The sequence below is a fragment of the Leucoraja erinacea genome, chromosome 18 (genome assembly GCF_028641065.1).
Source record: "Leucoraja erinacea ecotype New England chromosome 18, Leri_hhj_1, whole genome shotgun sequence".
NCBI lineage: Eukaryota > Metazoa > Chordata > Chondrichthyes > Rajiformes > Rajidae > Leucoraja > Leucoraja erinaceus.
Window position 1 is genome coordinate 5,328,319 of NC_073394.1, and position 144,179 is coordinate 5,472,497.

The 144,179-nt window shown below is 47.0% G+C and overlaps 3 protein-coding genes across 3 annotated transcripts; 2 read left to right on the forward strand and 1 right to left on the reverse strand.

Moving 5' to 3' along the window:
* Positions 1 to 8,542: 8,542 nt before the first annotated feature.
* dhcr7 (7-dehydrocholesterol reductase) lies at positions 8,543 to 23,793 on the reverse strand. Its single transcript, XM_055649193.1, has 8 exons — positions 23,573 to 23,793; positions 17,066 to 17,177; positions 15,691 to 15,913; positions 14,204 to 14,294; positions 12,097 to 12,310; positions 10,816 to 11,020; positions 10,587 to 10,718; positions 8,543 to 9,688 (listed from the first exon to the last, which is right to left on the reverse strand). Exons 2-8 carry the CDS (start codon positions 17,170 to 17,172, stop codon positions 9,224 to 9,226), a joined length of 1,437 nt encoding a protein of 478 aa, XP_055505168.1. The 5' UTR covers positions 17,173 to 17,177; positions 23,573 to 23,793; the 3' UTR covers positions 8,543 to 9,223.
* A 10,343-nt stretch (positions 23,794 to 34,136) lies between these two features.
* On the forward strand, positions 34,137 to 74,372 carry nadsyn1 (NAD synthetase 1). The gene is given in 21 exon segments (XM_055649194.1): positions 34,137 to 34,397; positions 35,998 to 36,058; positions 37,600 to 37,716; positions 37,942 to 37,995; positions 39,731 to 39,820; positions 44,126 to 44,177; positions 45,067 to 45,155; positions 53,944 to 54,049; positions 55,638 to 55,769; positions 57,061 to 57,135; positions 57,886 to 58,004; positions 58,497 to 58,545; positions 61,541 to 61,643; positions 62,404 to 62,572; positions 63,641 to 63,776; positions 66,737 to 66,843; positions 67,994 to 68,125; positions 69,312 to 69,381; positions 71,421 to 71,549; positions 72,915 to 73,091; positions 74,153 to 74,372. Coding segments are annotated over 21 exon segments (2,118 nt in total). The 5' UTR covers positions 34,137 to 34,309; the 3' UTR covers positions 74,216 to 74,372.
* A 16,998-nt stretch (positions 74,373 to 91,370) lies between these two features.
* Positions 91,371 to 132,373, forward strand: tpcn2 (two pore segment channel 2). The gene is made up of 23 exons (XM_055649195.1): positions 91,371 to 92,096; positions 95,457 to 95,634; positions 97,808 to 97,924; positions 99,990 to 100,096; positions 101,720 to 101,792; positions 103,256 to 103,355; positions 106,695 to 106,760; positions 107,728 to 107,792; positions 110,808 to 110,911; positions 112,592 to 112,676; positions 113,601 to 113,687; positions 115,370 to 115,489; positions 116,473 to 116,532; positions 116,670 to 116,798; positions 119,609 to 119,658; positions 120,573 to 120,672; positions 121,849 to 121,920; positions 122,261 to 122,343; positions 125,898 to 125,994; positions 126,118 to 126,200; positions 129,557 to 129,638; positions 130,926 to 131,014; positions 131,560 to 132,373. The coding sequence occupies exons 2-23, from the start codon at positions 95,578 to 95,580 to the stop codon at positions 131,645 to 131,647; spliced, it is 1,914 nt and encodes a 637-aa protein (XP_055505170.1). The 5' UTR covers positions 91,371 to 92,096; positions 95,457 to 95,577; the 3' UTR covers positions 131,648 to 132,373.
* Positions 132,374 to 144,179: the final 11,806 nt, after the last annotated feature.

Sequence of the window (144,179 nt, forward strand, 5' to 3'; positions counted from 1 at the left end):
AATATGATTTCAATAAATAAATCTATTTACATGCACACAGTCATAGTGTTTTTCCTGTGGGAGGAGTGTCCGGGGGGGGGTGATTGGCAGTCACCGAGGTACAGTGTTGAGTAGTGTGACAGCCACAGGGAAGAAGCTGTTCCTGGACCTGCTGGTCCGGCAACGGAGAGACCTGTAGCGCCTCCCAGATGGTAGGAGGGTAAACAGTTCATGGTTGGGGTGAGATCAGTCCTTGGCGATGCTGAGCGCCCTTCGCAGACAACGCTTGCTTTGGACACTCAATGGAGGGGAGCGAGGAACCGGTGATGTGTTGGGCAATTTTCACCACCCTCTGCAGTGCTTTCCGGTCGGAGACAGAGCAGTTGCCATACCATACTGTGATACAGTTGGTAAGGATGCTCTCGATGGTGCAGCGGTAAAAGTTCACCAGAATCTGAGGAGACAGATGGACCTTCTTCAGTCTCCTCAGGAAGAAGAGACGCTGGTGAGCCTTCTTGACCAGAGTTGAGGTATTGTGGGTCCAAGAGAGGTCATCGGAGATGTTGACTTCCAGGAACCTGAAGCTGGAAACACGTTCCACCTCCGTCCCGTTGATGTGGATGGGGGTGTGCGTGCCGCCCCTAGACTTCCTGAAGTCAACAATGAGCTCCTTGGTCTTCTTGGAGTTAAGGGCCAGGTTGTTGTCAGCGCACCATGCTGCTAGGAGCTGGACCTCCTCCCTATAGGCCGACTCATCGTTGTTGCTGATGAGACCAATCACCGTTGTATCATTTACATACTTGATGATGGTGTTAGTACCATGTACAGGTGTGCAGTCGTAGGTGAAGAGGGAGTAGAGGAGGGGGCTCAGCACACAGCCCTGTGGAACGCCGGTGTTCAGGGTGAGGGTTGAAGAGGTGTGCTTGTCTAACCTAACAGACTGGGGTCTGTTGGTTAGAAAGTCCAGTATCCAGTTGCAGAGGGAGGGGTCGATGCCCAGGTCACCGAGTTTGGTGATCAGTTTAGAGGGTATAATGGTGTTGAATGCTGAGCTGTAATCGATGAACAGCATTCTTACGTAAGTGTCTCTGTTGTCGAGGTGGGAGAGGGCGGCGTGAAGTGCCGTTGAGATGGCATCCTCCGTACTCCTGTTCTTGCGGTAGTCAAACTGATAGGGATCCAATGTGGGGGGTAGGCAGCCTTTGAGGTGTGCCAGGACCAGCCTCTCGAAGCACTTGGTGATGATGGGAGTAAGTGCAACTTACATGCATTAGTCCTACTCAGTGCCATGTGCACGTCGTACGGGGTGAATGTGAGGGGTTGGTGATCAGCAGGGAGCACAGCCTTGATGGCTGTCTCTAGATTGTCCCTATTGAAGCGGCCATAGAAGTGGTTAGGCTCCTCAAGGAAGGAGGCGTCGCTGGATGTGGGGGTGGTGTTGGTGGGTCTATAGTCCGTGATGGCCTGGATGCCTTGCCGCATGCGTCGGGGGTCGGAGCTGTTGTTGAAGTGCTCCTCAATCCTGAGCTTATGGCAGTGCTTGGCCTTCCTGATGCCCCTCTTCAGGTTAGCCCTGGATGAACTGTAGGCTCGAGCATCGCCTGACCTGAAAGCGGTGTCCCGTGCTTTCAGCAGTAGCCTGACCTCGCTGTTCATCCATGGCTTCTGATTCGGGAATATGGTCACCCGTTTGAGGGAGGTGACACTATTGATGGTGGAGTTTATAAAGTCCAGAACAGAGGATGTGTAGGAATCAATGTCCGTGTGGGAGTCAAGGGTGGCCTGGGCTGCAAACGCCTTCCAGTCAGTGTTTCCAAAACACTGCTGAAGTGTGGAGTCCGCTTCCTCTGACCAGACTTTAACTGTCCTCACAGTGGATTTAACCCGTCTGATGAGTGGGCAGTACTTAGGGAGCAGGAACAATGAGAGGTGATCAGACTGTCCAAGGTGGGGGAGGGGGACGGCTTTGTATGCTTCAGCCATATTGGTGTAGACTTTGTCCAGTGTCTTGTCTACTCTAGTGGGGAAGGAGACATGTTGGTGGAATTTGGGGAGTACAGTCTTCAGGTTGGAGTGATTGAAGTCACCCGCAACAATGAAGGCTGCCTCGGGGTTGTGAGTCTGTTGTTTGCTAATGGCAGTATGCAGCTCTTTCATTGCAAGCTTGGCATTAGCAATTGACGTCCTTCCCACAATGTCCTCTTGGGAGCAATATGTAAATCATCTGTTACGGGGCAGTTTGAGATGAAACGTAACGAGGTCTCTTGCATCCTTCTCCAGGCCCTCTTTGCAAATTCACACTATGCGAAGAGGGGGCTAACCATTTCCTCTCCATCGTAGCTGTGATGTTATGAATGCAAGGAAGGCTGTCTAAACTTGGGTGGGTGGAGATGGGGGGGGGGGGGGGGGGGGGTGCTGAGTGAAGCAAAGAAGGAGACAAAGCAATGATTAAATAACCAAACTAATGCCACAAAAATCCATAGATAGAAATGGATAGTAAACTAGTTAATAATATATTGAGGACTTCAGCACTCTACATCATGCTTCTTTTAATGATCAACTTCTGGAATGTTTGTACTTTTACTTTATTGTGATTAGAAAATTTCAAAACCGTATCTTCTTGGAAGTTATTCACCATGTTGAGGAAATTACATAATTGAATTTACAAGCCTGACCCGCCGAATTACTCCTCTAATTTCAGATAGTCCTTGCTTTCTCCCTCTTTCCCCTCCCCAGCTCTCCCACAAGCCTACTGTCTCCGCCTCTTCCTTTCTTCCCCCCCCCCCCCCCCCCCCGACATCAGTCTGAAGAAGGGTCTCGACCCGAAACGTTGCCTATTCCTTCTCTCCATAGATGCTGCCCCACCCGCTGAGTTCCTCCAGCATTTTGTGTCTACCTTCGATTTTTCAGCATCTGCATTTCTTACTTAAACACTGAGTTACTCCAGCATTTTGTGTCCATCTTCAGTACAATAATAGCACAACCTATATATCGGAGAGAAAGCATGGTGAATGAGGTAGATGTGTTTTGTGTGCATTCTACTGTCAATGAAGTTGCACACACAAGATAGCCTGTTTGTATCTCAATTTTACCACAACAGAAAAAGGAAGGATATACTGTGCATAATCACACCAAGCTTAAAGGCCTGTCCCACTTTCACGACCTAATTCACGACCTCTGCCGAGTTTGCCCTTGACTCATACTCGCAGCATGATCGTCACGAGGTTGTAGGTAGGTGGTAGCAGGCCGCAATGCTAGTCGTAGATACTCGTGGCATCAAGTTGGTCGGGGCGTTTTTTCTAGCATGATGAAAAATGTCCACAAGTAAAAAATTGTCGTGAATTAGGTCTTGAAAGTGGGACAGGCCCTTTACCGGCTCTCAGTAAGACATTGTATTGAGAGCCTCTTTAGCCGACTTGGTGTTATTTTTTTTTATCGGGGGGGGGGGGGGGGGGGGGAGATCTTCATGGAGATGAGCAAGCACACTATCCAGTTACTTTCTCCAATGTGAATGGCATACGAGATCCTATGACATTGATTTGCTGGGAGGATCTTTTGGGGAGAAAGACATGACGTGGTCGAGTGGCTCGGTGAGTCAGGCAGCATCTGTGGAGAACATGGATAGCTTAGTACCTTTCTCCATACAGATTGTAGTAGGGGGAAGAAAGCTGGAAGCAGGCGGAGGAAGAACAATGCCTGGCAGGTGATTGGTGAATACAGGTGAGGCAGTCTGCGACTGGCAGATCTTGGACACAGACCAGATATGAAAAGAAGACGAAAGGCCAAGAGATAAGAGGAGAAGGTGTGAAAAAAGTAAAGCCGGAGGAAGCGATACAGATGGAAGGGGAAGATAGACACAAAATACTGGAGCAACAGCGGGTCTGGCAGCATTACTGGTGGAAAGGAATAGGCGACATTCCAGGTTAAGACCCTTCTTCAGACTTGAAGAGGACTGGAATGGGACGTGGGGGAAGGGGAAATGGTGCAGAGCCGGTTGAGGTACAGTGAAGAGGGGGGAGGGGGGGTAGGGAATGAAGTGGAGGGGTGGAACTGCATTGTACAGGCAAGCAGATATTAATTTTCCAAACCAGTAGATGGCACCAGAGTGCACATTTCTTTGAACAAGAACCTGCAGCGTCGGCCACTGGCCTATTCACTGGCCCCTGTATCAAGAGTACAGAATTTACTGAGTTGTGGAGCAAAGGAAATTTGGAAAATATCAAACTGAACAAATAGTTGAGTCGACAAAGGCTGTGCACCAATTGCTGGTATATGGGACCAGTGTAAATGGGTAAAAGGTGCTGCATGGATCTGTGACTTAACAGCTCTGAAACGCAAGAGAACAAGAGAGAATATTTTCAAAGGTTACGCAAAAAAGCTGGAGAAACTCAGCGGGTGCAGCAGCATCTATGGAGCGAAGGAAATAGGCAACGTTTCGGGCCGAAACCCGGAAGGAAATAGGCAACGTTTCGGGCCGAAACCCTGAAGGAAATAGGCAACGTTTCGGGCCGAAACCCGGAAGGGTTTCGGCCCGAAACGTTGCCTATTTCCTCCGCTCCATAGATGCTGCTGCACCCGCTGAGTTTCTCCAGGTTTTTTGTGTAACCTTCGATTCTCCAGCATCTGCAGTTCCCTCTTAAACACCGAGAATATTTTCAAATTAGTTTCGAGAGATGCAGCAGAAACAATAGGTCGATGACTGTCAGAAGACAGTGGGGAGATACAGCATGGAGTAGGCCGTTCGGCCCTGATTCCATTCCAGCCACGCTACTGCCAATTTAACCTGCAAACCCACACGTCTTTGGGGTGTAGGAGGAAACATAGAAAATAGGTGCAGGAGTAGGCCATTCGGCCCTTCGAGCCTGCACTGCCATTCGATATGATCATGGCTGATCATCCAACTCGGTATCCCATCCCTGCCTTCTCTCCATACCCCCTGATCCCTTTAGCCACAAGGGCCACATCTAACTCCCTCTTAAATATAGCCAATGAACTGTGGCCTCAACTACCTTCTGTGGCAGAGAATTCCACAGAATCACCACTCTCTGTGTAAAAAATGATTTTCTCATCTTGGTCCTAAAAGATTTCCCCCTTATGCATCCTGGAGCATCCCGGAGAAAATCCATGAGGTCACAGGGAAAACGTGCAAACTCCACACACACAGGCAGCACCCGAGATCAGGACTGAATCTGGGTCTCTGGCGCTGTGAGGAAACAGCTCTCCCAGCTGCGCCACCCTCTTTGATAAATGCCTGGTTTATCTTGGATATTGTTATTGGTTTATTATTGTCAGGCTGAAGATGGATCACGACTGAAAATGACACCTCTCCATGTTCTCCAGACATGCTGTCTGACCCGCGGAGTTACTCCAGCCCCTCGTGTTCTTTGGTGTATTAACCAACATTTGCCTTTCTTATTTCGACACCAAGTGCTGGGGTAACTCAGCGGGTGAGGAGGCATCTCTGGAGAGCATGGATAGGTGATGTTTCGGGCCGGGACTCGTCAAATTGGCAGAATTGATGGAATCAAACAATTCGAAAAGAATTGGGGGGGGGGGGGGGAAGTCCAGAACCAGGGGCCACAATTTAAGAATAAGGGGTAAGCCATTTAGAACAGAGACGATGAAACACTTTTTCTCACAGAGAGTTGCGAGTCTGTGGAATTCTCTGCCTCAGAGGGCAGTTGAGGCCGGTTCTCTGGATACTTTCAAGAGAGAGCTAGATAGGGTTGTGAAAGTTAGTGGAGTCAGGGGATATGGGGAGAAGGCAGGAACGCGGTACTGATTGGGGATGATCAAACATGATCTCATTGAATGACGATACTGGCTCGAAGGGCCGAATGGCCTACTCCTGCACCTATTGTCTATAACAGAATCCGTGCCGACAATTCACAATTTGACCAAGCCAATTAACCTATAAACCCCGTACAAATTTGGAATGCGAGATGCAACTGGAGAAAAGCCATGCCGGTCGCGGGGAGAGCATGCAGGCTCCATACGGACAGCACCCGTACTCAGGATCGAACCCGGGTCTCCACTGCTGTAAGGCAGCCACTCTAGACCGCTGCGCCACCGTGCCACCCACAGAGCACCTGAGAGGCAATGTTTATAAACACAAACAGTGGGCGCGCGCTGCCAGAGGAGGTGGTTAAGGCAGGTACTATCGCAACATTTAAAAGACATTTGGACAGGATAGGTTTGGAGGGATATGGGACAAACGCAATCAGGTGGGACGAGCCAGTGTTGATGGAGCTCATTGGTCGGCGTGGGCAAGTAGCGCCTGTTTCCAGCGCTGTGTGACTCGGTAACACTGAAAAACTACATCTTAAAAGGTAAGATCTTACCAGATACATTTGCCATCTGGTCATAGGATCCAAACTAGAAACATCTGGAGTTGGAGTTATGAAAGGAATAAAACTGATGTTTGCAAAGCAGATTTTATTTAAACAGTTTACTCAACTCAACATTGGATGGAATCAACACAGAAATAAATGGGGTGGCAATGCTAATTTGCACAGTCCCAATATCCAAGGCAGTTTGCCACCAACTAAAGATTTTCACTGTACCTCGGTACGCATGACAATAAACTGAACTGACATCTTTGTTATATACAGTCCATAATAACTTATGATCCTTGCCATTCCTACCTCAAACTCTACAAAGAGTATAGCATCTTGACAAAAATGCTGGGGAAACTCAGCGGGTGCAGCAGCATCTATGGAGCGAAGGAAATAGGCAACGTTTCGGGCCCGAAACGTTGCCTATTTCCTTCGCTCCATAGATGCTGCTGCACCCGCTGAGTTTCTCCAGCATTTTTGTCTACTTTCGATTTTCCAGCATCTGCAGTTCTTTCTTAAACAAAGAGTATAGCATCTTCACTATTTGCAATCAAAATTGAAAGGGCAATTTGAAATCAAGGCAATATTTTCCAGGAATGATAAATATCACTCCGAAGATACATTATCTTTGAATTCACAAAAGTCAAAAAAAAAACCAACTCTTTGGAAATGATCTTGAATTCTATTTCCATGAATTGTAGGTAGTTATTTAGTCAAGTCCTGACTGTGAATAGTTGCCCAATTGGTTTGCTGACGGCCTTTAGGGACATCCACTGTGTTTCCCTGCCTTGACCATTATTTTAGAGATACAGCACGGAAACAGGCCCTTCAGCCCACCCCGAGCTCCAGCGATCTGTACACCAGCACTATCCACACTACACAATTTAGTTTACACCAGCACTTACCCTACACACTCTTTGGAGTGAGGAAACAAGCACCCGACCACGCAAAGAATTTACTCCGACAGAAGCGCCCGTTAATTAGGTTTGAATCCTGGTCTCTGTCTTGTGGCAGCAAATCTACCGCTGCGCCACCGTGCCGCTCTATACGAGTTGTTTAGTTTAGAGATACAGCGCGGAAACAGGCCCTTCAATCCGCTCCGACCAGCTATCCCCGTACACTAGTTCACCAGCACTACCCCTACACACTAGGAACAATTTACAATTTTTGACCGAAGCCAAATTAATGTACAAACCTGCAAGTCTTTGGAGTGCGGGAGGAAACCAGAGGTCCTGGAGCAAACCCATACTGTCACGGGGAGAACGTACAAACTCCGTACAGACAGCACCCGTAGTCAGGAACGAACCCGGGTCTCTGGCGCTGTAAGGCAGCAACTCTACCGCTGCGCCACCGTGCCGCCCTGTATTTAATTGACTGTAAACCAGAGGCTGTAAAAAGCTCTTATATACATGCAAAACAAAAACAGAAAATGCTGGAAACACACAGCAGATCAGACTGCATCTGTGGGAAGAGAAAAACGTCAATGTTTAATGAGGGAGACCCTTCGTTGCAAGTGAAATAGAGACAAAGATACTTGTAAGGCGGCAGGAAGGGTGGGTGTCGTTATAAGACTCAGTTGGTTTCTAGTTTGCTCTCTGGCAGTGGTGTGGGGGGGGTTCACCTGCCTAACCTGCCAGGTATGAACCCCCACGCTCCATTTTGCAATTCACGCCCATTTTTCTCGGCTCCTTACATTCTCACTCCCCAATTAGTTTTGGGATACAGCGTGGAAACATGTCCTTCAACCCAGATAATTTATTCATACAAATTGACGATCAGATAAATCTTTTAAAATAAAAAAGTTAACCTTTGGAAGATGTGTGCATTTGCCATTTTGTTTTATGGAATTGTAAGACAAACATTTAATTTAAAGTACTGTTTAAGAAAGAACTGCAGATGCTGGAAAAGTCGAAGGTAGACAGAAATGCTGGAGAAACTCAGCGGGCGAGGCAGCATCTATGGAGCGAAGGAATAGGTGACGTTTCCGGTTGAAATGTCACCTAATCCTTCGCTCCATTGATGCTGCCTCACCCGCTGAGTTTCTCCAGCATTTTTGTCTACCTTTAATTTAAAGTAGATAAGGTGTGTATTACTGACCTTATACATTTGCATTTTGCTATGGAAGCTCTTTATATTTTGACTAATGAACAATGACATTGATCAATTATTTATTCTCATGCCTCGCATTTTGGTGAAATCGTGAACATTTACAATCAATAACATTCAAATTAAAATTCTGGAAGTGATTTTATTTGTCAAAATTATCAAGGATTACATTCAGCCAACACACATTTGAACACAGTGTTCCCCCACTCACTTGTTTATTAAATGCCATTACTTTTTAACACTTTCACCGGTCAGATTGGGGAAGTTTACTTCTTGAGCAGTCTGTGTGGAGTTTGCACGTTCCCTCTCATGGGTTTCCTCCCGCATGTCAAAGATGTGCGGGTTCGAAGACTCGTTGCCCCTCTATGTGCGATTGCCCCCAGTGTGTAGGGAGTGGATGCAAACAGAACTAGTGTGATACGGGTGATAGTATGGACTCGATGGGTCGAATAACCAGTTTCATTGCTTTATCTTAAAAATCAATCATCAAAAATGCCTGTACCAAATTTTATAAATATTACTATTTCTGTTCTAAAAAGTTAATACAGTGTGACCAGATCAGGTAATTTCTCCTGCTAAGCATTTGCAGCGGTTTTTTTTTTTCTCTCTCTCCCTCGGTATTTTTCTTCCATATTTATGCACATTTGGAATTTATAGGGCATGGAATTTTTAAGGCATGGTCTTCATTGCGGTGGAAAAACACCAATTTGAAACACGTACGCGGAATTTCGACTGGTAAACTTACTTTGCCTCAAGAAAATCAAAAGTCTCCATGAAAATTCGCGCGGAAGGCATCAAGAGTCCTAAAATACTCCGGGTACGAGACGGTAAGCCACCGCGTCCGTGTACCGCCTCCAGTCGTTGCCGTATTTGCTCAGGCATCGGTGCTCGTCCCTGACGCAGCGATGGATCAGCAGGATGGACATGTACACAACGTAGAAATATGGCAGCAGGTGCCCAAATCCACAAGCCAAGCAGTAGGAGAGGGAGCCCATCAGGTCGCCGGTGTAGTTGAAATGGCGCGCCAAGCCCCAGAAGCCGGAGATCATCAGCTTGCTGTGGTGCTTGGTGCCGTCGGTGGACAGGTAGGTGCATTCGATGTACTCCGGCTTCCTCCCCCAGATCCTGCAGCTTCCGCCCGTGCGCCGGAACAGGTCCTTCTGGTGATTGGTCACCCTGAAGATGTAGTAGCCGATCAGCCCCAAGAGCAGAACGCCAATGGCGTTGCCCGTCGAGAGCTGGACTGGGTTGTAGACCAAATACAGACCCTGTGATGAAGACGTGACCATTAGCTTCCAACTTAGAGCGGGGTACATGCAGAAGAAGAACACTGCGCAGGAATCAGCCCTTCCAACATCATGAGTCTGCACCCTAGCGGCACAAACATTGAATTCTCCAATTTCCGGTAGCCCTTGCTGTCTCCTCCCCCTCTCAGCTCTCCCTCAGCCCTCCTCTTCCTTTCTTCTCCCCACCTACATCAGTCTGAAGAAGGGTTTCGGCCCGAAACATTAAAAGCCTATTTCCTTCGCACCATAGATGCTGCTGCACCCGCTGAGTTTCTCCAGCACTTTTGTCTATCATGCCAAGATAAACCAATCTCATGTGTGGGAAGGAACTGCAATTGCTGCTTGAAACTGAAGATAAGACAGAATGCTGGAGTAACTGAGCGGGACAGGCGACATCTCTGGAGAGAACGAATGGGTGAGGTTTCGGGTCGAGACCCTTCTCAAGACTGAGACTAATCCAATCTCGTCTGCCTCCACATGAACTCTACCCTTCCACACCCATACACCTATCTAGAAACATAGAAAATAGGTGCAGGAGGAGGCCATTCGGCCCTTCAAGCCAGCACCGCCATTCATTGTGATCATGGCTGATCGTCCCGTGTCTGCCTTCTCCCCATATCCCTAGATTCCACTAACCCCTAAAACGCAACGCCCAAACAGGGACATCTGAAAGCCCCTTAAACGCTAGTGTACGGGGCGTTGTGGAGCGGAGCGGATTTGGTGGGCTGAAGGGCCTGTTATCCCGCTGTAGTCTAAAGTCTGAAGTAAAGTCTAAAGATGGGACTAAGTGTAGATGGGGCATGTTGGTCGGTGTGGGCAAGTTGGGCCGAAGGACCCATTTCCGTGCCGCATGGCTCGATGAATTGGTCAACAGCCTTACCTGCAGAGTGTATAGGTAGGGCAGCCAGACGCAGTCACCCCAACCCAGGTACCAACCAAAGTGGTCATGGCAAATATCGATCGTCTTTAGGTACCACGACTCATTCCAGAAGAAATCCAGCACATAAATCGCCTGGGGGGGTTATAATCAGTCAATCTCATTAGGTTGAACGCTACTTCCAAAAAAGTAGACACTAAAACATTTCACAAAGAACCTCACAATCTCCTACCTGCAGCACATTTACCAAGATCATTGAATTGGTCACTTGGCCGTATAATTCCCGCTGTTTGGCAGCAAAGGAAAGATTGATCAGGGTCCATGCCACTATACCCGGACGACCATTGAAGAAAAGCTTGAAGTCAAACCACTTCCCAATCCGTGGATTAAATTCAATCCCCATCATGTAGTCGTAGAAAAAATTGCCGGTGAACTTACTGAAGGAAAAGAAGTAAACATGTTTAAAAATCCTACTTTTGATTTAACATGGACTGCAAAGTAACACAATTAAGTATTATCGAGGTGGACAAAAATGCTGGAGAAACTCAGCGGGTGAGGCAGCATCTATAGACATAGAAACATAGAAAATAGGTGCAGGAGTAGGCCATTCGGCCCTTCGAGCCTGTACCCACATTCAATATGATCATGGCTGGTCATCCAACTCAGTATCCTGTACCTGCCTTCTCTCCATACCCTCTGATCCCTTTAGCCACAAGGGCCATATCTAACTCCCTCTTAAATATAGCCAATGAACTGTGGCCTCAACTACCTTCTGTGGCAGAGAATTCCACAGATGGAGCGAAGAAATAGGTGACGTTTCGGGTCGAGTCCTTCAGACTGATTTGGAGGTGGGGGGGGCAGGAAAAAGAAAGGAATAGGCAGGGACAGTGGGCTGTGGGAGCGCTGGGAAGGGAAGGGGAAGAGAAAGCAAGGACTACCTGATATTGGAGAAGTCAACGTTAATACCGCTGAGAGTATTATCAAGCTTTGGTCTGGATTACAGAGAAACAAGGAACTACAGATTTCTAGTTTAAATACAGGGCGGAAACAGGCCCTTCAGCCCACTGAGTCCGGGCCGACCAGAGATCCCCGTACACCAACACCATCGTACACACTGGGGACCATTTATAATCTTACCAAAGCCAATTAACCGACAAAGCTGTACGTCTTTGGAGTGTGGGAGGAAACCGGAGCACCAGGTGAAAACCCGCGCAGTCACGGCGAGAACGTACAAACTCCGTACAAACAGCACCCGTCCGTGGTCAGGATTGAACCCGGGTCTCTGGCGGTGTGAGGCTGCAGCTCTACCTCTCATTCTCCCCATGACCTGCGTGGGTTTTCTCCGGGATCTCCGTCCGGTTTCCTCCCATATTCCAAAGAATGTGCAGGTTTGTCGGTTTATTGGCTTTGGTATCATTGTAAATTGTTCCAAGTGTGGGCTCGGTGGGCCAAAGGGCCCGTTTCCACGCTGCACCTCTAAACTAAACAAACAAGTTGCAGATTAAATTCTTACCAATCGCTTGCATTGGTGGGGAAGAAATACGCCTTCAGCATGGCAAACGTTGCCACAACGTAGCCTAGGATGTTGGCACACCACAGCAGAGGAATCCAATGGTCAAATATAATAGTGGGTGAGAACCAATGAAAATAGTTGGCATTGGCAAACCAGAGAGAATGGGTAATGATCCAGGCCTGAAGTCCATTGACTTCATATTTATTGATCAGTCCTGTGAAGTAAAGACACTTTGCTGAGGATTAACATGTTTCTAAAACGCATTGCATTAACCACTTAGTTTACTTTAGTCTTTAGAGATACAATGATGACCAAAACACACTAGTTCTCCCGTACACACTAAAGGCAATTCACAAAAGCTAATTCACTTTTCTTTTCTTTTTTCTTTTTTTTCTTCTCTCTTTTTTTGTATGGCTTTGTAAATATTTGATTAGTGTATAAATGTAAATAATTTTGTGTACATATAGCTGCCGGTGTACATATGGTATACATATAGCTGCCAGTGTACATATCGTATACATATAACTGCTGGTGTGCATATGGTGTACATATGGTGCACATATGGTGTACAATAGCTGCTAAATGTGTATATGACAATTATAAGCAGTTGAATAAGGAGTGGGAATTAATAAGCTTTGGCTTCTTCCTGCTCCTTTTCGGACACATACGATTTCATTCATTTATAGATATTGTTTATGACACTTTATACATATTCTTGTTTTGTTTTTTGTATGCTGTTTCACACTTGCTTTTTATTCTTTTATTCTGTTCGAAATAAAGAATTAAATAAAAATTTAAAAAACTTCCACATCTTTGGAATATAGGAGGAAACCCGGTCCACCCGGAGGCCACCCAAGCGATAAACTAGATTTTGTTTTGAAGTTCTGATTTATTTAATTATTTGATTTTATATTTTCTCGTTTCCCCAGTGAATGAATGAGTTTATTGGCCAAGTATTCACATACAAGGAATTTGCCTTGGTGCTCCACCCGCAAGTGACAACATGACATACAGTGGCAGTTAGGAATAACACATAAAACATTAAGCATTAATAATAAAACTTTATTGATTAAGCATGTGAATTAGATAAAATATCAGAGCAAAAGGAGGCTACAGATTTTTGGTTATTGAGTAGAGCTACTACTCGTGGAAAAAATGCTGTTTTTATGTCTGGCTGTGACAGCTTTAACAGTCCGGATTTGATCCAATGGGATTTGACCAGATCCCTGTCCAATAACTTAACCATTGTATACGCCCTCTTCCTCACAGCCTTCCCCTACAGATTCTCAGATTGTCAAAGATGCACTTTTAATGCAATCGATGTACTTTAAGAATTCAATACCGAAAATCATCTTTAGTGTTGACTTTAGAAAAGAAAGAATCTCTTTCATGTACATACGAGTGGTAGTTGTGGACCAAGTTACAGGCGGCACGGTGGCGCAGCGGTAGAGTTGCTGCCTTACAGTGAATGCAGCGCCAGATACCCGGGTTCGATCCGGACTGAGGGTGCTGCGTGTGCGGAGTTTGCACGTTCTCCCCGTGACCTGCGTGGGTTTCTCCGAGTTCGTCAGTTTCCTTCCACACTCCAAAGACACACAGGATTTGTAGGTTAATTGACTTGGTAAATGTAAAAGTTGTCCCTAGTGGGCGTAGGATAGTGTTAATGTGCGGGGATCGCTGGTGGGTGAGGACCCGGTGGGCCGAATGGCCTGTTTCCGTGCTGTACCTCTAAACTAAACTAAAACACTGGACCTTAGAGTTGTTGCATGTTTAATGTTATTAATTTAGATGAGTTGAGTTGATTTTATTTGTTTATTCCCACGTGTGCTGAGGTACAGTGAAAAACCTTCGGGAGACTAGTATAGATGGAGCATGCTAGTTGCCGTGGGCTAGTTGGGCCAAAGGGCCTGTTTTCACACTGCATGACGCTATAGTCCATACATTTTTAGTTAGTAAAACGAATCCTTAAATGTAATTGCTGAACAAGTTGTCTTGCTTTCCACTTTAATGGTTGAACTTCTATTGCCTGTGGCAAAAAGCATTCAATTAAAGCAGAATTGCAATGTTAAGTGTTTTTTAAAACAAAAACAGGAGAGGTTGATCTTACCTGCAGGAGTGCGTGCACCATCTTGCACTCCCCCTACGTAGCCCAGTAGGAACTTGTGACAAACATCAGGTACGCACAGATACAAAAACACCTGCAATTCATGGACAGAAAATGAAGCCTGAGGAAGTTGCAAGAAGCCATTTTGAACGGTAATGAGTCATAGGGCCACGTGGCACACAAACAGGTCCTTGAACCCAACTTGAACCATGCCAACCAAGGAGCCCCATCTAAAGGGCCTGTCCCACTTTCACGACCTTTTTTACTCGTGGACATTTTTCATCATGTTGAAAAAACGTCCCGACCTACTTGATGCCACGAATACCTACGACAAACATCACGACCTGCTACGATCTTGTGACGATCATGCTGCGGGTTGGAGTCAAGGGCAAACTCGGCAGAGGTCATGAAAGTGGTACAGGCCCTTATGCTAGTCTTCTTTGCCCACACTGACAAAGTGCGGCACGGAGGCGCAGCGGTAGAGTTACAGCCTCACAGCGCCAGAGACCCGGGTTCGATCCTGACTACCGTTGTTGTCTGTACGGAGTTTGTACGTTCTCCCTGCGACCAGGTGGGTTTTCTCCGGGTGCTCCGGTTCCCCCCCACACGCCTAAGACGTACAGGTTCGTAGGTCTGAAGAAGGGTCTCGACCCGAGACATCATCCATTCCTTCTCTCCACAGATGCTGCCTCACCCACTGAGTTTCTCCAGCATTTTGTGTCTACATGTAGGTTGTAGGCTTCTGTAGATTGTCCCCAGTGTGTAGGATAGTGCTAGTTTACAGGGCGAATGCTTGTCAAAGTGGACACGGACACTGTATCTGTAACGTCTAAAAGTAAACTCAGCGGGTCAGGCAGCATCTCTGGAGAACATGGATAGCTTGAGTTTTCTTTATTATCACGTGTACAGTGAAAAGTTTTTGTTGGGTGCTAACCAGTCAGCGGAAAGACAATACACGGTTATAATCGAGCCATTTATAGTGTGTAGATATATGATAAAAGTCATGACATTCACTGCAAAGATAGTCTGAGGGTCTCCAAGGAGCTTGATAGTAGCTCAGGACTGCTCTCTAGTTTAGAGATATAGCACGGAAACAGGCCCTTCGGCCCACCGGGTCCGCCCCGACCAGCGATCCCTGCACATTAACACTATCCTACACCCACTGGGGACATTTTTTACATGTACCAAGTCAGTTAACCTACAAACCTGGACGTCTTTGGAGTGTGGGAGGAAACCGAAGATCTCGGAGAAAACCCACGCAGGTCACGGGGAGAACGTACAAACTCCGTACAGACAGCGCCCGTAGTCGGGATCGAACCCGGGTCTCCGACGCTGCATTCGCCGTAAGGCACGAACTCTACCGCTGCGCCGCCCGTGACTGCTGCAGCTGTCGGCAGGGCAACGTTTTAGTCGCTGACGTTGCGGCTCGGGGGAAACCTTGTGTGTGCGCCACCGTTAAGAGCCAGCAGGGCGAACAAACGGAAACGCACCTGAAAGCAGACCCAGGCGGCGTAGATTCCAGCGGCCGTCCCGCTGAAAGATGGAGCTCGCTCCCATATGTCACCGACGCTGGTCTTGCCCGAGTACACGCTGAGGAGAGGGCCGGAGAGAGCGCACTGGAACTGGTCACAAGACATCACGAAGTAGAATACGATCAATGGCGCACAGAGGAGGAGAAAGACGACAGACGCAAGCGAGAACCAATCGACTTCCCTGTAATAGACAAAGGCACGGGCATAAGATCGCACTCATGTGGCCCCTTGGGGCTGACACACCAACCTGCCCCAACACCAACCTCACACATAATTGGTTGTTTAGTTTAACATAGAAACATAGAAATTAGGTGCAGGAGTAGGCCATTCGGCCCTTCGAGCCTGCACCGCCATTCAATATGATCATGGCTGATCATCCAACTCAGTATCCCGTACCTGCCTTCTCTCCATACCCCCTGATCCCCTTAGCCACAAGGGCCACATCTAACTCCCTCTTAAATATAGCCAATGAACTGGCCTCAAGTACCCTCTGTGGCAGAGAGTTGCAGAGATTCACCACTCTCTGTGTGAAAAAGGTTCTTCTCATCTCGGTTTTAAAGGATTTCCCCTTTATCCTTAAGCTGTGACCCCTTGTCCTGGACTTCCCTAACACCGGGAACAATCTTCCTGCATCTAGCCTGTCCAACCCCTTAAGAATTTTGTAAGTTTAGTTTGGTTTAGAGATATAGCACGGAAACAGGCCCTTCGGCCCGTCGAGTCCAGACTGACCAGCGATCCCCGTACATTAGCATTATACACGAGATTGATCCCTGGGATGGCGGGACTGTCATATGAGGAAAGATTGAAAAGACTGGGCTTATATTCACTGGAGTTTAGAAGGATGAGGGGAGGATCTTATAGAAACATATAAAATTATAAAAGGACTGGACAAGCTAGATGCAGGAAAAATGTTCCCAATGTTGGGCGAGTCCAGAACCAGGGGCCACACAGTCTTAGAATAAAGGGGAGGTCATTTAAGACTGAGGTGAGAAAAAAAAACTTTTTCACCCAGAGAGTTGTGAATTTGTGGAATTCCCTGCCACAGAGGGCAGTGGAGGCCAAGTCACTGGATGGATTTAAGAGAGAGTTAGATAGAGCTCTAGGGGCTAGTGGAATCAAGGGATATGGGGTGAAGGCAGGCACGGGTTATTGATTGGGGACGATCAGCCATGATCACAATAAATGGCGGTGCTGGCTCGAAGGGCCGAATGGCCTCCTCCTGCATCTATTTTCTATTTTAGTCGGGATCGAACTCAGGTCTCCGGCGCTGCATTCGCTGTAAGGTGGCAACTCTACCGCCTAGAATCTGTGCTCGTTGTATCCATTGTCTTACCAAGCTCGACCCCATTGCCCCAGTTGCTCCTTCTCTCCCGGACCAACTTCATTCCCGGAGCCTTTCCGTTGTCTCGTCACGGCCCCTGAAGACTGCGTCGCTCTCATGGTGCCTGTAACGAAAGGACAGCGAGCTGAAAAGGTTGTTTTGTGTGTGGAAACAGTGGCAGAGTTATTATTCACAACATCTTTGGAAGCCTGTTGTGTCAACAGGGCATTGCGGCTGCTAATTTGGTCCCTACGCCCCGAGTCAAGTCAGGACTCGACAGGCTCTTTGACCCATCTTGTCCCTGCCGACCATCGTTGGACTTGAATCGCACAAAATGGAGCAGGAAGCAAAAACAAACCTTGTGTGCTGTGCAATCTACTGTTACACTTGCCACACTGCGACGTTGCCAGGACAACGGGCCTTCACGGTCAGGTCAAGAACCTCGCACTTACAAACCGGACCTTGGAAATGGCAAATCTGTGTACTGTCTCAGTGTACTTGTTGCTATAAACTTGTACAATATCCGAGATGTTTATCTATGTTTATGTACATGCTTCTTCTTCTTCTTGCGTATGGCGTGCACTAGCCTAAAGTTGTGGGTCAACTTGTTCTATTTGATTTATTTGTTTGTGCACGTCGAGTTGATTGTATTAGTCAAGACAGGGTGGACCACGTGAAGGTTGCAATCTCCCACCGCAATGTATGCTTATGTATAGCGATTCTTGTACTGAACTGTACACAAATAAAGTACCGTTGTACCATTAAGTGGTTTCCTCTCATGGGAGAGTCCCAGACCAGAATAAAAAGGACGTACCATTAGCAAGGAGATGAGGAGGAATTTCTTTAGTCAGAGGCTGGTGAATCTGTGGAATTCATTGCCACAGGCGGCTGTGGAGGCCAAGTCATTGGACATCTTTAAGGCGGAGATAGATAGGTTCTTGATTAGTGCGGGTGTCAGGGGTTATGGGGAGAAGGCAGGAGAATGGGGTTGAGAGGGGAAGATAGATCAGCCATGAGTAAGTGGCAGAGTAGACTCGATGGGCCGAATGGCCTCATTCTGCTCCCAGAACAAATGAAGTTGTGCTTACAGTACGTATCGTAGGATTGTTACTGATGTATGCCAAAAGGGAATTTCACTGCACCTAGGTACTTTAGCCAATAAAGTGCCATCGAATCAATGAAACATTGAGAGCAAAGATCCTATAGCGGAGCAAGGTAGAACAGTCCTGCTAAATGCAATGGGGCTGACATGTAGTATGCAACGGAGCGGAACGTGGGCCTTTTTTTCATCCATTCCCGTAACCCGACCCGACCCGCAGTGTAATCAACGTTGTGGGGGATCAGTTTGTGTTAATAAATTAAAATTCTGAAAATGAGAAGATTTTTACTAAATAACTTTTATTTTTACGAGGATGTTTCCGTAACCGGCTTCCGTCTCTGCACTAGTTATCCTACGGGATCTTTGGTGCGGAGACGGAAGCCGGTTACGGAAATGGCGCCTTAAATTACCCATGAATCTACCCATGGCTGTACTACGTCTTTTTCATCGTGGACCATCTTGCTCACTATAAGATCTTTAATTGAGAGGACCTCCAAGGAAAACAGACTAGAAGCATCAGCTGAGGATAGCTACTGAAATGAAATAACTTTGAAATGCCCTGCTCTACAAATCCTAAAACCTAGACTGTTACACAAATTGTAACAGTCACCCAGCCCAGGTGAATCAGGAACAAGGAAGTGAAGGTGCTGATTTAAACAAAAGGGCACAAAGTGCTGGAGTAACTCCGCAGGTCAGGCAGGATTTCTGGAGATAGTTTAGTTTAGAGATACAGCGCGGAAACAGGCCCTTCGGCCCATTGAGTCCGCACCGACCAGCGATCCCCGCACATGAACACTATCCAACAAACATGCTAGGGACAATTTACACTCATACCAAGTCAATTAGCCTACAAACCGGTACGTCTTTGGAGTGTGGGGGGGGGGGGGGGGGGGGGGGGGGGGGGGGGGGGAAACCGAAACCCGACGCTGTCACGGGGAGAACGTACAAATTCCGTACAGAAGCACCCCTAGTCGGGATCGAACCCGGGTCTCTGGCCCCACTCAACCACTCGGCCACCATGTCGGATAGGCGAGGACAACATTCCAACAAGGGCTGGGATATCAAACACGTGCACATCTGAAAAACAGTCCTGACCCAAAACTTCACCAATCGATTTTCTCCAGAAACGCTGCCTGACCCACTGAATTACTCCAGCACGTTGTGTCTATCTTAGGTATAAACGAGTACCTGCATTTCCTTTTTATAGAAAATGCTTTCCCTGTGGCAGAGTAGACTCGATGGGCCGAATGGCCTCATTCTGCTCCCAGAACAAATGAAGTTGTGCTTACAGTACGTATCGTAGGATTGTTACTGATGTATGCCAAAAGGAAATTTCACTGCACCTAGGTACTTTAACCAATAAAGTACCATCGAATCAATGAAACATTGTCTTCAGGTGCTCAGGTTTCCTCCCACACTCCAAAGACATACAGGTTTGTAGGTTAATTGACTGTAAATTGTGTAGGATAGTGCTAGTGTATGATACCAAACTAATCTTGATTTGATTGTATACTTGATGCTCGGCCTCTGATCCTGCTACCGCAGTGAACTCTGAACTGAAGGCCAGACCAACTTCACCGCTGACTCAGCAGAAAATATTTCACTGCCACAGTGGTGAATTAAACCATCATCCGAGCAGAATTGTGGTCAGAGTGCTGCAGTATTGAGCAATTTTGGGCACCGTATCCGAGGAAGATTGTGCTGGCTCTGGAGAGGGTGCAGAGCAGTTTGCAAGAATGATCCTGGGAATGAGTTTACTTACATATGATGAGCGTTTAATGGCACTGGGCCTGTACTCGTTGGAGTTTAGAAGAATGAGAAGGGACCTCATTGAAACATACAGAATCGTGAAAGATTTGGATAGAGTGGATGTGGAGAGGATGTTTCCACTAGTGGGAGATTCTAGGACTAGAGGTCACAGCCACATAATTAGGGGATGTTCCTTGAGGAAGGAGCGGGTGGTGAATCTGTGGTGGAATACTTTGCCAAAGTAGGCTGTGGATGTCAAGTCAATGGATATTTTTTAAGGCAGAGATGGATAGATTCTTGATTAGTAAGGGAGCCAGGGTTTATGGGGAGAAGTCAGGAGAATGGGGTTGAGAGGGAGGGATAGATAGATCAGCCACGATTGAATGGCAGAGTAGACGTGATGGGCCGAACGGCCTAATTCTGCTCCTATCACTTGTGATCTTATGCCCAGAAGCTTAGTTTGTGTTGCGACCAATTTTTGTGGTGTGACCAATTTTTATCACCTGACTGAGAGTTCTGTTGTACTGTTTACGAAAGTGGCTTGCCATGGAAAATTTCAGAACACAGAGAAATGCAATCGAGCAACTTTAACCCTGTTCAGGAAACTGCATCGTCAGACAGTGAAATTACTAGGAAGAAATGACTTCAAAAAGAATCCTATAAGAACCTTCGGCACTTTTTCAAACTAGTAATTTCACCACAACAGACACAAAAAGTTGGAGTAACTCAGTGACACGAGGTATAGGCGACACTTTGGATCAACACCCTTCTTCAGACTCGACCTGTAACGTCACCCATTCCTTCTCTCCAGAGATGCTGCCTGTCCCGCTGAGTTACTCCAGCTTTTTGTATCTATCTTCTGTTTAAGAGTAAGGGGGAGGCCATTTAGGACTGAGATGAGGAAAAACGTTTTCACCCAGAGAGCTGTGAATCTGTGGAATTATCTGCCACAGAAGGCAGTGGAGGCCAATTCACTGGATGTTTTCAAGAGAGAGTTAGACATTGCTCTTGGGGCTAACGGAATCAAGGGATATGGGGAGAAGGCAGGAATGGGGTACTGATTTTGGACGATCAGCAATGATCATATTGAATGGCGGTGCTGGCTCGAAAGGCAGAATGGCCTACTCCTGCACCTATTTTCTATGTTTCTATGTTAAACCAGCATCTGCAGTTCCTTCATACACATAAAGGTTGGGATGATACTTTACAATTGTACAAGGCACTGGTGAGGCCACACTTAAGAGTGGTGTTTAAGAAAGAACTGCAGATGCTGGAAAAATCGAAGGTAGAAAAAATGCTGCAGAAACTCAGCGGGTGAGGCAGCATCTATGGAGAGAAGGAATTGGCGACGTTTTGAATCAAGACCCTTCTTCGGACCGACCCGAAACATCGCCAATTCCTTCTCTCCATAGATGCTGCCTCGCCCACTGAGTTTCTTCAGCATTTTGGTCCACCTTAGAGCATTGTGTTCAGTTTTGGACTCCGCTATTGGAAAGGTGTAATTCAGCTGGAGTGGGTGCAGAGGAGATTTATGAGAAGGCTGTCAAAGATTGAAGTGCCTGGAGTACAGGGAGAGGTTGTATGAGACTGCAGTGACGCAATGGGCAGTCAATAAATGGAAAGCCATGACCATCTATCTGTTCTTTTTGAACAGCTGCACAATTTTAGTCTTCATCTGGCACTAATGAACAAGTTATCCCAAAGGTTATCCCAATTATCACAAGTGCCTGAAGTTGGGTCCCAACGTGAAACATCGCCATACATGTTCTCCAGATACTGCCTGACCTGCTGAGGTACTCCAGCACATTGAGTCTGTCTTTGATATAAACCAGCACCTGCAGTTCCTTGTTGTTACATTTCGAAGAGTCTGGATTGCTGGTGCTTTGAAGCAAGCACGACATATTGCCCTCATCCTAAAAAACATTATGTGCAGGAAGGAACTGCAGATGCTGGTTTAAACCGACAATAGACACAAAAAGCTGGAGTGGGACAGAAGGAATAGCTGAAGAAGGTTCTCGAACTGAAACGTCACCCATTCCTTCTCTCCAGAGTTGCTGCCTGTCCCGATGAGTTACTCCAGCTTTTTGTGTCTATCTTCCTAAAAGACATTAGGGGAACTGAACTGAAAGGTTATTTTTTTAACCCAAATTAAAACGTGCAGCAATCCTTTTACAATTGTCCCAGATAGGACAATGAAATTCTTGCTTTGCTTCAGCACAACATATTAACAACATTTCCTAGTTCCCTTGGTGGGATTTAACCTCAACGAGTTAAAAATTGGGAACTTTTACAGAGTTGATGTGGAAAAGCTTTTCCCACTGAGAGTAGGGAAGATTCAAACAAGGGGACATGACTTGAGAATTAAGGGACTGAAGTTTAGGGGTAATATGAGGGGGAACTTCTTTACTCACAGAGTGGTGGCTGTGTGGAATGAGCTTCCAGTGAAGGTGGTGGAGGCAGGTTCGTTTTTATCATTTAAAAATAAATTGGATAGTTTATATGGATGGGAAGGGAATGGAAGGTTATGGTCTGAGCGCAGGTATATGGGACTAGGGGGGAATATGTGTTCGTCACGGACTAGAAGGGTCGAGATGGCCTGTTTCCGTGCTGTAAATTGTTATATGGTTTTATGGTTTTCTATAACCTCTCCATTTCCTGAGTTTTTAAACCTAGTGTTTACTTTAGTTCTTAATATCTTGTGTTGTTGAAGGCCAATTATCATGTCTGACACACACTTCATTTGTTCGCCCGACATGACCATTGCCCAACGCCTCGACACCTGCTTCCTTTCGACCTGGAATCAAACATTTCTGTTGGTTTCTCTGAACTGTTGAAAAAGTTGCAGTTTTTTTTTTTGTTGCAAGCTGCACGTTTTGTTTTAAAGCATGCAACTGCCTGTCTTATTAACCTCGGCGTTGTGACAAGAATCTTTTCAGCGCATGGTTTAATGCAAGCAAAGGCGAGGTTTCGAGCTGTGAGGCGGTGAGTTGAAACAGAAATACCCCGGTGATACAACAGTTCGTCTCACACACCAAATCCGGTTTCGGCCACATAACTAAAAAAAATAAATAAATGGAGCCCTTGGGAGGAGTGGATGAGCATGATCTGTCAAAGCTAACTCCACCCCCACAATGGTTGACAGCTCAATAACATGCAAACCGAACATTTAATCCGCTGCAAACTCTGCACCTAGTGCAAAGGGTGTTTTTAAAATGATCCCATCAGATAAACAAACCGTCTTTAAATATTCACCCTTGCCCGAGCCTCCAGTCCGGAGAATCATCAGAAAGGTGCAGGAAGGAACTGCACAGATGCTGAGTTACACCGAAAATAGACACAGAAAGCTGTAGTGGCTCCAAGGGGGGTAATCTCTGGAGAGAAGGAATGGGTGAATGTTCAGGCCCAGACCCTTCTCAGACAGAGGCATGGAGCAACAGTTTGACTCCAGGTACACAATGAAACGTCACCCATTCCTTCTCTCCCTCTAGAGATGCCGCCTGCCCCGCTGAGTTACTGCAGCATTTTGTATCTACCTTCTATTTAATTTAATATGCATCTATTTAAACCAGCAGTCCTTTCCTTGACAGTGAAGCGATGCAAAACCGTTAAAAGATTATAAATGTTGCATTTAGCAGAATGAATGCACGGAATTGTATCAGTTTCATTCTTACCGTGCGCTGGGGCTAGCGGCTGTGGGTGAGCGGCAGCTGTGCTGTGGCTGCAAGGATCAAGGGAGTGAGGGTATCAGATAGCCCGTCGGTCGGTTACTCTGAGCCGGCTGTCCCATCAGCTGCCGGCGCTCGGTGGATCCACTGACCTCACAAAGGATGGGGCGTATACACCGGTAGCTATTGGCCGATGGCGCTGGTACCATGGCATAGTGCGATGCGGGCGGGGTTCCCTTCAGCGGATGCAAAGATGCTGCACAACACATAATAATAATAATAATAATAATAATGTTTATTTATATAGCACTTTTCAACAAAACCAATATTTGAACCAAAGGGCTTTACAGAGATTGATTAAATTAATTGAACAGATTAAATGTCAATAAATCCATACAAAACAAAAAAGAGAAAAAGAAAAAAAGACACAGAACAGTACACTATAGAAATCAACATGAAACGTCCCCCCACAGCAGAATTCACTGTGAGGGAAGGCACTAAAAATATCCAGTTCTCCCCCTCATAGTCCACCCGAGGTCGGGGTCTATATGTGGCCTCCTCAGCCAACTCGATGTTCTCAGGCCCTCTGCCGCGAAGCTGGATCATCGGCGTCGGGTGAACATTCTTCAGCGGCCTGGACTGAAGCGGCCGCTTCCTCCCTGAAGACTGCAATGTCCAAAGTTCACAGGCCGCGCTGGCCGGACCTCTGACACTGGCGAACTCGGACACCAGGCCCCGCGGTGTTGAAATCCAGTGCCGCCCGCCCGCGGCTGGACGCTCTGCAGCCGCAGCTCAGCGATGTTGCAGTCGGCGTCCCCAGTGCCCCGGAGCTTACCTGAAGGCGACCCGGTAAGGCATCGCCCGCTCCGTGTTGGTGTTGGTGTCCCAGCATCTGCACCGCCGGCGAAGCTGTAATCCCGGCAGGAAATCGTCGCTCCAGCGCTGCTCCAGCTCGATGGTAGGCCGCACAGAGAGGACGAAGAAGCGGTTCGGAAGAAAACCGCATCTCCGACCAGGTAGGACTGGGATTAAAACAGTTTCCCCCTTCCCCCCCCCCCCCCCCCCCACCCACCACATAAAAGAAGACTTCCAATGAACAATTTTCACGGACAGGACTAAAAATAAAAATAAAAAAGGGAGAAAGGACGGACTGCAGGAGGAGCAGCCATACACAACGGCGCATCACCCCCGCAGTCCGCCATAAACACATAACAACAAGCTCAACCCAGCGGGCAAACTGTGCATGCAAAGGGCAGGGTCAATGTTTCAGCTGTAGACCCACCGACTGACCGACCGGCCACAAGCTAAACGTGTGTGTGTGAAGAAACTGCAGATGCTGGTTTACCAAATGTGTCAATAGGGTGATTTCACGAAAGGTCACTGGAGCGTAGATCCGCACCCACGTGACCGAAAATCTCAAGTGGAGGACATGCTATACATCCGGTACATGTTAGTGGATGGGAAAACACGCACTTTCCCACCCGTTAAAAACATCGAAAACGGCCAGTTTTTGAGCTGCAATTTACTGTGCCAGTCGGGGTGACCGTGAGGCACAGCTACCTAGATTTTCAGTCCAAAAAAAAGATAGAAACTAAGGTAAATTAAAGAGGGAGCTGAAGGTGCCAATCCAGCGGAAGTGAACAGCGGACATTTGCCGTGGAGATTTAAAGGTCCAAAATATCGGGGATTATCGCGTTTGCTCGCTGCATTTCATCAATAAAGATAAAAAAGTCAATAATGCCTTACTTTTGATGAAATGCAGCGAGCAAACGAGATAATTCCCGATATTTTGGATCTTTAAATCTCCACGGCAAATGTCCAATAAGCATTTCCGCTGGATTTGCACCTTCAGCTCCCTCTTGAATTTGCCTTAGTTTCTATCTTTTTTTTGGACTATAAATCTAGGTAGCTGTGCCTCACGGTCACCCCGACTGGCACGGTAAATTGCAGCTCAAAAACAGGCCGTTTTTGATGTTTTTAACGGGTGTGAAAGTGCGTGTTTTCCCATTCACTAACATGTACCGGATGTATAACATGTCCTCCACTTGAGATTTTCGGTCACGTGGGTGCGGATCTACGCTCCAGTGACCTTTCGTGAAATCACCCTATAGACAATTAAAAAAAAAGTTAACCATTCCATATTTATTTTAAAATAATATAACATTACATGAAAACAATGCTACTTGTTTCTTTTTTATGCAACATAGAATTAAAGAATGGCACGTAAAAATTAAAACTGTTGGCATCAAATACTGAAGTCAAGATGCAGCGTGGATTTACAAGGTTAATTCCTGGGATGGCGGGACTGTTATACGCTGAGAGAATGGAGCGGCTGGGATTGTACACTCTGGAATTTAGAAGGATGAGCGGATATCTCATTGAAAGATATAAGATTGTTATGGGCTTGGACACGCTAGAGGCAGGAAACATGTTCCCGATGTTGGGGGAGTCCAGAACCAGGGGCCACAGTTTAAGAATAAGGAGTAAGCCGTTTAGAACGGAGACGAGGAAACACTTTTTCTCACAGAGAGTGGCGAGTCTGTGGAATTCTCTGCCTCAGAGGGCGGTGGAGGCAGGTTCTCTGGATGCTTTCAAGAGAGAGCTAGATAGGGCTCTTAAAGACAGTCGAGTCAGGGGATATGGAGAGGCGGCAGGAACGGGGTACTGATTGGGGATGATCAGCCATGATCACATTGAATGGCGGTGCTGGCTCGAAGGGCCAAATGGCCTACTCCTGCACCTATTGTCTATTGTCTTGTGTGTGAAGGAACTGCAGATGCCGGTTTACAGCCAAATGTGTCAATAGACAATTGCCTTTTTTTTGTTAAACATACCATATTTATTTTTAAATAATATAACATTACATGAAAACAATGTTACTTGTTTCTTTTTATGCGACATAGAATTAAAGAATGGCAAGTAAAAGTTAAAACTGTTGGCATCAAATACTGGTCGAGATGTTGCACTGGTCAAAAGGTGTACTGCAGGTGCACACGACACCATGTTGTGCTTCACCATCATGGTCTTTGAATGGAGGTTGAATATGGTATCTGGTAGTAGTCGAGATTTCAGATGCCCAGCCCAAAGGCACTGACAATGCAATACATAGTCTTATTCTCCCATCTCATGGTGCAGCTTCCATCAGCATTGTTGTCCCAGTAACAGGAATTAGCTGTGGGTAGACCAGTTCCATTGACAATAGACAATAGGTGCAGGAGTAGGTCAATCGGCCCTTCGAGCCAGCACCGCCATTCAATGTGATCATGGCTGGTCATCCCCAATCAGTACCCCGTTCCTGCCTTCTCCCCATATCCCCTGACTCCGCTATCTTTAAGAGCCCTATCTAGCCGTCTGTTGAAAGTATCCAGAGAATCGGCCTCAACCGCCCTCTTGAGGCAGAGAATTCCACAGACTCACAACGCTCTGTGTAAAAAAGATTCCTATACAAGGTCTACGTTTCACAGCCATAGAGCAGGCTGGAAAGCACAACTGAGTTTAGTTGACAGCTTGATGTTGTGTTGGTTCAACACTCGTGCGTGCAATCGTCCAAGTGCTTGACTGGCTTTGCTGATTCTCGTTGAGATTTCCTTGTCCAGAGAGCCATCAGATGATATTACACTTCCCATGCATTTGAAGGAGTCACGGCTTTCAGCGGGGCGCGGTGCTGCAGAGTCTGGGGCCGGCTGGTGGATGACTTCTGTTTCGTGCTGAGGCTGAGTGTGAGACCACAAGCCAGTGCTGCTTCTGCAAACTTGGTCACAATGAACTGGAGGTCGGACTGCTCGTGAGCCACGAGTGCGCAGTCATCCGCAAGAAGGGCTTCGAGAATGAGCCGTGCGTGCGACTTGGTTTTGGCGTTCAGTCGTCGAAGGTCAAAGAGACATCGGTCCAGAGGGTACTTCAGGTACACGCCACGGTCGAGGTTCTGGAGTGCGTGACTCGGGACGCAGCCGAAGATGAGGTTGAAGAGTACAAGGGCCAGAACGCAACCTTGCTTCACTCCATTGGAGATGTCGAAAGGTGTTAATCGCTGGTCGATGCAGACAGCACCCGTAGTCGGGATCGACCCCTGGTCTCCGGCGCTGTAAGGCAGCAACCCTACTGCTGCGACATCATAGCCTTTTCTTTTGCTGTTTGTTGTGGGTTTACAGAGTACTACATTTACATATCTTGTGCTGCTGCAAGTAAGAATTTCATTGCTCTATCGGGGACATATGCCAATAAAACACTCTTGACTCTTGATAAACTGCAACCAATCACCTTGTGTTTTGACGGGTTGTACACTGTGCAAGCTGTAGGTGTTTTGCAATTGAAAGTTTGAATGAAGCTAAGAAGTGGAGCTTCTCTCAGATGTTCGTGGTGCGGCAGAAACATTTGTGCAAACTCATCCCATCGTACCTTTGAAGCAGCTGAAGCGCTGAGTCGACAGAAATTGTCGGTACAATTTCACAGAGTGGAAACTCAAGTCGACTTACCGACTGAACTAATTAAATATTTAGAGGAGAACAGTAGAGCCAGATCGAGAGCTAGAGCTACAGAACTGTTGAAATGGAAATTAGCCGTATGGATCGATTTTAGTGGTAGGATGATGCATGGTCTGGAAATCCTTTTGATAACAGCACTGGAAAGATACTAAGTACTGGAGTAACACAGAGGGTCAGACAGCACCTGTGGAGAACAGGGATAGGAGGCGATCCATGAATGGTCCCAATCCAAAACTTCCCCCATCCAATTTCTTCAGAGATGCTGCCTGACTCGCTGAGTTTAGTTTAGTTTAGTTTAGAGATACAGCGTGGAAACAGGCCCTTTCGCCCCACCGGATCCGCTCCGACCGGCAATCCCCACAAACCAACACCATCCCACATCCAACACCAACACAAGACCTGTACATCTTTGGAGTGTGGGAGGAAACCAGAGCTCCCGGAGAAAACCCACGCGGGTCACGGATAGAAGGTACAAACTCCGTACAGACAGCACCCGTGGTCAGGATCGAACCCGGGTCTCTGGCGCTGTGAGGCAGCAACTCTACCCGCTGCGCCACCGTGCTGCCTTTAAGCGGTGCCGAAATATAGTGACTATGCATGAGTGGCTTGTGCAGAAGAATTTCACTGTGTTTGACTGAACTTTGGTGCCTTCCCTCACAGTGGGAAACTTTGCTTCCACTGTGTGGGGATGTCTATGTTAAAGACTATCGTGTTCTGTGCTCTTTTTTATTGGTATGGCTGTATGGTGACAACACATTTCACTGTACCAATTGGTACATGTGACAAATAAATGTCTCTTGTCTTGTCTTGTATTGTCTTGTCTTGTCTTGTCTTGTCTTGTCTTGTCTTGTCTTGTCTTGTCTTGTCTTGTTGTGCATACGTGACATAACGAAGCATTGAACCATTGAAGATTGCAGGTTGGTAGATGAATTGGCCATCGTAAATTGTCCTTCCTGTGCAAGTGAGTGGTAGAATTGGGGCGGAGATGTGTTGACGGATGTGTGGGCGGAATAACGTGGGTCAGGATTAAAAATGGCTACTTGCTGGTCGGTGTGGATTCGGTGCGTGTGTTCTCCCAAGATCCCTTATCTTCATCGTACATTATGGAAAGAGTGCATGGAAGATTCACGTGGATGTTGCCAATACTCATCATCATGTACATCTGTGCCATTCATTGTATATTTTCCCCTTGCGTTCCACCTCACCTCACACTTGCTCGGATTAATAGGAATCCGAGGGGTAACTTTTTCCACACAGAGGGTGGTGGGTGTATGGAACAAGCTGCCAGAGGAGGTAGTTGAGGCTGCGACTATCCCGTTGTTTAAGAAACAGTTGGACGGGTACATGGATAGTTGTTGGTTACACAAAAAAGCTGGAGAAACTCAGCGGGTGCAGCAGCATCTATGGAGCGAAGGAAATGGGCAACGTTTCGGGCCGAAACCCTTCTTCAGACTGATCGGGGGCGGGGGGGGGTGGGGACAAGAAAGTGAAAAGGAGGAGTAGCCAGAAGGCTGGGGGATGGGAGGAGACAGCAGGGGGGCTGAGGAAGGGGAGGAGACAGCAAGGACTAACAAAATTGGGAGAATTCGATGTTCATGCCCCCGGGGTGCAGACTCCCCAAACGGAATATGAGGTGCTGTTCCTCCAATTTCCGGTGCTGCTCACTGTGGCCATGGAGGAGACCCAGGACAGAGAGGTCGGAGACGGAGTGGGAGGGGGAGTTGAAGTGCTTTCCCAGGTCTTACCCATTCTTACCCAGGTACATGGATAGGACAGGTTTGGAGGGATATGGACCAAGCGCAGGCAAATGGGATTAAGGTAGCTGGGATATTGTTGGTCGGCATGGGGGAGTTGGGCTGAAGGGCCTGTTTCGACACTGTATCATTCTATGACTCTAAACTCCATCTGCCATTTCCACACTTGGACAGATGCATGGGCTTGAAAGGTTTTGAGGGATATGCGCCTAACACTCTAACTTCAAGTAACCCTTGCTTTCCCTCTATCTCCATCCCTCCCTCACCCTAATACTCTGACAAGTTTCACTGTCCTGATTAGTTTTACTGATATTTTACTGATTAGAACGGGTGTCAAGGGTTATGGGGAGAAGGCAGGGAAATGGGATTAGGAGGAGGAGATCAGCCATGATTGAATGGCAGAGTGGACTTGATGGGCTAATTCTACTCCTATACCGTGAACCTGTGAAATTGTATCCTCGTTGTCACCTTCCCCTCAGCTAACAACGCCCCATTCTACATTACCTTGACCATTGTCTGCTTTGATCTGTTGTTTTCACACCTCACCCCACCTTATCTCTCGTCTCCCTCTCCCCTGAATCTCAGTCTGAAGAAGCAAAGATCCTATAGCGAGCAAGACAGTCCACTCGACGAAAAAGACGTAGTACGGTCATGGGCAGATTCATGGGTAATTTAAGGCCCCATTTAAGTAACCGGCTTCCGTCTCCGCACCAAAGATCCTGTAGCGGAGCAAAGTTACTAGTGCGGAGACGGAAGCCGGTTACGGAAACATCCTCGTAAAAATAAAAGTTATTTGGTAAAAATCTTCTCCTCATTTTCAGAATTTAAATTTATTAACACAAACTGTTCCCCCGCAACGTTGATTACACTGCGAGTCGGGTCGGGTTGGGTTACGGAAATGGATGAAAAAAAGGCCCACGTTCCGCTCCGTTGCGTACTACACGTCAGCCCATTGCATTTTGCAGGAGTGGTCTATCTTGCTCCGCTATAGGATCTTTGTGAAGAAGGGCCTCGACCCGAAAGGTCACCCATTCATTCTCTCCAGAGATGCTGCCTGTCCCGCTGAGTTACTCCAGCATTTTGGGTCTATCCTCAGAAAAGGGCAGGAGTCATTTTATGAAAGCAGAATGGCAGTGTTTCAATCAGATGGCTGTTTAACAATGTGTCCTTATTTACTGAGAGCTTTTGTTCAGCTGGTCATGCTCAATGTCAACAGGAAATAATTAGATTAGTCTCAGCATTCAGTCCAGAGAGGTATAATATTTGCCATTGAGGATTGAAATACTGAGAGGTAGTGATCAGGAGGACAGGTTGAATGAATGGGACAATTTAGTCGATGAAGCCAGGTGCTTTGATGAGGGCCATGATCTTTAGACTTTTAGACTGTGGAGATACAGTGTGTAAATAGGCCCTACGGCCCACCGAGTCTGCACCAACCCCATACACGAGCACTATCCCACACACTAGGGACAATTTATAATTTTACATAAGCTATTTAACCTACAAACTTGTACATCTTTGGAGTATTGGAGAAAACCGGAGCACCCGGAGAAATCCCATGAGGTGACTACGGGTGCTGTCTGTACGAAGTTGGTAGGTTCACCCTGTGACCACGTGGGTTTTCTCCTGGTGCTCCCGTTTCCTCCCACACTCCAAAGACGTGCCGGGTTTGTAGATTAATTGGTTTCTGTAATTTGCCGCCATTGAGGGGGATAGAACTAGTCAAGTCAAGTCAAGTTGGGTTATTGATAGGGGACGATCAGCCATGATCACAATGAATGGCACGGTGCTGGCTCGAAGGGCCAAATGGCCTCCTCCTACACCTATTTTCTATGTTTCTAAGTCACTTTTATTTCTATAGCACATTTAAAAAACAACTCTCGTTGACCAAAGTGCTTTACATTGGTGGAGGTACTGTTCTTTGAGCAGGGGATTGTTGGTCGGCTTGGACTGGAATGGTCGAAGGACCTGTTTCCACGCTGTATCTATAAAACTATTAAACTAATCTATATAACAAATTCTATTTGCCGTTGAGGTGAAAATGATATTTCATCCATGAGCATCCCAATATCTCCCCTCCTCTGAGAATGGTTATGGATGACATTTTCTGATGGGCATTAAGAGCCTACAGTCCTTTGTGATCATAGTCCTGTGACCCAAACATTGAAAATATGCTATGAAGAGGTTACGTAAAATAAAGAGCATTCTGCATTGGTAACTCACCATTATTTAAATTGAATCTATTGGAAGGAACTGCAGATGCTGGTTTACACCGAAGATAGACACAAAGTGCTGGAGGAACTCAGCGGGACAGGCAGCAAGGCTGGAGAAAAGGAATAGGTGACGTTTTGGGTCGGGACCCTTCTTTAGACTGAGAGTCGAGGGGAGAGGGAAATGAGAGATATAGAGGGTGATGTGGCGGGATGCAAAACAAATGAATGAAAGTTATGCCAGGAGTAGAGTCTGGGTTAAACATGGGGGTAGAGTCAGAGAACAGAGGAATCACTGAATGGCATCCAATTTACAAATCACAAGAGGATTATCCCTCTTGCCCGGGCAACTTACAACCCAATGGTATGAATGTTGATTTCTCTCACTTCAGGTAGCCCCGGCATTCCCTCTCTCTCTATCCCTCCCTCAACCAAGTCACACCAGCTTCTTGTTTTCACCCAACAAACAGCCAAAAATGGCCTGTTTCCTTCGTCATCATTACTTTTTTTGCATATCTTTCATTCATTGTTCTTCATCTCTCTACATCACCTTCTAAATCTCTCGGTTCCCTTTCCCCAGACTCAATCTGAAGAAGGGTCTCAACCCGTAACGCCACCCGTTCCTTCTCTCCAGAGATGCTGCCTGTCCCGCTGAGTTATTGCATCTTTTTGTGTGTTTTTTTTCATTTATATACACACACACATACGTACACACACACGTACACACACACGTACACACATACACGTACACACACAGGTACACACACGTACACACACGTACGTACACACACACACACACACACACACACACGTACACATACACGTACACACACACGTACACACATACACGTACACGCACGTGCACGCAAAAAACAAACAGTTATTGTGCAATAATAACAATAATAGTCTATGTCCCTCCCCGGCTTGTGATTGATCAACTTAGATCCCCAAATTAGCCATTCACATCCTCCCCTTATCTTCACAGACCAATCACAAAGTGAACAAACTTTTTAACTAAAATCGAAACTATTTTCTTTAATCTAATCTTTAATGATGTTTTAATCTTCTATCTAATCGTTAACTATTATTTAAGATAGACACAAAATGCTGGTGAAATGCTGGAGTGGGACAGGCAGCTTCTTCAGACCCCGATCCTTCTCTCCAGAGATGCTGCCTGTCCCATTGAGTCACTCCAGCATTTTGTGTTTATCTTCGGTGTAAACCAGCATCTGCAGTTCCTCCCTGTCCCAAGTCAATTGTCGGATTGGTTGAGATGTAAGTGTCAGTCAAAATAGGAGTTCCTTTCCAACTCAATTGTGGTAAATTCTGCAATTATTAAACAAGTGTATTCACTTTATATTTTCATGCTTTTAATTGTATTATTTCTTAAATTGGCTTGGAAACTCCCCTACATTTATCCCGAGACATTCTCCGTAGAGGTGGGTGTGTGGGTGCGGGGTGGGGGGGTGAGGGGTGGGGGTGAGGGTGGAGGTGAGGGTGGAGGGTGAGGGGGGTGGGGTGGTGGGGGTGAGGGGGTTGGGGGTGAGGGTGGGGTGTGGGGGGTGGGGTGTGGGGGTGGGGGTGAGGGATGGGGGGTGGGGTGAGGGGGTGGGTGTGAGGGAGGGTGGGGGTGGGGTGAGGGTGGGGGTGGGGTGAGGTGTGGGTGTGGGGGGTGGAGGGTGGAGGTGGGGTGTGAGGGTGGGGGTGAGGGGTGGGGATGAGGGTGAGGGGGGGGGTGAGGGGGGGGGTGGGTGGGGGGGGGGGTGAGGGGGGGGGGGGGGTGAGGGGGTGTGGGGGGGGGTGGGGGTGGGTGGGGGGGGGGGGGGGGGGGAGTTAAGGTTAGGATCACATTACTGAACCATGTAGACGCGGTAAATGAACGCGATCAGAGTCAGAGACGAGGGGAACACAATGACGAGGAACACAAAACAAACAGCGGGTGAAAGCTTCGTGGATTAATAACAGGAATCACACACACACACACACACACACCAGGCGGGCTTTTAAAATCCGTGGCAAGGGGAAGTATTTAATGGGAACATTGCAAGGAGGGATTGCCCAGCCAGGCGGTTGCGTTCAGCAAATGATATCGTGCAGTGGGACTGAAGGCGAATTTGCCCTGCAGCGGTGAGAGAGGAGGTGAAACTGACCCGGAAGAGGAGTGGAAACCTACATGTTGTAGTTGGAGTCGCAGCTTCTCGCAGCGTTTCCCCAGATCGGAATCGATCTGATCTCAGCCTTTACTTATCATCCCAGCAGTAACAGCGGAGCAGAGATAAACCATTCGCTTGCACAATGCTGGCTCGCAAAGTGACATTGGCGACCTGCGCTCTCAACCAATGGGCTTTAGATTTTGAGGGAAACCTTCAAAGAATTTTGAAAAGTAAGTTTTCATAGAAAAGTCTTGATAACATTGTAACCCCTCTCTCTCTCTACCTGGGAAGTGTATCGTTTCAATCGGAAACATAACTCGTATAAAGCCATATTGCCCCACCCCCCGTCCAGTTTATTTTTGGATTGTGTTTACATTCTCTATAATAAAGATGATTTTAAAATCAAATATTAAAATATTTTAAAATGTTGATTTAAAAATATATTGATTTTAAAATCAATATATTTAAAAATCAAACCCGTGTATAAAATCATGTGAGGAATAGATCGGGTGAATGCACAGAGTCTCTTGCCCAGAGTAGATGGATCTAGGACCAGAGGACATACAGTGCCCTCCATAATGTTTGGGACAAAGACCCATCATTTATTTATTTGCCTCTGTACTCTGACAGTGGAGGAGGCCCAGGACACCGTGGGGATGGGAGGGGGAGTTAAAATTGTTTGGCAACCGGAACATCTTATCTTTCTTTTTAAATGTCTTATGACTTTTCGAATGCCTGTAGAATCTCCACCTTCCCCACACGCACACACACACACACACACGCGCACACACACCCACACACACACACATACACACTAGTTCAACCCCACCCCCTGAACAAGATTATATTGGTAAACATGAGAGTTGAGCTGCATTCACTATTTTTTTTTTCTCCTTTAAATGCAAAGTAGCTCATCTGGATTTTTCCATATCCCATGATATATCTCGGTTCCCTCTCCCCTGACTCTTGGACTGAAGAAGCGTCTCGACCCGAAACACCACCTTTTCCTTTTCTCCAGAGATGCAGTCTGATCCGCTTAGTTACTCAAGCTTTTTGTGTCTATTTCCCCTTGTCTCTAATGGTTCTGTTTTCTGTGACAATGGAGAAGTGAGCACACAGCCCATGGTGTGGAGGCAAAGCCAGACTTTACCTTGGTTCTCTTGATTAGCCAAATCATTTGATTGCAATTGTTTATGAAGGAACTGCAGATGCTGGAAAAATCGAAGGTTGACAAAAATGCTGGAGAAATTCAGCGGGTGAGGCAGCATCTGTGGAGCGAAGGAATAGGTGACGTTTTGGGTCGAGACCCTTCTGAGACCACAGCCCACTGTCTCCGAATCTTCCTTTCTTCTTCCCGCCCCCACATCAGTCTGAAGAAGGATCTCGACCCGAAACGTCACCTATTCCTTCGCTCCATAGATGCTGCCTCATCCTCTGACTGCAATTGTTTATAACTTATGTTGACTTCAGAATTAAGGGACAGAAGTTTAGGGGTAATATGAGGGGGAACTTCTTTACGCAGAGAGTGGTAGCGGTGTGGAATGAGCACCCAGTGGAAGTGGTGGAGGCAGGTTCATTGGTATCATTTAAAAATAAATTGGATAGGCATATGGATGAGAAGGGAATGGAGGGTTATGGTATTAGTGCAGGCAGGTGGGACTAAGGGGGAAAAAAATTTGTTCGGCATGGACTTGTAGGGCCGAGATGGCCTGTTTCCATGCTGTAATTGTTATATGGTTATATGGTTATCCATGTTTTGTGCTTGTCAACATTTAAGAACTGCTATGTTTTAATTTTTCAATAAAATATTTTCCTTTTAAATACACACAGGCATTGAGATAGCAAAGTCAAAAGGGGCACGATACAGACTTGGACCGGAACTGGAAATCTGGTAGGTAAAGTTGGAGAGAAGGGAACTATATGCTTCTCTAGTATTGAAAAACACTAGTATTGAAAAACACTATAGCCACAAAGGGCTGGAGTAACTCAGCGAGTCAGGCAACATCTCTGGAGAAAATGGATGGGTGATGTTTTGGGTACCTGAAAATGAGTTTGTCATGACACTGAGGGTCTATTTCCATGCAGAATGATATGATTCCGACCTTCTTGATTAGTATGGGTGTCACAGGTTGCAGAGAGCAGAAGGATGGGGTTGAGAGGGAAAGATAGATCAGCCATGATCAAATGGCAGACTCGACTCGATGGGCCGAATGGGTTAACTCTGTCCCTATAACTTATGAACTTACAAAAAATACTTTTGCAAGAAGCCCTTTGATTGGTCTTCATGATGATAATCTTCTTCTTGTCGAGTCCACACACAAGATTAGAAGTTGTTCAACCAGAACTGAACACACTTTTCTGCATCTGCACACAATGGTGTCTGTTTTGTCGTTTCTTGTGCTTCTTGCCCATGGTGGTGGAAAAATGAGTGGAAACAGGGCAGCGACATGAACGCTATTTCCTTGACCCCGTGATGATAATGATACATACTGTATGGTCACATGTACCTAGGCACAGTGAAATTCTTTCTTTTGCAAATCTGGTATGGATGAGCTTATCGATAGGGCCCATACTATAGATAAATACCCAAGTGCAATGATTGTAGTGTAATATAGTACACTTCACCGAAGCAGTGCACCTGGTTTCTGACGCCAAAAAAGTTCCGAGGTTCTTACGAGTGCAGACTTACCTTGGCTGTAAAGGCCCGTTGTCATGGCGACACTGATCCACTCCACAGCCCGCCGCCATCTTGAAATCGGTCCTTTGTCCTTTGACTCTGACATTGCTGAACATATTGTGAGAATCCCTCTGGTGGATCTGTAGTTAAAGGGCAACTTTCAAACATTGATTCCGGAAAAGACATTAGACACAAAACGCTGGAGTAACTCAGAGGGTCAGGCAGCATCTCTGCAGAAAAGGAATAGGCGACGTTCCGGGTCGAGACCCTTTTTCAGACTGAGAGTCAGGGGGGAGGGAAACGATATGAAAAAGAACACAGGACAAATGAATGAAAGATATGCATAAGGACAAATCAAAGGCAGCAATGTGGCATGGTGGCGCAGCAGTAGAGTTGCTGCCTCACAGCGCCAGAGGCCCGGGTTCGATCCCGACTACAGGTGCTTTCTGTACAGAGTTTGTACGTTCTCCCCGTGGCCACGAGGACTTTCTCCGAGATCTTCGGTTTCCTCCCACACTCCAAAGACGTGCAGATTTGTAGGTTAATTGGCTTGGTGTAAATGTAAAATTGTCCCTCGTGTCTGTGGGGTAGTTTTAATGTGCGGGGATCGCCGGTCGGCACGGACTCGGTGGGCCGAAGGGCCTGTATCTCTAAAACTAAAACAATGATCAGGGGAAAGGTGTTGCCCACAAATGATGGGCTTATTCAATGGTCTTCTGTTGCATTCTGTTTCATTCTCCGTTCTCTTCTTTCAGTGGATATGGCTGTGCCGATCACTACTTGGAATCTGACACTGTGCTGCACTCCTTCCAAATGCTGGCAGAACTCTTGGCCTCTCCAACTACTGAAGACATCATTTGTGATGTAGGCATGTGAGTGGATGAAATGCAGAAACGTAAATGTTATTCTAAACTTCTTTACATGGGTGAGACCAAGCGCAGGCTTGGCGATCGCTTCACCCAACACCTCCGCTCGGTTCGCAATAACCAACCTGATCTCTCGAGATTAAAAAAAAAATTAGTTAAAAAGATTGGTTGAATAAGATAAAGATTCATAAGTCATTGGTTGAAGCTCTCCATCTTTTTCTTGCACTCCAGGCCGGTCATGCATAAAAGTTCCCTCTACAACTGCAGGGTGATCTTTCTCAACAAGTAAGTTTGGACTTTACTGCTTTTGTGTGTGTGTGTGTTAGATGTTCCAGTGGTTTTGGTGAACGTTGTACAGGTCCACCACCGATTTTCCGGCAATTGATGGTCTGGCACTGGCTCGAAGGGCCGAACGGCCTACTCCTGCACCTATTATCTATTGTCCTTTAATCCGGACAAAATCACAAGAGCATTGCGTGTGGCACGCGCTCTTTTGAGACATGAGCCTCCGTCGTGAAAGCGTTAATTGTTTACTGCTTTGATCATTGTTCATTCTTTATTCAGGTTTCTTGCAGTCCATGGTGCTTTAGAGGGACGGGAGGGGTATAATTAGCGGGTCAGAGGTGTATTGTTGAATCATTATTACGTGACCTCTGTTGGTTCGCTAACATGGATAATCCAGCAAGACTCTGGGACAAGGGTGCCAGAACATTGATGGTGTACATGTGCAACTTTTTTTACATTTAACATTCTCTGCACCCTTTCAAGCTTGACAACATCTTTCCCATCGCATCGTGCCCCAAAACTGAACACAATACTCTCAGTGTTTACCTGACCTCTTCCTCTCGTGATTTTGTACACCTCTGTAAGATCCCCTCATCCTGCTGCACTCCAAGGAATAGAGTCCCAGCCTGCTCAACCTCTCCCTGTAGATCAGTCCCTCGAGTCCTGCCATCGTCCTGATAAATCTGCTCTGAGCCCTTTCCAGCTTGACAACATCTTCCCAACAACATGGCGACCAAAATTGAACACAATAGTCTAAAAGGCCTGTCCCACTTACGCAATTTTTTTTCGGTGACTTGCCAGCAGCCGTCATAGTCGTCGCAGGTCGCCGAAAATTTTCAACGTGTTGAAAATCCAGCGCCGACCAGAAAAAGGTACGACTCTTTGGGTGACTACTCACGACCAAACAGGCGTCTGGTCAAAAATCGCATGTGGGACAGGCCCTTTAATGTGGCCTGACCAACATCTCACAATGGAATGATATTATCCAAACTCTTTGTACTTCAGAAATGCACTTTACATCGGAGAGTGGGTTCTGATTCAGGTCAAAGCGCTGTTGGTGGCATGAAGTTGGCTTTAGTGGGTCCCATTGGATTGGAGGACATTTTGTTGTCCACCTTCTCTCTCCAAAAATAAGTTGTACTGTGAACTTCTGAAGGCCAGCCCAGTAGTTCATGCCATTTGCAAAGTGTACCCTGCCAGATTTTTGCTGCATTTTCAAAGTCCCAGCTGCAGATGGCCATACAGTTCCCTTGCAGCCATCGCCTAGATTGGATCATCCCATCAACCATCATCCCTCTTCTCGCCCAGCCACCCTCAGCCTCCAGGTTTGTGCATCACTGGTCTATTGTCCGGATTGTTTTTACTGATCTTTGTTTTAGTCTAGTTTAGTTTGGAGATAGACCTCTGAAACGAGTCCGCACTGACAAGCGATCCCTGCACACCAACACTGCCCTACACACTGCCGGGACAATTTTACATTCATACCAAGGCGATTAACCTACAAACCTGCACGTCTTTGGAGTGTGGGAGGAAACCAAAGATCTCGGAGAAAACCCACGCAGGTCACGGGGAGAACGTGCAAACTCTGTACAGACAGCGCCTGTAGTCGGGATTGAACCCGGGTCTCTGGCGCGGTGAGGCCGCAACTCTACCGCTGCGCCACCTGATGTGTTTGTGTTTTTTTTTCCAATAGTAAAGAAGATGAATAATAATTCTGTTGCTGTTAATGTTATAGGAAAATCTTGTTAATAAGACCAAAGATGACAATGGCGAATAGAGGAAACTACAGAGAAATGCGTTGGTTTCTCCCTTGGAACAAACCAAGGTGAGGCCAAATATTCCTTGCATCCGAACGGACTTTAGACACAAATGTTATGTTGTCCTTCCTGAAACTCGATCTGAACTGTGATGCAGGAGTCATGTGCTCAGGTGAGGGGGAAAGATTTAGTGGGGAAGGAACCTAAGGGGAAACGTTTTTACACAAAGGGTGATGACAATAGACAATAGGTGCAGGAGTAGGCCATTCGGCCCTTCGAGCCAGCACCGCCATTCAATGTGATCATGGCTGATCATTCCCAATCAGTACCCCGCTCCTGCCTTCTCCCCATATCCCCTGACTCCGCTATCTTTAAGAGCCCTATCTAGGGTGTATGGAACGAGCTGCTGGTGGAGTTAGTTGAGGCAGGGACTATCGCATGTTTAAGGGGCATTTGGATAGATACGTAGATAGGATAGATCGAGAGGGATCTAGACCAAATACAGGCAGGTGGGACTAGTGAAGATGGGGCATGATGGTCAGCCTGGGCACGTTGGGCCGAAGGGCCTGTTTCTGTGCTGTATGGCTGGATGATTCTAAGAAACCCCCTGTACGCAAGGGGCAATTTACAGAGGGCCAATCAACCTTAACGCCTAAGGTAGACACAAAATGCTGGAGTAACTCAGCAGGTGAGGCAGCATCTCCTCTCTCTTCTCATTCCTTCTCTCCAGAGATGCTGCCTCAACAGCTGAGTTACATTAGACAATAGATAATAGACAATAGGTGCAGGAGTAGGCCATTTGGCCTTTCGAGCCAGCACCGCCATTCAATGTGATCATGGCTGATCATCCCCAATCAGTACCCCGTTTCTGCCTTCTCCCCATATCCCCTGACTCCGCTATCTTTAAGAGCCCTATCGAGCTCTCTCTTGAAAGCATCCAGAGAACCTGCCCCCACCGCCCTCTGAGGCAGAGAATTCCACAGACTACTCCAGCATTTTGTGTCTACCTTCGATTTAAACCAGCACCTGCAGTTCTTTCTTACACCAACCTTAAAACCTACACGTCTTTGGGATGTGGGAGGAAACCGGAGCACCCGAAGGAAACCCACACGGTCACAGGGAGAACATGCAAACTCCACACAGACTGCACCAAAGGCCGGGATCGACCCTGGTTCTCTGAGGCAGTGGCTCTACCCACTGTGCCACTGGGATGCTCGAAGCTTTAGCCTTGTGAAGCTGAGAATGGGTAATGAGCTGAGGCAATGGGTAGACAAGGATTGGAGATGAGCTGATCTTGTGTGAATTGGATGTTGTGTTGTTCAGGTTATTTTTGTCACATGACCGAGGTACAGTGAAATGCATTTTTGCCGGGTGCTATCCAGTCAGCAATAAGACTATACAGAATAGATACAGGATAAAGAGTCAAGTCAGGAGACAAGAGAGTTTTATTGTCATGTGTCCCAGATAGGACAATGAAATCCTTGCTTGCTGCAGCACAACAGAACATGCAAACATAATACAGAACAGGAGATAAAAGTTCAGTGTGTCTATATACCATAGACCATATATATACACAATAAATAAACAGATAAAATGCAATAGGCTGTTATTGTTCAGAGCTTGTTTGATGTTGGGTTTAATAGGATGTATGCACTGAGTACGAGCAGCTTTCAGTTTCACTGTACATGTATAATGACAATAAATGGCATATCTAATATCTAGTCTGATGGCTGTGGGGAAGAAGCTGTTCCTGAACCTGGATGTAGCAGATTTCAAGCTCCTGTACCTTCTTCCCGATGGCAACGGAGAGATGAGTGTGTGGCCAGGATGGTGTGGGTCCTTGATGATGTTGGCTGCCTTTCTGAGGCAGCGACTGCGATATATCCCTTCGATGGCGGGGAGGTCAGAGCCGATGATGTACTGGGCAGTGGTCAAGGGATATAACATTAGTGCAAGTCCGGTAAAACACGATTAAAGATAATCCGAGGGTCCCACTGAGGTAGATGGGAGGTCATCTACCCGATGTTGAGGGAGTCCAGGACCAGGGGCCACAGTTTAAGAATAAGGGGTAAGCCATTTAGAATGCAGATGAGGAAAAACTTTTTCACACAGAGAATTGTGAGTCTGTGGAATTCTCTGCCTCAGAGGGCGTTGGAGGCTGGCTCTCTGGATGCTTTCAAGAGAGAGCTAAGAGCTCTTAAAGATAGCGGAGTCAAGGGAAATGGGGAGAAGGCAGGAACGGGGTAGTGATTGTGGATGATCAGCCATGAACACATTGAATGGCGGTGCTGGCTCGAACCTGCACCTACTCCCGCACCTATTGTCTATTGTCAGGACCGCTCTCTAGTTGGTGAGAGGGTGACTTAATTGACTGATTTAGCAGCTGGGAAGAAACTGTCCCTGAAACTGGAGGTTTATCCTTCTGTACTGCTTGAGTGGGGAGAAGGGGGAGTGAGTGGGATGCGACTCGTCCTTGATTATGTCGGTGGCCTTGCCGAGGCAGCATGAAGTGTAGATGGGGTGAATGGAGGGAAGTTGGTTTGTGGGCTGCGTCCACAACTCTGCAATTTCTCGTGGTCTAGGATGGAGACGGCATCCGTGCGTATCAGATTCGATGGCGTTGGGCTTGGGATTGGTAGACAATATCAACCAGGTTCCTGGGCTCGAGCTGGGGCTCGATGAGGTCGGTTTATTTATTTATTTAGTTTAGTTCATTGTCACGTGTACCGAGATACAGTGAAAAGCTTTTTTTGCGTGCTAACCAGTCAGCGGAAAGTCAATACACGATTACAATCGAGCCATTCGCGGTGTACAGATATATTTGAATTTCTTCATTTGTCATTCAAAAACAAGTTTGAACGAAATGTCGTTCTCCTCCAGGAGAGTCACTGTGATAGATGTTTGTGTTAAATTGTGTTAATTGTGTGTTTTGGTGCTTTTTTACTATTATGGCTGCATGGTAACGCAATTTTGAAAAAGGGAAAACGCTTAGTGCCATGGTTCTTAACGTTTTTGGCATACGTGCGCGCATACGCGTACAAAATACTCTATGTGGTACTACATACCCTTGTTGGGTTCCTAAAAATGGGTTCCACAGATGGATATGTTATTTATGACCCCTTCATGTCCCCTGGCAAAGCCCCGAACGACCCTCAATGGGGGTCTCGACCCCCCAGGTTAAGATCCACTGGTTTAGTGCAAGATAAAGCCAGTAAAGTCCGATCAAAGATAGTCTGAGGGTCTCCAATGAGTTAGATAGTATTTCTCTCTCGACTGCTCTCGAATTGTTAGCAGTGGCTGGGTTAAGTTTCAATGAACTTTTACTTTTTGAATGTCCTAGCAAACTTATGATTGAAACTTCTCTGCATCTTTGCAGTGATCAACGCATCAACATATGGATGGTGTTAGATGTGAACACTGTGTTCATTGTGTGATGAAGTACCACCTATGATGCATAAATTAATAATTGTGATGTGGCGGAAGGAACAGCTCGAAACTTTATCATGTTTATTTAAGTGTGTGATATTTTATCAGGTTTGAACAAACCGAGAGTCATGTTTTGATAATGATCTGTGCAATCAGTGTTGCCTTTTGTCACCTGACCTTGAGCATGTTTGTATTAGGCTTTAAATGAAAAGCAATGTTGAAACAGCGAATGTAAAAATACTTGTCGGAACATTACGTGTTGGAGCCATTGACTTTTCCACAAAGAAAAGCAATGGTAAAAAGCAGTTGGAAAATGAGAATAGAGAGAGACACGGCATGGGAACAGGCCCTTTGGCCCACTGAGTCCATGCCGACCATCGATCACCCGTTCACACTGGCTATCCAGCTCACTAGGGGCAATTTGCAGAGATCTAATCAACCTGCAGGCCCACGCGTCTCTGGGATGTGGGAGGAAACTGGAGCACCTGGTTTGAATGGCGGTGCAGGCTCGAAGGGCCTAATGGCCTACTCCTGCACCTATTTTCCCATGTTTCTATGTTTCTATGATTGCATGTGGCTGCCTCACCTGTTGAGTTTCCTCAGCATTTTTGTCTACCTTCTGTGAACACGTGATAGATTTGGCCCGCCACCCGCTCACAGACATGCGTCCCGGCCCCTATGCAGAACAAGGTTGCCCACCCCTGGTTTAGTACAAGGTAAAACCTGCAGCAAGGTAAAGCACCACTGTGCTGCCCTTTGGACAAAATAAACCTCAGACAAGGTCCATAAACTTAAAGAGAATTATGTTGGCCTCACAAAAGTAATCTGGATTGACCTAATTGGAGCAGTACCACTGGAATAATTCAATTTGAAATGTTTAAAAGCTTTTGTATAATGAAGCATTTAGATGCAAATTATTTAACTGATCGTTCTTTTATTATTCATAGGGAAATCGAGGAGCATTATCTGCCAGAAATAATCCAGTTGGTGACAGGACAGGTGAGCTGAACTGTGCACCCACATTTTTTTGGGAGGGGGGGATATTGTTATAGAATCGACTTTAGAACGGGTGACATCCACATCCCAGAATGTGAGCAGTCTTGAACTAATATATACCTCATTGAACAAAACTGAACGATAAGATGTCAGTCGTCATCCAGGTATCAACCAAATTCATCCTAGAGCAGTCCTGGACTACCATCTACATCACTGGTGACCCTCAGACTGTCCTTGATTGGACTTTAAACACAAAATGGTGGAGTAACTCAGCGGGTGAGGCGGCATCTCTGGAGAGAAGGAATGGGTGAGGTTTCGGGGCGAGACCCTACCTCCTCTTTGGAGAGATGGAATGGGTGATGTTTTGGTTCGATTTCTTCTTCAGACTTTAGGCTCGACCCCAAACATCACCCATTCCTTCTCTCCAGAGATGCTGCCCGTCCCGCTGAGTTGCTCCAGCATTTTGTGTCTATCTTCATTGTAAACCAGCATCTGCAGTTCCTTTCTGCATGATACTCTAAATGAGGCCGCTCTAATGTCTCGGGACAACTGTAACATGACCTCCCAACTTCTATACTCGTGACCTCCCAACTTCTGTGCTATGATAGTTATCATCTCAGTGGCATCTGGCTGCGTCCAGGGCACTTTCTGCAGCGCATAGCCTTCTGGGTAAGCACTGCCGCCATTGCCGGCTGTTTCCGATGTAAACGTGAGTGATCGTACAGTGTTGTGGAAATGACAAACTGCCTTGATTTCACTCGGGTCTGGGAACAGAAATGTTTATGTAAGTGCAGGTTTACGTAACTCAACTACGACTTAAGTCTGGGATTGGCTGTATTGGAATGACAGATGAAAAGTGGAAGATAATAACAAAACATATTCTTCTTTAAAGGAAACAGTGCCATTTGGAGATGCTGTGTTGGCCACGAAGGAGACCTGCCTCGGGAGTGAAATATGTGAGGAGCTCTGGACTGCTAACAGGTGGGCACTTTTCCATTTGTGTTGCACTTTTCACAGTCTCGTTGTGCCCCAAAGTAATAATAATAATAATAATAACTTTATTTATAAAGCGCTTTTAGACAACATCAGTTACCACAAAGTGCTGTACATGGGAAGTCAACAAAAAGTTATTACAAACTACTAAAACCATTAAGACGACAGGACTATAAAAACAGTAAAAATTAAAAGACATTAAAAGCACTAAAACAGGAACAATGTCTCAGCCAGCGTCGAAAGCAAGTGAATAAAAGTGAGTTTTTAGGGAGGATTTAAAGATGGACAGTGAAGGGGCCTGTCTGATCTGCAGCGGCAAGGTATTTTATAGCCAGCAGAACTTTTTAAATAGTGTCACTGTGGTCAAAATCTAAGACAAGTCACAGCAAAATGGCACTCAGTAAACTCTCGTCAGTGACACAGCATTTGATCAGTTTGTTAAATTTTTTTTTAGTTTCGAGATTTGGCCCTTTGGCCCACAACAACACTACCTCACACACACTCGGTACAATTTATACATTTATACCAAGCCAATTACTCTACAAACCTTTATGTCTTTGGAGTGTCGGAGGAAACCAGAGCACCCGGAGAAAACCCACGCCTGTCACGGGAGAACGTAGAAACTCAGCATAGACAGCATCCGTGGTCAGGATCGAACCAGGACAGTGGAAGGACTATACATGATTACAATCAAGTCGTCCACAGTGTACAGATACCTAGTAGAGGTCTAAAATAGTGGAGCTATTGTAATGAGCGATTGCAGATCCACTTAACTTTTAGTTTTAGAGATACAGCACGGAAACAGGCCCTTCGGCCCACCGAGTCCGCGCCGACCAGTGATCCCCGCACACTAGCACTATCCTACACACACACTAGGGACAATTTACACTTACACCAAGCCAATTAACCTACAAACCTGTACATCTTTGTAGTGTGGGAGGAAACTGAAGATCTCGGAGAAAACCCACGGGGAGAGAAGGTACAAACTCCGTACAGACAGCGCCCGTAGTCGGGATCGAACCCGGTTGTCCGGCGCTGCGAGTGCTGTAAGGCAGCAACTCTACCGCTGCGCCACGGTGCTGCCCATCGGCTGGGACCATTGCACAGAGAGTTGCCTGGCTAAGGCGCCATCTTGCAGTGAGGGCTAGCTGGTGCTGGAAGCTAGCAAATCTTCCACTGTGCCACCGCTTAACGTGCAAGTAATTTTTCTCTCTTGCAATTTTTTAGGATTAATCCCTCAAATTTGAAATATTGGATTTAACAGATTTCGCTTTGTGCCAAATGGGATGTCGAGGTTGTAATGAACAAATTAAATATAATATCCACGGTGGATATTATTACGGGGCAGTCACGGTGGCGCAGCGGTAGAGTTACTGCCTTGCAGCAAATGCAGCGCCGGAGACCCGGGTTCGATCCCAACTACGGGTGCTGTCTGAACGAAACTTGTACGTTCTCCCCGTGACCTGAGTGGGTTTTCTCCGAGATCTTCTGTTTCCTCCCACATTCTAAATACGTACAGGTTTGTAGGTTAATTGGCTTTGTAAATGTAAAAATTGTCCATAATGGGTGTGGGATAGTGTTAATGTGCGGGGATCGCTAGTCAGCGTGGACCTGGTGTGCTGAAGGGCCTGTTTCCATGCTGCATCTCGAAAAGAAACTAAACTAAACTAAACTAAACATCACTAACTATTCTGGAGTGAACGACCTTCCTGAGAGAACATTCCTTTGTGTACTAACAAATATTCTGATTCTAATCTTGAGTATGTTATTGGTGTACACAACTGAAGTGTCGCAAACAAATTCAATTAATCCTTGGAAGCAAGGAACTGCAGATGCTGGTTTACAGAAAAAAAAGACGCAAAGTGCTGGGGTAACTCGGCGGATCAGACTAGATCTCTGGAGATCGTACAGCGCCAGAGACCCGGGTTCGATCCTGACTACGGGTGCTTGTCTGTATGGAGTTTGCCCTTCCTCCCCGTGACCTGCATGGGTTTTCTCCGACACTCCAAAAACATACAAGTTTGTAGGTTAATTGGCTTGATATAAACTTATATTGTCCTTAGTGTGTGTAGGATAGTGTTAATGTGTGGGGATCGCTGGTCGGCGCGGACTCGGTGGGCCGAAGGGCCTGTTTCTGCGCTCTATTAGGAGATTGAGAGGGGATCTTATAACTTAAAAATTCTTAAGGGGTTGGACAGGCTAGATGCAGGAAGATTGTTCCCGATGTTGGGGAAGTCCAGGACAAGGGGTCACAGCTTAAGGATAAGGGGGAAATCCTTTAAAACCGAGATGAGGAGAACTTTTTTCACACAGAGAGTGGTGAATCTCTGGAACTCTCTGCCACAAAGGGTAGTTGAGGCCAGTTCATTGGCTATATTTAAGAGGGAGTTAGATGTGGCCCTTGTGGCCAAGGGGATCAGAGGGTATGGAGAGAAGGCAGGTACGGGATACTGAGTTGGATGATCAGCCATGATCATATTAAATGGCGGTGCAGGCTCGAAGGGCCGAATGGCCTACTCCTGCACCTAATTTCTATGTTTCTATGTTTCTATGTTTCTATCTCAAAACTAAACTAAACATGAATGTGACGTTTCCACTCAGGGTCCTTCTTTGGTATGAGGAAAGGACCCGACCCAAAACATCACCTATCCGTGTTCTCCATAGATGCTGCCTGACCCGCTCACTGAGTTACTCCAGCACATTGTGTCTTTTTTTTCCCCAATTCATTCTGAACTTTCCCAGAGCTCTCTCCAAAATTAATTAAAATTATTTTACATTAACAGAAAAAATATTTTTTTTCATGCCATTTAATCTTTCTACTAAAATAGTAGATAATGCTGATATTGGAGAGAATTTTTTTCAGAGATTTGTTGGGTTCGGAGACATGAGTTAGCTGAATTTGAATCTAATAGACAATAGGTGCAGTAGGCCATTCGATTGGGTGCAAATGGGTACAAAAATAGCTGACTCAGTTAGAGGAACAAGAAGCTGACAGGACAAAGAGGAAAACAGGAATACTGGGTGCGTCTCAATGCTGTTTGTTATTGGAACCTTGGATGCTGTCTGTGCGGAGTTTGCATGTTCTCCCTGTGACCACGTGGGTTTCCTCCAGGAGCTCCGGTTTCCTCCCACACCACAAGATGTATGCGTTTGCAGGTTAATTGGCCTCTGTAAATTGCCCCTATTTAAACAATAGACTATAGACAATAGGTGCAGGAGTAGGCCATTCGGCCCTTTGACCCAGCACCGCCAATCAATGTGATCATGGCTGATCATCCACAATCAGTACCCCGTTCCTGCCTTCTCCCCATATCCCTTGACTCCACTATCTTTAAGAGCTCCATCTAACTCTCTCCTGAAAGCATCCAGAGAATTGGTCTCCACTGCCTTCTGAGGCAGAGAATTCAACACACTCACAACTCTGTGTGAAGTGGATAGATAACATAGAACTGGTGTGCGTGGATGATCGATGGTTGGGACGGACTCGGTGGGCCGAAGGGTCTGTTTCCATGCTTAAAATCTCCAAACCTAAACTAAACTATTGCAAAATTTGACTGCACACAAATGAATGCAGGAATTGTCCAGACTTGTGGATCTATTTGTCCTTGGCTCTGTTCCAATATGCCATTGGGCATAATGACTTAGAGGCTCGATGAGTAATCACCTGTTCATACATGCAATGGTTGAGTGAGTGAGGGGTTGGGGGGTAGTTGGGATCATTCTTGCAGATGGAGGAAGACCCCCCCCCCCCCCTCCATGGTTCACAAAAATAGTAAGCCAGAAACATGAAACTACTTTGCGGGCAGAGAACCAAGGCAAATTCCTTGTATGTGAATACTTGATCAAATAAACTTATTCATTCATTCAATCATTCACTTGGGGCGGCACGGTGGTGCAGCGTTTGAGTGGCCGCCTTACAGCGCTAGAGACCCGAGTTCGATCCTGACGACGGGTGCTGTCTGTATGGAGTTTGTACGTTCTTCCCGTGACCACCGGTTTTCCTCCCACACTCCAAAGACGCACAGGTTTGTCGGGTGCTTGGCTGGCTTGGTAGAAATGTAAAATTGTCCTAGGTGTGTGTCGGATATTGTTAGTGTAAGGGGATCGCTGGTCGGTGTGGGCCGATGGGCCTGTTCCTGCGCTGTGTCTCTAAACTTAAAGGGATGCAACGGGCCTGTTCCACTTGCCGATTTTTTCGGCGACTGTCGGCATCATTGACTGACGTATCAGGTGACCGGAAAATTTGCTGCGTGATGACGGATTGGCGCGCGGCGTTTTTTAAAATGTGGCGCAACATTTTATTTGTCGCCGCTGGATTTTGAAATGTTCAAAATCTTTTGGTGACACTGAAATGACGCTGGCAGTCGCCGAAAAAGTCGGCAAGCGGGACAGGCCCTTTATGCTGAGGCTTTATAACAAAGTCAGGCCGCATTTGGAATATTGTGAGCAGTTTTGTGCCCCATATCTGAGGTTAATTGGCTTCTGTAAATTGTAAATTGTCGCACTTCGTAGTGTATATGATAGTGGTGGTGTGCGGGTGATCACTGATGGGCGCGGTCCTGGTGGGTTGAAGGACCTGTTTCCACGCTGTGTCTCTAAAGTAAAGTCAAATTTGCATTACAGAAAGGAAATGAGGTGAGGTGGCTTTGGAGATAGTGCAGAACAGGTTCATCAGGACGTGTCCTGGATTAGAGATATACTAGCTCGAAGGACATTTGGAAAAACTTGGATCGTTTTTGCTGTAAATGGGGGTGGGGGGATGGAGGGACATGATAGAAGTATATAAAATTATGAGACTCATCAGAGAATGGATAGCGACTGTCTACACTTCACACTGCCTCCGTGAGGCCACCAACATAATCAAGGACCAGCCTCACTCCGACCACTCCCTCTTTACAAGAGGGCTAGAATACAAAAATGGGGATGTAACGGTGAGGCTCCATAAGGCGTTGGTCAGGCCAGATTTGGAATATTGTGAGCAATTTTGGGCCCTATGTCTGAGGAAGGATGTGCTGGCCTCGGAGAGGGTCCACAGGAGGTTTACGAGAATGATCCCAGGAATGAGTGGGTTAACATTTGATGACCGTTTGATGGCAGTGGGCCTGTACTCGCTGGAGTTTAGAAGAATGAGGGACGACCTCATTGAAACGTACCGAATTGTCTTCTTCCTGCATAGGGCGCGCACAGCCTAAAGTTGCAGGTCAACTTGTTCGATTTGATCTATTTGTTTGTGCACCTCGGGTTGATTGCATTAGTCGAAACAGGGCGGACCACGTGTAGGTTGCAATCTCCCACCCCGTACAGAATAGTGAAAAGCTTGGATAGAGTGGATGTGGAGAGGATGTTTCCACTGGATGAGAGTCTAGGACTAGAGGTCAGATCGACCCTGAGCCGCGTGACCAGGGACTTTTATATGCCCCGCGAACTCGAGGGGCCGACCCACACGGGGGTTGGCTCTTAATCACCCAATTACAAATATCGATTAATAATAATAATAATAACTTTATTTATAAAGCGCTTTTAGACAACATCAGTTACCACAAAGTGCTGTACATGGGAAGTCAACAAAAAGTTATTACAAACTACTAAAACCATTGAGACGACAGGACTATAAAAACAGTAAAAATTAAAAGACATTAAAAGCACTAAAAACAGGAACAATGTCTCAGCCAGTGTCGTAAGCCAGTAGATTCCCCCGTCCGCTGTCTAGTTTCAGTAAAAACACTGAATCAAGCACTTGATACAACTAAATTTTATTTTACCGAGCGCGTCACAGATCGTACCTATCCCACCGTGGGCGATCGTTTCCCTGAACACCTCCGCTCGTTCCGCAATAACCAAGCTGACCTCGCGGTGGCTCAGCACTTCAACTCCCCCTCCCACTCCGCCTCCGACCGCTCTGTCCTGGGTCTCCTCCATGGCCACAGCGAGCAGCACCGGAAATTGGAGGAACAGCACCTCATATTCCGTTTGGGGAGTCTACACCCCCGGGGCATGTCTCTTCGATTCTCCCAATTCTGTTAGTCCTTGCTGTCTCCTCCCCCTTCCTCAGCTCCCCTGCTGTCTCCTCCCAACCCTCCAGCCTTCAACTACTCCTCCTTTTCCCTTTCTTGTCCCCACCCACCCCCGAGATGAAGTCAGTCTGAAGAAGGGTTTTCCCCGAAACGTTGCCTATTTCCTTCTCAGAAAAATGCTGCTGCACCCGCTGAGTTTCTCCAGCTTTTCTGTGTAACCTTCGATTCCTCCAGCATCTGCAGTTCCCTCTTAAACATTATTTACAAGCTATTTACAAGGTATATGTCTGGTTTGCAGCCATCCAATCTATACATATAGTACCAGACTGACAGGATTTGCAGGGTTCCCATTCTTTGCTTGCAAATAGTATTTAAGTTCCAGACTCCCCGGCACCTTGCGCAGCCTATCCCAGCTCTGCAGAGAGCAATTACAATTTGACCAAATCTCCCAGCAAACCATGAAACTGAACCCCATTTTGAAGTCCTGACTTGTCCAATTTTGCCGGGATTAACGTAGACATCTAATTTATTTTTAAGGCAGAGGTAGATAGATTCTTGATTAGTACGGGTGTCAGGGGTTGTGGGAAGAAGGCAGGAGAATGTGGTTAGGAGGGAGAGATAGATCAGCCATGAATGAATGGGGGAGTAGACTTGATGGGCCAAATGGCCTAATTCTGCTCCTATCACTTGTGAACACCGTTGTCAAAATTCTGTAGAGACACTTTCTGATCCCATAATGTCTGTCAGTTAATTAAAACTTAGCCACCAAGTGCACTCCCTCCCTTTTAACGCTGCAAGCTAAGTGAGTTAGAATAGGAAAGGAATGCCTGACTCACAATGAAACCCTACTATTTACAATCCAGTAAAAACAAGCTCTAGGCAATGAGATGAGGTGACCAAAATATGTAGTGCAGATGGAGTCAATGGAAGGGAGGTTGGATTGTGTGATGGTCTGGGCTGCGTTTGCAAGTTAGGCCTGGAGTTTAGGTTTTTGACACTTGCTTCTGTTGTTTGCCCTTGTAATCTTGTTGACATGGTTGTGTTGAGATATAGTGTGTGTGTGAAGGGAAGTCGGAGATTCTACAGACATTTGATACGAATAATCCTGATATGTTGTACAGCGTTAACTTTCTCACTCCCAAATAAGGGACAAAAAGTCAAAATAAGGGACAAACTCCCGACGGCAATTCATTGACCGACTCGGCCGTGGCTGGGTGAATGATGAGTTGGCCCGGGTGCTGGACTGCACACAAAGCTCAGCCGGCGGGCAAGCCCGGTAAAGTCCGGCACCCCCATCCAACTCATGAACCCATGATGGGAAGGAGGGGTGGTGGTGTCGGCGGTAAGCGAAGGTCCGACAGCTGGCCGGGCTGTCGACCGACGGGGTCACGGGCGAGGCGCTGCTGCTGCTGCTGCACTCCATGGGCTGCATTACGTCGGGACGGGTGAGGCCGGACCGGACAGGGCGCTCTGACCCGACAGTCCCCTCGACCCGAGTAGTCCCAGTCAAATATGGGACTAGGGCGGTCCCCTACAAGGCAAACCGGATGTCCCGGCTAATACGGGACAGTTGGTAACCCTACTGGTATGTGATGTAAGGAGGTGTGATGTTGGCCACCAATAGATTAAGGTACAAGCATTGGGATTAGGAGCAAGATATTCCCTCCCAACTGCAAGGACAGAGAAAAGACTAAATCTGATCTATCATAAATGTAAAAAATAAGAAGTCATCTCGACCAGTTTCGTTAGGTTTGGTTTAGAGATACAGCGCGGAAACAGGCCCTTCAGCCCACCGAATCCGCACCGACCAGCGACGCCCACACATTATCTATCCCCCACACACAATTTTACATTTATACCCAAGCTAATTAACCTACAAACCTGTACGTCTTTGGAGTGTGGGAGGATCTTGGGGAAAACCCACACGGGTGACGGGGAGAACGATAAAACTCCGTACGGACGGGGCCCGTAGTCGGGATCGAACCCAGGCCTCTGGCGCTGCAAGGGCTGTAAGGCAGCGACTCTACCGCTGCGCCATCCGCTGACAACCTGAAGATAAAGGGACAAACATAGGGATTAGGGGGGAAGACACTTCCTACCCATCCACGTGTGAGGGCAGAGAAAGGACAAAATCGGATAGATGTTTCTATGCCTTCGTTAAAATAGAAAGTCTCCTCTACCAGTTGCATGATGCGCTTGAGAATCATCTAGCAACTTAGTTAAGTTAATCATGCACATTAACTGCACTGAATGGAAACTGATCGAGAAACGCCTTTTTCGTTTCATCTGTGTATGCAAGTACTCAGTTAAAATGATGATATTAAATTGTAAATACTGAACCACTGAATACAGAACTTGAGAAGTGCAGACTGACTTGCCTTGTCAGGACTGTCTTATGAAGAAAGACCTGCCCAGTCCTTACAAAATTCTTAAGGGGTTGGACACCAGGAAGATGTCTCGATGTTGATGGGGTGGAGGATAAGGGGGAAATCCTTTAAAACCGAGATGAGAAGAACTTTTTTCACACAGCGAGTGGTGAATCTCTGGAACCACAGAGGGTAGTTGAGGCCAGTTCGTGGCTATAAAGAGGGATTTAGATGGGTCCTTGACCTAAGGGGATCATAAAGAAGGCCAGGTACATAAGGTTGGAAATTTTGTGGGGTGCAATGAATGGCCTACTCCTGCACCTAATTTCTATGTTTCATGTTTCTAATAAATACAATACGGAACTGAGAAAGACTGACTTGCCTTGTTCGGCCCAGAACGCCGCATTGAGGGGTGGAGATATTTACTAATTCTTCAGCGAGCCACCATGTCCTTCGTAAAAGCTATTTGAGGACCGACCTCATAAAGACGGCCACATCAAAGGTAAATGTGTGGGGAATGAGGTGTTTTCAAATATCAATGGATTTGCGGGAATTGCTGACAGAAATGCTTTAAAAAAAAGAATAGAATGGAATATTATATTGTCACAGGTGACCAGTCACAGTGAAATTACTTGCCCAAAATAGTCACCCATAAAGACAATAGACCATAGACAATAGGTGCAGGAGTAGGCCATTCGGCCCTTCGAGCCAGCACCGCCATTCAATGTGATCATGGCTGATCATCCCCAATCAGTACCCCGTTCCTGCCTTCTCCCCATATCCCCTGACTCCGCTATCTTTAAGAGTCCTATCTAGCTCTCTCTTGAAAGTATCCAGAGAACCCGCCTCCACCGCCCTCTGGGGCAGAGAATTCCACAGACTCACCACTCTCTGTGAGAAAAAGTGTTTCCTCGTCTCCGTTCTAAATGGCTCACTCTTTATTCTTAAACTGTGGCCCCTAGTTCTGGACACACCCAACATCGGGAACATGTTTCCTGCCTCTAGCGTGTCCAAAGCCTTAACAGTCTTATATGCCTCAATGAGATACCCTCTCATCCTTCTAAACTCCAGAGTGTACAAGCCCTGCTGCTCCATTCTCTTAGCATATGACAGTCCCGCCATCCCGGGAATTAACCTTGTAAACCTACGCTGCACTCCCTCAATAGCAAGAATGTCCTTCCTCAAATTGGGGGACCAAAACTGCACACAATACTCCAGGTGTGTTCTCACTAGGGCTCTGTACAAAGGGTGATTACAAAGTTACAAATATCCCCCCTCCCACACCGCACCAGTTCCCCCTTTGTTCTCCATCCCCCCCAACTCCCTCCCCTGATGGTGGTCCTCCCCGCGCCGGGTCCTCCGTTGTCCATTGTTCAAATGACCTGTAAGGCAGCCTCACAGCGCCAGAGACCCGGGTTCAATCCTAACTACGGGTGCTGTCTGTGCGGAGTTTGTACGTTCTCTCCGTGACCTGCGTGGGTTTTCTCCGGGTGCTACGGTTTCCCCCCACACTCCAAAGACTGTACAGGTTTGTCGGCTAATTGGCTTAGGTAAAATTGTAAATTATCCCTAGTGTGTGTGTAGGATAGTGCAGGTACAGGCAGCATCTCCCGGAGCGGAGACTGCAGGACCCGGAGCTGATGATGCTGTGGCGGGCCGTCTCGGAGCGGAGACGGCGTTCCGGCTTTCGGCGGCGGCGACATCAGCACGGAGGTCCGCTGGACTGGAGGGCGGCATCTCCGGCCTGGATCGATCGCCTCAGCGCAGAGGGAGAACAAGGAGGGAAGAGACGGAGACTAAGACTTTGCCTCCATCACAGTGAGGATGTGCTTGGTGAACACACTGTGGTGGATGTTTAATTTGTGTTTATTGTATGTTTTGTTATTATTGATTCTGTGTGTGACTGCAGGCAACATAATTTCGTTCAGACCGAAAGGTCTGAATGACAATAAAGGAATCTAATTCTAATTCTAATCTCTGCGGAGAAGAAACGGGTGACGTTTCGGGTCGAGACCCTTCAGTCTGATGTTGTGCTGTATTGTAAGGTGCCCAAGCAACCCGGGACTGATGTCTCTCTTCCGCCCCTCCAGAATGGTGGAATCTATCTCTTTGCTAACCAGAAGGGGTGTGATGGTGACCGTCTGTATTACGATGGCTGTGCGATGATTGCTGTAAATGGACATATTGTGGCCCAAGGGTCACAGTTTTCCCTGGACGACGTGGTAAGAACATCAGTAATCAGTGACTTCTGAGACCGACTATTGTTGTGATTCAACAGCAAAACACTTCCGCATTCTCTAAACAATTAAAAAAAAAAACAAAGTGGCTCTCTGCAGAATTGAAAGTTGATTGCGATTCATCCATCTCCAGAAATCGAGTCGTACAGCGTGGAAACTTGCCCACACCGACCCAACTTGCCGACAGCGACCAACATGCCCACACCGACCCAACTTGTCCACACCGACCAACATGCCCACACCGACCAACATGCCCACACCGACCCAACATGCCCACCCCGACCAACATGTCCACACCGACCAACATGCCCACACCGACCAACATGCCCACACCGACCCAACTTGTCCCACACCGACCAACACCGACCCAACATGTCCACACCGACCAACATGTCCACACCGACCAACATGTCCACACCGACCAACATGTCCACACCAACCCACACCAACCAACATGCCCACACCCAAAAACATCCCCCCCCCGACCAACCCCCCCCCCCCAACCAACATGCCCACACCGACCCAACTTGCCCACACCGACCAACATGCCCACACCGACCAACATGCCCACACCGACCAACATGCCCACACCGAACAACATGCCCCATCTACACCAGTCCCACCTGCCTGCGTTTGGCCCGTATCCCTCTAAACCTGTCCTATCCATATATACCTGCCTAATTGCTTCTTAAACATTGTAATAGTCCCTGCCTCTGGGCAGTGGGCAGGTGCTATTGACCTGCAGGGGAAGATAGACGCTCCCGCCCACAACGATTATGATGATGAACTCAGCAACAAGTTTCATAGCCAAAGTCGTACAGTGTGGAAACAGGCCCTTCAGCCCAACTTGCCCATGCCGACCAACATGCTCCATCTACGCTAGTCCCACCTGCCTACATGTGGCCCCTGCCCCCTCTAAACCTATCCTATCCAGTTGTCCAAATGCTTTCTAAATGTTGTGACAGTACCTGCCTCGACTACCTCCTCCGGCAGCTCGTTCCATATACCTGCCCCTCAGGATCCTGTTAAATCTCCCCCTCACTTTAAACCTATGTCCTCTGGTTTTCAATTCCCCTACTCTGGGTAAAAGACTCTGTGCATTTACCCTATTTATTCCTCTCATGATCCCATGCACGTCGATAAGTATAAGGTAGACATAAATGCTGGCAAAACTCAGCGGGTGAGGCAGCATCTATGGAGCGAAAGAATAGGCGACGTTTCGGGTCGAGACCCTTCTACAGACATAAATGTATACATCTTTTCCTTCTCCCTTCAGGAAGTCCTGACCACCACTCAAGATTTGGAGGATGTAAGAGCCTATCGCGCAGACAAGACCAGTGGAAAATTAATGGTTTGTACATGTCTTTTTCTCTCTATTTACCTTTAGGAGACTTCTCCCTGCTGCAATACACATTGCAGACCAAACATAGAATCTCACTGTATCTTGGTACATGTGACAATAAAGTATCTATGAATCAAATATTGAAGTCTAACGTTACCCTTGTGGGAGTTTAACCTCAGTTACTGATGGCTGCTTTGCTCCAGCCTTCACAGTCAGTGCGTATTGCTGTTGAGGGAGTGCAGCGCAGGTTCACCAGGTTAATTCCCGGGATGGCGGGACTGTCATATGCTGAGAGAATGGAGCGGCTGGGCTTGTACACTCTGGAGTTTAGAAGGATGAGATTGTTAAGGGCTTGGACACGCTAGAGGCAGGAAACATGTTCCCGATGTTGGGGGAGTCCAGAACCAGGGGCCGCAGTTTCAGAATAAGGAGTAAGCCATTTAGAACGGAGACGAGGAAACACTTTTTCTCACAGAGAGTGGTGAGTCTGTGGAACTCTCTGCCTCAGAGGGCGGTGGAGGCCGGTTCTCTGGATGCTTTCAAGAGAGAGCTAGATAGGGCTCTTAAAAATAGCGGAGTCAGGGGATATGGGGAGAAGGCAGGAACGGGGTACTGATTGGGGATGATCAGCCATGATCACATTGAATGGCGGTGCTGGCTCGAAGGGCCAAATGGCCTACTCCTGCACCTATTGTCTATTGTCTATTGTATTTACAAGTCCCAGAATTAAACCAACCCAGTGAATGACATCCCACACAGGCAAATGAAGTTTACCCTCGTGTCCGTGTCAACTTTACACTGTCCTTGGCAGACGATGTCTACATGCCCTCCGTCCAACCCATTCAGATCCGATTCCATACTCCCGAGGAAGAAATCAGGTACGTTGGAAGCTTTGAATCGTGACCTTGCACGGGCGACGTTCTAACCGATGTTGAGTTGCACGGCGGTGGCACAGTAGCGCAGCGGTAGAGTTGCTGCCAGAGACGGGGGTCCGATCCTGACTGGAGGTGCAGCCCACCAAGTCTGCGCCGACCAGCAAGCCCGACCAGCTCACTGGCACTATCCTACACACACTTTTGGGCAATTTACAATTTTACCGAAGCCAATTTACCAACGGACCTGCATGTCTTTGGAGTGTGGGAGGAAACCTGAGCACCTGGAGAAAACCCACTCAGGTCACGGGGAGAACGTACAAACTCCGTACAGACAAGCAGCTGTAATCAGGATGGAACACGGGTCTCTCGTGTTGTAAGGTGACAACTCTACCTCTGCGCCACCGTGCCATCTATTTGTTCTTTCATGTCCAATGTATCTCAATTGAATCGCACAATTGTGTGTTGTTCATTATCTCTTATTCATGTTTCATGTAGTCTTGGACCGGCGTGCTGGCTCTGGGACTACCTCCGGCGAAGTTCACAGGTATGTCAACGTGAGGATATCCCAGTGTGTGTATCCCAGGATTGCCTTAAATGTACGGGGATCGCTGGTCGGCGCAGACTCAGTAGTCCGAAGGGCATGTTTCTGCGCTGTATCTCCGAAGCTAAAACTAAAATTAGGGAAGGCGTAGCATAAAATAATATTGATTATAAGGTTGCACTGCGACAAGTCAGATTGTAGTAGCCGCCGTCAGGATGGAACTCGGGTCTCTGGCGCTGTATTGCAGCAACTCTACCGCTGCGCCACCGTGCCGTTTAACATAGGTTCAGAATGTCGCCCATGTGAGACCACAATTTGCAGCCTCGAACAGAGGCATTTTCACCAGGTAGAGAAAAATGCTGGAGAAACTCAGCGGGTGAGGCAGCAGCTATGGAGCGAAGGAAATAGGTGCGGCAGAGATTCACCTGCACCTCCTCCAACCTCACGTATTGCATCCGCTGCTCTAGATGTCAGCTGCTCTACATCGGTGAGACCAAGCGTAGGCTTGGCGATCGCTTCGCCCAACACCTCCGCTCGGTTCGCAATTTTTTTTAAATTTTTTTAAAATTTCAAAATAGACTTTATTCATTGATAAATATATACAATTCCTGAACCATTCAAACAAACAAAATTCATCCGACATTTTCGGAGACTATACAAGTTTTTTTCATTTGTCAAATTTCACCAAACAGTCCCCCACCCGTGCCACTCTGTGGCCCCTGTCCAAGTAATAAATATATACAGTGTTTACAGTGCGAAAATTCCATCTGACATTTTCATTTCCACAAATGTCCCCCACCCATGCCACTCATGTTCGCAATAACCAACCTGATCTCCCGGTGGCTCAGCACTTCAACTCCCCCTCCCATTCCAAATCCGACCTTTCTGTCCTGGGCCTCCTCCATGGCCAGAGTGAGGACCACTGTAAATTGGAGGAGCAGCACCTCATATTTCGCTTGGGCAGTTTGCACCCCAGCGGTATGAACATTAACTTCTCTAATTTCAGGTAGTCCCTACTTTCTCCTCTCCTTCTCAGCTCTCCCCCAGCCCACTGGCTCCACCTCTTTCTTTCTTCTTCCCACACCCCCCCCCCCCTCCCTCACCTGAGTTTGAAGAAGGGTCTCGACCCGAAACGTTGCCCTTTTCCTTCGCTCCATAGATGCTGCATCACCCGCTGAGTTTCTCCAGCATCTTTGTCTACCTTTGATTTTCCAGCATCTGCAGTTCCTTCTGAAACTCTTAGGCGTTTTCACCAGAGTAGGTTTAACTGTATGATACTGGACAATGAACTAAGCTGACTAATTGGACTTTAGACTCTAGACATTATAGCGCGGAAACAGGCCCTTCGGCTCACCGAGTCCGTGCCGACCAGCGATCACCCCGCACACTAATACTATCCTGCGTGCGCCGGCAAAGGTTACAATTTTACCAAAGCCAATTCACCTACCAACCTGTATGTCATTGTAGTGTGGGAGGAAACCAGAGATCCTGGAGAAAACCCACGCAGGTCACGGGGAGAACGTACAAGCTCCGTACAGACAGCGCCCGTAGCCGTGATCGAACCTGGGTCTCTGGCGCTGTGAGGCAGTCTCTGTGGTGTGATGCCATGCTAATATTTGGTTCTACAGCGCCTCCTTGTGTAAGCTGCGTTTCACTGCACACCCTCAAATTCTCTAACGTCAATTCTCAAATTCTCAACGTTTATTGTCATTTTACCCCTCTACCAGTTGAAAATCAAAAATGTTGCAGCTCCTGGAAATTGAAAATAAAAAGAGATTGTGCTGGGAACGACTCAGATGGGCAGCACAGTGGCGCAGCGGTAGAGTTACTGCCTCGTATTGCTAGAGACTCTGGTTCGATCCTGACTACTGGTGCTGTCTGTACGGAGTTTGTACGTTCTCCCCGTGACCAGCGTAGGTTTTCTCCAAGATCTTCGGTTTCTTCCCCGCGCTCCAAAGACGTACAGGTTTGTAGGTTAATCGGTATGAATGTAAAATTGTCCTTAGTGTGTTGGTGTGCGGGGATCGCTGGTCGGTGTGGACCCGGTGGTCCAAACAGCTTGTATCCACTCTGTATCTCTAAACTGAACTAAAAAAAGACTCCTCAAGATCACTGGCGATTATAGTTTCACGTCTCGGTACTTTTTTTCTTTGTGAACATAATGATGGGTGGCACAGTGGCGCAGCTGGTAGAGTCACTGCCTCACAGCACCAGGGACCCAGGTTCGATCCTGATCTCGGGGGTTTGGTTTAGGTCACTATTGTCACGTGTCCAGTTAAAAGCTTTCTTGTTGCGTGCTATCCAGTCAGCGAAAAGACTGTACATGATTACACTTCCTCATCCACTCGCCAAATCTCACTGTACCAGTTGCTACGTGACAATAAATGTCTCTTGTCTTGTCTCTTGCCAATTAAGCCGTAAAAAGATACAGGATAAAGGGAAGTGCAAGATAAAGTCCGATTAAAGATAGTCGGAGCGTCTCCAATGAGGTAGATGGTAGGTCAGGACCGCTCCAGAACAAGGGGTCACAGTTTAAGGATAAGGGGGAAATCTTTTAGGACCGAGATGAGAAAAACATTTTTCACACAGAGAGTGGTGAATCTCTGGAATTCTCTGTCACAGAAGGTAGTTGAGGCCGGTTCATTGATATATTTAAGAGGGAGTTAGATGTGGCCCTTGTGGCTAAAGGGATCAGGGGGTATGGAGAGAAGGCTGGGATACTGAGTTGGATGATCAGCCATGATCATGTCGAATGGCGGTGCAGGATCGAAGGGCCAAATGGCCTACTCCTGCACCTATTTTCTATGTTTTCTATGTTTCTGGGCTGTATTTCTAAACTAAACTAAACTAAACCTAAACTGAACTAAACTGCAGATGCTGGTTTACAAAAAAAAGACACAAAGTGTTGGATTAACCCAGTAGGTCAGGCAACATCTCCGGGGAAAAGGTGTTCCTTCGTGTTGCTTGTGTCTCTTCATCCTTCTCTCTGTGTCCACAGGCGGGCTTTTTTCTCCCTCTCAGTGGGGGGATAGATAGCTCAGCCACTGCCTGCGTGGTCTATTCCATGTGTCGCCAAGTGTGTTTTGCTGTATCTCACGGAAGTAAGTAACTTTGGGGATCCATTTCTTTCCATTTACTTCCTTGTTGCTTCACCATCTCTCCATCCTCCATCTCCATCTCTCCATCCTCTCCCTCTCCTCTCCCTCTCCCTCTCCCTCTCCTCTCCCTCTCTCTCTCCCTCCCCCTCCACTAACCCTCCCCCTCTCCCCTCTCCCCCCTCCCCCCCCCCCCTCCCCCCCTCTCCCCCTCCCTCTCTCTCCCCCCCTCTCTCCCCCTCTCTCCCCCCTCTCTCTCTCCCTCTCCCCTCTCTCCCTCCCTCCCTCTCCCCCCCCCTCTCCCTCCTCTCTCTCTCTTCTCTCTCTCCCTCTCCTCTCCCTCTCCCTCTCCCTCTCTCCCTCTCCCTCTCTCTCTCTCCCTCTCCCCTCTCTCCCTCTCCCTCTCCCTCTCTCCCTCTCTCTCTCTCCCCCCTCTCCCTCCCCCCCTCTCCCTCCCCTCTCTCCCTCCCCCTCCCCCTCTCCCCCCCTCTCTCTCTCCCCCTCTCTCTCCCTCCTCTCTCCCTCCCCTCTCTCCCTCTCCCTCTCTCTCCCTCTCTCTCCCTCCCTCTCCCTCTCTCCCTCTCCCTCTCCCCCTCTCCCCCTCCCCCCCCCTCTCTTCCTCCCCTTCTTTCTCCCTCTCTCTCCCCCCCTCCCTCCCTCTCGAAAGCAGTTGAACAATTTTCTGCAGAATACTAATGTTGAAGACAGATAGTTGACGATCATTAACTGTGCATTTGCTCTGAAACGTTCTGTTACATCCGATCAGATGAGCAGGTGCTGGCGGATGCGCGGAGGATGGTGAGTGACCATGGTTACGTTCCCAAGGACCCTCGGGACTTCTGCCGACGTGTCTTTACCACTTGCTACATGGCCAGTGAGAACTCATCCCAGGATACTTGCAGACGGGCCAAAGAGCTGGCAGAGCAGATAGGCAGGTGAGTGGATGCACATAATGTGTGGGATTGGGCCATTCATTAGCCACGGGGGCTGAACCTTGTGACTGTACAGCATCGTAAACAACTTGTCTTTGAGACTACAATTGCTGAGTTCATCTTGCTCGAAGCACAAGACACTGCAGATGATGGAATCTTGAGGGGAAGAAAACAAAGTGCTGGAAGAACTCAGTAGGTCAGGCAGCATCTGCGGAGGGAAACGGATATACGATGTTTTGGGTTGGGACCCTTCCTCAGACTGGGGTGAAATGTGAAGATCAGGTGAACGAGGAACTGCATGAATCGGTTTACAAAAAAAGACACAGAGTGCTGGAGTGACTCAGAGGGTCAGGCAGCATCTCTGGAGATTGGAGTCTGAAGAAAGGCTTTGTCCCGAAACTTCACCTGTCCTTTCCACCAGAGACGCTGCCTGTCCTGCTGTGTAGGTGGGGTGAAAGGAGAATCAGGAGTCTGTTTAGTGTAGGTTAGTGTAGAGATACAGTGTAGAAATAGGCCCTTCGGCCCATCGAGTCAACACCGACTGACAATCACCCATTCCTAATTCTATGTTATCCCAATTTCACATTCGGCACACCAGGGGCAATTTACAGAAGGCAATTAACCTACAAACCTGCACGTCTTTGCAGCGTAGAAGGAAACCGGAGCACCCGGAGAAAACCCACGCGGTCACAGAGAAGAACGTGCAAACTCCGCACGGACAGCACCCGCAGTCAGGATCGAACCTGAGTCCCTGGCGTTGTAAGGCAGGAACTCTACCGCTGCGCCACCTGCTGGGCACCCGGGAGAGAATTGGATGTAGAGTAAAACATTGGATTCATCTGATTACTCTGAGCTGGCGTGAACTCAATGGGCTGAATAACCACCTTCTCTGTGCAAGGAAATATAAAATATATTGAAATAAAACTCGGGCACGCTTCACCAACAGCTCAGTGAGTTCTGGTGATGAAAGTCCATTCACTGCAAAAGCAAGAGGCGTTCCTTTTGGTTGTAAAATATCATCGTACATTATGTTGCATTTAATGTCAGTATTCTCTCTTTTCTTTCTTCCAGCCATCATATCAACCTCAACATTGACTCTGCGGTGAAAGCAGTGATCACGATTTTCAATCTGGTCACCGGCAAATCGCCGCAGTTTACGGTGCACGGAGGCTGCAGCAGGGAGAACCTCGCGCTCCAGAATCTGCAGGTACTAAGGGGCCAATTCATTCTCTGCCCGTGGCGCACGTGATAGATGACCATGGGGGGCTTAATACCCACCAGTTCGTGGTTGAGGCAGTTCAGCGTAGGTTCACGAGATTGATCCCTGGGTTGGCGGGACTGTCGTATGAGGAAAGATTGAAAAGACTAGGCTTCTATTCACTGGAGTTTAGAAGGATGAGGGGAAGAACCTTATAGAAACATATAAAATAATGAAAGGACTGGACAAGCTAGATGCAGGAAAAATGTTCCCAATGTTGGGCGAGTCCAGAACCAGGGGCCACACAGTCTTAGAATAAAGGGGAGGCCATTTGGGACTGAGGTAAGAAAAAACGTTTTCACCCAGAGAGTTGTGAATTTGTGGAATTCCCTGCCACAGAGGGCAGTCTAGGCCAAATCACTGGATGGATTTAAGAGAGAGTTAGATAGAGCTCTAGGGGCCAGTGGAATCAAGGGATATGGGGAGAAGGCAGGCACGGGTTATTGATTGGCGATCAGCCATGATCACAATGAATGGCGGTGCTGGCTCGAAGGGCCAAATGGCCTCCTCCTGCACCTATTTTCTATGTTTCTATGAGAAAGTATATTTCCTGTGATGAAAAGATGAAAAAACTACTTGTATTTCTTGATATACGATAATGAGTATGTATGGTATATATACTCGATATATATATATAGAGCTGATATGAGAGTCTTTTAATAATTAACTTTAAGCTGGAATGGAAAGGGTGCAGAGAAGATGGTCACAGTTTAAGGATAAGAGGGAAATCTTTTAGGACCGAGATGAGAAAAACATTTTTCATACAGAGAGTGGTGAATCTGTGGAATTCTCTGCCACAGAAGGTAGTTGAGGCCAGTTCATTGGCTATATTCAAGAGGGAGCTAGATGTGGCCCTTGTGGTTAAAGGGATCAGGGGGTATGGAGAGAAGGCAGGTACAGGATACTGAGTTGGATGATCAGCCATGATCATATTGAATGGCGGTGCAGGCTCGAAGGGCCGAATGGCCTACTCCTGCACCTATTTTCTATGTTTCTATGTTTCTCAGATAGTTGCCTGGAGCTGTGGGGAGAGGTTGAGCAGGCCAGGGATTTGTTTAAAGTGGAGTTTTTCAAATTTAATGCTGATTACCTGCCTTAGTGTAAGATTTGAATATACAGGCAAATCAGGAATGCAAAACTATGCTATTGGATACAATTCAATGGCCTGAGCTGCAGGGAAGGGCTGGGCATGCTAAAGCCTCTGTCCCACTTAGGAGACCTAAACAGCAACCTCTGGTGACCTTGCCCACCACCCAAAGTTTCCATGAGGTCTCTGGAGGTTTTGGTCACTCTCCCTAATGGTGGAAAGTGGTTTCCACGTGGTTGAGGCATCATCTAGGTCGCTGCTATTTTTTCATCATGATTAAAACCGGCCTCAAATAAAAATAGGTTGCCGTCCTAAAAATCGATCATTTTTTAGTGGCAGGTCTAGTCGAAGCCGGTTTTCTTCATTGTCGAGGAGGGTTTTCAACATATGCGAGGGAGGTGGTAGGAGGTTGCAGGTCACCTCGACCTTGATTTTTTTTGGATGGTGAGCAAGGTCACCAGAGGTTGCTGTTTAGTCTCCTAAGTGGGACAGGGGCTTAAGACTTTATTCCTTGTAGTGCAGGAGAAAGAGGGGGTGCGAATTCTCTGTCTCGGAAGGGCAGTGGAGCCGGTTCTCTGGACACTTTCAAGAGAGACCTAGATAGGGCTCTTAAAGATAGCGGAGTCAGGGGATATGGGGAGAAGGCAGGAACGGGGTACTGATTGGGGATGATCAGCCATGATCACTTTGAATGGTGATGCTGGCTCGAAGGGCCGAATGGCCTACTCCTGCACCTATTGTCTATTGTTTATTGAGGTGTATCATTGTGGTGTATAAGATCATGCGACTGGGCTTGTATACTCTGGAAATTACAAGGATGAGAGGATATCTCATTGAAACATATAAGATTATTAAGGAATTAATAACTGCAGCTTTTTGTGTCTATCTTCGGTTTAAACCAGCATCTGCAGTTCCTTCCTACAAACAGCACCCCCTTCCCTCCTCCTCATCCTCTCTTCCTTGTGCCCCACCTGGACACACACCAATTTCCCCCCCACCCCCCACATATTCCTTCCTCTGGCTTCACAACTCGCACCTCTTCAATCCTCATCTCACACTTTTAGTCTTTTCATTCGGGCCTTTGCCCAACCATTAAACCCCCTACCCCCCTCATCCATATCCACCTATCACTCGCCAGTCTTTGCCTTGCTTATCCTCTCTTCCAGTGTGTGTCCCTCCCCCACCACCACCACCATCATCATCAGTCTGAAGAAGGGTGACATTTCCCGATCTGAAACGTCACTTTCCCCATGTTCTCCAGAGATGCTGCCTGGCCGCTGAGTTACTCGAGTTGATTTGTGTCCTTCCTGGGGGTGTCGAGAGGTTGTGGGGATAAGGCAGGAGAATGGGGTTGAGAGGGAAAGATAGATCAGCTGTGATTGCATGGCGGAGTAGACTCATAGAAACATAGAAAATAGGTGCAGGAGGAGGCCATTCGGCCCTTCGAGCCAGCACCACCATTCATTGTGATCATGGCTGATCATCCCCAATCAATAACCCGTGCCTGCCTTCTCCCCATATCCCTTGACTCCACTAGCCCCGAGAGCTCTATCTAACTCTCTCTTAAATCCATCCAGTGATTTTGCCTCCACTGCCCTCTGTGGCAGGGAATTCCACAAATTCACAACTCTCTCTGGGTGAAAAAGTTTTTTCTCACCTCAGTCTTAAATGGCCTCCCCTTTATTCTAAGACTGTGTGGCCCCTAAGATGGACCAAATGGCCTAATTCTGATGCTATGACTTGTGAACTAATTGTAAACCAGCATCTGCGGTTCCTTGTGTCTATAGAATAATCCTTTCCTGGTTTTTCTTGTGCGTTAAAGGCGAGAATCCGGATGGTGCTGGCTTACCTCTTCGCTCAGTTGAGTTTATGGACTTCTGGAAAACCTGGAGGGTTGCTGGTTCTCGGATCAGCCAATGTGGACGAGAGGTGAGATGAAAACAGTTGGAAATTCTCCGCAGATCAGGCAGCTTCTGTGGTGGAAGAAACCTAGTATTTAGACTCTAGAGATAGGGCGCAGAAACAGGCCCTTCGGCCCATCAGGTCCCTGCCGACCCGGAAAATCACCCCGTAAGCTAGCACTACCCTACACACATCAAGGACAATTTAAGGTAGCCAAAATTGCTGGAGAAACTCTGCGGGTGCGGCAGCATCTATGGAGTGAAGGAAATATTTCATATTTCCTTCGCTCCATAGATGCTGCCTCACCCGCCGAGTTTCTCCAGCAATTTTGTCTACCTTTGATTTTCCAGCATCTGCAGTTCCTTCTTGACCAGGGATAATTTTTAATTTTTACCGAAGCCAATTAACCTACAAATCTGTACGTCTTTGGAGTGTGGGAGGAAACCAGAGCACCCGGAGAAAACCAACGCAGATCACGGGGAGAACGTACAAATTCCATACAGGCAGCACCCGTAGTCAGGATCGAACCCGGGTCTCTGGCGCTGTAAAGCAGCAACTCTACTGCTATGCCGTCCGAGAGCAATATATATCTTGTGGGCGGGCACATTGTAGCTGGCACTCCAGTCCCTGTGGTGGGTCCGGAGAAGTAACGACATTATCAGTGTGGTCAGTGATAGGACTGGATAAGCAGTGGTGTTAACTTTGAAATTAACCAAAGCAGAGACACGGAACTGTGAGTGCAAACTTGAGGAGCCTTTGAACAGTTGAAATAATCTACCAGGTATCCTTGTGGAGTTGTGCAGGAAACAACTGCAGATACTGGTTTACACTGAAGATAGGCACAAAATGCTGGAGTAACTCAGCGGGACAGGCAGCATCTCTGCAGAAAAGGAATAGTTGATGTTCCGGGTCGAGAGCCTTCTTCACTGATGTTGTGAGTCTCATCTGAAGAATGGTTTGGGCCCAAAACGTTGCCTATTTCCTTCGCTCCATAGATGCTGCTGCACCCGCTGAGTTTCTCCAGCTTTTTTGTGTACCTTCGATTTTCCAGCATCTGCAGTTCCTTCTTAAACAACATGCTGGCCGACCAGCTGAGTTACTCCACCATTTTGTGTCTATCTTTGTGAAGGGATTGGTGGACACGTTTCCTAACCCTTACTGAAATGATCTCTTTCAGTCTCCGAGGATACATGACCAAGTATGATTGCTCCAGTGCCGATATCAATCCCATCGGTGGCATCAGCAAAGCTGACCTCAGGAACTTTATCCAGTATTGCATTGAAAACTTCCAGCTCACTGCTCTCCGAAGGTAACATAGTGTCGTGGTGTCATAGAGTCATAAACACAGCGTGGAAACAGGCCCTTTCACCCAACTTGCCTCAGCCGACCTACAGGTCCCATCTGCACTAGTCCCACCTGCCTGCGTTTGGCAAATCCGTCCTATTCATGTACCTGTTTATTAAACGTTCTGTCAAAAAATGTTGTATGTGGGATGTAGATTTACTTTGGGTTTATAATGGCGAATGGGGGAACAGAACAGTCCAGCACGAGAACAGGCCCTTCAGCCCACAATGTCTGTGCCAAACATGCCAAGTCCATCTCTCGCCCACCCACACATGGTCCATATCCATCCATTCCCTGAATGTCCTTGGCCGATTTCAAAGTCTTTTAGATGCCACGATTCTATTTGCCTCCACCACCACCCCTGGCAGCTTGTTCCAGGCACTCACCACCCTTTGTGTAAAAACAAAACTTGTCCCGCACATCTCTTTAAAACGTTGCCCCTCTCACCTTAAAGCTATGCCCTCTCGCATTTGATCACATCATCCCGTGATGGCGGGACTGTCATATGCTGAGAGAATGGAGCAGCTGGGCTTGTACACTATGGCGTTTAGAACGATGAGAGGGTATCTTATTGAAACATATAAGATTATTAAGGGTTTGGACTCGCTAGAGGCAGGAAACATGTTCCCGCTGTTGGGGGAGTCCAGAACCAGGAGCCACAGTTTAAGAATAAGGGGTAAGCCATTTAGAATGGAGACGAGGAAACACTTTTTCACACAGAGAGTGGTGAGTCTGTGGAATTCTCTGCCTCAGAGGGTGGTGGAGGCCGGTTCTCTGGATACTCTCAAGAGATAGGGCTCTTAAAGATGGCGGAGTCAGGGGATAAGGGGAGAAGGCAGGAACGGGGTACTGATTGGGGATTATCAGCCATGATCACATTAAATGGCGGTGCTGGCTCGAAGGGCCGAATGGCCTACTCCTGCACCTATTGTCTATTGTCTTGGGGGGGGGGGGGGGGGGGGGGGTTAACACTTTCTACGTATCTTTCTCCATTAGACTTTGCCCCTCTCATCTTCAAAGGTATAATTTGATTTTTCCATCCCAGGGAGAATGCTCTGACTGTCTACCCTGTCTATGCCTCTCATAGTTTTATACTTTGGCCCTTGCACTGCGCGGTGTTATTAAGGTGCCGTTGTGTTGCTCTGTTGCAGCATAATGTCCGCTCCACCAACTGCAGAACTGGAGCCACTGGCCGAGGGACAGATCGCACAGACGGACGAGGTGATTGTGTCTGACATCTTGAATTTCCAGCAACTTCCGATGTTGTATAATTAGCATTAATGATGCTGCTGTATGAATGTAAGAAGCAGCATCCAACAGTAATGTTAAGGGCAGACATATTGTACATTGTTTGTTTAGCTTATTGTTACGTCTGCCGAAGTGCATCTTTAGCTTGGGGCAAACCGCCTCCATCACAGGAAACAGATTACTGACCAACATCTACTGCAAACCTACCCAGTCCCATAGCTCACTTGACTACACTTCTTCCCACCCTGCTTCCTGTAAGGACTCACAATTCCTCTGTCTACGCCGCATCTGAGCCCAGGATGTGGTGTTCCATACCAGGGCATCGGAGATGTCCTCATTCTTGAGGGAACAGGGGTTCCTCTCTTCCATTTTAGATGAGGCTCTCACTAGGGTCTCCTCGATATCCCACAGCTCCGCTCTTGCTCCCCCTCCCCCCATTCGCAGCTAGGACAGAGTCCCCCTTGTCCTCACCTTCCACCCCATCAGCCGTCACATACAGCATATAATCCTCCAACATTTTTGCCACCTCCAATGGGATCCCACTACTGGCCACATCTTCCCGTCTGCACCGCTTTCTGCTTTCCGCAGAGACCGCTCCCTCCGAAACCCCCTGGTCAACTCGTCCCTTCCCACCCAAACTACCCCCTCCCCGGGTACTTTCCCCTGCAACCGTAGGAGATGCGACATCTGTCCCTTTACCTCCCCCCTCGACTCCATCCAAGGACCCCAACAGTCTTTCCAGGTGAGGCAGAGGTTCACTTGCACCTCCTCCAACCTCATCTGCTGTATCCGCTGTTCCAGGTGTCAACTTCTCTACATCGGCGAGACCAAGCGCAGGCTCGGCGATCGTTTCGCTGAACACCTCCGCTCAGTCCGTCTTAACCTACCTGATCTCACGGTGGCCCCTCACTTCAACTCCCCCTCCCATTCCCAATCTGACATTTCTGTTCTGGGCCTCCTCCATTGTCACCCCATTGCCATCCAGGGCAAATTGGAAGAACAGCACCTCATATTTCACTTGGGGTAGTTTACATCCCAGCAGTATGAACATTGACTTCTCTAACTTCAAATAGCCCCTTGCTTTCCCTCTCTCTCCATCCCCTCCCCCTTCCCAGTTCTCCCACCAGTCTTACTGTCTCCGACTGCGTTCTATCTCTGTCCCGCCCCCTCCCCTGACATCAGTCTGAAGAAGGGTCTCGACCTGAAACGTCAACTATTCCTTCTCTCCAGAGATGCTGCCTGACCCGCTGAGTTACTCCAGCATTTTGTGTCTACCTTTAACTTGGGCAACCCAGCGGTACGAATATTGATTTCTCCAACTTCAAGTAAACCTTGTATCCCGTCTCTCTCCCACCCTTCACTGTGAGGGAAGGCAATGTAAATTCAATCCGTCATCTCCCTCCATTCTCCAGTCTGAAGAAAACATAGAAGGATGAGAGGGCATCTCATTGAAACATATAAGATTATTAAGGGTTTGGACATGCTAGAGGCAGGAAACATGTTCCCGATGTTGGGGGAGTCCAGAACCAGAGGCCACAGTTTAAGAATAAGGTGTAAGCCATTACACGGAACGGAGACGAGGAAACACTTTTTCTCACAGAGAGTGGTGAGTCTGTGGAATTCTCTGCCTCAGAGGGTGGTGGAGGCAGGTTCTGTGGATGGTTTCATGAGAGAGCTAGATAGGGCTCTTAAAAATAGCGGAGTCAGTGGACATGGGGAGAAGGCAGGAACGGGGTACTGATTGTGGATGATCAGCCATGATCACATTGAATGGTGGTGCTAGCTCGAAGGGCCAAATGGCCTACTCCTGCACCTATTGTCTATTGTCTATTGAAAATGTCTCCTTTCCATGTCTTCTAATGATACTGCCTGACCCGCTGAGTTATGCAACTGGTGTCTTTTTCTGTAAACCAGCACCTGTAGTATTTTTTGTGTCTACCTTGTAGACTGGTTGGATTTCCATTTCAACATAAAGCACAAGGTTCACAAAGCACCAATCCTTTTCCACACAGGCTGACATGGGGATGACGTACGCAGAGCTATCGGTGTTTGGAAAGCTCAGGAAGATCGCCAAGTGTGGCCCTTACAGCATGTTCTGCAAACTAATCCACATGTGGAAAGCCATCTGCACTCCTCGACAGGTCAGCCTCACATTGCACTAACTTCTCAACCCTTGCAAGTACTTGCAAGTGGATGGAAAATGTTATTATAAATTTGAGAGAAAAAAACTCTGCAAAATCTTTCCACATGCACTTTTAGTGTTGTACCGGGTCATGTGTTTTCTAACCACAGTTCCGTTTAGTTTATTGTCACGTGCACATGAGGTACAGTGAGAAGCCTTTTGTAGCGTGCCAACCAGCCTGTGGAAAGACAACACGTGATTACAATCGAGCAATCCGCAGATTTAAGAGTGTGGAGCGATCGTTATGTGTGATTGTAGATCTGCTTCTGTGGATCGCACGCAAATAGTCACCTGGCTTGGGCGCCATCTTGGAAGATACTCGACATAGAGCATAGGTCAGGAACAGGCCCTTCGGCCCACAACGCCTGTGCCCAACATCATGCCAAGACCAACTCTTACCTGCCTTCAATTATAGGTGAGGCTCTTTACGAAAGTCTCACACTCGAACTGAAAGGTGTTTAAAGATAATGGCGACTGAGTTGGGGTTGGAGATTGCAACCTTCACCTGGTTCGACGGATGCAATCAACCTGGCGGGCACAATCAAATATGATCAAATAGAACAAGTTGTCCTGCAACTTTAGGCTGTGCTCGCCAAACGCAAGAAGAAGAAGAAGGCAACCAAGTTTCAGATTTGAAGATTCAAGAGAAGAGTCAAGAGAGAGTTTTATTGTCATGTGTCCCAGATACGACAATGAAATTCTTGCTTGCTGCAGCACAACAGGATATTGTAAACACAATACAGAACAGTTCAGTGTGTCTATATACCATAGACCATATATATACACATAAGTAAACAGATAAAGTGCAATAGGCTGTATAGATGGCTGTGGGGAAGAAGCTGTTCCTGAACCTGGATGTACCAGATTTCAGGCTCCTGTACCTTCTACCTAATGGCAGCGGAGAGATGAGTGTGTGGCCAGGATGGTGTGGGTCCTTGATGATGCTGGCAGCCTTTTTGAGGCAGCGACTGCGATAGATCCCCTCGATGGTGGGGAGGTCGGAGCCGATGATGGACTGGGCAGTGGTCACAACTTTCTGCAGTCATTTCCGTTCCTGGACACTCAAGTTGCCGAACCGAGCCACAATGCAACCGGTCAGCATGCTCTCCACTGTGCACCTGTAGAGGTTCGAGAGGGTCCTCCTTGACATAGCGACTCTCCGTAATCTTCTCAGGAAGCGGAGGCGCTGATGCTACAAGATTGTTAAAATCGCTGTTTTTTTCATAACTAACCCAGGTGTCTGGTGCTGGACAGCAACAGCTCTACCACTGTGCCACTGTGCCACCCTCTGTACTAATCAACCAATGTACTCATTTGTTTCAAGGTGGCTGAGAAAGTGAAGCATTTCTTCCGCACGTATTCAATCAACCGGCACAAAATGACAACGCTGACTCCTGCATACCACGCAGAGGACTATAATCCCGACGACAACCGCTTTGACCTCCGACCATTTCTGTACAACACCAGCTGGTCCTGGCAGTTCAAGTGTATTAATAACCAGGTGAGTCCGTTGCTGAATTAGGTTGGTCTGAGAGGCCACATGAATGATCAGATTGACTTGCATTGGCCTATGGACTGTTTCGTCCCAGCTGGCTGTTACCATAGGGCGCCAAATGATAGGGCGGCACGGTGGCGCAGCAGTAGAGCTACTGCCTTACTGCGCCAGAGACACGGGTTCGATCCTGACTACGGGTGGCTGTCGGTACGGAGTTTGTACGTTCAGCAGAGCCATCTCCATTATCAAGGGCCCCTATCATCCATCACACCACATCTTCTCCATTCTGCCATCTGGGAAGAGGTACAGGAGCATCAGCTGCAGAACCAGCAGGATGCTCCACAGCTTCTTCCCACAGGCAATAAGACTGGCTAACGGACTGTGTCCACTCCCCATACATCATACACCAACACATCTAACCTCGCCCATACTTTGACAGCTAGGCACCTGTCAGAGCAAAGCCACTGTTCGGTCTGAATGTCTGTTTTTAGTTCAATTTTTATGCCTATTTTAGATATGGTAATTTTAATTTTTAAAGCTGTATGTCTTTATTCTGTTTTTATTAACTGCACTGATGGAAACTGATTGAGAAACAATGTTTTCGTTTCATCTGTGTATGTAAGTACTCAGTTAAAATGACATTAAAGTAAATACTGGAATACTCCCCGTGACCTGTGTGGGTTTCCTCCAAGACCTTGGGTTTCCTCCCACACTCCAAAGACGTACAGGTTTGTAGGTTAATTGGCTTGGTAAATGTAAATTGTTCCATACCTCTCTGTGTCCCTCTTCCGTGACTCTCAGTCTGAAGAAGGTTCTCGACCCGAAACGTCACTCATTCTTTCCCTCCAGAGATGCTGCCTGTCCTGCTGAGTTACTCCAGCATTTGGTGTCTCCATATTCTTTTTCTCCAGAGATGCTGCCTGATCCACTGAGTTACTCCAGCATTTGGTGTCAATCTTCGGTATAAACTAGCATCTGCAGTGTACACTCTTTTGTGGAAGTATCAATTTTTAATACATTTAGTAATTGCTATTTCTAATGTCATTTCCATTTTTTTTCTCCTCAAGGTCACAAGACTGGAAAGTACTCGAGGGAATATTGCGGATGGTGCTTCCAATGAGATCAAATGAATGCTGCCAGCTAAATGATGAGCTCTTAACCTCCGCTAAGGAGCATGTGTTCCTTGGATGATGTATTCAAAGGATCAGGCTGCAGAACTTGTTAATACATCTGACCAAAAATAGCAGGATTGGTTTTAATTAAAATGCTTTCCTTTTAGTGTAATAATACTCGCTGTTTTCCTTCACTTTAGCAATATTAACGTAATATGTTTAGTTTTGTTATTGTCACCTGTACCGAGGTTTTGTTTTGCGTGCTGTCCCCAAACAGATCAGACACAGTCCGATCTGAAGAAGGGTCCCGACCCGAAACGTCATCTATCCATGTTCTCCAGAGATGGTGCACGACCCGCTGAGTTACAAGGGTCCCCACACGAAACATCACCTATCCATGTAGAACCAGGCATGGTTTGGCCAGTGGGTGGTGAATCTGTGGATTCCTTTGCCACAGAAGGCTCTGGAGGCCAAGTCAGTGGATATTTCTAAGGCAGAGATAGATAGATTGTTGATTAGTACGGGTGTCAGGTGTTATGTGGAGAAGGCAGGAGAATGGAGTTAGGAGGGAGAGATAAATCAGCCATGATTTGAATGGTGGAGTAGACTTGATGGGCCAAATGGCCTAATTCTACTCCTATTCTTTATGACCAAAGAACTACAGATGTTGTTTTATGCCAAAGATCAGGGCCGGATTTACGTTTAAACTTCACAAGCTTAAGCTTAGGGCCTCGATATCTAGGGGGGGGGGGGGCTCGGAAGGGCCGGATTTAACTATAGGCTTCATATGCTGATTGGGTGGGGGCTCACATAGGGGATTGGGAGGGGCCTCACAAGTGGAAGAGCCTCTTCATCTAAATCCGGCCCTGCCAAAGATAGACACAAAGTCAGTGGGTCAGGCAGCATCTCTGGAAGAAAAGGATAGGTGATATTTTGGTTCTTCGGACTGGAGAGGAGAAGGGTCTCGACCCTAAACGTCATCGACCCGTTTCTTCCAGAGATACTGCCTGACTCACTCAGTTACTCCAGCACTGTCATGAGCTTTAATTGATGTTGACCACGGAACCTTATCGAATGGCTTCTCGATGTCCATAGATTATAAATGATCAAAGAGATCCAGACACAAGGAGCCGCACATCATTTTCGGTTTGTGGAAGAATCAGAAAGCCCTGATGCTGTCCTGGTGGTCAGTGAGAGGTGTGAAGATGACCATGGTGAAGAAGGGGCAATAGAGGAGGTCTTATATTGAGAGTTTATTGAAGGAATAATGTCCTCAGCCAGAGGCTGGTGAATCTGTGGAATTCATTGGAAAAAACAATGGTGGAGGCCAAGTCATTGGGTATTTTTAATGTGGAGGTTTGATTGGTTCTTGATTAGTAACGGAGTCAAAGGTTACGGGGAGAAGGCAGGAGAATGGGGTTGAGGGGGAAAAAATAGATCGGCCATGATCGAATGGTGGAGCAGACTCGATGGGCCGAATGGCCTAATTCTGCTCCTGTGTCTTATGCTTTTGTGGTCACACCTATGCAGTGGTTGGCAATTGACCTATCAACCTGCTGCCTTTGCCACGTGGGAGGAAACCAGAGCACCCGAAGGAAACCGACAGGGAGAACATGCAAACTCCTCACAGACAGCACCCGATGTCAGGATTGAACCTGGGCTTCTGGAACTGTGAGGTAGTGGCTGTACCAGCTTCAACACCGTGCTATCCCATTGTGTGTGTGTGTGTGTCGCTCCTGTCTGACGGTCACAAGATTGTGTCTTTGGGGGCTCGTGACATTCTAAGATGGACATGAAAGAATACGCAACTATGTTAAATTCACCAGATTGAGGGACAGTTTCTTCCCAGCTGTTATCGGGCAACTGAATCATCCCACCACAACCAGAGAGCAGTGCTGAGCTACCGTCTGGCACTTTGGTGAACCTTGGACTATCTTTGATCGGACTTTGCTGGCTTTACCTTGCACTAAACATTATTCCCTTATCACATATCTATACACTGTAAATGGCTCGATTGTAATTGCGTATTGTCCTTCTGCTGACTGGTTAGCACGCAACAAAAGCTTTTCACTGTACCTCGGTACACGTGACAATAAACTAAACCGAGACTGAACCTGACTGTGGTCCGAATTTATAAGAATGGAAGAACGTGTTGAGATGTCTCAGATGTGCAGTCGGTCTGAAGGGTCTGGACCAGGGGAAGAGACAAGATGGTATCAAGGTATTTGGAGATGAGAATTCTCAGTTGATCATCAATGTGATCATGACTGATCATCCCCAATCAGTACCTGATTGGGGATGATCAGCCATGATCACATTGAATGGTGGTGCTGGCTCGAAGGGCCAAATGGCCTACTCCTTTGTCTATTGTCTATTGTCTATTGTCAGTTCAAGTTTACAGCCGAGGACATCCGCTGTCTTGTTCTTTTTTTATGATTTTTGTGAAATTTTAAACTTAAAATGTGGGGAATACTTAAGGTAGACACAAAAAGCTGGAATATCTCAGCGGGACAGGCAGCATCTCTGGGGAGAAGGAATGGGTGACGTTTCGGGTCGAGATCCTCCTTCTGACTTGGCGGGTCGGGCAATGTTTCTTGAAAGTTGTTTTTTAGTTTGGAATTTCTATTTACTGATCAGGTATCTTCTATCTCCCCGGAGATCGCTGTCATTGATTACACTTGTCGCTTGTGTGGGAGACGGCTTTCCTTTGGCTGCTCGGGTCCCTAGTTGGCGACCGATTTTCGGGAGCTCCAGCCAAAGCAGCTTTGTCCGCCCTGAATCGTAAGGCTTGAATCGGCCCGTTGGCAGGACCTTTCATTGTCCGACGCGGCTTAAAATCGGCCGCGAGATCTCCCATCGCCTGGCGGGGACTTCGATTTTTTTTTTAATTTTTTTTTTTACAAATACTTTATTCAAATAACGAAATCAACATACAAAGTAGTATAGCGTTCATAACAAAACCTGCCTGTATTGGCAGTTTACAAACAAAGACAAAAGCTTCAAATTAAAATCCCGCCATCCTTATCTATAATACCATCGACCTCTTCAATATTGGGAGCCTCGATCGTCTCGAAGCAGCAGTTTGACTGCCGGACTGCGGGAGAAGAAGCAAGGAAGATATAAGACTTTTTTCACCTTCCATCACTGGAGGAGAGTCACTGTGATAGATGTTTATGTTATTGAATTATGTAATTGTGCGGTTTGTTGCTTTTTTTTATTGCTATGACTGCATGGTAACGGAATTTTGGTCAAACTTGTTTTTGAACGACAAATAAAGAAAATTCAATTCAATTCAATATAGTGTTCTGACCAGACAAGTGTTGCGGTGGAGGTTGTGTTATTCCACTATCAATCACGCTCGGTGAGCTTGAGTTTTGTTTATCGCCACGTGTACCAATGGTACAGTGAAAAGCTTTTGTCAACTGCTAACCAGTCAGCGGAAAGACAATGCATGATTCCAATCGAGCCATCCACTGTGTGTACAGATACATGATAAAGTGAATATCGTTTAGTGGAAAAACAGAGTCCAGTGAAGTCCGATCAGAGAAAGTCCAAGGGTCTCCAGTGAGGTAGATAATAGCTTAGGACTGCCCTCTAGATGGTGGTAGGATGGTTCAGTTGCCTGATTTCAGTATGGTTTACCATCTATCAAGGGGTGGGAGATTGCAACCTTCACGTGGTCCACCCTGTTTCGACGAATGCAATCAACCTGGCGTGCACAATCAAATAAGATCAAATCGAACAAGTTGTCCGACAACTTTAAACATGGAGGAAGTGGAATGAACTTTGCTGCCTTCCCTCACAGTGGGAAACGTTGATCCCGCTGTGGGGGGGCGGGGGTATTTTTTATGTTTAAATGTTAAATTCTATAATGTGTTTATTTTATTTGTGTGCTGCAAAGGCAACTCAAATTTCACTGCACCATTTGGTGTATGTGACAATAAATGTCCTTTGTGCACGCCATACACAAGTAGAAGACCATCTATCAATAACTGCATGTTTTTTTTTACTTGGAGAAATGACCTTGCTTTAATTGGGAAGCGTTGCTCTCATGTGTAGACTCGGTCTGTCTGAACAAATTAAGTTTGTGAACTGTTTGGCTGTGACTCATGCACCCCACCCATTCCTCGTCTCAACTGCTGACGTGACCTTGTCAATGAATATTGTTTTTCCTCGCCTCTGAAGAACACAAATGAAATAATGGAGATCCTCTAGGCCATTAAGAGTGTAATTTTTAATTTTTTTAGGGTGATTTCTACTAATCTCTACCCCTCCCCCCCCCCATCACACCACACCACCACCCCCCCCCCCCCCCCCCCCCCTCCCCCCATGCCCTACCCTGGACTACACTGGCTTCACAATTCACAAGATCACGTGATAGGTGTAGAATTAGGCCATTCGGCCCATCAAATCTATTCCGCCATTCAATCATGACTGATCTATTTTTCCCTCTCAACCTCATTCTGCCTTCTCCCCACACCCTCTGACACGCGTTGAATCCTGATACGCCTATTCAATCAGGTCTCACGTCACTGCTTGTACCTCTGCCCTTTGTTCCAATCATCTGCGCCTATCAAACACACCCCTCGCCTGCATCCACCTATTACCTGTCTGAGGAAGGGTCCTGACCCAAAATATCACCTATCTGTTTTCTGCAGAGATGCTGTCTGACCCGCTGAGTTACTCTAACATCTTGTGCCTATCTTTGGTGTTACCAGTCATGCTTTGTCCTGACCCTCCCCTCTCCCAGCTTTCCTATCCCATAGGGATATTGACAACTGCCTGCTGCAATTTTAGACAATAGACAATAGGTGCAGGAGGAGGCCATTCGGCCCTTCGAGCCAGCACCGCCATTCAATGTGATCATGGCTGATCATCCCCAATCAGTATCCCGTTCCTGCCTTCTCCCCATATCTCCTGACTCCACTATTTTTAAGAGCCCTATCTAGCTCTCTCTTGAAAACATCCAGAGAACCGGCCTCCACCGCCCTCTGAGGCAGAGAATTCCACAGACAATTTTACCTGTTAGCGATCTCAATAGTTGCATACTTTTCATTCATTTGTTCTATCTCTCTCTATATCACTCTCGTTTCCCTCTCCCCCGACTCTCCAGTCTGAAGAAGGGTCTCGACCTTGAAACGTCGCCTATTCCTTCTCTCCAGAGATGCTGCCTGACCTACTGAGTTACTCCAGCACTCTGCGTCTATCTTCAGTTTACACCAACATCCGCAGTTCCTTATGGGATTAGTGTACATTGGGCATGCATTTGTATACATTGGGAATGCAAGCAAAGAATTTCACTATGCCTAGTCACATGTGACAATAGAATCTTCCATTCCTTCATTCATAACGTTAATACCTCCACCAATGTAAAGCACTTTGGTCAACGAGAGTTGTTTTTCAAATGTGCTATAAAAATAAAAGTGACGACTTGACTTGACTTGATTCGTATACAGGTAATATGTACACGTTACCTGTATAGGTTTTAGGTCTCTTAAAAAATAGCGTAGTCATGGGATATGGGGAGAAGGCAAGAACATCCTTCAGGAAAGTCAAAGCATCCTTTATTGTCATTCAGACCTTTTGGTCTGAACGAAATTTCGTACATATAATAAAAATAACAAAAACACCCATTAAACACAAATTTAACATCCACCACAGTAGTTCACCAGGCACCTCCTCACTGGGGTGGAAGGCAAAAGTCTTAAAGTCTTTGTGTGATCATCCCCAATCAGTACCCCTTTCCTGCCTTCTCCCCATATCCCCTGATTGGGGATGATCAGCCATGATCACATTGAATGGCGGTGCTGGCTTGAAGGGCCACATGGCCTACTCCTACACCTATTGTCTATTGTCATGTTCTTTTGGTGCATATAAAAAGCAATGATCAAGGAGCGCAGAAGGTTAAGGGGGGACTTGATAGAGGTTTTTAAAATGATGAGAGGGATAGACAGAGTTGACGTGGAAAAGCTTTTCCCACTGAGAGTAGGGAAGATTCAAACAAGGGGACATGACATGAGAATTAAGGGACTGAAGTTTAGGGGTAACATGAGGGGGAACTTCTTTACTCAGAGAGTGGTGGCTGTGTGGAATGAGCTTCCAGTGAAGGTGGTGGAGGCAGGTTCGTTTTTATCATTTAAAAATAAATTGGATAGTTATATGGATGGGAAGGGAATGGAGGGTTATGGTCTGAGCGCAGGTATATGGGACTAGGGGGAGATTATGTGTTCGGCACGGACTAGAAGGGTCGAGATGGCCTGTTTCCGTGCTGTAATTGTTATATGGTTATATGGTTTCAAGGTCAGTTTATTGTCACCTGTACTAATGGAGCAGATACATATTATTATTACCAATAATAAGTGAGCATAGGACATAGCATTGGACAGCAGGAGGCATTATTTTTGTGTATTAAATGAGGATACTTCAACTATTCAAGCCTGGTGCACGGCTAAAGGGGAGCGCCACTCTAAGTTGCAATTGAACAGAGAAGGTGAGTTTACCTGCAGCAAGGTGACTTCTCGCCCCTGGCGGCTGGGAGTTGTAGTCCAACGTCATGTGGCCTCCCGGGGATCTCAACGCCGGAATCCGGCCACATGGACTACACTTCCCAGGGTGCCCAGAGCCCAGCCGGGCATGCGTACTGCCAAGCCCGTGACTTAAATGCCAAGTTTGCGGGAGAGGAAGGAAAAAAAGTTTTGTCTTAAACTTCTGCTGGGATTAAAACCGCGGGAGCTGGCAGCCCGGAGCCTGGAGCGGGGCAGGGGGGGAGAGGAGAGAAGAGCTCGCTGCAAAACCCTGGCAACCTGCTTGCAACTTTGCAAACCAGCGGAGGATTTAAGTTTTAAACTTGGAAAACAAGAAGTTGTAAGGAAGGTTGTTGGTGGGGATTGTTGCAGCGGCGCGGCCATTCACTGACCACCACCCGGCCGGAGGCAACTCTTCCCCCACCCCCAACCCCCACTCTCCCTCCTCGACCCCAGCTCTTTTCCCTCCTCTCTCTCTCTCTCACCTCCTCTCACCCTTCTCTCTCTCCCTCCCCCCCCTTCTCTCCTTTTCCCCCTCTCATTCTGCACTCCCCCTCCCTCTCTCTTTCCCCCCCTCCTCTCTCTCTCCCACTCCCCGTCTCCTCTCTCCCCTCCTCTCTCTCCCCCTCCTCTCTCTTTCTCTCTGTCTCTCTCCCCCCTCCTCTCTGTCTCTCCCCCTCCTCTCTTTCTCTCCCCCCTCCTCTCTTTCTCTCCCCCCTCCTCCCTTTCTCTCCCCCCCCTCCTCCCTTTCTCTCCCCCCCTCCTCCCTTTTCTCTCCCCCCTCCTCCCTTTCTCTCCCCCCTCCTCCCTTTCTCTCCCCCCTCCTCCCTCTCTCTCTCCCCCCTCCTCCCTCTCTCCCCCCCCCTCCTCCCTCTCTCTATCTCTCCCTCCTCCTCTCTCTCTCTCCCCCCTCTCCCTCCCTCTCTCTCCTCCCCTCCCTCTCTCCCTCTCTCTCCCTCTCCCTCCTCTCTTTCTCTCTCCCCTCTCTCTCTCTCTCTTTCTCTCCTTCCCTCTCTCGACCCCTCCTTCCTCTCTCCCTCCCCCCCTCTCTCTCTCCTCCTCCCCCATCCTCTCTCTCTCTCCCCCCCCCCCCCCTCCTCTCTCTCCCCCCTCCCCCCTCTCTCCCCCCTCCCCCCTCCCCCCCCCTCCCTCCTCTCTCTCTCCCTCTCTCTCTCCCTCTCTCTCTCCCCCCCTCCTCTCTCTCTCTCCCCCCCTCCCCTCCCCCCCCCCCTCCTCTCTCTCCCCCCCTCCTCTCTCTCCCCCCCTCCTCTCTCTCCCCCCCCTCCTCTCTCTCCCCCCCTCCTCTCTCCTCCCCCCCTCCTCTCTCTCTCCCCCCCTCCTCTCTCTCTCCCCCCTCCTCTCTCTCCCCTCTCCCCCTCCTCTCTCTCCCCCCCTCCTCTCTCTCCCCCCCTCCTCTCTCTCCCCCCTCCCCCTCCCCCTCTCTCTCTCTCTCTCTTTCTCTCCCTCTCTCTCTCCCCCCTCTCTCTCTCCCCCCCCCTCTCTCTCTCCCCCCCTCCTCTCTCTCCCCCCTCCTCTCTCTCCCCCTCCTCTCTCTCCCCCCTCCTCTCTCTCCCCCCTCCTCTCTCTCTCCCCCCCCCTCTCTCCCCTCTCCTTTTCTCTCTCTCCCCCTCCTCTCTTCTCTCTCCCCCCTCCTCTCTTCTCTCTCTCCCCCCTCCTCTCCTCTCTCTCTCCCCCTCCTCTCTCCCTCCTCCTCTCTCCCCCTCCTCTCTTTCTCTCTCACCCCTCCTCTCTTTCTCTCTCCCCCTCCTCTCTTTCTCTCTCCCCCTCCTCTTTCTCTTTCTCTCTCCCCCTCCTCTCTTTCTCTCTCTCCCCCTCCTCTTTCTCTCTCTTCCTCTCTCTCCCCCCCCCCTCCTCTCTCTCCCCCCCCCTCCTCTCTTTCTCTCCCCCCCCCCCCCCCAGTGGGTCCCAGATGGAGACGGAGCCGCTGATCCAGGGCGCTGATGGGTCGTGGGGCTTTTCTGTTCTTTTCTTTTCATCTCCTTTTTCTTCCTTTTTTCTTCCCCTTCTTTCTTTCTTTCCTTTTCTTTCCTTTCTTTTTCTCCTTCTCTTTCTTCTTCCCATTCTTCCTGTTTCGTTTCCTGGGCGTTTACGCCCCCCTCCCCCCTTCTCCCCCCCCCCCCTTCCCTTCTTTCTTCTTCTTCTCTCCTTCCTTTCTTTCTCCCTTTCTCTCTTCCTCTCTCTCTCTCCTTTCTCTCCTCCTCCGGGCGGCCGAGGAGAGTCGCCGCTCCGACTCATCGGGACCGCGCAGCAGCGGCAGCCGCCAGAGCAGCGGCAGCATTGGCGGACAGCTGGGTACGAGCACGGGGGCGCGCCTGGGGTGGGGTGGGGTGTGGGTGGGGGAATCCCCGCGGACGGCGCGGTCCAAATGTGGGCAACGCCCCCCCCCCCCCCAAGTTAGAAAACAATTTCCTCCCCCTTTTCTCCCCCCCCCTTTCTCCCCCCCCCCCCCTTTCTCGTCCCCCCCCCCCCCCCCTTTCTCCCCCCCCCCCCCCCTTTCTCCCCCCCCCCCTTTCTCCCCCCCCCCCCTTTCTCCCCCTCCCCCCTTTCTCCCCCCCCCCCTTTCTCCCCCCCCCCCTTTCCTCCCCCTCCCCCCCCTTTCTCCCCCCACCCCCCCTTTCTCTCCCCTCTTTTCTCCCCCCCCCCTCCTTGCCTCCCTTCCCACTTTTCCTCCGCCCCCTCTACATGATGTCTTTAACGTTTCATTGAGGGAGGCATTAGTGCAGAACCTGTCCACTCTCTGGGTCTTGACCAGGTAGATTGCCTATTTCTGACACACGCCCCGCAGTGTCGGAAGGTTCACCAGTCCTTGAGATGTCACATCGACTTTCAGGACAGGAGAATCGGTAGAAAAGGAACTGCAGGTAGACACACCGAAGATAAGACATGAAATGCAGGAGTGACTCAGCGGGACAGGCAGCATCTCTGGAGAGGAGGAACGGGTGACGTTTCGGGTCGAGACCCTTCTTCAGACATTGACATTCTTCACCCGAAACATCACCCATTCCATCTCTCCAGAGTTGCTGCCTGTCCCGTTGAGTTCCTCCAGCATTTTGTGTCGACCTTCAGGAAGATCAGTGGTCCTGTAACAGATTAAAGTAGTATTTTCCTAGGTCTCTAATTGCTCTATGAAGGTTCTCTTAAGCAACTTCTGAAGAGCAATATCCAACTACTACTCCATGTAGTTTTTTTTCCCCTGCAGCATTATGAAACTTTAGGCATTAGTTCAAGTTTCCCCTCTGTTAGACCAAGTACTGCTCTCTCCTGCTTTCATTTGGTTTTGCCAAGGAACTGTTTTGTCCACATTTTATGCCAAATCTGTTAAATATTTCCTCATAACTGCACATTAGGGAAGGGAAGATTTAAGAGGTTGTTGCCAGGACTCCAGGGTCTGAGCTATCGGGAGAGGTTGAAAAGGCTCGAACTTTATTTCTCAAAGCGCAGGAGGATTGAGGGGTGATCTTAGAGAAGTATACAAGATCATTAGAGGCATATCTGGCAAATTTGCAGTCTCTTGCCCAGAGTGGGAGAATCAAGAACCAGGGGACATAGGTTTACGGTGAGGAGGGGGGGGGGAGATTTAATGGGAACCTTGGGGTAACTTTTTCACACAAAGGGTAGTACGTGTATGGAACGAGCTGTTGCAGGAGGTAGTTGAGGCAGGTACAATCTCAACGTTTAAGGAGCATTTAAACAGGTACATGGATAGGACAGGTTTAGAGGGATATGGGCCAAATGCAGGCAGGTGGGACGAGTGTAGATGAGGCATGTTGTTCGGAGTGGGTAAGTTGGGCTAAAGGACTTGTTTCTAACCTGTCTGACTCTTTGACCCTTGTATCTGATGGGATCCCTTGCTCTGTAATACCGGACAATCTCAAGGGTTGGGTGAAGCAGGATTGAAATATAGAGGCAAGGAGCTGTCGATGCTGGGCAGTTAAGATGCAGAAACAAGGTTGGCATGGTTGAGGTCCAGTGCTTGGGTAACTCAGCTGGTTGGGCAGCATCTCTGGGGGATGTGAATGGGTAATGTTTCGGGTCAGGACCCTTCCTCAGACTGGCAGGGTCTCGTGCTTGAGTGTTTAGTCGTGATGGATCTGTGGTAACAGAATTATAGATTTGATGTGTAGCCAAAAAACCTGTAACCTTTTATAATTTTTTTTAAATATCCTTTTGTAAAAACAACATTGACTGATTTCAGCAATCCCACCTTGATGTACCTTGATGGTTCTGGAGAAGGGTCTCGACCCGAAACATCACCTGTTCCTTCGCTCCATAGATGCTGCCTCGCCCGCTGAGTTTCCCCAGCATTTTTATCTACCTTAGATGGCTCTTTTGTTCTTACCAGGTGCACAGTACAATCGCTGTGAAATTCTTTCCTGGCAAGCAATCCAGCAGAGTATTCCTATACTCAAGCACATCCCCGATTAGCAAATTGTACATTACATTTTAAACACAGAGTACTTGTGCTGCAACGCCAGGATGACTCAGCGGGGCAGGCAGCGTCTCTGGAGGAAAGGAATAGGTGATGTTTGGTCAGGAAATGGTCACCTATTTAAAATTACTCTTCTGCTGATTTGCGGATTTATTTTTCACATCTGTTAAACCTCAACATTGATTTCAAAATTTAATTGACAGATGACCTGTGCATTCAACAAGCTGCTGTGTTTATTGAAGATGCAATACAGGTATGTTTTGATGAATTTTTATTTCATTATTCGGGGGGGGGGGGGGATGATTCAAGATTCAATTTATTTGTCATTTGGACCCCTTGAGGTCCAAACGAAATGACGTTTCTGCAGCCATACATTACAAACAAATAGACCCAAGACACAACATAATTTACATAAACATCCATCACATCGCTGTGATGGGAGGCCAAAAAAAATGATCTCTCCACTGCACTCTTTTCCCCCCCCCCCCCCCCCCCCCGATGTCAGAGTCAAAGTCAAAGCCCCCGGCTGGCGATGGCGATTGTCCCGCGGCCATTAAAGCCACGCCGGGTGGTGCAAGGTCGCACACCGGGTTCTTGATGTTGGAGCCCCCGGCGTGCGCTCGCAGAGTCCCGCGGCCATTCCAAGCAGCGCGGGGCGGTGCTGTGAGGCCCCGCTCCAGGAGCTCTTCGACCCCGCAACTCGGGCGGGAGAAGTCGCCGTTGCGGGAGTCCTGAAAAGCGGTCTCCCTCCAGGGACCCGCGGGCTCCCGGTGCCGCCGTCCGCCAGACCTGCAGTTGCAGCCTCCGAATCTCCGGAGGTCGGGCCGCGGAGTATCTGTTCCAAACATGAGGAGCAGGGACCTTGGATTAGCTGAAAGTTCAGAGATGCAGCATGGAAACGGGCCCTTCGGCCCACTGAGTCAATGCAAACCATTGATCTGTGTGGGGAATAACTGCAGACACTGGTTTATACCGAAGATAGCACAAAATGCTGGAGTGACTCAGCGGGACAGGCAGCATCTCTGGAGCGAAGGAATGGGTGACGTTTTGGGTTGAGAACCTTCTTCAGAGCAGTAAATACAGACTTGAGACGCTCTCGGTCTGACGAAGGGTCGAGACCCGAAACATCACCCATTCCTTCTCTCCAGAGATGCTCCAGTCCCGCTGGATCACTCCAGCGTTTTGTGTCTTTTTCTGACCATCGGTCTCCTGTTCACACTAGTTCTATGCGATCTCACTCTTGCATGCATTCACCACACACTAGTGCTCAGCAGTTTACCAGGCAGACAATTAACCTACAAACCTGGACGTGGGAGGAAACCGGAGCACCTGGAGAAAACCCACCCGGTCACAGGGAAAACGTGCAAACTCCACCCAGACGGCACTGGAGGTCAGGATGGAACACAGATCTCTGGCGCAATGATTTAGCGGCTCTACCAGTTATTTTGAATATCGGAGTCATACTATTTGAGGTTTCAGAGAATTATTGGAACTCGTTCAACAGTGCAAGCCTCCAGCGATCCTGTGTGTCCTGTATGAGGATTCCTCACTCCATATTATTTTCCTAAATCTATATCCAGTATCTTTTTGAAAACCTTGTTTAACCAGTTTTCCATCTCCTTGGAGACTATCAATTCCAGATCATAATTACTGTGTGAAAAATCCCTTGTTTTCCTTCGTCTACATTAAAATTGAACATTAATTTTTTGGTATTTTCACCGTTACTTACCCAGTCATACAGCGTGGAAACGGGTCGTTCGGCCCAACTTGTCCCTGCACACCAAGATGTCCCATCTGCACTCATCCCACCTGCCCGCGTTTGGCCCATTATCCCTCTAAACCTTTTCTCACCACGCACCTGTCCAAGTGACTTATTAATTGTTACAGTACCTGTCTCAACTACCTCCTCTGGCAGCTCGTTCCAGCACCAACTGGAGAGAGTGGTCTTGCAGTACCATCCATCTTGTTGGGGACCCTCGGAATATCTTTAATCAGACTTTATCTTGTATCTACATTGTGGGCGGCTTCAGGTTTAGTCTTTCTGCTGACTGGATAGCACACAACGAAAAAGCTTTTCATTGTACCTCAGTACACGTGACACAAAACTAAACATGTACCCACTGTGTGGAAAAAAGCTGCCCTTCAGGCTCGTATTAAATCTTTCCCCTCTCACTGATGTCCTCGGGTCCTTGATTCCCCAACTCTGGGTAAAAGATTCTGTGCATTAATCCTATCTATTCCCCTCATGATTCCACCATCTATATATCCCTGTCAAATCTCTCTTCAACCTGAACCAAGGCATGTGACTAAGTTCTGGATTCTATTGAAGGCAGACTTGTAATATGCATGTGCCGTGACTCACTGAGTTATATTGGGCTCTTGTGAACCTACGCTTAGAGTATTGTGTGTAGTATTGGTCTCCCTATTCAAGGAGAGATGGTGTTGTGTTGAAAACAACTTCGAGATGCACGTCACGGTGGCGCCTTACGGCGGCAGAGACCCGTGTTCGATCCAGATTATGGGTTCTGTCTGTACGGAGTTTGCACGTTCTCCATGTGACCTGCGTGGGTTTCCTCCAGGTGCTCCGGTCTCCTCCCACAACCCAAAGACATACAGGTTTGTAGGTTAATTGGATTCTGTAAATTGTAAAATGCCCTGAGTTTGTTGTAAACTGCTGGCATACGGGGTGATCGCTAGTTGACCTGGACTCAGTAGAAAGGGTGGAACGGTGGTGCAGCGGTAGAGGTGCTCCCTTGCAGCGACAGAGACTCTTGTTCGATCCTGACGACGGGTGCTGCCTGTGCAGACTTTGTACCCTCTCCCCGTGACCACGTGGGTTTTCTCCGGGTGCTCTGGTTTCCTCCCACACTCCAAAGATGTCCAGGTTTGTACGTTAGTTGGCTTTGGTAACATTGTAAATCGTCCATAGTGTGTGTGTGTAGGATCATGCTAGCGTATGGCGTGATCTCTGGTCAGCATGAACTCAGTCGACCAAGGGGCCTGTCTACACACAGTACCTCCAAACCAAACTATGTTTTGCAAGCCCTGTACCCTGGTAGAGGCAGATTGTTGCGCAGTGTAAGCTCGTATCAGCTGGGGAGGAGGTGACAGATGTGAGTGTGGATTGTTCTTGCGTAAAAAGGGATGCGAGCAGATTCTTTGCATATTTTTAAGGCAGAAGTAAATTGATAAGTAATCAAGTGATAGAGTAAATCCCTGTTTAAATAGGAAGGTCAAGTTGAGGGTATGTAAAATCATCTGTAATCTTAAATTGTAATTACTAATGGGAGCAAGAGGCCAAGTGAGTTAATCCTTTTCCTCATTCATATATTTGTATGAAAATCTGAAAAATGTGTTTCCCCTCCCCACCCACCCATCTGTGTGGGCTTCAGACCTAAATTAAAACAATCGTATTTAATTTTAGTAACAAAATATGACAGAAATTGTGTTTTGGACACGAGGAAATTATAAGATTATAACTTCAATATATTATTAATGACATTTTTAGTTGTGGTAGCAAATAAGGGGAATAGGTTAAAGTTGGGACGGGGTGAGGGGGGGGGGGAGATTTAATAGGAACTTGAGGGGAAAATGTTCACACGGAGGGTGGTAGATAAGTGGAACGAGCTGCCGGAGGAGGAAGTTGAGGCAGGTACCAGCACAATGTTTAAAGAATCATTTAGCCAGGTACATGGATAGGACAGACTTAGGGGGGAATATGGGCCAAAAGCATGTGGGTGGGACTAGTGTAGATGGGGCATGTTGGTCGTTATGGGCAAGTTGGGCCGAATGGCCTGTTTCCGTGCTGTGAGACTCTTTGAACAAATAATTCATTTGCTGCGTTGTCTTTAATTTAAATTGTTGTCCAGTTTGCAGGGTGAAGGAAACGGTTAAATCTTAGGTTTTTTTGTGCAAATTATTCAGTCTCAGAAGGAAAGCGTTATCTGAAGTGATTGTGACTGAACTTATGCTTGTGTAAACAGACCAGTGGGGGATATCTAATCAAATGGATTGTCGGGAAGGAAACGACGAGTCAGCAAAACTAGCGAGAGACTCGTCTGCAAATATTTAACATGGGGGAAACTGAGCTGCACAGTTGCGTGACATGCAGTGGTGGAGTTGCGTGCAGGAAGTAATGCAAGCTCTAGACAAAAGGAATGCATGTGTTCATATTGTGGGGGAAGGAACTGCAGATGCTGGAAAATCGAAGGTAGACAAAAGTGCTGGAGAAACTCAGCGGGCGAGGCAGCATCTATGGAGCGAAGGAAATAGGCAACGTTTCATCCAACTCAGTATCCCGTACCTGCCTTCGATCAGGGGGGATGGAGAGAAGGCAGGTACGGGATACTGAGTTGGATGATCAGCCATGATCATATTGAATGGCGGTGCAGGCTCGAATGGCCTACTCCTGCACCTAATTTCTATGTTTCTATGTTTCGAGCTGAAACCCTTCTTCACACCCAAAATATATACAACAAAATGCCGTGTCTGAGCAACTCAGCGGGTCAGACAGCATCTCTGGAGAAAATGAATAGGGGCGTTTCAGGTCGAGGCCCTTCTTCCTTCTATTTCATGCAGGTTATTTATTTATATTAGAATTTTTCCAATATCCCAAATGATTTGATACGAGGTGATAGAGCTTTATTGATCCCAGGAGGGATATTGATCGAAACCAATGGAATTGTGGAGTTGTTTCTGTAGCAAGGAAACGGGACATTAAATTTTGTTTTAGTTCTTACTTTAGAGATACTGCACGGAAACAGGCCCTTTGGCCCACCGAGTCCGTACTGACCAGCGATCGCCCATTCACATTAAAAACTATCCTCCACACACTGGGGACAATTTTACAATTACACCATGCTAATTAACCTGCAAACCTGTACGTCTTTGGAGTGTGGGAGGAAACCGGAGCTCCTGGAGAAAACACACGCAGGTCACAGGGAGAAGGTACAAACTTCGTACAGGCAGCACCCATAGTCGGAAAGGTAGAGCCCACAATGGTCCATTGTTGGCTGTGTGGAAGATGAATATGAACAGTGAAACTAGCAGGATGACCTGGGTGGGAGAGGGGTGGAGAGTGAGATGGAATGCAAGGGTTACTTGAAAATTGGAGAAATCACTATTCACACCGTTATAACCTGCTGAATTCGCTCCTGGAATGAGTACCTTCGTAACTCTGTCTATGCCGGAAACGTGGCAACTCTTTGTGAACTTTTTTTTTGTGCATTGTACACAAAAATAAAGACTTTCACTGTACCTAGGTACGTGACAATAACGTGTCATTGTTGTATTGCTGGGAGCTGCTTAACACCAGGTTCCTCAGCGGTTAACGTCAGTGGAATTTGAAGTACAAAAAAAAACCCGCCTATTATTTGAAGCATTTGATTTCAAAGAAACCCAGAAAGTAAACAAACACTGTTTGGTTTGATCAAAGGTTACCTGCAACTGGCTACATTCCTCCTCGTGTATTCCTCTCAACAAAATGAACGTGAAGTCTGAAGAAGGGTTTCGGCTGGAAACGTTGCCTATTTCCTTCACTCCATAGATGCTGCTGCACCCGCTGAGTTTCTCCAGCATTTTTGTGTACCTTCGATTTTCCATCATCTGCAGTTCCTTCTTAAACAAAATGAACATGTCGCCTTCCCAGCTAACTATGGGCGATTCTACATTTTGCTTGAACTTCGTCTCCTTTGATCTTTAGTTTTCACACCTTACCCTTTCATATCTCTAGTTTCCTTCTCCCCTGTCTTTCAGGTTGAAGAAGGGTCTCAACCTGAAACGTCACCCATTCCTTCTATCCAGAGATGCTGCCTGACATGCCGAGGTCCTCCAGCATCTTGTGTCTATCTTCGATGCAAACCACAATCTGCAGTTCCTTCCTACGTATTTCAGATGCAATCAGGCGCTCATTTATTTTGCAATTGATGAAGCGGGCAGACAAAGTCAGAGGAGGCAGCAGCGAGAATGGGTAAATGGGGTAGAGAATCGGGTTCATAGGGTGGTCACAAAGACGTTCGGCACATTAGCCTTCTTCAGTCAGAGTATTGAATATAGAATGTGCATGACAGATCTGCAGATGCTGGTTTACAACAAAGATAGACACAAAATGCTGGAGTTGCTCAGCGGGACAGGCAGCATCTCTGGAGAGAAGGAATGTGTGATGGTTCAAGTTGAAACCCTTCATCAGACTCCATCTTCAGTCTGAAGAAGCGCCTCGACCCGAAATGTCACCCATTCGTTCTCTACAGAGATGCTGCCTGTCCCGCTGAGCTACTCCAGTATTCTATTGAATATTGGGAGCTAAGGTACACAAAATTGCTGGAGAAACTCAGCGGGTGCAGCAGCATCTATGGAGCGAAGGAAATAGGCGACGTTTCGGGCCGAAACCCTTCTTCAGACTGAGGTTGTTTTTGTACAAGGCATTGGTGAGGCCACGTTTAGAGTATTATGTTTTGAATTTGTTAACCCTGAACTGCCTGACATATTATGGTCTGAGCAGAGAAAGAGAGATGTTCTTGAACTTTGCATTTTGCACTAAATTTTTTGATTTAGTAAAACAAATGCACATTTACTTTGATTAAATTCCGGTATAACAATGGTTTTTAATCCACCACAAGTGTTGCTAAGATTTATGGTTATCATCTCTGTGGATATCAAGCATTGCTTTTGGAGCTATTTGGAAGAATATTCATTTTGAGATCTTGGTCGGAGAATTTCCATCGATTCATTTAAAGTGCAATGTTCTTTTGAAGCCTAATTTTGAATTACTTTCTTTATGTTAACCTGAAGCTTGCCGTGATTTGTTGAATTTATGGTATATCCACTTTGATCTTTCACTTTTCTTACAGTATCGCACCATAAATCATCGCGTGGATTCCCAGTCCCTAAAGCTTTATCGATGGTACTATTCAAAGGCGTGTCAGCGGTAAGTCCTATCCTATAAGTGGCAGGAATAGAATTAGGCCCATCAAGTCTATTCCGCCTTTCAATCGAGGCTGATTCTATCTCTCCCACCTAACCCCATTCTCCTGCCTTCTTCCCATACATAACCTATGCCATCCCTACTAATCAAGAATCTATCTATCTCTGCCCTAAATATATCTACTGACTTGGCCTCCACAGCCTTCTGTGGCAAAAAATTCCACAGATTCACCACCCTCTGACTAAAGAAATTCCCCCTCATTTCCTTCCTAAAAGAACGTCCTTTAATTCTGAGGCTATGACCTCAAATCCTAGACTCTCCCACTAGTGGAAACATCCTCTCCTCATCCACTCTATCCAAGCCTTTCACTATTCTGTACGTTTCAATGAGGTCCCCCATCATTCTTCTAAACTCCAGCGAGTACAGGCCCAGTGCCGACAAACGCTCATCATGGGTTAACCCACTCATTCCTGGGATCATTCTTGTAAACCTCCCCTGGACCCTCTCCAGAGCCGGCACATCCTTCCTATGATACGGTGCCCGAAATTGCTCACAATATTCCAAATGTGGGCTTGCCAGTGCCTTATAGAGCCCCAGCATTACATCCCTGTTTTTGTATTCAAGCCCTCTTGAAATAAATGCTAGCATTGAGTTTGCTTTCTTTACGACTGATTCAATTTGCAGATTAACTTTTTGGGAATTCTGCGCTGGCATTCCCAAGTCCCCTTGCGCCTCCGATTCTGGATTCTCTCCCCATTTAGAAAACATAAAGCTCCGTCAGTTCTCTTCACAATTCTTTGTAAAAAATAAAATAAAAAAAATTAAATTGGCTGTTTTGTTGTTTATGCTGGTTGAGCTGCTGGCTCCCAGCACCAGAGACCCAGGTTTGATCCTGACCTCGGGTGCTATCTGTGTGGAGTTTGCACGTTCTCCCTGTGGATTTCTTCCGGTTTCCTTCCACAACTGAAATGCGTTGCGAGTTTGTCGATTAATTGGCCTCTGCGTTTCCCCTGCCGGGTAGGAAATGGATGAGAAGGCGGGATAATGTAGAACTAGTGTGATCCATGGTCAGTGTGTTCTTGGTGGGCCGTAGGGCCTGTTTCCATGCTGTGTCTCGAAACTAAAGTAATATTAGTCCCACGGAACTAGATTTAACTTGGTTTATTATTGCCACATGTACTGACAGACAGTGAAAAGCTTTAGTTGCGTGCTATCCAGTCAGTAAAAAGACTGTACATGATTACAATCAAGCCATAACCACATTGAATGGTAGTGCTGGCTCGAAGGGCCGAATGGCCTACTCCTGCACCTATTGTCTATTGTAAAGTCCAATTAAAGATAGTCCGAGGGTCTTCAATGAGACAGATGGCAGCTTAAGCCCACTCTCTAGTTGGTGGTCGGATGGTTCAGTTGCCTCGTAGCTGCTGGAAAGAGACTGATCATTTGGTTCCTTGATGGAGCTTGGCTCACATGGTTTGAAGGGTAAATATTCTGCTATTGAATGTTTTCTGCCAATTGGGATAATATGCTTGATGTTGCAGGCTCGGGGATGTTATGGCGTTGGATGTGGATGAAATAATTACAGAATGCCTTGCGTTTGTTTTGGCTATCAGCAGCTCGAGCTTGTGTCTGCATTTTTTATTCTGCACCATTGGAGACTGCTGTTATCGCTTCTGTGGCTGCTGTTTGTTGGAAGTTATGACTGAGCAGAAGTTAAGCTTGAAATTTTCGTTCAGCGCATTAAACTGAAGTGTTGAATTGAAAAATTCAGCATGGAAACAGGCCCTTCGGCCCACCGAGTCCATGCCTACCAGGGCGGTGGAGTTACTGCCTTGCAGCACCGGAGATCTGGGTGTGGGCGCTGCCTGTACGTCATTTGTACGTTCTCCCTGTGACTGCGTGGGTTTTCTCCGAGATCTTCGGTTTCCTCCCACACTCCAAAGACGTACAGGTATGTAGGTAAATTGGCTTGGTAAATGTTAAAAAAAAAAGTCCTTGGTGTGTGTGTGTAGGATAGTGTTAATATGCGGGGAGTACTGGTCAGAGCGGACTCGGTGGACTAAAGGGCCTGTTTCTGCGCTGTATCTCTAAACTTAAAAAAAAAAACAACCATCGATAACTCGTTTGCACTAGTCCTTGGTTATCTCAGTTTCACATCCTCTCCTTACAATGAACGGGAGACAATTACCTTAAAAACCCGTACGTCTTTCTGATGGAGGAAACCAGAGCACCCGGAGGAAACGGACACAGAACATGCAAACTCCACACAGACAGCACCCATGGTCAGGATCGAACCCGGGTCTCTGCCATTAAGAGGCAGACGTTCTACCAGCGGCGCCACTTTGCTGCCGTATTTGAACATGTTTGCTTGTCTGGATATTGACACGATTGTTGGGATTAGCTACGGTTATATATTTTGTGTTTACGAGTATTTATTGACCGCATTCAGGAATATTTTGACGAAGATCTTGAATAAAATGGCCGGAGACTGATTTCCTACTTTTTTTTTTTTGACTAACCTCATCCACTTACATCCCTCCCCTCTGGCTTTAAGTAGAAACATAGACAATAGGTGCAGGAGTAGGCCATTCGGCCCTTCCAGCCTGCACCGCCATTCAATATGATCATGGCTGATCATCCAACTCGGTATCCCGTACCTGCCTTCTCTCCATACCCCCTGATCCCTTTAGCCACAAGGGCCACATCTAACCCCCTCTTAAATATAGCCAATGAACTGGCCTCAACTACTTTCTGTGGCAGCGAGTTCCACAGATTCACCACTCTCTGTGTGAAATTTTTTTTCTCATCTCGGTCCGAAAAGATTTTCCCCCTTATCCTTAAACTGTGACCCCTTGTTCTGGACTTCCCCAACTGTGAACAATTTCACTCTTCTCCTTATCCAACACTCTTTTGTCTCCCTTTCATCACTATTCTTTGCCGCTTAATCTCCCCCCCCCCCCCCCCCCCCCCCCCCACCTAATGAAACCCACCTCATCTCTATCCACCTATCACTTGCCGAGCTACATCGTATCCCATCCTTCTTGTCCAGATTTCTGCCCACTACTGCCATCAATCTGGAATTCCCCGTCCTGAATGTCGAAGAACTTTCAAAGCCAGGATGGGACTCGTAAGCCACCTGAGAGTCCATAAACACAACAGAACGTACACCATCATCCTCGACATCGAGGGGTTAGCCACGACCATCAATCTGACGAAGGGTCCTGACCTGAAACGTTGCCTGTCCATCCCCCTCCGTAGGTGCAGCCTGACCTGCTCAGTTCCTCCTGCACTTTGTGTTTTGCTCCAGCTTCCAGCATCTGCAGTTCCTCGTGTTTCCATTATTTTTCTTCTCTTCTCTTCCAGGTTTCTGAGCAGCACTATCTTTGTGATTTTGATCTTGGCCTTTTTTGAGAAGCCTTCGTCTTTGAGCCTTACGTCTGATCTCCGATTCCGCCATGTAATTTGGGAGCCTTCCTGTGGACTAATGGAAGGGATTGAAGCTTTGTGCCTTCTCTTATTTATGGTCGATGTAATAATAAAGGTAAGGTGTTGACTCCAACAGGCAAGCGGGATTAATTGTCATAAGCACTGAGATGGGGCCATGAAAAACTTCCAAGATTAAAGAGAGTTTATTGTCATGTGTCCCAGATAGGACAATGAAATTCTTGCTTTGCTTCAGCACAACAGAATATTGTAGGCATAAATAAATACAGAACAGATCCAGAACAGATTCAGTGTGCCTGTGCGTGTGTGTGTGTGTGTACACATGCACACGCACACACACACACAAATAAACAGATAAAGTGCAATGATCAGAGATTTGTTTGAGTTGAGTTTAATAGCCTGATGGCTGTGGGGAAGCAGCTATTCCTGAACCTGGTTGTTGCAGATTTCAGGCTCCTGTACCTTCTACCTGAAGGCAGCGGGGAGATGAGTGTGTAGCCAGGATAGTGTGGAGCCGTTTTGAGCCAGCGACTGCGATAGACCCCCTCGATGGTACTTGCAGCAGCATTACAGTTTGTCCCAATAGATAACTTAATAAAACAAACAGAAAAAAGTTCAATAACTAAAAATCCATTAGCCACTTAATAATCTTTGTCCAAGTTTATTAAATTCTGAAGTATGCTATGGGAATATTCAACCTGAGAAAAAGAGCATGGTTGCAGTATTTATCTTACTCTGCAATTATTTTTACATTTCATTTTATACGCTAGAGGCAGGAAACATGTTCCCGATGTTGGGGCAGTCCAGAACCAGGGGCCACAGTTTAAGAATAAGGGGTGGGCCATTTTGAACGGAGATAAGGAAAAACTTTTTCACACAGAGGGTTATGAATCTGTGGAATTCTCTGCCTTGGAAGGCAGTGGAGGCCAATTCTCTGGATGCTTTCAAGAGAAAGTTAGATAGAGCGCTTAAAGATAGCGCAGTCAGGGGTTATGGGGAGAAGGCAGGAGAATGGGATTGAGAGGGGGAGATAGATCAGCCACGATTGAATGGCAGAGTAGACTTGAAGGGCCGAATGGCCCAATTCTGCTACTATCACTAATGAACCATGAACTTGTCAGTTCAGAAAGAGCAATGATTGCAGGTTCATTTACAACTGCTCCGATAATGTAGCAGTCACCACCATCAGTCTGCCCGAAACGTCACCCATCTTTTTTCCCCAGAGATGCTGCCCGACCCGCTGAGTTACACCAGCATTTTGTGTCTATCTTTGGCAAAAACCAGCATCTGCAGCTCCTTCCCACCGCATCTGTAGTTCCATGTGATTCCAGACAAAATTAAATAAGCTTAGACCCGCTGACCTAACTGTGCTTGTCTTGCTGTTGCAAAGGTGTTTTCAATAAGCGAGTTCGGTATTCCGATTGCGCATGCCTAGGTCATAGGTCACGCGCGATAAACACTTTCGGCCATCGCGCTGGCTGTAAGCCTGGGCCCCGTCAGTCCAGGGCTGTAGGTTAAGGTATGGATGTTCAGGTTTTCGGAGTCATTCGTAACTGTCACTGTATGTCATGTTGTTACTTGCGGGCGGAGCACCAAGGCAGATTCCTTGTATGTGACTACTTGGCCAACAAACTTACTTGCTTACTTAGATAACCCGGCGGGACAGGCAGAGTTGGGCTGGGGTTAGCGCTTCTCCTCCGCGCTGGCTGTGGGCCTGGGGCGCCGTTCCCGTCTGACTCCCGACGTCTCCTGCCGCCCCCAGACGGGGGGCGGGGGGAGGGGACACTCGAGAGGGGACGGGGATGGTCCATTGGCGGTTTGGTGGTGCCGGAGACCCGGGTTCGATCCTGGCTGCGGAAGAGGCGCAGGTCTGTGTGCGTGTGGCGGCACGGTTGCCGAGAGTGTTTATCGCGAGTGACCTTTGACCAATCCCATGATTCCTTGCGTTTTTTCGGAATACCGAACTCACTTATTGTTCTTTAAGAAGGAACTGCAGATGCTGGAAAATCGAAGGTAGACAAAAATGCTGGAGAAACTCAGCCGGTGCAGCAGCATCTATGGAGCGAAGGAAATAGGCTATTTCCTTCGCTCCATAGATGCTGCTGCACCCGCTGAGTTTCTCCAGCATTTTTGTGTACCTTCACTTATTACTCGGCTCTCTGGACTGCCTTCCTCTCTGGTAAGGCTCTTTCCTTGTGAATGTTTCTCCTCTGTTAAAGCACGTCTTGACTTTGAGATTTTGTTTTGAACGCATTTCTGTTTTAATGCAGAGTTATCTAATTGGATGGGAAGAATTTCGGAAGACAAAATGGCTGATTGCCTACACTCTTGTGCTCGCAGTCTCCACGATTGATTGGATGGTGTCCATGGGCCTGTTTTGTGAGGAGGTAAGATGCGACTTTACAAGTAGATTGGACACAGTCGGGTTAACAAGGTGAGCTGCAGTGAAGGCTGGTGTTGGTTGATCCCAGTGCTGTAAATGATGATCCTATAACCGCAAACTATTCTCAACTTTAGACAATAGGTGCAGGAGAAGGCCATTCGGCCCTTCGAGCCAGTACCGCCATTCAATGTGATCATGGCTGATCATCCTCAATCAGTACCCCGTTCCTGCCTTCTCCCCATATCCCCTGACTCCGCTATCTTTAAGCGCTCTATCTAACTCTCTCTTGAAAGCATCCAGAGAACCTTCTTATGTATTGCAATAGGCTCATAACATGCTGTAATATTTGAGTTCCATTTTGTTCTTCAACATTACTGATCATTAAATACTGTGACTGAACTCGGGGCAGCAAGAATGCACAGCGGTAGAGTTACTGCCTGACAGCGCCAGAGAGCCGGGTTCGATCCTGACTACGGATACTGTCTGCACGGAGCTTGTACGCTCTCCCCGTGACTGCTTGGGTTTTCCCCGGGTGCTCCAGTTTCCTCCCACACTCCAAAGTTCCCAATCAATCACAATAATACTTTATTAGCCAAGGTAGACAAAAGTGCTGGCGAAACTCAGCAGGTGAGGTTGCATCTATGGAGCGAAGGAAATGGGCAACGTTTCAGGCCAAAACCCTTCTTCAGACTGATGTAAGGTGGGGGAGTGGGGGGGGGGGGGGGGGGGAAATTGCTCCTCCAATTTCCCCGCCGTGCTCACTCCGGCCATGGAGGAGGCCCAGGACAGAAAGGTCGGATTCGGAATGGGAGGGGGAGTTGAAGTGCTGAGACACGGGGAGATCACGTTGGTTAATGCGGACTGAGTGGTGCAGTTCCTTCTTGAAAACTTTACGAGCCAAGTATGGTTTGCAACATACGAGGAATTTCATTTGCCAAGTCGGTCATACAAACAAAAGCAATGGAACACACAAAATACATTTTAACATAAACATCCACCACAGTGACTCCTCCACATTCCTCACTGCGACGGAAAGCAATTTAAAAGTTCAGGTTTGCAGGTTGATAGGTTTGGTAAAAATAGTGAACTGTCCCTAGTGTGTAGGATAGTGCTCTAGTGGCTGAAGGGCCTGTTTCCGTGCTGTACCTCTAAACTAATCTAACCACTTGGCCACATTGGCAGCAAACCCGACCCTTCATTGTTTAGTTAGTTTAGTTTATTGTCACGTGTACCGAGGTACAGTGAAAAGCTTTTGTAGTGTGCTAACCAGTCAGCGGCAAGACTACATGATTGCAATGGGGGCGTCTACAGTGTACAGGTGCAGGACAAAGGGAATAACGTGGTTAAAGTAAGAAATGCTGCCGTTGGAGTCGAGGTTAAAAAGAGTGGAGCGATTGTAATGAGTGATTTCCGATCCGTGTCTGGGACCAGCACGCTGAGATTCGCCTGGTTCGGGAGTGGAGCTGCCAACTCTCTCACTCCTAAATAAGGGACAAATTCCCGATGACAATTCGTTGACCGACTCAGCCGTGGCTGGGTGAATGATGAGTTGGCCCCGGGTGCTGGACTGCACACAAAGCCCAGCCGGCGGGGCCAGCTGAGGAGTTTTGGCCCAGGCCGCGCGCAAAGTCCGGCGCCCCATCCAACGCATGAACCGATGATCGGCCATGAGAAGGAAGGGGTGGTGGTGTCGCCGGGCTGCCGACCGACGGGGTCACGGGCGAGGCAATGCTGCTGCTGCACTGCATGGGCTGCACCAAGTCGGGACGGGTGAGGCGGGGCCGGACGTGGAGCTCCAACCCGACAGTCCCGACCCGAGTAGTGGCAATCAAAGACAAGGGCGGTCCCGTACGGGACAAACCAATTTAGCCCAATACACGGGATGTCCCGGCTAATACAGGACAGTTGGCAACCCTACTTGGGTGCCATCTTTGTCATCATTGTGTGTGTGTAGAATTTTTCATATTATCGACATATTCAAGCTCGGCTAAGTTCATGAGTTGTCCCATCCGCGTCCCACATTGTACTGCTGATGAATCTGTACCTTTTTTTAATGTCTCCCCCTCTAGAGGGTCAGGGTGAGAAGAATTCTGCGACCTTTCTTCCTCCTCCAAAACTCGTCTCTAATGAAGAAAACATTGAAATGCCTCAGACAGACATTGCCTCAAATTGCCAGGTAAAAACTGTCGAACTACTTGAAACTTGCATGGTGAATTTGCAAGATAAAGTCCGATTTAAAGGTAGTCTGAGGGTCTCCAGTTACGAGGTAGATGGTAGGTCAGAACCTGTCACCATTTGATGAGAGGATGGTTCAGTTGCTTGATAACAGCTGTGAAGAAACTGTCCCTGAATCTGGAGGTGTGCATTTTTTAAATTTTCTGTACCTCAGTTCAGCAATTCACTGCAGCGTTCTTATAACTGGTCCTACGAACGCATGGTTAAACGTTTTTAGCTGGCTGGTTCTCGAGTTTTAAAACCTCACAGGATGTATTAGAACTATAAATGCACCAAATTTGTTTGCGTTTATTTGGTAGCTGAAGGGTTTTTCCCTACTCAACAACATTGCTCACCTGGAAGTAAGTTAGTCAATGTACAATTAACCTCCTTGGCGTCTTAAGGCCCTGTCCCACTTTCCAGTGTTACTCACGAATTCTCCCGAGTTTTCCCCTTGATACAAACTTGGAGAGTGTCTGTAGATATATCGTAGCGGCTCGTAATGCCAGCCGTAGATTCTCGGGGCATCAGGTAAGACAGACTCTACTTTTAGCTCAGTTTATTATTGTCATGTATTACGTAGATACATAGACAATAGGTGCAGGAGTAGGCCATTCAGCCCTTCGAGCCAGCACCGCCATTCAATGTGATCATGGCTGATCATCCCCAATCAGTACCCTGTTCCTGCCTTCTCCCCGTACCCGGGGCATCAGGTAAGACGGACGTTTTTTCAGCATGTTGAAAAATGTCTACGAGTTTAAAAAAAATAGCCCCGAGTACCTACGGCTGGATATTACTGTAATTCTCCGAGTTTGAATAAAGGGGGAACTCGAGAGAATTTGTGAGTAACTCGGGGAAAGTGGGACAGGTTTATTAATGGAAAATTATTCCAGTATATAAAAGACTATATGAAAGCCCCTTCGGCAGGTTCATCGGTCAGATGGTTTAGAGGGATATGGGCCAAACGAGGCCAAATGGGACTCGCGTAAATAGGGCATCTTGGTCACCATGGATGAGTTGGGCTTGAGGACCTGTTCCCAGGCTATATGACTCTCTGGCCCTATCTGCTTCTCTGAAACGTCCTGTCATAGGTTGCGGTGGGGACTCTTATGGTGGCAGCATTTGAGATGCCTCTAGATCGGAAGAATGTAGAAACAAGAACAGCGGATGCTGGTTAATGCCATCCGAAGAAGACCCAAAACATCACCTATCCATGTTCTCCACAGATGCTGCCTGACCCGCTGAGTTACTCCAGCACTCTGTGCTCTTTTAGATCAGGAGTCCAGTCAAGACAAGAGTGTTTTGTTGCCACATGTCCCAGACAGAGCAATGAAATTCTTGCTTGCAATATAATAAACAAGGAAATAAAAAGTTCCACAGACACATGCAAGTCTGTAGTTCAGACCACATGGGTATGGAGTGATATAGATCATATGCAGGCAGATGAGATTAATTCATCTTGACATCGATATCGATGTTGTGTGCTGTCGGGCTTGTGCCTGTGATATAAGTTCCTATGTTTTATAGGGAGAGGAGTCGGGGTAAAACTACAACTGCAAGTTAATTTTGTGTTGTACTTCTCCAGTGTGATGCTGCTTCTGGCCTTGCACGTGCTGCTGTTCACCATGATCGCCATGCTACTGTTCGCCCGAGCCCAGGTGAGGTACATTCCACCACTACCCGTCATGTTGATGGAGTGTGACAGGAAGATGGGTTGTCCTTTGAATATCCTCCGCTTCAATGAGACGAGCATTTTCAGCGAAGGAAAGAACTGCAGATGCTGGTTTAAACCGAAGATGGACAGAAAAAGCTGGAGTAACTCAGCGGGGCAGGCAGCACCTCTGGAGAGGGGGAATGGGTGACATTTCGGGTCGAGACCCTTCGTCAGACTAGTTAGGGATAAGGGAAACTCTCCCCGAACCAGTTTGAAGAAGGGTCTCGACCCGAAACGTCACCCAATCCTTCTCTCCAGAGATGTTGCCTGCCCCGCTGAGTCGCTCCAACTTTTTGTGCCTATCTAAGCATTTTCAGTTCTTGTTTTGCAAACAATGACACATTATATTCCTGCCGCTCTTTCTGCGTTTCATGACTCAATGGTGATAGTGCTCTACAGCTGACAATTAATCTACAAATGGGTTAGGATCGGGGGAAAGGGCAGAGGTGGAAGTCTGAGGTCCAAAAAACGTTATGAACTTGTGTTTCTTCATTTTTATCTAAATACTTCAATTAGCTCCTCTTTTGACTGCGAGGCAGCCATTGTCAAACTGTGCCAGAGAAAATTATTTGCAAAGTGTTCCTTGGCTCTTTGACCTTTGCTTTATTATTTTTTTTTTTTTTAAGTTTTTAGTTTGGAGACTAAACTAGATCGCTGTTTAGACTATCCTACACACTACAGAACTTCATATTTTGCTTGGGTACATTTACACCCCAGCGGTATGATCATTGACTTCTCCAATTTCAGGTAGTCCTTGCTTTCTCCCTCCTTCCCCTCCCCTTCCCAGCTCTCCCACAGCCCATTGTTTCCATCTCTTCCTCTCTTCTTCCCGCCCCCCCCCCCACCCCCACATCAGACTGAAAGCCAGCACCGCCATTCAGTGTAATCGTGGCTGATCATCCCCAATCAGTACCCCGTTCCTGCCTTCTCCCCTATTCACTGACTCCACTATCTTTAAGAGCCCTATCTAGCTCTCTCTTGAAAGTATCCAGAGAACCTGCCTCCACCGCCCTCTGAGGCAGAGAATTCCACAGACTCACTATTCTCTGGGTGAAAAAGTGTTTCCTCGTCTCCGTTCTAAATGCCTTGTCCCTTATTCTTAAACTGTGTCCCCCTGGCCACAGGTACATCCAATATTTTCAAGTTGCCTCGTTTATTCTGGGTTGCAAATTAACAGACTGAGCTGTTACTTTCCATGTGTTTTTGATTGTGCATATCCCTGTGTGATACCTTGTGCGATTAAGCTATTTATCCTGTATCGTTGTCTCTGTACTGTACACTGACAATGACAATTAAAATTGAATCTGAATCGGTCTGTTTGATAATGATGCGAATTAATTGTGACTAAACTCAAAGCCGTAACGGTTAAGAATAACAACTTTCTTTTCCTTGTGAAACCTTCTCCAGAATTCGAAGGAGAATAAAGAATGGAGGGCCTATTTTCAGAATGTGTCATCGTCTTTGACCTCGTTATTGGTTCTGCTGACAACAGCCAACAATCCTGATGGTAGGTTTGGATTAGATGTGGTTTGGAAAGAACTGCAGATGCTGTATTAAATCGACGTTAGACGCAAAATGTTGGAGTAACTCGCTTGGGTAGCTCACACCCCAGCGGTATGAACATTGAGTTCAAGTTCAAAGTAAACTTTATTGTCAATTCAAATAAATTGGATTGAAATTGCGTTTCCCCGTACTCCAAATGTGCAAGTAATAATTATAACACAGACAGACAATATGCCAATAAGATAGGCAATATACATTATTTAAAATATACACAGTGTGCCAAACTGTAGTAAAATTTTGAGGTATGTTATTAAGGTGCAATAATAAAGGTGCAATATAGAAAAGTGCAAATAGCATACTGCAGACAATGAGTTAAATGTTCATGGAATTTTCTTGAGTGTGTTGAGTTGTCTGATTGCCTGAGGGAAAAAGCTGTTTTTGAATCTGGTGGTTTTGCTCCGCCTGCTGCGGTAGCGCTTGCCAGATGGTAGGAGAGTGAACAGTTTGTGTGCTGGGTGGGTGGTGTCTTTGATGATATTGGTTGCTCTCTTGCGACAGCGAGATGGGTATAAGTCCTGGATTGCAGGTTGGGGTGATCTGGTGATCTTCTCCGCTGTCCTCGCCACTCTTCTCTAACTTGAGATAGCTAGCCCTTTCTTTCCCTCTCTCTCCATCCCCTCCCCCTTCCCAGTTCTTCCTCCAGTCTTATGCCCCTGTCCCACTTAGGAAACCTGAACGGAAACCTCTGGTGACTTTGCGCCCCACCCAAGGTTTCTGTGCAGTTCCCGGAGGTTGCAGGTGGTTGCCGGAGGTTGCAGGTAGTGGAAGCAGGTGGGGAGACTGACAAAAACCTCTGGGAACTGCACGGAAACCTTGGGTGGGGCGCAAAGTCTCCAGAGATTTCTGTTCAGGTTTCCTAAGTGGGACGGTGGCATTATTGCCTCCGACTACATTTTATCTTTGTCCCGCCCCCTCTCCTGACATTAGTCTGAAGGTCTCGACCCGAAACGTCGCTTATTCCTTCTCTCCAGAGATGCCGCATGTCCCGCTGACTTACTCCAGCATTTTGTGTCCACCTTTGGTAGGTTTGGATTGTTTACTCTTGAGGCCAAATATTATTTGCAGTCTCATCATGATTGTAATTATTTCAATGGGAAATATTTGGTGTATTGTCTAAAGTTTAGCTTACAGGTCCGTGCATGGCAATGGTCCTTTCATGTAAACTGTTCCTAACCGAACAGTTTGCAAGTCGGAAATATTACTTTTTGAAAAGTTCAAAAATGTCATTTTTGAAAAGCCATTGGTGGCGGAGATGCCTGTAAAGGCCAGCATTTACATCCCATCGATCTCCTACCTGTTCTTTTGGACACGCTGGAGGCAGGAAACATGTTCCCGATGTTGGGGGAATCCAGAACCAGGGGCCACAGTTTAAGAATAAGGGGCTGGCCGTTTAGAATGGCGATGAGGAAGCACTTTTTCACCCAGAGAGTTGTGAATCTGCGGAATTCTCTGCCTCAGAAGGCAGTGGAAGCCATTTCTCTGGATGCTTTCAAGAGCGAGTTAGAGAGAGGACTTAATGATAACGGAGTCGGGGGAAATGGGAGAAGGTGGGAACGGGGTACTGATTGTGGATGATCAGCCATGATCACAGTGAATGGCAGTACTGGCTCGAAGGGCCGAATGGCCTCCTCCTGCACCTATTGTCTGTAATATGTAGGGGCTGTTCATAAATCAAGAGCTTGGAGCCTGTATTTGAAGAGCTCATAGTCAAGAATCATAGAACATAGGAAGGTTTAAGGTTAGAGTGGAAAGATTTAATAGGAAGCAGAGGAGCAACTTTTTCACTGAGGGTGGTGGGTATATGGAGCGAGCTGCCTGAGGAGGTAGTTGAGGCAGGTGTTGTAACTGTATTTAAAAGGCACTTGGACAGGTGCATGGATAGGAAAGGTTTAGAAGGATTCGGGGGAAGACAGGACCAGCTCAGATGGAGCATCTTGGTTGACACAGAAAGTTGAGCTGAAGAACCAGTTTTGTTGCTGTGACTCTAGCTTTTAAGCTCTATAAACCAAAATAATTATCTTGGTTCTATTGCTCCAATCCAGAACAATAAACAGTATTTTTGATTGATTAGCAACCTGAATAAGGTTATAAATATGGTATTAGTAATGTCTTCCAAACCCTATGAAGTTGTTCCATGCAGCGTAAGATGTTGGCTGATCTATATTTTAATTTTCTTTATTGCCGTCCTTTGCTAAATGTGGTTAATAAATCAGTGTCTGACTTTTTTTACAATTCGATAGATGACCTAATCTACTAATTGGAAGTGTTGTTGTTACTTCCCTGACCATTGTTCACTGTAACTTGGGATATTTTTATTATCCACCTTTTTGTCAATAGCTGTATTGGGTTCTGCTTTGAGTTGTGGCAAAGCTGAGGGATTAATCTCTAACAGGACGTTGAATGCATGGATGGTTTGTAACTGGGTAGATGGGAGGGTTATTCTTGCACTGTGTTCTTGTTGTGTGTGCATCATGGCGAGTGTACCAATGTGCAGGGGTGTTGCTAGTCCGATCCTACACACTTGGGGCAATTCACAGAAGCCATTTAACCTACTCACCACGCACGTCTTTGGAATAGACAACAGGTGCAGGGGTAGATCTTTCGGCCCTTTGAGCCAGCACCACCATTCAATGTGATCATGGCCGATCATCCACAATCGGTACCCCGTTCCTGCCTTCTCCCCATACCCCCCTGACTCAGCTATCTTTAAGAGCTCCATCTAACTCTCTTTTGAAAGCATCCAGAGAACTGGCCTCCACCGCCCTCTGAGGCAGAGAATTCCACAGACTCACAATTCTCTGTGTGGAAAAAGTATTTCCTCATCTCAGTTCTAAATGTCTGGACCCCTTACTCCAACTACGGCCCCTGGTTCTGGACTCCCCCAACATCAGGCACCCCTAACATCGGGGAACATGTTTCCTGCTTCTAACGTGTCCAAACCCTTAATCTTATATCCCAATGACATGCAGGATTGTAGGTTAATTGGCCTCTAGTAAATTGCCCCTGTTGTGCAGGGAGTGGATGAGAAAGTGGGATGATGTACAACGAGTGTGAACGGGTGATCGATGGTCGACGTGGATTCTGTGTTTCCGTGCTCTATCTCTGAACACAATGTCTCAGTTTCGTGCCAGTACACTCAATTGGCTCAAGAACCATAAGCTCTCGAATTTGGCTTTGATTTTATTCTGCAAAGATGCATTTAGTGTTATCAAATTGCCCCATCACTACCTTCCAAACTATGTGTTAGTTTTACTGAATGATGCAACACTTTCCTTCCTTCTAGTGATGATTCCAGCCTATTCAAAAAACCGAGGCTATGCACTTTTCTTCATCGCCTTCAGTATTATTGGTGAGTCTTGTGCTTTGACCTACAATTTACAATTTAAATGTTATACCTTGCACTATAACATTTTGCCTGTGTTTAAATGTAATGTAATTATGTGAAGCACTTTGGGGTCAATGCAAGTTGACTAAAAATGTGCTATATAAAAAATAAGATTATTATAATGTTAGACTGCAGGAAGTTATGGATGTAGCCCAGACCATCACACAAACCAGCCTCCCTTCCATTGACTCCATCTCCATTTTACGCTGCCTCGGCAAGTGTCAGCAGTATAAAGGATGAGTCACACCCCGGTTACTCCCTCTTCCATCAGGCAAGAGGTACATAGGTGTGAAAACACACACCTCCACATTCAGGGACTTGGTCATCTCTCTGCCATTGTGGTATCTAGTGGACCATTCAATTATAAATTCTGGACATTGCCATAGACTTTAGACTTACAGCACCAAAACAGGCCCTTCAGGCCACGGCAACCAGCGATCACTCATACACTATCCCACGCACTTGGGACCATTTACAATTTGTTTTCCCAAAGCCAATTAACCCACAAACCGATACCCCTTTGGAGTGTGGGAGGAAACTGGAGCACCCACAGGGTCACGGGGAGGCAATATGCTCGTAAGATCATAAGGAATAGGAGGAGAATGAGGCCATTTTGTCCCATCATGTCTACTCCACCATTCAATCATGGCTGATCTATCTCTCCCTCCTAGCCCCCATTCTCCTGCCTTCTCCCCATAACCTCTGAAACCTTTTGATCTTGTGAAGTGGCTACAGACATCACCCGTAGTCGGGTTCGAACCCAGGTCACTGGCGCTATGAGCTAGCAACATTACCGCCGTGCCGCCCACCAACCATGGGATCTGTTCATTGTGAATGTTGGTGACACAGATTTAAACGGTAAGTCTGGCAACTTCCAGTAACTTAATCGGGAGATGAACGAAAATTGAGTTGCTGCTTTTTGTCTCCTCAGGAACCTACTTGTTAATGAATTTACTGACGGCTATTATTTATAACCAATTTCGCGGATATTTACTCGTAAGTATTCCTTTTGGGCAGTGATTGCTTTTCACGAACAATTAAAGCTTTCAGGCGGATTCCCAAGGGCAAGTTTGATTAGTGTTTCTGTAATGAGGCACCACTACATAAATCTCGTGACAACCATTTAGCTCCGCTGTTTATGAATAGAGGACTGAGCTCTGGCCTTCGTAGTTCTTCATATCATCTTTCCCCTGGGAGATGTGGACGGCGTTGAAAAGAGATTGTTTCAATTTTATTTCCCTTTTTTTTTGGGTTAGAGCAAATTTGAAGAAGGGTTTCGGCCCGAAACACTGCCTATTTCCTTCGCTCCATAGATGCTGCTGCACCCACTGAGTTTCACCAGCATTTTTGTCTACCTTATCATTTACTTTGATTGTTCATTGATTCCCCCCCCCCCCCCCCCAGAGATTATACCGATTACAATTAATAGACAAAGTACTTGTGCTATAACTCCAGGATAAGCACTCAACTAAGAAGAGCAAGCCCAAAGCTCTAGAGTTTAGGAGATTGAGAGGGGATCTTATAGAAACTTACAAAATTCTTAAGGGGTTGGACAGGCTAGATGCAGGAAGATTGTTTCCGATGTTGGGGAAGTCCAGGACAAGGGGTCACAGCTTAAGGATAAGGGGGAAATCCTTTAAAACCGAGATGAGGAGAACTTTTTTCACACAGAGAGTGGTGAATCTCTGGAACTCTCTGCCACAGCGGGTAGTTGAGGCCAGTTCATTGGCTATATTTAAGAGGGAGTTAGATGTGGCCCTTATGGCCAAGGGGATCAGAGGGTATGGAGAAAAGGCAGGTACGGGATACTGAGTTGGATGATCAGCCATGATCATATTAAATGGCGGTGCAGGCTCGAAGGGCCGAATGGCCTACTCCTGCACCTAATTTCTATGTTTCTATGTTTCTAAAGCCCAAGTATTATCTAACTAACTAAACATACCAAGTTACAATAAATAGCTCTCAGCAAAAAAATGAGAAAATATGATTTGGTTTATTCAGTTTTTTTCCCCATCATATATTTAGGTATGTGTTCATGAGACAAAGGAGCAGAATTAGGCCATTCGGCCCATCGGGTCTACTCCGCCATTTGATCATGGCTGATCTATTTTTCCCCTACTACTCCAATTCCTTGCCTTTTCCCCCATAGCCTTGACACCTTATTAATCAAGAACCCCCCAATCTCCAATTTAAAAAAAAACCCCAATAACATGGCCTCTCCTGCCGTCTAAGACAATGAATTCCACAGATTTGTCACCCTCTGACTAAGGAAATTCCTCCTCATCTTCTTTCTAAAGTAGGTGCTTTATTCTGAGGCTGTGTACTCTGGTTCTAGACTCTCCCACCACTGGAAACATCCCCTCCACGTTCAATCTATATCTAGGCCTTTTATTGATCGGTAGATTTCAATGAGATCCCCCCTCTTTCTTCAGAACACCAGTGAGTACAGGCCCAGAGCCATCAAACGCTCCTCGTAAGTTAACCCAATCATCCCCCTACTTTATAACCCTCAATATTCCCTCTGCTTTATACACAGCAACTGTTTTGTCTGTTATTTTATCAATGGCACAAATTGGGTAAAGTTACCCAGGAACACATTGTCAGCGCATGTCCCAAATGCTGGTCGCAAGAAGAACTTCAATGCATCTTGGCTCATTTAAAGATGGGAGGGAGAGGGGGGAGAGGGAGGGGTATAGCTGAGATTTTTGTAATCTTTACTATGGTGGCTTTATAATGGGCAGCGCCAGAGACCTGGGTTTGATCCTGACTACGGGCGCTGTCTGTATGTAGTTTGTACTTTCTCCCCGTGACCGTGTGGGTTTTCTTTGGTTTCCTCCCACACTCCAAAGACGTACAGGTTTGTAGGTTAATTGGCTTGGTAAAAATGAAAATTGTTCCTTGCGTGCGGAGGGCAGTGTTGGTGTGCGGGGATCACTGCTCAGTGCAGACTTGGTTGGCTGAAAGGCCTGTTTCTGCGCTGTATCTCTAAACTAAACTACTCGTACCTGGTGATGAGTCTTTGTCAAGAGTATTGGAGCCTTCAGGAAAGAAATGTAACTTGAGTTCCTGAGGAGTAACTCAATCAGTCAGGACTAGAGGGCCCAAGCTGTAGGAAGAGATTGAACAGGCAAGGACTTTATTCCTTGGAGCGCAGGAGGATGAGGGGCGATCTTATGTAGGTGCACAAGATCATGAGAGGAATAGATGGGGTAAATGCATCGTTTTTTTGCCCAGAGCAGGAGAAGCAGAGGACATGGGTTTAAGGTTTGGGGGGCGGGGGCCGGATGTGGAGGGGGAGAAGATTCAAGAGCATGTTGGGTGTATGGAACAAGTTGCAGGAGGTGGATGCGATCGTAATGTTTAAGAGACATTTGGATGGGATGGGTTTAGTGGGATATGGGCCAAACGCAGGCAGATTTGGCAAGTTGGTCGACATGGCCAAGTTGGGCCGAAGGGAGTGTTTCAATGCTGTACAACTCTATTCTGGAACTCTGATCCAGTGAAAGCAGAAATATTTTTCCATTAATCTCGCTGTAGATACATATGCAATCTATCCACGTGACACGAACGCCATAGAGACACAACAGGGAAATTGGCCTTTGGTCCACTGAGTGCATGTTGTCCATCAACCATTCATTAATATTTTGATGGAAGATTTGAAAATTCTTCCTCCGGTATTTTGGAAGACTCTGGATTTCGGAATCGAGAACCAGAGGACATGGGTAGAAGGTGAGGGGGGGGGGGGGGGGGGGGAAGATTTAATAGGAACTTGAGGGATAACTTTTTCATACAAATGGTGGTGGGGTGTATGGAAGGAAGTACTTGAGGCAGGTATTACCACAAGGTGTAAGAAACATTTAGACGGGTATGTGGAATGGACAAGTTTAGAGGGATACGGGCCAAACGCAAGCAGGTGGAACGAGTTTAGATGGGACACGTTGGGGTCGAAGGGCCTGTTTCCAAACTGTATGACTGCAATATGTTCATACATTTTATTTTGCCTTTCTGCAGAGTTCTGTTCAGACGTCCATTGTCCGCCGGTGCTTGGGTATTCGTGGTGCCTTTGAGGTGCTTTGTTGTGGGCATGCCACCAAAGGTGGAAGAAGGGGATCTTTGTAAGGGACTCCACTTCTTTTTTTTTTTTTTGTTTTTTTTTGTTTTTTGTTTATTTTATTAGAAGTTAATACAGCACAAAACAGTACAGTGGAACCTAATTTTAGGTGCCAACTATGTAATACTGTAATCCATTCTATGTACAACCTCTAGTTTTAGGTTATGAGAAGGAAGTAAGCAAGACAAGAAAAAGAAAACAATAGAAAGGGGAAAAAGTGGAAAAATAGATGGTAGAGAGTAGAAAAACGTGAAGTGTGTATATAAAAAATAAAAAAGGAAGAGAGAAAGTGGAAAGTAGAAATAGAAGAGAAGGCCCCTTAAAAGAGAATTTTTCAAATCTGTATTCGGAGATGTAGATCTATCCGCATCATGAACTGAAATCAGCAATCCTTACGGTACCGCTGCATCACATGATTCCAAAAAGTCGATGAAACTCCTTAAGAATTGGTCATATTTATCTATTAGTCGGAGTCTCATTTCTTCAAGGCGTGCTATGTCCATCATATTCCTAATCCACATTTTAACAGTTGGTATGGTTGTATTTTTCCAAAATTTAAGTATCAATTTCTTTCCAATTATTAACCCATAATTAAAAAAAACATTTTGATCTTTATTTAAATTGGTATCTTCTCCTATTATTCCAAATATAATCCATTCCGACTCCATTTCTAAACCTTGTCAGAGATTATGACTTCATGTGCCATGGAGTTGAAATATTGCATTGTCAAAACACCATGTGGGTGGCTCGGCGGTAGAGTTGCTGCTTTGCAGTGCTTGCAGCGCCAGAGACCCTTGTTCGATCCCGGCGCTGTCTGTACGGAGTTTGTACGTTCTCTCCGTGACCGCGAGGGCTTTCTCTGAGATCTCTGATTTCCTCCCACACTCCACAAAGACTTACAGGTTTGTGGGTTTATTGGCTCGGGTTTGTATACTTGGTAGAAGTATAAATTGTCCCTAGTCTGTGTAGGATAGTGTTAATGTTTAGGGTTCGCTGGTCAGCGTGGACTCGGTGGGCCAAAGGGCCTTTCCAATGCTGTATCTCTAAAACTAAAAACCAAAAAAACTTGAATTTGCTTTCTAAATAGTATTCTCTTATGCATTAATTCATGATGTAACAATTGACCAGTACCAATAATGTCCTTCCTCAAATTCGGTGACCAAACTTGCACACAATACTCCAGGTGTCTCACCAGGGCCCTGTACAACTGCAGAAGTACCTCCTTGCTCCTATACTCAAATCCTCTCGCAATAAAGGCCACAATGCCATTAGCTTTCTTCACTGCCTGCTGTACCTGCATGCTTACTTTCATTGACTGATGTACAAGGATACCCAGGTCTTGTTGCACCTCCCCTTTTCCAAATTGGACACCATTCGGATAATAATCTGCCTTCCTGTTTTTGCTAGTAAAGTGGATAGCCTCACATTATACTGCATCTGCCCATTGACCCATCCTATCCAAGTCACCCTGCAGCCTCATAGCATCCCCCTCGCAGCTCACACTGCCACCCAGCTTTGTGTCATCTGCAAACTTGGAGATGTCACCTTTAATTCCCTTGTCTAAATCGTTAATATATATTGTAACTAACTGGGGTCCCAGCGCTGAGTCGTGGGGCACCCCAGCCGCTAAGTACAAGTGACGACAAAGTCATGATTTAAAAATGATCTTGTCTCTTTTCATCAGGAGAATGATGGTGAACACCAACACCGTGGTCCAAGTCCTGCAGAAAGTGACCATGTCTCCATTGCATAAGCAAGAAATGATTAAGGTGATTTAACATTTTGGTGTGGAACTGAATATCCTTCTGCAATGTGGGGAGCTAGGCGGCACGGTGGCGCAGCGGTAGAGTTGCTGCCTCACAGAGCCAGGTACCCGGGATCGATCCTGATTACAGATGCTGTCTTCGCGGAGTTCGCCCGTTCTTGCGCCCCCCGAGTGTTTTCTCCAGGTTCTCCGTTTTTTTCTCACGCTCCAAAGACGTACGGGTTTGTAGGTTAATAGGCTTGGTATAATTGCAAATTGTTCCTGATAATAGACAATAGACAAGAGGCGCAGGAATAGGCCCTTCGAGCCAGCACCGTCATTCAATGCGATCATGGCTGATCATCCCCAATCAGTACCCCATTCCTGTCTTCTCCGCATATCCCCTGACTCCGCTACCTTTAAGAGCCCCATCTAGCTCTCGCTTGAAAGTATCTAGAGAAACGGCCTCCACTGCGCTCTGTTTTGTCATCCAAGTTATGGTGGTGTGCAGCGTCTATTGGCAATGACTCGACTACAGTCCGTCTGTCCTTTTTATTTTTGTCTCGTTAAATGTATCTGAATCTAGTTATTTTTTTATTTTTTAGCTGTGTATATGTGTGTTCGGGGGGGAAGGGGGGGGGGGGGAACTGTTTAATCTCATCCCTGTTCGAGGACCCAACCTTTTTCCCTGTCGGCTCTCCGGTGTCGTTCCACAGATTCACCACCCTCTGACTGAAGAAATTTTCTCCTCGGTCAGGAATGTCCTTTAATTCTGAGGCTATGACCTCTGGCCCTGGACTCTCCCACTAGTGGAAACTTATACTTGGACAAAAGTGTCTATTGAATAGCAGTTCTGCTTTGAAACGTTGCTTACGCAATAACACAATGCCTATCGGTTCTAAGTATAGGTTATTTGATTTAATTAGTGCAATCATTTCTACTTTTCTAGCAAGCCAAGGCATTCACACATGACTGTGTAACAGCTGAACAGTTTCGAATCCTCTTTGATGAATTACAGAAGGAAACTATGAGAGAGGTTTGTCATTGAACGTTATTAATTCTGTGCCTGTTTAAATTTGGGATTGGCCCGGGTATTAGCGTTGACATTTGTTGATCATTCCACTGAAGATAGATACAAGAAGCTGGAGTTACTCAGCGGGTCAGGCAGCATCTCTGGAGAAAAGGATTACGTGACGTTTTGAGTCGAGACCCTTCTCCAGACTGAGAATCAGGGCAAATAGAAACAAAAGATTAAGATGGTGATTAGAGAGATATGCAACAAAAGTAACTCTAATAAAGGAAACGGGGCCGTTGTTAGCTTTGTGCTAGGTGAAAATGAGTTATAGACAACGAAACTCAACACGATGAGCATTCCACCTATTGCTGATTTTCGACTTCAGAGATACAGAGTGGAAACAGGCCCTTCGGCCCACTGAGTCCATGCTGACCAGCGATCACTGGATGTGCTGGATTGTAGGTTATTTGGCTTTGGTAAAATTGTAAATTGTCCCTAGTGTACGGGGTGACTGCTGGTCGGCGCGGACTCGGTGGGCTGAAGGGCCCGTTTCTGCATTGCATCTCTTAGGAGTATTTAAAAAAAAAAAAAAAACAGCGCAGGAACTGGTCTTTTTGTCCACGGTGTCCAAGGCAAACATGATGCCAAGATGAAGTTACCTCATCTGCCTGCTCGTGGTCCCTCATGTCCATATGCTCGTCTAAAAGCCTTTTATCTCCAATAAGGGGCTTGCAGGTGATGTGATCGCTTGCAAAGGGTTTACAGTGGCAAGTCATTGTTATAGGAAAGATGTTGTCAAACTGGAAAGGATACAGAGATTTATGAGGATGTCGCCAGGGCTAGAGGGTCTGAGCTATAGGGAAAGGTTGAGTAGGCTGGGACTCTATTCCTTGGAGCGCCGGAGGACGAGGCATGATCTTATAGAGGTGTATAAAATCATGAGAGGAATAGATCGGGTAGATGCACAGAGTAGGTGAATTGAAGACCAGAGGACATAGGTTTAAGGCGATGGGGAAAAGATTTAATAGGAATCTTAGGGGTAACATTTTGCACACAAAGGATGGTGGGTGTATGGAACAAGCTGCCAGAGGAGGTAGTTGAGGCTGGGACTATTCCAAAATTTAAGAAACAGTTAGAGACAGGTACATGGATAGTGTTTAAGAAGGAACTGCAGATGCTGGAAAATCGAAGGTACACAAAAATGCTGGAGAAACTCAGCGGGTACAGCAGCATCTATGGGGCGAAGGAAATAGGCAACGTTTCGGGCCGAAACCCTTCTTCAGACATGGATAGGACAGGTTTGGAGGGATATGGACCAAATGTGGGCAGGTGGAGCTAGTGTACACTAGCTAGTAAATGTTGGCCGGTGTGGGCAAGTTGGGCCGAAGGAGCAGTTTCCACACTTTATACAATACCACTGTTGTTTATTGTTTAGTCCACTAAGTGAGGGAAGTACTCTTGTCCATCGTGCTTTTAGTCCGATCGCTATTTTTGGCCGGAACTGAAGGATCCTAAGCTCGAGATTTAATGGGGGGTGGTTCAACTCTCTCCAGGACAACTTTTGTGTTTTGAATTTTGTTGATGAAAGATTTGATTGTAGACAATAGGTGCAGGAGTGGGCCATTCGGCCCCTCGAGCCAGCGCCGCCATTCAATGTGATCATGGCTGGTGTGTCAATTGTATGATGCATTATTCTCTTTCAGCACCCACACAAGCCGACATATCGATCATCCTTCTTGCAGAAAGTCCAGACGCTGCTGTGCCACCGCAATGCTGATTATGTGGGGAACCTGATGGTGACGGTGCATCTGATTTGTATTTTTGTAAGTAGTGACTTTTTTAAAGATATATTTTTTTTTTTTAAATTTCCACGGATTTCTGGGAGAAGGTGGTGAACATTCGGACGGATGTTGTTCATCAAAATGATCCCAACATTGATCAGGCACATCTTAAGTGTTTGGAGCAGAATTAGGCCATTCGGCCCATCGTCTACTCAGCCATTCAATCATGGCTGATCCATCTCTCCCTCCCAACCCCATTTTCCTGCCTTCTCCCCATAACCTCTGACACTTGTGCTAATCAGAAATCTATCTCTCTTGGCCTTAAAAATGTCCATTGACTTGGCCTCGACAGCCTCCTGTGGCAATGAAACAGTGAACACAAACAGTGAAACCAGCAGGATGACAAGTGTGGGTCAGGGACTGATAGAGGAAGGAAATTGATCCCTGGGATGGCGGGACTGTCGTATGAGGAAAGATTGAAAAGGCTAGGCTTGTATTCACTGGAGTTTAGAAGGATGAGGGGGATCTTATAGAAACTTATAAAAGGACTTGACAAGCTGGAAAAATGTTCCCTATGTTCAGCGAGTCCAGAACCAAGGGCCACAGTCTTAGAATAAAGGGGAGGTCATTTAAGACTGAGGTGAGAAAAAACGTTTTCACCCAGAGAGTTGTGAATTTATGGAATTCCCTGCCACAGAGGGCAGTGGAGGCCAAGTCACTGGATGGACTTAAGAGAGAGTTAGATAGAGCTCTAGGGGCTAGTGGAGTCGAGGGATATGGGGAGAAGGCAGGCACGGGTTATTGATTGGGGACGATCAGCCATGATCACAATGAATGGCGGTGCTGGCTCGAAGGGCCAAATGGACTCCTCCTGCACCTATTTTCGATGTTTTCTATGTTTCTATGAAATGAAAGGTCTACTTGAAATTCGAGAAATTGTTTATTCATACAGGCTTGAAAGCTGCCCAAGAAAGATGTAGCGCAAGTGATGACAATTCTGGTGACTGCATTGTCTTTTTTAATAGGTTGCACTGGTCCTTGATGCAGACAAGCCCATGTCTGAGCGTGATGGCTTCTTTTCTGGAGTAAGTCTTTTTTTTTTTTTTTAAACGCTTGCTTTGTAAACTTAGAGGAGTTTTAATACTTTTCAATTTTTTTTTTTTTTTTTTTTTTTTAATGACTGCAGGGAAATCAAGCCAATGCTATTGTTTTTGCTTCCCAGGTTGTGAATGGTTCCTTTGTCCTGTACTATCTTTTGGAAATGGCACTGAAAATCTTTGCTCTCGGCATTAAGGGTTATTGTTCTTACAAAAGCAATCTATTCGATGGGTTGCTAACTCTCATTTTACTGGTAAGTGTCGTCTTTTAAGATCTCGATGGCTAAAATATAGGTCCTTTTGGCAGTTCGTGGGTTTCAACCTGCGACCTTGTCTCTGTAGTTCAAAGATGTGGTGAGATCACATCTGGAGTATCGTGTGCAGTTTTTTGGTCTCCTAATTTGAGGAAGGACATCCTTGCTATTGAGGCAGTGCAGCGTAGGTTCACAAGGTTAATCCCCGGGATGGCGGGACTGTCATATGAGGAAAGATTGGAAAGACTAGGCTTGTATTCACTGGAATTTAGAAGGATGAGAGAGGATCTTATAGAAACTTATAAAAGGACTGGAGAAGCTAGATGCAGGAAAAATGTTCCCAATGATGTGCGAGTCCAGAACCAGGGTCCACAGTCTAAGAATAAAGGGGAGGCCATTTAAAACTGAGATGAGAAAAAAAAAAAATCGCCCAGAGAGTTGTGAGTTTGTGGAATTCTCTTCCACAGAAGGCTGTAGAGGCCAATTCTCTGGATGCATTTAAAAGAAAGTTAGATAGAGCTCAAGGAGCTAGCGGAATCAAGGGATATGGGGAGAAGGCAGGCACGGGTTACTGATTGTGGATGATCAGCCATGGTCACAATGAATGGCGGTGCTGGTTCGAACGACCAAATGGCCTCCTCCTCCACCTATTTTCTGTTTCTATAAAAATGTCAGACAAATTAAGACCGAGTCTGTATTGTTATAATTCTGAAAGAGGAGTGTTCAGTTTACAGATGCCATGTGGAAACAGGCCCTTCTGCCCACCAAGTCCATGCCAACCAATCATCACCCATACACTAGATGCATGTTACCCCAGTTTTCACATCCTACACAATGGCTCCGACATTATGAGCCGAAAGACCCATTCTTGTGGCGTTTTTATGCAAGTCTCTTAGAGATGAAGTGTGGGAACAGGCCCTTCAGCCCACACCGACCAGCGAATACCCCCTATACTAGCACTATCTTACGCACGAGGGACTATTTACAATTTACCAAAGTTGATAGACCTTCAGACCTACACTTCCTTGGATCTTGTGAGGAAGGAGGAGACCCTGGAGAAAACCCACGAGGTCACAGGGGGATCGTGCAAACAGACTCGATTTGAGTGTTTAGTTTGTGGTGCTGATTAGTTTGGATGTCGGGGTTATGGGGAGAAAGCAGGAGGATGGGTTTGAGAGGAGAAATGGCTAAGATGGTGCCCAACCCATGTGAATATCTGCGTGCTGGCCACTGAAGCAGATCTACAATCGCTCCACACTCTTGAATATCTACTCCGACAGCAACATTTGTTTCTTTAACTATGATCCCTTATCCTGTATCTGTACACTGTAAACGGCTTGAGTGTAATCATGTATTGTCTTTCCGCTGACAGGGCAGCACGCAACAAAAGCTTTTCGCTGTACCTGTGACCACGTGACAGTAATCGAAACTGAACCGAGTTAGACTTGATGGGCTGACTGGCTTAATTCTGATCAATTTATTATTCTTGATTCTGGAATAATCTTGAGATTTGGGTGCTGTTCCTTGAAGAACGTTTTGTTTTGAGCCTTGCTCCTTGTGTGTTATTTGGCAGAATGTGTACTGAAGGGCTTGTCCCACTTGGCGATATTTTTCGGCGACTGACGGCGTCATTGACTGACATATCACGGTTGCCGAAAGATTTTGAGCATTTCAAATTCCGGCAGCGACAAAAAAAAATGTTTTCGACACTTGAGGAGACGCCGCGCGCCAATACGTCGTCACGCCACGACTTTTTCGGTGACCCGATACGCCAGTCAATGATGCGGACAGTCGCCGAAAAAAATCGGCAAGTGGGACAGGCCCTTAACACTTTAATTTGCCTGTGTGAAGCACTGCTCACTTGGTGACTGGGCAAATGGGAGGTTGGTGCTTGCAAGCCAGTTGGAAGCACAACTGCTAAAGTTCTGAGCAAGGTGATAGAAACATAGAAACATAGAAATTAGGTGCAGGAGTAGGCCATTCGGCCCTTCGAGCCTGCACCGCCATTCAATATGATCATGGCTGATCATCCAACTCAGTATCCCGTACCTGCCTTCTCTCCATACCCTCTGATCCCCTTAGCCACAAGGGCCACATCTAACTCCCTCTTAAATATAGCCAATGAACTGGCCTCGACTACCCTCTGCGGCAGAGAGTTCCAGAGACTCACCACTCTCTGTGTGAAAAAAGTTCTTCTCATCTCGGTTTTAAAGGATTTCCCCTTTATCCTTAAGCTGTGACCCCTTGTCCTGGACTTCCCTAACATCGGGAACAATCTTCCTGCATCTAGCCTGTCCAACCCCTTAAGAATTTTGTAAGTTTCTATAAGATCCCCTCTCAATCTTCTAAATTCTAGAGAGTATAAACCAAGTCTATCCAGTTTTTCTTCATAAGACAGTCCTGACATCCCAGGAATCAGTCTCTTAATTCAAATGCACACATGCACTGACTTCACTGCCCAACACCCGGACTTCCATCTGTATATATGTATATATGTATGTAGCGCCGCAGAATTGTGCATCTATCTCCCCCCCCCCACCCTTCTCCCTTCTGTTTTTGTTTTTCTGTTTCTTGTTTTTTGTGCTAAATTGTATGTATGCACTGAGTACGAGCAGCTTTCAGTTTCACTGTACATGTATAGTGACAATAAATGGCATATCATAGTGAACCTTCTCTGCACTCCCTCTATGGCAATAATGTCCTTCCTCGGATTTGGAGACCAAAACTGTACGCAATACTCCAGGTGTGGTCTCACCAAGACCCTGTACAATGTCCCTGTGATGTTGTGTAATCCTTGAACTTGTGTTTAGATCCTACAGCTGTCGTCTCTTGTAGCATACGGCTTCCCTCATCCAGGATGGTATGTGTTAACTTTCACATTGAATTTATTGTAAATTGGTAATATTTTTTCAATTGGTGATGTTTCTGAAAATGTGCACAATTTGCCACATTTTATTCCCCCCCCCCCCCTTTTTTTTAAATCTTTACACTGCATGTAAGGTTGCTCACTTGACAATGGGCGGCTGCACTAGTCTCTATACTAACATTAATTTTAAGACAATATAAAATGCTATATAAAAATAAACCCTGTATGACATGGTGTTCCAGAAGAAGCTTCAAGGTTTAGTTTAGATACAGCATGGGAACAGGCTCTTCAGCCCACCAAGTCCACACTGACCATCGATCACCCATTCACACTAGTTGAATAAATGAATACGTTTATTGGCCAAGTATGTACACATACAAGGAATTTGCCTTGGTGCTCCGCTCGTCAGTAACAACACCACATACAGTAACAATTAAGAATGATACATTAATAATAAAACATTATGGTTTAAACATGTGAATTAAATACAATACCAGAGCAAAAGGAGGCTACAGATTTTTGGTTATTGAGTAGAGCTACTACTTAGAGAGGCCAGTCAACCCATAAACCTACATGTCTTTGGGATGTGGGAGGAAACCGGAGCACTCTGAGGAAACTAGAGTGGTCACAGTCACGTGGAGAACGTGCAAACTCCACACAGAGTGCCAGAGGTCGGGATCAAACCTTAGTCTCTGCCACTGAGACAGCGGCTCGACCCGCTGCACCACCGTGGGCTGGTCATAAAAGTTTATTGGTTATGTGTTCCCAGCATTAGTGTCTTTTTAGACAATAGACAATAGGTGCAGGGGTAGGCCATTCGGCCCTTCGAGCCAGCACCGCCACTGTTTTGCCACTGTTGTCTGCTGCGAATAAGTGATCAAAATTGAAACGGTCTCTGGTCCCTGCAGGAATCCAGATTTGCACGGATTACTCAGCCTTTGGGAAACGGTTCGGCTGGCGAACATGCTCATTGTTTTCCGCTTCCTTCGTATAATCCCCAACATCAAGGTGACTTTTGGGATGAAAATATACCTATTGCATTGTGGCTTTTTAATGGGGGAAATGAACATTTGTAAAATGTAATTAATATTTGGACAACAAACCAGTCGACCAATGTCCGTATGTAATCTGTAGTTTACATGTGGCAGGGTTCCCACCTGTTTCGAACCATTTACCCCGGGTGACTTTAATAGCACAAAACAATGTTATTTCACTTATTTATGAACAACTAATGATGAACAGATATTGGTATACCAGAATCAAACACTGTCAGTCAATGAGAAAAGATATGCACAAATCCAGAATCCGCGCAGACCAACAATCCCCATACACTAACACTATCCTACACACACTAGGGACAATTTTACATTTACACCAAGTCAATTGACCTACAAACCAGCACGTCTTTTGGAATGTGGGAGGAAACCGGAGCACCCGGAGAAAGCCCACGCAGGTCACGGGGAGAACGTACAAACTCCGCACAGACAGCACCCGTAGTCAGGATCAAACCCGGGTCCCTGGCGCTGTGAGGCAGCAACTTTACCGCTGCGCCACCCGTCTGTGGACGTGTAAAGTGTTTTGTGGCAAAATAATAATTTAAAGCAGATACAGTGTATTTCTGACTTAAAGTAGTTTGGTCTTTGGTAATGCTGGTCCGAGTCCGAGTCCGATTTGATCAGCTGTGCAAATTAATAAAATCACTTTTACTGATTGGATTTATTGGGGAAGTGCCTAGTAATGTAATGGAAGTTTAGTTTAGAGATACAGTGTGGAAACGGGCCCTTCAGCCCACTGAGTCCACGTCGAGCAATGATCACACTAGTTCACACTAGTTCTAACCTACATAAAATTCTGCAGAAGCCAATTAGCCTACAAACCTGTGCATCTTTGGAGTGTGGGAGGGAACTGGAGCACCCGGAGAAAACCCACACAGGTCACAGGGAGAAAGTCTAAACTCCGCACAGGCAGAAGCTGCAGTCGGGATCGAACCTGGGTCCCTGGCGCTGTGGGGCGGCAACTCTCCCTCTGCACCAACCCTAGGTGGGAGTGTTTGTGGCAAGAAATTAATTAAACCAGATACGTTCCAAAAGTAATGGAGATGTGAGGTTCCCACTGAGCTGCCCATGCCGTATACATTTTTGTGCGCTGTAATGACTTTCCCCATCTGAACTTTTTTTTTTTCAGTTGATGGCATTAGTTGCTGGCAGTCTTCTCGATCTGATTAAGAATTTGCGAGCTTTTGCTGGAATTCTTGTGGTAAGTGGTGGATCTTTAGTTCAACGTCATCCATTATGAAAATAATGCACTTTTCAGCCTTCAATAAATGGGGCATTTAAAAAAAATAAAATCCTCATTGAGTGCATGCTTGATGGACATATAGTTTTTAATAGTGATGTTGGATGGCGGATATCGTATCACTTTGTAGGCTTGTGCGAATACTTTATCGGCACATATACTTAGTACGGGTGAGATACAGTGCACAAGTATGCAAAGAGTCACAACCTAAAGGGCGTTGACAAGGTTACAGAACTATTCAATATCGACTTCCATCTCTCTCCTTTTTATTTTAACCTGTGTCGCTCTCTGTCTGTTGCAGGTCGCCTATTATGTCTTTGCAATTGTTGGTGTCGTGCTTTTCAAAGATAAAATACCAGCTCCCAATAACTCTACGAATTCAAGGCAAGTTTGAATCTGAGTGCAAATTTTATTTTCTCCTATAAGGCTTGTCCAACTTGGGCGATTTCTTTTTTTCGGCGACTTGCCGGCACCCGTCATTGTCGCAGCAGGTCGCTGAAAATTCTCAAAATGTTGAAAATCCAGCGGCGACCAGAACAAGGTACGACTCTCTGGGCGACTACTCACGGCCATACAGGCGTCACAAGGAAGCAGTCATTTAAAACTCTGGTGTGTAGAAGTTTCTCCTCCGAGCACGCTGAGAAAAACTTTTTCACCCAGAGAGTTGTGAATTTGTGGATCTTATAGAAACATATACAATTATAAAAGGACTGGACCAGCTAAATGCAGGAAAGATGGTCCCAATGTTCGACGAGTCCAGAAACAGTCTTAGAATAAAGGGGAGGCCATTTAAGACTGAGGTGAGAAAAAACTTTTTCACCCAGAGAGTTGTGAATTTGTGGAATTCCCTGCCACAGAGGGCAGTGGAGGCCACATCACTGGATGGATTTAAGAGAGAGTTGGATAGAGCTCTAGGGGCTAGTGGAGTCAAGGGATATGGGGAGAAACATAGAAACATAGAAATTAGGTGCAGGAGTAGGCCATTCGGCCCTTCGAGCCTGCACCGCCATTCAATATGATCATGGCTGATCATCCAACTCAGTATCCCATACCTGCCTTCTCTCCATACCCCCTGATCCCCTTAGCCACAAGGGCCACATCTGACTCCCTCTTAAATATAGCCAATGAACTGGCCTCAACTACCCTCTGTGGCAGAGAGTTCCAGAGATTCACCACTCTCTGTGTGAAAAAAGTTCTTCTCATCTCGGTTTTAAAGGATTTCCCCCTTATCCTTAAGCTGTGACCCCTTGTCCTGGACTTCCCTAACATCGGGAACAATCTTCCTGCATCTAGCCTGTCCAACCCCTTAAGAATTTTGTAAGATTCTATGAGATCCCCTCTCAATCTTCTAAATTCTAGAGAGTATATACCAAGTCTATCCAGTCTTTCTTCATAAGACAGTCCTGACATCCCAGGAATCAGTCTGGTGAACCGTCTCTGCACTCCCTCTATGGCAATAATGTCCTTCCTCAGATTTGGAGACCAAAACTGTACGCAATACTCCAGGTGTGGTCTCACCAAGACCCTGTACAACTGCAGTAGAACCTCTCTGCTCCTATACTCAAATCCTTTTGCAATGAAAGCTAACATACCATTCGCTTTCTTTACTGCCTGCTGCACCTGCATGCCTACCTTCAATGACTGGTGTACCATGACACCCAGGTCTCGCTGCACCTCCCCCTTTCCCAATCGGCCACCATTTAGATAATAGTCTGCTTTCCTGAAGGCAGGCACGGGTTATTTATTGGGGACGATCAGCTATGATCACAATGAGTGGCGGTGCTGGTACGTAGGGCCGAACGGCCTCCTTCTGCACCTGTTTTCTATGAATCCCTGGAATTCTTCATCCCCAAGATTATTAGATATATTTACCGTGGAGGTAAATGTTTGAAGTTGATGGTTATGGGAAAATTGGCCCAGTGGGAGAATTGAGGCCATTGTAGAACATTGTAGAACATGTTGGATAGTGGGGGCAGGATTGATGGCTGTTTTGGCCTTCTCTTGTGATGTTTTCATCCCATAACCGAGCACAAGGTTGTCGAGCTGGAAGGGGTACTGAGAAGATTTACGAGGATGTTGCCAGGACTCCATGGTCAGAGGTAGTGGTTGAGTAGGTTGGGACTCTATTCCTTGGAGCGCAGGTGGATGAGGGGTTACCTTATAGAGGTGGACAAATTCATGAGAGGAATAGATCTGGGAAGATGCACAGTCTCTTGCCCAGAGTTGGGGAATCGAGGACCAAAGGGCCAAGGTTTAAGGTGAAGGGGAACAAACGTAATGGGGATCTGAGGGGTAACTTTCTATGTCTCTATGTTTTCTTCTTTTCATTGTGGGGGTAAAGAGGATTTGACTGTAAACATCTTCATCCCTGGCCAGTGGCGAGCCGCTGAACACTATAAACATATAACAGAGGACATAGGTTTAAGGTGAAGGGGAAAATGAACCTGAGGGGCAACTTTTTCCACACAGAGGGCAGTGGGTGTATGGAACGTGCTGCCAGAGGAGGTAGTTAGGCAGGGACTATTGCAAAAGTAAGAAACAGTTAGACAGGTATATGGATAGGACGGGTTTGGAGGGATATGGGCCAAACATGAGCAGTTGGGACTAGGGTAGATGGGATGTTGGGTCGAAGGGCCTGTTTCCACCCTGTATCATACTATGACAAGGGCTTCCAGTTGATCAGGATGGGAACACACAGCTCCGGATCTCAATGCTGATACCAGTAAAGATAACCTTGCTATCACCTCCGCCTCGTCTTCCCAATTTGTTTACCTTGACTATCTTTGGCTGTTTATGGGAAAACAAATTCAAAGCTTGCAGCCAAGATTCATGGGATGTGCAGAGCTTATAGGGCCTCCGAAAATACAATCAGTTGTTTTAGACTAGCTTCACAATAGAAAACCAACACTTTATTTTTACTTTGTAGTGGCGCAGGGGTAGCCATGCTGCCTCATTGCGCCAGAGTTCCGGGTTTGATACCGACTACGGGTGCTCTCTGTACGGAGTTTGCACGTTCTCCCCATGACCTGCGTGGGTTTTCTCCAGGTGCTTCGGTTCCCTCCCAGACCCCGAAGACGTGCAGGTTTTGTTAGGTTAATTGGTTTAGTATCATTGTAAAGATTGTCCCTAGTGTATAGGTTGGTGTTATGCGCAAGGGTAGCTGGTTGGCACGGACTCGGTGGGGCCGAAGTGCCTGTTTGCGCATTCTATCTCTAAACCAGGGGTGGGGACCCTTTTCACGTTGGAATGCCGCATTAAGTTAGCTGTAATCTAATAAGGCCACATCCAAGAAACCTCAATTAGATGTACTTCAAAATGTACATTACTTTGTAAAAATCTAACTACTATATACTAACTTCAAGAACATTGAAAAAAAATTGGTTAATTCTAAAGTTAACTAACTTTTTAATGACTTTGTTGTGACTGCTTTTTGTGGGAAAGCATTTGAATATGTGTTTGCAACACGCAGTTTCAGCTGATCTTCTAGATGGGTATCTGTTGTTTGTGACCTTAAGGGCGTCTTGATTTGAGAATTGATTAGGAGAATGTAGATTCGCAGCAATAAGTGGATGAAAAGCAAGGAAGCGTTTTTCGTGCGGGGTGGATTATTTCATTGAATCTTCTATTACCCTTTGGTATTTTAAACATGTTCATCTTAAGATTAAAATAAAAATAATAAAAGATTAACAACATTAATAAAAATAAAAGGATTTGTTCTACAAAATTTTGATTCATTCAAAAGGCCGCACTTAATGGCCTAGAAGGCCGCATGTGGCCTTAAGGCTGCAGGTTCCCCACCCCTGCTCTAAACTGAACTAAATCCCCTGTGGGTACATGCTCCATTGTGGCCGCCTGGCTAAGGCTTGTTTAAATCTGATGTAGTAATGATGCGTTTTAATGTGTTCAGAAATTGATGTTTGTGATCTTTTTGCCCTTAGTCTGAAGACAGATATTGCTTCACCAGAGAACGCAACACTCAGGTGCGGTACTTATGAACAGCTGGAATATTGGCCCAACAATTTCAATGACTTTGCTGTAAGTTGCCGAAATCAGCGCCAGTCATTACTGCATCTGCTTCTCCAATGAAACTTGACTCGTGATATAATTGTGCCCTGGATAACTTAAGCGATGGCTGTAATTGGTTTTCCTTCATTATAGGCGGCTTTGGTTACCTTGTGGGACTTAATGGTGGTGAACAACTGGCAGGTTTTCCTGGATGTGTTTTCAAGATATGCGAGCCCGTGAGTACATTTATTATTATTATTTTTTTTCAATTTCTAACCTTCTTTGCACTTCTGAGATACTGTTGATAGGGGCACAGTGGTCGAGTTGCTGCCTTACAGCGCCAGAGATCCGGGTTCGATCCTGACTTCGGGTGCTGTCTGTATGGAGTTTGTACGTTCTGTGTGGGTTTTCTCCGGGTGCTCCGGTTTCCTCCCACACTTCAGGGACGTACAGGTTTGTAGGTTAATTGGCTTGGTATAAATGTAAATTGTCGTGCGTGTGTGTGTGTGGTCGGTGGGTTGAAGGGTTTCCATGCTGTATCTCTATACTAAGTCAAACCTGGGATGCAGGTAGAGAGGTGAGTGTTGTTTAACTTGTTTTGGAAATGGAACAAGTACCAATAGGCATTAGGTGCAGGAGGAGGCCATTTGGCCCTTCGAGCCAGCACCGCCATTCAATGTGATCATGGCTGATAATTCCCAATCAGTACCCCGTTCCTGCCTTTGAAAGCTTTTCATTGTTGATGTTCAGTACCCTGGTGGAAAAGCTCCGAAGTGATGGTTTAGTGTGGAGATATAGCATGGAAACAAGCCCTTCAGCCCACCGAGTCCATGCTGACCAACAATCACCCGTTCACTCTGGTTCTACGGACAATTTACAGACGCGAATTAACCTGCAAACCTGCACGTGTTTGGAATGTGGGAGGAAACCGGAGCAAACCCATGGAGGGAACGCACAAACTCTGCACAGACAGCACCTGTAGTCTGGATCGAACTGGCGCTGTAAGGCTGCAACTCTACTGCTGCACCTCCATGCAGGTTGAGGCCACCTTCCATGGAGTGTAAGAGGCTTAGGGTTGACCTTAGACATACATGAGACCATGGGTGGCATAGATACAGTGGATGGGCACAGTCTATTTCCCAGGGCAGAGTCGCCTTAAACTAGATGACAGATTTTAGGTGAGAGGGGAAAGATTCAAAAGGGACCTGAGGGATGATTTTCTAAACGGGGTGCTGGGACTATGAAACGAGCTGCCAGAGGATGCTGTCGAGGCAAATATGATTACAGTGTTAGAAAGACGCTTGGGCAGGTAGTATAAACCACTAGAGAACGTTACGAGAACCAAATGCTGGAAAATGGGATTCAATGGATGGACATCTTGTTAGCATGGACAACATGAGCTGAAGGCAGAGTTGCCAACTTTCTGACTGCTAAATAAGGGACAAAAGGTCAAAATAAGGGACAAATGCCCGACGGCAATTAGTTGACCGACTCAGCTGTGGCTGGGTGAATGGTGAGTTTGCCCGGGTGCTGGACTGCACACAAAGCCCAGCCGGTGGGCCAGCTGAGGAGTTTCAGCCCACGCGCCGTCCTACTCGTGCGCCGATGATGGGCCATGAGAAGGAGGGATGGCGGAGGTGTCGGCGGTAAGCGAAGGTCTGAATATCGGAGAGCTGCCCGGGCTGCCGACCGACGGGGCCGCTGGCGAGGTGCTGCTGCTGCACTCCATGGGCTGCACTACATCGGGACGGGTGAGGCGGGACTGGACGCGGCACTCCGACCCGACAGTCCCCTCCACTCGAGTAGTAGTGGTCAAATATGGGACAAGGGCAGTCCCGTACGGGACAAACCAATTTAGCCCAATATACGGGATGTCCCGGCTAATATGGGACAGTTTGCAACACTAGCTGACAGCTGGTTTCCAAAGACAGACACAGAGTGCTGGAGTAACTCAGCGGGTCAGGCAGCATCTCTGGAGAAAAGGAATAGGTGACGTTTCGAGTCGAGACTCTCCAAGAGAGACCGCTGCATGGTCTTTGACTCTAAAACATGACTGGCTGCGGTTTGTGTTCATTCAATGTCTTCCCAATGGGCCCTTTATCCACTGTTTTGATGGATTGGCCCACTGTTGGTGTTTCTGAAGCTAATTGCAACTTTTGCTGTAGTTGATGGTGTGTGGTGCTGACCTGAAGCACCACCAAGTGGCCAAATTAAGTAACAGCAGGAGATAGGCAGAAATAGCTGGAGTAACTCAGCGGGTCAGGTTGCATCTCTGGAGACAATAGATAATGGGTGCAGGAGTAGGCCATTCGGCCCTTCCAGCCAACACCACCATTCAATGTGATCATGGCTGATCATCCCCAATCAGTACCCTGTTCCTGCCTTCTCACCATATCCCCTGACTCCGCTATTTTTAAGAGCCCTATCTAGCTCTCCCTTGAAAGTGTCCTGAGAACCTGCCTCCACCGCCCTTTGACGCAGAGAATTCCACAGACTCCCAACTCTGTGAGAAAAATTGTTTCCTCTAGACCCCATTCTCCTGCCTTCTCCCCATAACCCCTGACACCAGTACAAAAGAATGTCCTTTTAATTTGAGGCTCTGCCCTCTGGACCTAGACTCTCCCACGAGTGGAAATATCCTCTCCACATCCACTGGGGCCTTTCGCTATTCAGGAAAACCCCTCTCCCACTTACGTGTCCTCCAGCATTTTGTGTCTTTCTCCAATTTTCTCCACTGACGAGTTACTCCAGTTCTTTAGTAACTCGTCAGTTTCTTTGTTGAACTAAATTAAGGTGCATGTTGTAATCAAAGCGCTTGAACAATTGGTTGGGAGTAGAAGTGGGGGTGGATCCGGACCGCAACGGCCGTGAGCCCCAGGCCGAGTTCGGCGATCGTTTGCCTGCTTCTGCTGCTGTTGCAGATGAGACGTTGCGTTGCGCCAGGGTCTTGGGCCTGTCCCACTTTGGCCGTCAGTACCGCAACAGGCCGTTGGCGCGCGGCGATTGCGTTCGTTACAAAAGTCTCGGAGCCCCGCGCGATGTCGCGCACAACTACATGCCCCTCCGCACTTCTCAGTGGGACCGGCCCCGCGCGGCCATACGATGCCCGTGCGCCTAAACGCGACCACGAGATTGCATAATTTGCGTGCCAAGGACACGCAAGTGGGACAGGCCCTTAAGTTTCAATGAAGTCCCACCTCGTCCAGTGAGTACAGGCTCAACTCGGTCTTATGAAGACTCTGTGTTGTCAGAGTTCAATTTTGTGGCTTTACCACGTGGTCAAGAAGCAACTGGTGTAATCTGTTTCCATTTGTGTAGATTTGTCTTTCCTTTTGGTCTTTTTATGTTAATTTATAATGTATTTCATAAGTAATAGGAGCAGAATTAGGCCATTCAGTCCGTGAAGTCTACTCCGCCATTAATCATGGCTGATCTATCTCTCCCTCTTAAGCCCATTCTCTTGCCTTCTTCCCATAACCCCCAACACCCGTACTAATCAACAATCGATCTCTCTACTTCTTCATTCTGCGAGACCACTTACAATAATGGATGGCTTGTTTAATTTCTAAAGTGAATCTTTTTCATCCCACAGGTGGTCCAAACTTTATTTTGTTGCTTGGTGGCTGGTCTCTGCTGTAATCTGGGTTAACCTCTTTATGGCTTTAATTCTTGAGGTAAGTATGAAGTTATAGTAATTCTAAGATAAAACTGCTTACTGCAGTAACTTAGTTTAGTGATACAACATATTTACAACAATGCTATATTTAAGAGGGAGTTAGATGTGGCCCTTGTGGCTAAGGGGATCAGGGGTATGGAGAGAAGGCAGGTACGGGATACTGAGTTGGATGATCAGCCATGATCATATTGAATGGCGGTGCAGGATCGAAGGGCCGAATGGCCTACTCCTGCACCTATTTGTCTATGTTTCCTATGTTTTCTAACATGGAAGCGGGTCCTTCGGCCTGCCGAGTCCACGCCGACCAGCGATCCCCGCACACTGACACTATCCTACACACACAGACACACACAGACACACACAGACACACACAGACACACACACACACACACTAGGGACAATTTTTTTTTTTACAATTTTACCAAAGCCAATTAGCCTACAGGTCTTTGGAGTGTGGGAGGAAACCCACAGGGAAAATGTACAAACTCCGAAGAGACAGCGCCTGTAGTCGGGATCGAACCTGCGTCTCTGGCTCTATAATGGCAGCAAAGTGACACTTAAAGGGGATGGACACAAAATGCTGGAGTAACTCAGCGGATCAGGCGGCATTCCATACACTATCCTACACACACTAAGGACATTTTTTTACAATCACCAAGCCAATTTACCTGCGTACCTGGACGTCTTTGGAGTGAGGGAGTAGACTGAAGATCTTGGAGAAAAGCTGTACAGCCAGCACCAGCAGCCGGGATAGAACCTGGGTCTCTGGCGTGGAAGCGCTGTAAGGCTGTAGCTCTACCGCTGTGCCACCGTGCCGCACTTATTTGCTTGGAAGATTTGAGCACAGGTGGTGGTGACTCTGCACAGACAAGGAGGCCTACATTTGATTCAACATGATATTAAACCTACATTAGAATTCCTGGAGATAGACACAACAAGCTGGAGTAACTCAGCGGGTCAGGCAGCATCTCTGGAGAGAAGGAATTGGTGACGTTTCGGGTCGAGACCCTTCTTCAGACTGGAGAATGGGGGGGGGGGAGGGGGGAGGGGACCGAGTGATATAGACAGTGATATATGGAGAGATGTAGAACAGATGAAGGAAAGATATGCAAAAAAGTAATGATGACTGTGGGACTGGGTGAAAACTGGTTGCCGACAATGAGACTCAGCAAGACGACTGAAGCTGGCACGGCAACTGAGACTCCACTGTATCTCTGCAAATTTTCTTTTCAGTGTGGTATTTTGTGTATCAATTACTGTCAAAATTATGTTTAATTCACAACAGAACTTCATTCACAAATGGGATCGGAGCTACCACATGTCTTTCTCTGATCAGGAGTCTGAGTATCAGATGAGTGTGCAGGATATGTTCAGGTCAGTCCCTTTCCTCCTTTTGTGGTTGGGCAGGTTTACTCCACTTTGGAGTTGCAGCGCGGAAACGGGCCCTTCGGCCCACCGAATCCAGCGATCCCCACGTACTATCCTACACACTCTGGGGGACAATCTACAATTCACCTACGGAGCTGCACGGCCTTGGAGTGTGGGAGGAAGCCAAAGATCTCGGAGAAAATTCAATTGCATTAGGCACAAACCCCCTACAGACAGTGCCCGTCGTCTCTGGAACCTGGATCTGTGGCGCTGAAAAGGACCAGTCCCACTTTCACGACCGTTTTTACTCGTGGACATTTTTCATCAGGCACGAAAAACGCCCCGACCTACTTGATGCCACGAGTGCCTACGATTAGCATCACCTACGACCTCATGCTGCGAGTATGAGTCGAGGGCAAACTCGGCAGAGGTCTTGAATTAGGTTGTGAAAGTGGGACAGGCCCTAACGTCAGCAACTCTACCGCTGCGCCACCGTGCCGCCCGTCTCACCAGCGATCTCTTTTCTAATTTCCATTTTGCTTAAACTCTAGGGATGATTTGGAGGAGCCGACTGAGGAAGAATTGCTGGAGAGGCTGAGGCAGCATCCACACCTCCATTTACTCAAGGGGCCCATCTAATCCCCGCTCTGCCGTACAACAACCCCTCTCTGGTGGAACGCCACTGCCATCTGGGATCGCCACTGGTTCTCACTCAGTGTGGGCATTGTCTTTCATGTACCAGCCACTGACCCCGGGCTACTGGACCAATTTAAGCCGTCTCGACTATTAATAACATCCCTAACCTCTCTGCAATGTATCATCTGGATTGTAAATGCACTTAGTTACCTTTTAACAAATAATTGAGACTTTTAAAAAACACTTTTTTTTTTTTTTTTTTTTTCCAAGTCCATATTTTAATACTGACAATACCTTGTTCTGGGGAATGTATTTTGGGTAATGTATAATTGGTAAAGGATAAGCTAGGGGGTGGGGAAGAAGGGGGAAGAATGTTTGGGGTGGTCAACTTGAATCTATAGCACAAAGTAGAAACTTCGGAGAATATCTCCACCTGTGACTAATCTACACTTGTTACCAGTTTCGTCACATGCATTAGGGTCTTGGCATGTTCTACTCTTTGACTTATCATCCAAAGTGAAGCACTACAGCGGTGAAATTGTTTACGAAGACTGTTAACAAAATTACTCTGCATCATCCAAGAAGGTTTTTTTGGGGGGGCTAGCAAGCTACGGATAACACTTATGGAATCTGCAATACTCACGGAGTAACTCACGGATAAACTCTGTCAGAAGAGGACTAAACTATTTTGTATTATGTGAATTAAAGACCATTATTTTTTTAAATTAGATCTTGAGTTTGTGAATTGGTGCAAATTGCTGTTTTATGTTGAGTTTAGAGATACAGCGCGGAAACAGGCTCTTTGGCCCACTGAGTCCGTGCCAACCATCGATCCCCGCACACTAATATTATCCTACACGCACTAGGAACAGTTTGAAATTTTCCCAGTGCCAATTAACCTACAAACCTGTATGTCCTTGGAGGGTAGTGGGAAACTTGAGCACCCGGAGAAAACCCATGTGGTCACAGGGAGAATATCAAACTCTGTTCTGACTACCACAGAGACTTCAATAACCCCACTCTCACCATCGACGGCACCACTGTCTCCCCATCTCCCAAGGCCCGCAACATTGGCGTGATCTTTGATTCCACCCTCTCCCTTGAGCCTCACATCCGCCATGTCATTAAAACCTCCTTCTTTCATCTCCGCAACATCGTCAAACTCAGACCCCCTCTCACACCTCCCGCTGCTGAAAGACTCATCCATGCCTTCATCTCCTCCCGACTGGACTATTGCAACTCACTTCTCCTTGGCATCAGCTCCACCTACATCAACCGACTCCAACTGGTCCAGAACGCAGTCGCCCGACTCATCACCCACACCAAATCCTGGCATCACATCACTCCAGTCCTCAAACAACTTCACTGGCTTCCCATCTCCCACCGGATCACCTACAAAATCCTGATCCTCGCCTACAAAGCCCTCCACCCCTCCACCATCTGCCCCCCCCCCCCCCCCCCCCCCCCCTCTCACTGACCTCCTCTCCCCCCCTACCAACCCTCAAGCGCCCTCAGATCCACATCAGCCGGTCTCCTCTCCACCCGCAAGTCCAACCTCCGCAGTTTAGGGGACAGAGCCTTCTCCAGGGCAGCTCCCAGGCTCTGGAACTCCCTCCCCCAACTGATCCGCAATTCCGTGTCCCTCACCATCTTTCAGTCCCGCCTCAAGACCCATCTCTTCACCTCCGCCTATCCTTAGCCCCACGTCCCCCTCCATTTTCAACTGTGCATTAATTGCTTTATTATTGTGTTTTGTATTGAATTCTGTCTTTACTTTGTGTACTAGTCATGTCTCTACTATTTATTTCATTCCACTTAAATGTTTTTCCTCTACCTGCAAACTATTTGTAAGGTGTCCTTGAGACTCTTGAAAGGCGCCCATAAATAAAATTTATTATTATTATTATTACCAGTTGTAATCGGAATCGAACCCGGATCTCTGGAGCTGCAAGTCAGAAACTCTCCCACCTTGTCACCCACATTCCATTCTTAATGGCTACATGTGTACGAAGGAACTGCAGATGCTGGTTTACCCTGAAGATAGACACAAAATGCTGGAGTAACTCACCCGTTCAGGCAGCATCTCTGGAGAAAAGGAATAGGTGACGTTTCGGGTCGAGACCATCAGACTGGGAAGAGTCTGGGAGGGGGAAAGTAGACACAAAATGCTGGAGTAACTCAGCGGGACAGGCAGCGAGACCCGAAACGTCACCCATTCCTTCTCTTGAGAGATGCTGCTTGGCCCACTGAGTTACTCCAGCATTTTGTATCTACCCTCGATTTAACCTAGCATCTGCAGTTCTTTCCTACACGGGGGGGGGGAAGAAGGAAGAAGTAGAGGTATAGGAAGGTACAGAACAAAGCAGAGCCTGCATCGATGACTCGTGAATGGTGGAGCCCACAATGATCCATTGTTGGCTGGGGAGGTGGTGATACCAAAAGAATACAAATGGTGAAATTAGCAATAGGACTTGAGTGGGAGAGAGAGGGGGAATACAAGGGTTACTTAAAGTTAGAGGAATCAATATTCATTGGTTTAACAGTTGAGGTGCCATCCTTGTACATATCCTTCACTCTCTGGTACAATTCCATGCCCTTTCACCCGTGTAAACACCCTGCTAATGCACTGAAGTGCAATTAATATCCAGAATGTTTTGATGTGTATGTAAAAGATAAGAATAAGACAGAACGGACCAACATCAAATGCATTAATTGACCTTGTTATTATCTCATAATTCAATCAAATTTGCCACAGACAACCCTCACTAAACAAATCCTTCCTGACTGTCTTTAATTAATCCGTGCATTTTTTAAGTGACGGAGAATGCTAATAAACTACCATTATGATTTAGAAACATAGAAAACAGGTGCAGGAGGAGGCCATTCGGCCCTTCGAGCCAGCACCGCCATTCATTGTGATCATGGCTGATTGGCCCCAATCAATAACCCGTGCCTGCCTTCTCCCCATATCCCTTGACTCCACTAGCCCCTAGAACTCTATCTAACTCTCTCTTAAATCCATCCAGTGACTTGACCTCCACTGCCCTCTGTGCCAGGGAATTCCACAAATTCTGGGTGAAAACGTTTTTTCTCACCTCAGTCTTAAATGGGCCCACACCTTTATTCTAAGACTGTGGCCCCTGGTTCTGGACTCGCCCAACATTGGGAACATTTTTCCTGCATCTAGCTTGTCCAGTCCTTTTATAATTCTATATGTTTCTATAAGATGTTTCCCTCATCCTTCTAAACTCCAGTGAATACAAACCTAAAGGTACTCTTCTAAAGGTACGTCCTTTTATTCTGAGGCTGTGCCCTCTGGTCCTAGACTCTCCCGCTAGTAGAAACGTCTTCTCCACGTCCACTCTATCCAGGCCAAGCTGCAGTAGGGACAGTGAAGGAGGTGATGGTTGCGGATCAGCCGCAGTCTCGTGGGTTAGCGGTGCAGGAACAAGGGGCTAAATCATTCTGTCTAGTTTGCGTTCTTGAAACCTGTTCCTATACTCCTGTAACATAGAAACACGGCGGGTCAGGCAGCGTCTATGGAGGGAATGGACAGGTGAGGGGCCCCCCTGGTGGAGCTGCTGTCTCACAGTGCCAGAGATCCGGGTTCGATCCTGACCTCAGTGCTGTCTCTGTGGAGTTTGCACCTTCTCCCTGTCACTATGCTCCTGTTTTCTCCCATGCGCCAAAGACGTACAGATATTTTAAAGGCCAGAGATAGATAGATTCTTGATTAGTACGGGTGTCAGGAGTTACAGGAGAAGGCTGGAGAATGAGTTGAGGGGGAGAGAAAGATCAGCCATGATTGAATGGTGAAGTAGACGATGGGCCGAATGGCCTAATTCTGCTCCTATCACATGATCATATGGGTTTGAAGATGAATTGTCTTCTGTAAATTGCCCTTTGTAGGCAATGTGATAACCTAGAACGTTCTGTGTTGTCTGGATACTTTCAAGAGAGAGCTAGATAGAGCTCTTAAAAATAGTGGAGTCAGGAGATAAGGGGAGAAGGCAGGAGCGGGGTACTGATTGAGGATGATCAGCCATGATCACATTGAATGGCGGTGCTGGCTCGAAGGGCCGAATGGCCTACTCCTGCACCTACTGTCTATTGTTCTAGTGCAAACGGGTGATCGATGGCCAGTTAGGACTTGGTGGGCCGAAGGGCCTGTTTCCTGGCTCTGTCCCTAAACTAAATGACTGACTCCGATATAGGAGATGAGTGTATGAAGAAGGGGAAAAGTGTAGAAACAAGGAACTGCAGACGCTGGTTAACAAAAGAAAAAGACACAAAGTGCTGGAGTAACTTGGTGAAACTTGACTGGCATTATGTCGAATCCCCACCTCACCTTTTCCAGATTTCTCCCCCTCCTATAATCAATCTGAAGAAGGGCCCTGACTAGAAACGCCGTCTGTCCATTCCTCCCACGGGCGCTCAGTTACTCCGGCACTTTGTGCTTTTCTCAAGATCCCAGCATCTGCAGTTCCTCGTATCTCCTGTTAAAAATAGACTGGTTTCAGCACATGCACGGGATTGGCACTAGATGGCATTGTTCCTGTATGGCTCATTAAAAACATTGTGATATTTATATCGGTTTCAGAAAAGTACTTTTTAAAAGCTTATCTCGGGGAAAACAAGCACGAACATTTACTCTTGATATTTACTGGGGCTTACTTGTTTCAAAATACATCTAGCACAATAGTCTGAAAAATGATGGTAAAGATTTTAAAGTGTGTTCTGTGGGAACCGACTGTTAAATTTGCAGTGGATTTAACTTTATGTTAGTGAGTGACTTTGATTAATTTTTTGGGGAGTTTTACTTCAATTTATTGTGCATGGAAGCACGTTTTTAGGCTCAACTTGTCCATGCAGAACAAATGCCCATCTAAGCTGGTCCTATTTAGAATTTTCGACTTCAAACTTTAGAGATACAGCGCGGAAAAGTGCCCACCCCGTACGCTAGCCCTATCCTACACACACACCAGGGACGATGTATAATTTTGTACCGAAGCCAATTTTTTTTTTTTCGCAACTTACCGAAGGCAATTAACCTACAAACCCGTACGTCTTTGGTGTGTTGGAAGGAAACCGGAGCACCCGGAGAAAACCCACGCAGGTCACAGGGAGAATGCACATGTTTAGTCTTTCCGCTGACTGGATAGCGCGCGACAAATCTTTTCACTGTACCTCGGTGCATGTGACTGAATTCAAAATGAACGTCCAACACATTTGAGTTCAGTTCAGATTCGTTTATTGTCACGTGTACCGAGGTACAGCGAAAAGCTTTTGTTGCGTGCTAACCAGTCATCGGAAAGACATCGGCAAAAACAGGAAAGCAGACTATTATCTCAATGGTGGCCGACTAGGAAAAGGGGAGATGCAGCGAGACCTGGGTGTCATGGTACACCAGTCATTGAAAGTAGGCATGCAGGTGCAGCAGGCAGTGAAGAAAGCAAATGGTATGTTAGCTTTCATAGCAAAAGGATTTGAGTATAGGAGCAGGGAGGTTCTACTGCAGTTGTACAGGGTCTTGGTGAGACCACACCTGGAGTTTTGCGTACAGTTTTGGTCTCCAAATCTGAGGAAGGACATTATTGCCATAGAGGGAGTGCAGAGAAGGTTCACCAGACTGATTCCTGGGATGTCAGGACTGTCTTATGAAGAAAGACTGGATAGACTTGGTTTATACTCTCTAGAATTTAGGAGATTGAGAGGGGATCTTATAGAAACTTACAAAATTCTTAAGGGGTTGGACAGGCTAGATGCAGGAAGATTGCTCCCGATGTTGGGGAAGTCCAAGACAAGGGGTTACAGCTTAAGGATAAGGGGGAAATCCTTTAAAACAGAGATGAGAAGAACTTTTTTCACACAGAAAGTGGTGAATCTCTGGAACTCTCTGCCACAGAGGGTAGTTGAGGCCAGTTCATTGGCTATATTTAAGAGGGAGTTAGATGTGGCCCTTGTGGCTAAGGGGATCAGAGGGTATGGAGAGAAGGCAGGTACGGGATACTGAGTTGGATGATCAGCCATGATCATATTGAATGGCGGTGCAGGCTCGAAGGACCGAATGGCCTACTCCTGCACCTAATTTCTATGTTTCTATGTAATACATGATTACAATTGACCTGACCATGATTACAAAGATTCATAAGCACATTTAAGTGACTCTGCTGAATGGAGATTTCCACGCTTGCAAATATTTCTGTTAATTGGTGAGATTTTCACTGTATTAGGGAGGGTTTAAACCATCACTAGGCCTCTTGCCTGGGCCTTGCCAACTAAACATCGCACTGCGTTCCAGGTGGGTCACTTTTACTTCAGAGTTAACATCTTGCTGACCCATTAAACTATTTTCTTTTTGCCCTATTAACTATTTACAGTGTGAGATAAAATGATTAACCTTTTGCTGTCGAGTTTGGCCAGTCTCTGTTCAGGCTTCACCCAGCCATTTTCCATATCCAAGATGGCTTCCAAGCTGAACCACCCCAGCCAGAAATTCCAAGAGAATGTGGTGTTTGCTTAATACAGCTCGTTATTCGACCAGCAGTTAATTTGTAACTTGGATGAATAGTCAAGGTGAAACTAATGTGTTTTGGAACAAACTTTTTTTTGATGGGGGACAAAAAAGGAAAAGAAAAAAATAAGCATAGGCTAATCAACACATTAAAAAAAATGGTGTATTCAGCGCTGGGAGTTAATAGCGCATTAAAGAATTTACAAGCGTGATGGAGGCAGCTTTTTTGAAGAGTTAGTACCAGTGTAAATAAAAACATTTGGTTGGTAATTTCTGAGAGTATTGTCCTTGCTATCAGCTCCGTATCTCTTCACCTGTTGTTTACTGATGGGGGTCACTGAGGCTCCAGCTGTGCACACTTTGTACTCTACACCAAGTCCCTGGGCATGTGATTGACGGCAGCACAGAGCAGCCACGGCCAACATGTCCAGAGCGAGCAGCACCGGAAATTGGATGAACAGCATCTCATATTCCGCTTGGGGAGTCTGCATCCTGGGGGCATGAACATTGAATTCTCCCAATTTTGTTAGCCCTTGCTGTCTCCTCCCCTTCCTATCTCCCCCTCAACCCTCGGGCTCCTCCTCCTCCTTTTTTTCCTTTCTTCTCCCCGCCCCCCCCCACCCCCCATCAGTCTGAAGAAGGGTTTCGGCCCGAAACGTTGCCTATTTCCTTCGCTCCATAGATGCTGCTGCACCTGCTGAGTTTCTCCAGCATTTTTGTCTACCAACATAGTCGGTATTCTTAGGGGTGGCACGGTGGCGCAGCGGTAGAGTTGCTGCCTCTCAGCGCCAGAGACCCGGGTTCGATCCCGACCACGGGTGCTGTCTTTACGGAGTTTGTACCGTCTTCTCATTGACCGCGTGGGTTTTCTCCGGGTGCTCCGGTTTCTTCCCACACTCCAAAGACGTGCAGGTTTGTGGGTTAATTGGCCTCTTGTGTGTGGGATAGAACTTGTGTACGGGGCGCGGACTCGGTGGGCCGAAGGGCCTGTTTCCACACTGTGTTTCTAAACCAAAGTATTCTCGGAACCAGTTTAATTCTCGCCAGTGATCGACGCTAAGAACGACATTCCCAAAGAACCACAGCGGTGGGAAAGGGAAGGCGACCAGTGATCCGGAGAAAAGTGCGTTGGCACTTTGTAGGTGGGTTGGAAAACATTGACCACGTGTACACCTCACGTGGTCTCGGCAAGGCCAGCAGCATCATCAAGGATGAGTCACAGCCTGGCCACTCCCTCTTCTCCCCTCTCCCATCGGGTACAGAAGTGTGAAAACGCACACCTCCAGACTCAGGGGCAGTTTCTTCCCAGCTGTTATCAGGCAACTGAACCATCCCACCCCAACCAGAGAGCAGTCCTGAACTACTATCTACCTCATTGGTGACCCTCGGACTATCCTTGATCGGACTTTACTGGCTTTACCTTGCACTAAACGTTATTCCCTTTATCATGTATCTGTACACTGTAAATGGCTCGATTGTAATCGTGTATTGTCTTTCCGCTGACTGGTTAGCGCGCAACAAAAGCTTTTCACTTTGTGTTTGTGGGGAAAGGGAACAAACTCCACTGACCAGAGTACAAAAGAGAGAGAAGAGAAAAAATAACCTGAGGTTCTTAACTAGTCATTTCTCTACCATATGGAGCCCTGCTCATCTGATCACCCGGACAAAAGCCTGAGAGTGAATTTGATAAGTGAACAAAGTATTTAGTTCACCGCATAAACCCCACGCTGCCTTTCATGTGAGAATTTAAAATGAGCATTTGAGCACACTTTGTAGAGCGCCCTGGCTAATTAGCACCCTCAGTCTGTGGAGCTCGTATCGTATCAAAAATCTGTCTAAGCCTTTCCGCCTGTCTGGCGGGGAGAGGGAGAGAAAGAGAGAGAGATATAGAGGAAGAGAGAGAGACAGCGAGAGAGAGAGACAGAGAGAGGGAGACAGAGAGAGAGAGAGAGAGACAGAGAGAGAAAGAGAGAGAGAGAGAGAGAGAGAGAGAGAGAGACAGAGAGAGAGAGAGAGAGAGAGAGAGAGACAGAGAGAGAGAAAGAGAGACGGAGAGAGAGAGAGAAAGAGAGAGAGAGAGAGAGAGAGAGAGAGAGAAAGAGAGAGAGAGAGAGAGAAAAAGCTTCTCAGCTTCTTTGAGCGAAGGCTCAGATCAGGAACAATGGAAGTGAGATCAAAGTGAAGAACAGAAGGCGATAGATAATCAAAGATGTATTGTCCTTTAGACAGTGCCAGCTTGTACAGGAAACATTACTGCCCTGCTCTAATCAAGTTTCACTTAATGAAACCTCTTTTTGTCATCGGAACTTTTCATTCAGACTCCTGGCAGCTTTTAGAGAGGCAGCACCTGCCCAGTATTGGTTTTTGCCGACGTCTTTAGGTGTCTTGCGCCCCAGCTGTTAATCCCTAACTTGGGCAGGTGACACCTCTGCACCTGTTGTGCAGGTGTGTTTGTACTTTACCAGGGAGTCTGTGCTTTCAGTTGGATTGAGCTGGAATCATTTGCAGGGCTCAGTGGTTGAAATTGCAAAGCAGGCAAAAGCAATGCCTGGACTGTAGAGGGCCTGTCACCCTTGGCTGTCATTGGCGCCTCATTTACGCGTCGTGTGTAAAATACGTGACGCGTGGGGTGCGCGTGGGTGACGCACGCGTTGCGAACGGTGAGGCGTGGAATCGCGTGCGGTGGCGAGCGGCATCGCGCGGCGCTCCAGGATTCCGTAGTGTAATGAAATCCTCGCACGCCACCTCCGTGACGTATTGCGTACGCACGCTGGCGTTTTGGCGTCCTGACGTCTCACCTGTATCGCACGGTCACGTCAACGTGCGTCAACGTCCATAACCACGTGTCGCCGCGCCCCGCAGGGTATTCTAATGACGTCACGCGCGCCAGACGGCTGTGCTGACGCATGATTTGAGCGCGACGTCACGCATCACCACACATCGACCTATTTTACATATGACGTGTAAATGAGCCGCAAATGACAGCCAAGTGGGACAGGCCCTTAAGTTTCCTCTTCACCTCAGTTTCAGTTCAGTTTAGTTTATTGTCACGTGTATCGAGGTACAGTGAAAAGCTTTTTGGTTGCGTGCTAACCAAAGTGGTTACAATCGAGCCGTCCACAGTCTACAGATACGCGGCAAGGAAATAACGTTTAGTGCATGGAAACACCAGTAAAGTCCAATCAAAGACAGTAGTTCAGGACTGTGCAGGAAGGAACTGCAGGTGCTGGTTTAAACCGAAGACAGACTCAAAATGCTGGAGTAACTCAGCGGGACGAGCATGACTGAAGAAGAGACTCGACCCGAAACATCATCCATTCTTTTTCTCCAGAGACGCTGCCTGTCCCGCTGAGTTACTCCAGCTTTTTGTGTCTACCAGTAAGCAGTAAGAAGAAAAACGTAATGTCTGTGGAATTCTCTGCCTCAGAGGGCGGTGGAGGCCGGTTCTCTGGATACTTTCAAGAGAGAGCTAGATAGGGCTCTTAAATATAGCGGAGTCAGGAACGGGGTACTGATTGGGGATGATCAGCCATGGTCACATTGAATGGCGGTGCTGGCTCGAAGGGCCGAATAGCCTACTCCTGCACCTATTATCTATTGTCTATTGTCTATAGTTCAGCACTGCTCTCTGGTTGAGGTAGGATGGTTTAGTTGCCTGATCACAGCTGGGAAGGGACTGTCCCCAACTGGAGGGCAGATCTCCGAACCTCTGTGGCAGCAAGTTCCCAGGTTGAACCCCAATTCTGGAGGCTCAAAAATCTCCACCGAGCAGGTTGTTGCAGCAGGTACAAGAAGTAAATTTGAAAGACATTTGGACAGGTCCATGGATGAGGAAGGTTTAGAGGGATATAGACCAATTGCGGGTTGGTGGGACTAGCGTAGATGGGACATCTTGGTCAGCATTGGCAAGTAGAACCCTTCTACACCTGGTCTCTCCCATATAGAACATAGACCATTGAATGGAGAAAAATCTCCGTGGATTGTCACCTTGTCGAGGTGGAGAAACTTGTGTGGTCCTGAGATCCCGAGAGCGATGCCGTCTGAAGCTGTGCTCCTGGTAGGGCCACCCATGGCGGTAAGGTCGAGGGGGGGAGGTCTCTGACAAAGAGCGATCCAACCAAGACCTCAACAGTGGAACAGGCGGAGGACGATGGCTGACCTTAGTGGAGCGTCACAACGGCTGGGAAGGCGGATGAAGGCTGCAGCGGAAAAGGGTCTCCGGTCGTCTTGGACTCCATGCCACTGGATCCTGACCCAGATCTGTCGAGGACCATGTGGTGGCTGTCTGTGCACCAGTCTCCCCACGTTAAACAAAGTCACGCACAGGCGTCCTCCAACCCTGGAGACACCCATGGTCAGGCATGACCGAAAGGGGCCTAAGGACACCGCAATAACAGGCCCTTTGGCCCACTTCATTTCCATCCCAAGTCCACGCTGCCTCGGCAAGGCCACCAGCAAAATGAAAGACCACTCTCACCCTGGCCATTCCCTCTTCTCCCCTCTCCCGCCAGGCAAGAGGTACAGAAGTTTGAAAACGTACACCTCCAGACTCAGGGATATTTTCTTCCCAGCAGTGTGTCTGAAGAAGGGTCTCGACCCAAAACGTCAGCCATTGGTTCTCCCCAGAGAAACTGCCTGTCTCGCTGAGTTACTCCAGTAGTTTGTGTGTCTATTTTATATGAAACATAAAACGTTTTGGCATTGTTCAAAAAAAAACTCCTTGAGTGAATGATTAAAATGGTTAAGATTCTTGCAACGCTGAATTTCTCAAATGGTATCGTTCTACCACGTGTGAAATATTTCAAACGGAAAAAGTTGTGAGGTTTATTAATGAACAAAGGTTAGTGTTTTGGCGGTTTCACCCACAGCTCTCAGAGTCAGCTATTGGTGGCCGAGCGGTAGAGTTCTCGCCTTCCACCACTTACAGTGCCAGAGACCCGGGTTCGATCCCGACTACGGGTGCCGTCTGTAAATTGCCCCTAGTGTTAGATTAGAACCGGTGAACGGGTGATCGCTGGTCAGCACGGATTCAATGGGCCGAAGGGCCTGCTTTTCACACCGTATCTCGAAACTAGAAACTAAATAAATGGTAGATTTGGAACGACAGCCACGACACAGGGGAGTACTTTTTTTTTTTAAAGAACAAGGAGCTGCAGATGCTGGTTTACGAAAAAAAGACACAAAGTGCTGGAGTAACTAAACTGGGCAGACAGCATCTCTGAAGAACGTGGATAGGCAAGGTTTCTGGTCGGGACCCATTTTCAGTGTGATAGTAGTGGAGGTTGAGGGGTTGGGGGGGGGGGGGAAGAGTGGAAAAAATCTGGGATGTGTTTTGGGCAGCACGGTGGCGCAGCAGTAGAGTTGCCGCCTCACAGCGCCAGGGACCCGGGTTCGATCCTGACTACGGGTGCTGTCTGTACGGAGTTTGTACGTTCTCCCCGTGACCTGCGCGCGTTTTCGCTAAGATCTTCGGTTTCCTCCCACCACTCCAAAGACGTGCAGGTTTGTAGGTTAATTGGCTTTGGTAAAATTGTACATTGCCCCTAGGGTGTGTAGGATAGGGTGCGTGTGCGGGGATCGCAGGTGGGCCGAAGGGCCTGTTTCCGCGCTGTACCTCTGAAGTAAATTAACCTAAATGGAGGTGGGGGCCACAGCAAAGCCTGCCACGTTATTGGTGGAGACAAGTGTGTGTGGGAGTCTGAAAGGTCGACAAAGGTCAGAGATGAAAAGACAAAAGGCTGTGAGGACAGAAGATAGACAATAGACAATAGGTGCAGGAGTAGGCCATTCGGCCCTTCGAACCATTCAATGTAATCATGGCTGATCATCCATAAAAGAGAGAAGAGGTGTTAAATGTGAAGCTGGAGGAAGGAATGTAGGGGAAGGGGGGGGGGGGCAACTGAACAGTTAGGGCAATGAGTGGGGAAGAAAAGGTTGCACCCAAATGGTAAATGCCAGGACTCGGATTCTTTGAGTTTTTATATTTGTGCTGGGCCTGGGTGTGTTCCGTTAGATTTTTGT

Coding starts and splice junctions, on each gene's coding strand:
- dhcr7 (XM_055649193.1), bottom strand. CDS start 17,172: ATGAGAGCGACGCAGTCTTCAGGGGCCGTGACGAGACAACGGAAAGGC. Junction 15,914..17,065: donor GGGCAATGGGGTCGAGCTTG/GTAAGACAATGG, acceptor TGTCTATTACAG/GGAAGTCGATTGGTTCTCGC. Junction 9,689..10,586: donor CCTACCTATACACTCTGCAG/GTAAGGCTGTTG, acceptor TCTTCATCACAG/GGTCTGTATTTGGTCTACAA.
- tpcn2 (XM_055649195.1), top strand. CDS start 95,578: ATGGAAGGGATTGAAGCTTTGTGCCTTCTCTTATTTATGGTCGATGTA. Junction 101,793..103,255: donor TACTGTTCGCCCGAGCCCAG/GTGAGGTACATT, acceptor AACCTTCTCCAG/AATTCGAAGGAGAATAAAGA. Junction 112,677..113,600: donor ATAAGCAAGAAATGATTAAG/GTGATTTAACAT, acceptor CTACTTTTCTAG/CAAGCCAAGGCATTCACACA.